The following is a 144179-nucleotide window of genomic DNA, read 5'->3' on the forward strand; positions in this document are numbered from 1 at the left end:
TCTCATAAGATATATGATGACATCTTCAAGTATAAATCACTATTTGCAAAGTGATTACGTTTTAAAAGATGAGGGTCAGTGACAATTGTTAACAATTATGAAAAAATAGTTAAAGATTTGGCAGATTCTTAGAAATCTAAGTCTTATTCATATAGGTCTTTTATACAATTTTCAACAAAATGCTTGAAGTGCGCAACATTCATGTAAAAAAAATAAATAAATAAATAACCAAATATTTTTTTCCTACTTTGTAGATTTCATAATGAACAAAACATCAGGTTTTTTTGTTTGTTTGTTTTTTTGACAGTTTTCTAAGGGTTATACCATACTAATGCAAAGTCCTACAAAGGTAACATGATCTGATACATCTGAGATTTATATCAGGGTCTGCAGGGGTGCTCTTGTGATAATTTCCTGGTTTTCCTGTCAAATGACAATATGATTTTCAGAGCATATGAAATTATCATGGACCTTATAATACCTGGAGAAAGCCACCTGCCTTTTGGTTATATCACACTAACTTTTTGTGAAATTGTTTTGAACTAATGTTTAAAAAAAAAAAAAAAAAAAACATGCTTAACTGCTTACTATTCATCTTCTTGTTAAGAAATAATTATTGAAGATTATACCAAACTTCCCATACGGCAAAAAAGTATATTTTAAAATATATTTTTAAACACATTTCTGTTATGGTCTAGTTCTGTTTTGTTCTGTTTTTGGTTCATTGCCATTCTGATTTGCTTGAGTTCTGTCTTGTACAATAGTTTTCGTAGTTACTCATGAGTTCCGCATCTTTTTCAGTTTCTGTTGATTACTCCCTGTGTATTTAAGCCCTAAATTTCCTCAGTTCCTTGTTCAGTGTTTGTGGTTGTGTTCTATAACTCCTTGTGATTCTCCTGCGTGTTAACTCTTGAAATTGTTACTGAAAGTTTGTTTATACTCCTTACGGGTGTCATTGTGTGCTCATTAGCAGCCACTTTAGTGTAACAATTTGAAAATATACAAAAAGTGGCCAAGAAATATATTTTCTACCAACAAATTTGTTGGCATATTTTATAATATATATATATATATATATATATATATATATATATATATATATATATATATATATATATATATATATATATATATATAGTACTCAGAGTACTCCGGGTTCGGGCAAAATAGCTTGGAGCCCTCTCCTCGGACAGCACACCAAATACGCATACTATTTATTTATCTGACTTATTTGTATAATTTCCGCTGGTTTCACCCAGCTATAATTCTCCTGTGCTGTCTGCCCTCCCAGCCTTCCTCTCCCACCTCCTCTTCAGACCCTCTGATCAGTTCCCTCTGTCCCCCATCAGCCCCTCTGCCTCTCCACTGCCTCCTCTCAGTGGTGTGGATCAAACTCAGGCTAGCCGCTTACCAGTGCCACCTGAATGTATGGATGTCCTGACTCCGCCTCCAGTCGCTGTTCCTGCCGCTGTACCTCGGCCTGTCATCCAGGCTCCTCCGCCTTTGCTCCTCCCTCCCTTGGCTCCACCAGGGACGATTGACCTTTTGGCTCCACCGGGCTCCCTCGATCCTTTGGCTCCACCTTGGTCAGATGTCACCTCATCTATGCCACTTACGAGCTGTCCGCTATGCTCCATCTCTCCACCCCTGCGGCTCCACTGGCTCCACCCTCCCGCCGGTTCTGCCTTGGCCCTCAGTTGCCCTGTCTCCACCTCAGGACTCCAGTACCCTGGCTTCACCTCTGGGAATGTCGCTGCTCATGGCCTGTCATGGCCTACGAAGTCTGCGATCACACTCAGGATCATCTAAATCTGCTCCTGCTTCCTCTTTGGCTCCTCCTGCCACACCATGGTTGTTTCTGTCTGTATCTCCATTATTGGCCAGCCGTTCGCCAGCTCCTTGTCCTCCTCCAGATCCCCTCCCTCCTCAGCTGGACCTTACGGTGCGAGGACTCGCCTTTCCAGAAGGGGCGCTATGTCACATTCATGTTCTGTTTCTGTTGGATGTTTTCCCGTTTGCCTGCCTGTTCTCATTAGTCTCCTTAGTTACTGATTGATTAGTTATTCTGTTCAGCTGTGTCCTAATTAGTTCCCTTTTCCCCCTCTTGTATTAAAAGCCTGAGTTTCAGTCTGTTCCTTTGTCCATTCTTGTCTATATAAAGTGGTAGTGTTTCCTTTTCCTTGCATTTTCCTGTTGGATTTATCTATTAAAGTTTGTTCATTTATCTATTAATATTTGGCTATTTTATCTATTACTCCTAGACTCTCTATCATTGTGCTCTTAAAGGGTTAGTTCACCCAAAAATGAAAATAATGTAATTTATTACTCACCCTCATGTCGTTCCACACCCGTAAGACCTTCATTCATCTTTGAAACACAGATTAAGATATGTTTGATTAAAATCGATGGCTCAGTGAGGCCTGCATTCAAAGCAATGACATTTCCTCTCTCAAGATCCATAAAGGTACTAAAAACATCGTGTTATACCCGCCAATAGCGAGCAAGGTGGATAAGCCAGTCTGTGATTGGTTCCTGCAAAAGTGTAACAGAAGCAGTAGAAATGAATGTACGGGTTTCCAGACTGAGTTGCGGGGTGAAATCAGGCTGGGTTTACCCAGTCTATACTTTTTGTGCACTAAAAAAAACTAAATAATGACTTTTCAACAATATAGTGATGTGCAATTTCAAAACACTGCTTCGGAGCTTTGCGAATCGAATCAGTGACTCGGATCACCTAACGGCTAAACTGCTGAAATCACATGACTTTAGCACTCCAAGTCACTGATTCGATTCGCAAAGCTCCGAAGCAGTGTTTTGAAACTGCCCATCACTATATTGTTGAAAAGTCAGTATTTTGTTTTTTTTTGGCACACAAAAATATTCTCGACATGAGGGTGGGTAATTAATGACAGAATTTTCATTTTTGGGTGAACTAACCCTTTAATTCATTACAGCCACCAAACACAGTACCAATATAGTACATTCAAACCAAGAAAATACATTTAGCCTACATTTAGCTTTAACCCCTCATAAAATAAACATTCCCCCAGTTCCACAAACAAGGCTTAAGCTAGTCCTAGCTAAAATGCATGTTTGAGCTGTATTAACTGAAAGCAACTTACACTGATAAATCTTAAAATATGTCAATGCTTTTATTTTGTCTCAAGATGCACATGTAATGTTTTTTTTCTAGGGTATAAAAGCTACTTAAATGCCCTAATTGAACTAAGCCCTAATCCTGGCTTAGTCTAAGCCCTGTCTGTGAAACAGAAAAATAATAAATTACAGTCTTTTTGTTTTTAACCCTCTGGAGTCTGAGGCTGATTTGGGGCCTGGAGAAGTTTTGACATGCCCTGACATTTGTGCTTTTTTCAGTTGTTCATAAACATATTAATGGAAAAAGTGTCATTACACTGTATTCAGCACAAACTAGGCTACAATAATATGTGAGGAACATGTATGTACATGTTTGTGTTTTTGAAGGAATAATGTTTATGCGTGGTTATTGAAAAAACAAAAAACTTAAGTCACAGAAATAAGGCCAAAAAAAGTATAGTAAATCTGTGTCCACAAGACTTTAGGGTATTGGAGGTTGTAGACTAGAGTTTTTGCTTCAGAATTATGTAACAATTTTGCTGCCTACTCCTTCATATAAAACAATATATTGATTTAGTTTTTATAAGACACTTTTTGCCAAGAAACACAGTATGAGAGGAGGCGTGAATCACCACTGAATAATGGGCCATTCTCACCTGAGAAGACAAAAGAATTGGATAGTAATGAGCTGAAATGACTTGCACATTAATGAGGCATTTCAGTCAGGTAGGCTGTGAAAAAAACCTTCTGTGATGTCTCAAGCTCATCATGATATATAAAACATACAGAAAAATATTATTACAATATAAAGTAATGGTTTTATATTATACTTTAAAATATAATGTATTTCTGTGATGCAAAGAGTCTGAATATAGGCTTTTAGTTTAAAAGCATGACCTATTTCCTTCATGCACATGTCTCTTATGTATTTATATGGTCATCTTCAAAAAAAAAAAAAAAAAAACGTTTAGTTTTGTTTGTATAAAGTTGTTGGTCATACAGATGTCAGACATTCATCTGTGAAAGTTCCATAGTAAACTGATTTTCTGCATCTCAGCAGCTCTCTGAAGACTCTTCTTAAGAAGAAACTATGCCTTTTTTACACAAACACAGCCTGGAGTGCAACATAACATTTACCAGCAATGGATATTGGATAAAGAATATAATTCAAAATGAGAGGTGAAATGGAGAGGCTACTGAAATACTGATTCACTAGAGGCTAAATGTGTGTTTGTAAGTGTATGTAGAGGAACCCCCTATGTCAAAAGAACCAAGGGTGATCTTTGCTGTAGGCTGTAGCACATGACTGTCACTTCCTCTTAGAGTCATTCCGGTGATCATATACTGTATAACACTTGTGTGCATGAGCTTTCGAGACAGCAGAAGAGCCATTTTCACACATTTATAAATACTCTGCGGTGGTGTTTAAAACAATGCCCATGTGATGCACAATTCAAGCTAACTAAGCCACATTCTTGAAATTACAAAGATTCATTCAAAACTTCCAGCACATCCCACAAGTCAATGTTCAACCCAGATAAGGTTTCAGTAGTAGCTGTTTGTAAAGTGGAATTCACGAGAGAGGATGTTTTGCCCATGAGTGACCTCTGCACACACAATCTGGGACACACAGACCACATGATCATGAGCCTTCGGTCACTGAATCAGTCAGACTGAGCAAATGTGTGTGTGGCATGCTCTACTCCTTCCTTCAGGTGTTTTCCTGTCTGTGCATATGGACATTTACACAAGGCACAGATCAGAGACGGTTGCCATTAATACTTGCTTAGTCACTGTATCACATTGTACAATGTGAAAATCATCTTGAAAATGACACATTTATTGTTATAGTTCTAAGGCATGCATCTTAAAATCTCAAAGAAATAGTTGTTTTGGAAAAAGGATGCAGTATTATGCAGCGTCCTATTTTTAATGTCTTGTTATGTGAATGGCATGCATTATTGTGAATGTCATGTAATGTTATGCTACGAATTAGTGAGAATGTAATTTAATGTTACATATGTCATGTATTAGCCTATTATAAATGCCATGTTAAGAATATCAAGCCATGATGTCATGTTATGTTATGTTTGCTATAACTTGAGTCAAGTGGTGTTATGAGTTATGTATTATTATAATTTTCATTTAATAATATTTTATCATGTTTTTTATGTCACAATGTTACAAATGTCATATGTTGTGACTGGCATGGATTATTATCTATGTCATTTAATGTAAATAATGCCATGCCATGACTGTCAATTTTATAAATGTCATGACATGAATGTCATGGATATGAATTCTTTGAAAGTCAATATGGCATTTTAATCATTTGTCAATGCCATTTTCTATGTATTATATTTAATGTTATTGTCACATTAGGAATGACATGCCATGACTGTCAATTGTTTAAATCTCATTACAACATTATGAACATCATGTAATGTTATGAAAGTCATGTAATGTTTTCAGAACACACCAAATCGGCGCGTGCAGGGGTGTTGGGATTCCCTGCGCGTGACCAGTTGAAGCGCTGTGTATGAATATGGCCTTCATTCCTCCAGAACGGTGTGAAATCAGATCCAATAACTCAGCGTCTTTATTATTCACCTGGGCTCTGTGTGATCTATATTGAACAGGACCCACCGAACACCCCCGCATTTAATTTTCCTCACCCTCGCAGCTCACCGATCAATGACCGCGTGCAACAGACGCGTCACGCTCGTGCGCGCGCCACGAAAACATGGAAGCGCTTTAAATGCCCTAGATGTAGACACAATAGAACGCGGTAGCTGACACATCTAAATTTACAACAATTAATGTCATAAAATCACAGCGTTTCGTCCGCAATTGTACCAATATAACGAGTTTAAACATTTACGTGGAAATTATCACTAAAACGAGGATTAATTGTAAAATAATAAATGCTCATAAACACAATGTACATTCTCTCTGTTATCCTCTTTAATATAATCTGTAAAACCAAGCACATCTATCCACAACAACGAGACTGTTTGTGAACCATGGATTTGTGGAACAGATTTTTTTTTTTTTTTTTTTTTTACATTTTGTTGTAGAAACAATTATGCTATATTATTATTACTACACAAATCCTAACCTTACAAATTCAAGTTTAATTTTTACGAAACTATGTAGCGTCTAGTTTTTCTACATCTACACTCTCGCAGTCATGAGGTCGCGCGCACGAGGAGCACGAGCGCCGCTGCGGTGATCGTGCCGCGCGCTCCAGTTTCAGCAGCAGCAGGAGGAGGAGGAGAGACGTATAATCCGCTCGTTAATGTTGACAGCGACGCGACACGAGCGATTTTAACCGTTCTACGCAGGAAATTAGACACCGGGACACACATTTCAGCAGAGCCCGTGTGTGTTTAAACGCACGGGGTGTTTAGAGACGAATGAGCGGCTTCCAGGCCGGACGCGGGCGGATGGGATTCCCGGTGTAGATGGAGAGAAACCTAGCGGGCGGAGAAGCGTCGCTGCTGTAAATAATTTAACATCAGTGTGATCAACAAAAATGCATCTGCACCAGGTGCTGACGGGGGCCGTTAACCCAGGGGACTGCTGCTACTCCGTGGGAAGCGTCCACGACGTCCCGTTCACGGTGAGTGAGAAATAAACCTGCGCGGCGCGTTATTTTACGCTTGTGCGTGATCGATGTTTAAGCGTGACGCGTGTGCATGAAGCCTGTGGGCATCATCATCATCATCACCACCATCATCCTCCTCATGATGCGTGTATGAGTTCATTATGCCATCTGTCATCCTCAAGGTTATCTGCGGTGTGTGTGTGTGTCCCTGCAGATCAGGAGCACACACACACACCCCTGTGGTGTGTTTCTCTATCTATGCAAACGCCAACATGCACGATTGCTTGACATGCAACGCATGTTTATAGTCGGTTGCTGTGCTCACACATGATGCTGATGCATAGCAGCAAAGGGTGATGATATTCGTTGGCTGTAGCTCACAACCTAGGTAGTCAGCTGCCTAGTGCCTAAACAGCAGTGACGAGTGTGATGCCCAAAAATGCTGTCTATGGAGCTTGCTTAGTAGGTTATGAGACAATGCCATTGTGGTTGGATGTTGAGTCCATCAGCTGTGCACACAGTGACGTCAAAGAGTACAGTTGACAGGCCAGAATCTCTAATGTAAATGTTTTGCACTAACAATGAATTAGTCCTGAATTAACAATGTTTATTCAGTTCAGTGTCTTAATATGCATTAGTACAACAAAAAAGTGTTGCATAAATATGTAGTGAACTCGGACAACAAAATTTGCACGAGAATGACTGCATGTGTATAAGTTTAGGATGATGCCTGATGGAGCCTGTTCAGGCAATCAATAACAAATAACGTTACCTTACTATTGTTTGCTTGTTTGGCCATAAAACTATAAAACACATGAAAATGTGATTCAGCAGGCTTTTTGGCAGCACTCCTTTCTAACCATTTCAATCTTATTGAGCTCATCATGAAGACTGCAGTGATCAGCACTGGAATATTACTGGTTGCTCATAAATATCTGCTGTCAAATGATATAGGGTAGGAGGTGATTGTGTTTTTGAAACAATCACGCTATGTCTTCTTAAGGAAAGTTGCTCTGATGTGCGCTTTGATTTGTCAGAGCAGAAACAAGAACTGAAACCTGACATACAATCTGAATATTTCTCTGCGGTTTAACACAGGTCCTCCACCAGAAAGTACACACACAGGCTTTCACATGATTAGGTCAGTTCGGACAGTTCAGGAGATCAGTTTCTATTTGGAAATGATTGTCTTTAGCTTTCGCAATTGCTGTGTGGGGGCAATTCATGTGTGTGTAGGAGCTGGTAAATTCCTGTTGTGTAAATTTTTATTTATTTTTTTTTTCCCCCAAAGGCCCCTTGTTGTCCAACACAATATTTAAAGACACCCCCCCCCCCCCCCATTACATAGATAGATAGATAGATACAAACCCGATTCCAAAAAAGTTGGGACACTGTACAAATTGTGAATAAAAACATAATGCAATGATGTGGAAGTTTCAAATTTCAATATTTATTCAGAATACAACACAGATGAAATATTTAAACTGAGAAAATGTATCATTTTAAGGGAAAAATAAATTGATTTGAAATTTCATGGCATCAACACATCTCAAAAAAGTTGGGACAAGGCCATGTTTACCACTGTGTGGCATCCCCTCTTCTTTTTATAACAGTCTGCAAACGTCTGGGGACTGAGGAGACAAGTTGCGCCAAATGTTTTCTATGGGTGAAAGATCTGGACTGCAGGCTGGAGATTTCAGTACCCGGATCCTTCTGATGTTGTAATTGATGCAGTATGTGGTCTGGCATTGTCATGTTGGAAAATGCAAGGTCTTCCCTGAAAGAGACGATGTCTGGATGGAAGCATATGTTGTTCTAGAACTTGGATATACCTTTCAGCATTGATGGTGCCTTTCCAGATGTGTAAGCTGCCCAATCCACACGCACTCATGCAACCCCAAACCATCAGAGATGCAGGCTTCTGAACTGAGCGCTGATAATAACTTGGGTTGTCCTTGTCCTCTTTAGTCCGGATGACATGGCGTCCCAGTTTTTCAAAAAGAACTTCAAATTTTGATTCATCTGACCACAGAACAGTTTTCCACTTTGCCACAGTCCATTTTAAATGAGCCTTGGCCCAGAGAAAACGCCTGAACTTCTGGATCATGTTTAGATATGGCTTCTTTTTTGACCTATAGAGTTTTAGCCGGCAACGGCGAATGGCACTGTGGATTGTGTTCACCGACAATGTTTTCGGGAAGTATTCCTGAGCCCATGTTGTGATTTCCATTACATTAACATTGCTGTATGTGATGCAGTGCCGTCTAAGGGCCTGAAGATCACGGGCATCCAGTATGGTTTTCCGGCCTTGACCCTTATGCACAGAGATTGTTCCAGATTCTCTGAATCTTTGGATGATATTATGAACTGTAGATGATGATAACTTCAAACTCTTTGCAATTTTTCTCCAGCAATTCTTACTCCACTATTTTTTTGCCGCAGCATTGGGGGAATCCTCTGCCCATCTTGACTTCTGAGAGACACTGCCACTCTGAGAGGCTCTTTTTATAACCAATCTTGTTGCCAATTGACCTAATAAGTTGCAAATCGGTCCAGCTGTTTCTTATATGTACATTTCACTTTTCCGGGCCTCTTGCTACCTGTCTCAACTTTTTTGGAATGTGTAACTCTCATGAAATCCAAAATGAGCCAATATTTGGCATGACATTTCAAAATGTCTCACTTTCAACATTTGATATGTTATCTATATTCTATTGTGAATAAAATATATGTTTGTGAGATTTGTAAATTATTGCATTCCTTTTTTTTTTCACAATTTGTACAGTGTCCCAACTTTTTTGGAATCGGGTTTGTAGATAGATATACAACAGAAATACTGAAAATATGACAAAGCTGCTTGTTTTCATTTTTTTGTGAACAGAAACTGGGAGTATTGATATATTAAATTAGATGTAAAAACAATATTAATATTGTGTTTCAAGAAGTTTTAAGAACTCCATGTTCTTAAATAAAAACAATAGTTATTGAAGTGGAAAAAATGAAAATTGCAGAAGATTTCAGTTTACATATCAATTTAGATTTGGACGGTTTTAATATATTAATAATAATTTATAAATTTGAATTTGAATATGAATTATATCCTGTAGCTCTATCTGAGTTTACTGAGGCCCCTGGTTAAGAAACACTGGTCTAAATAGGTAGTTGACATGTATCATATGGTCTCACGTGCTATTTGGAGAAAACATAGTACAATTAATAATATTATTGGGTCATTGACGAATAAGGCTTTTAAAAGTGTAAAAAAAATAAAAATAAAAATAAAAAAAACTAATGGAGATAAAATTAATTTTGAAGTTTTATTAAGTGTTAATGAGATTATTTAAAAAAAAAAAAAAATCAATTGACACTGCTTTTGTCTTTTTTTACAAAATGGACAAAATTTGTCACCAAAAAAGTCATTCGGTTTTACCGAATTACACTTTTGGTTACACCAATTGACGATATTTTCAAACAATGCTAACATGTTGATATCTAGCTAGTTAGCTAGTTAACTTGCTAGCTAGCCAGCAAAAGGACAATCAAACATTTTAAATTTAGTACAAGTTTTTAAAATATTACAACATTTTCCAAATTTTATAGTGGTTGTATCGAATGACCTGATGTTTCGGGAAATGCCTATGAGCAAGTGAAAACATGAATTTTTCAAATAGTTAAGAGTCTGAATGATGTCACATCCTGTCACATGATTGACTGCATGACTTGATCCAAAATGGTCTCTTTATATTAGTTACTCCAAATGACATCAATGAAATTATTTTTCCAGACAATCTTTCTCATAACAAAGGAACGACATTTACCCAAAATTTTAATACCATTTTGCACTATGTTGATATAAAATACATTTATTACATTTTAAGATATTTTAATCACAAATGAAATGGCTGTATTGGCCTTTGGACGGTTAAACCAAATGACCTTATGACACTTCAGAATTTTTAAAATATCTTTATATGTAGCAAAATATAATTAAAACCTTTTGGGTTCATTAAAAGAGATCTAGTTGTACTACCTTACATACTTTGGATGTCATATCTTTGTTTTTTATTAGTATTAAGGCATTTGGACAAAAAATGACTTGTCATGTCATTGCCCCAAATATATTAAAACATATGTAATATTTGTCCTTTTCAGAGTTATATGACCTAAGATACATTTACCTTTATTAAATTAATATCAATTAATTATACACTACCAGTCAAAAGTTTGTTATAAAATATATATTTTTATGTTTTTAAATGAATTGTCTTTATATTCAAGGCTGCAACTGTTTGATTAAAAAATACAGTAATGTGAAATATTATTACATATATTTATAAAAGGACTGATTTCTGTTTGAATACATTCTGTATATTCTTGTGAAATGTGATTTGTTTCTGTGACGCAAAGCTGAATTTTCAGCATCATTATTCCAGTCTTCAGTGTCACATGATCCTTCAGAGAAAGCATTCTAATATGCTGATTTGGTGCTGAGTTATTAATAATGGTTCTTATTATTATGGCTATTATGGCTATTATTAAATCTTTTGTAACATTCATATTTTTTCCTTGTTGAATAAAATTATTAATTTCATTTTCTTTTCTTTTTTTTTCTTTTTATAAATCTTACTTAAGCAGCAAAAATGGCTGTAATTGCTGCTAAAATTTGCAGCTTTGCTATCACATGAATAACTTGCATTTCAAAATATATTAAAATAGAAAACGGCCCTTTTACATTGTTATACTATTTCCCTATTATTAAACTATTTGTTTTTTACTGTATTTTCCATCAAATCAAAACCGCTTTGGTGAGCATAAGAGACTTCTATGAAAAAAATCTTAAAGGGACAGTCAACATGGAAGTTAGGGGGGACCAGAAACTGTTTGGTTACCAACATTCTTCCAAATATCTTCTTTTGTGTTTAACAAAGAAACGCATAGAGGTTTAGAATATTTTGAGGGTGAGAAAATGATAACAGAATATTTATTTTTGGAACTATTCCTTAAAGTATTCCAAACTTTTGACCAGTAGAGTATAATTCCATTAATTTTGATTCATTGTCATGATGTCAGTTTTTGTTAAAGGTGCCATCAAACGTTTTTTTACAAGATGTAATATAAGTCTAAGGTGCCCCCTGAATGTGTCTGTGAAGTTTCACCTTTATTTATGCTGTGTGGTCCCTTTAAATCTAATGCTCTCTGCCCACGGAGCTCGCGCTTGCCTTAAACAGTGCCTAAACAAAGTTTACACAGCTAATATAACCCTCAAATGGATTTTTACAAAGTGTTCGTCATGCATGCGGCATATGCGTCGGATTATGTAAGTATTGCATACTGTTACATTGTTTACATTACGGCTAATGCTACACTGTATGAGAGATTTATAAAGAATGAAGTTGTGTTTATGCACTATACAGACTGCAAGTGTGTTCAAAAATGAAAATAGCGACGGCTCTTGTGCTTGTTTACTTAGTCTGATGATTCGGCTGTGCACATCCAGACGTTAATACTGGCTGCCCTTGTCTAATGCCTTTCATAATGTTGGGAACATGGGCTGGCATATGCAAATATTGGGGCCGTACACCCCGACTGTTACGTAACAGTCGGTGTTATGTTGAGATTCGCCTGTTCTTCGGAGGTCTTTTAAACAAATGAGATTTATATAAGAAGGAGGAAACAATGGAGTTTGAGACTCACTGTATGTCATTTCCATGTACTGAACTCTTGTTATTTGACTATGCCAAGATAAATTCAATTTTTCATTCGAGGGCACCTTTAAGAAAAGTTCCCAAATTAAAATATTTTTCAAATATTATCGTAGCAGGTGAGTAAAGCATTAAGTAGATGAAAAGCTTTAGAAGACTCAGCACTTAGTTTGAGAGTTGTCAGTCTCACTTTTTGGGTGTCAAGCCTTTTGACTGTTTGGCCTCCTGCTCACTGCATCAGCGTGAGGCTTGCACATGATATGGCAAACCCACAGGCCATCAAATAAGGAAGATATTTTGTTTATCTTTCCATTATCTTTTGTTGTTTTGCAGGAAGGAGTGGTGTTTATGGACTTGTGGAGTGGGGGATCGTAGTGTGTGTTTGAATGTTAGTTGCCATTAGACAAGGCATAAAAATACAGCCTAGCGCGGCATGTCTGAATATATTACGCTCACGCCATACTCAAGGCTGACACACTTCCACTCCTGCAGACGCCTTATCCCGGGGCCTGCTGGGATCATTAGCCAGCAGGAGTGGAGGGTGGATCATAGCACTAGAGGATTTCAATGCCTCTGGGTTTATTTGAGTGCTGAAACCTCACTGGAATACCATATCTTCAATAGTTGCAGCATATCAGGGCTTTAGACTGTGAATAAATGGTTGCATTTTGCATCCTTTTTTTTCCTGCCGGTACGACTGAATTTGGTTAGAGGTCGCACTGGTGCCACTACCAATTTGCCTAACTGATAATCAATGCCATTTCTGTTAAATATGAGAAACATTAAACGACAAATGTGCCTAAAGGGGGACGAAACAGAGCTACTCCTTTGAACTGTGCCACATGGGCCATTTGTCAGCTTGCCTCAAAAGACAGAGCAGGATGATGCTTAGGAGGATGATGCCTCATGGAGCACGATCAGGTGGCCAATACCAAATACAACACTGTTGTTTGCTTGTTTGGCTATATAACTACAAAGCACGCAGAAATGTGATTCAGCAAGCTGTTTGGCAGCACTCCACTCACGCCATTTCAATTTTATTGAGCTCATCATGAAGACTGCAGTGATCAGTGCTGGAATATTACTGGCAGCTTATAAATATCTGCTGTCAAATGATATGGGGTAGAAGACAGTTGTGTTTTTGAAACAATCAGGCTATGTCTTCTTAAGGAAAGTTGCTCTGATGTGCGCTTTGATTTGTCAGACAGTGGCTTCCACAGAGCAGAAACAAGAACTGAAACCTGACATACAATCTGAATATTTCTCTGTGGTTTAACACAGGTTCTCCACCAGAACACACACACAGGCTTTCACATGATTAGGTCAGTTTGGACAGTTCAGGAGATCAGTTTCTATTTGGAAACAATTGTCGTTAGCTCTCGCGAGCTCAGAACAAGTGTGTTAACTCTCGATCGCGATCACTAAACAATGATGTGAGATCCAGTCAAAGCGTTTGAGTTCTTAAACTACAAATGTCTTGGTGATGAAGAGTAATGGAATATAAATTACAGTATTTTTTATTAAGCTATATCAATTTTTGTGCATTTGTGTGTATATATATATATATATATATATATATATATATATATATATATATATATATATATATATATATATATATATATATATATATATATATATATGAGTTGGGTTAGTTCACCCAAAAATTCTGTCATTAATTACTCACCCTCATGTCGATCCAAACCCGTAAAACTTTCATTCATCTTTGGAAAAGAAATGAAGATCTTTTTGAGTAAATCTGAGAGCTTTCTGTCCCTCCATAGACAGCTACACAACTACCACTTTGATGCTTTGAAACAGTTCATAAAAAGATAGTAAAACTAATCCAAATGAATTGAGCGGTTTAGTCCAAATTTTCTGAAGAGACACGATCACTTTATATGACGAACAGATTCAATTTAGACTTGTATTCACATATAAATTTACCAACTCGCACATCAGTTGTGTAAACGGAAGCTCAAGCATGTGACACATGAGGTTCATTCTCATGCTACGCAGCACGTTTGAGCTTCCGCAAGAGGTTTGTTCTTGCGCATCAAGCAGGTTCGGTTGAGCTTTTGTTTATGTTTGCTGATCAATGTTTATATGTGAATAAAAGCCTAAATTCAATCTGTTTTTCATAGCAAATACCATAAAATCCACGAGTTGCGTGGTTTTACCTGTGATTATGATCTACAAATGTATGATACTATATGGAAGACCAGTGGTTAATTTTAATAAGTAAGTAGATTTTGAAAAACGCTGCTGGACATTGTTGATATTTGAAATCAACCCAAACAAACCCACCCCTCTCTTCATTGCTCCGCCTCCAAAATTCACTCTCCAATCCTAAACTTTGCATTCTCTAGTGGTCGTCAGTGTGCAGTGGTTTACCTGCACAGCTCTCACTATCTGGCCACTGTTACACACAATGCAAGAGTAGATGTCTGTTTATCACAGCTGATGCGCAATGCTTCACGAAAAATAAAGCACAGATGGTGAGTGAATGACAAAAAAGCACAAAAAAATGAATGTACAGTACAAAAGAGTAAATACAAACGAGTTTGTTGTTAGTCCCCAACAGCACAGCAGCTCCAGACAATCATGACACACAAACCCAGTGTTACTAACATGTGAAGTGGAATCAAAGCAGCCTCCACATCTGTTTTCAGGCCTTCCCACTTAGCTCTCTCCAGCGCTGGAAAGCTTTTCTAATATTAATGCAGGTTCAAAAGATCATAACCCTTCATACCAGTGATATTTTTTGAGCTCTTTTGTATTGTTTCATCATCTCTCTTTCTGCAGTTTTTTTTTTTTTTTTTTTTTTCAAATCTCTCACTTACATGTTCTGTCTCTTCGACCATTATAGCTACGCCCCCTAATGATGATTGGTTGCACATTTTTTGTTGGTGTCAGTCCGACTAACTTCCAAACAGTGTTTTTCAAAATCTACTTACCCCACCTTTAAAAGTAATAACTAATAACTCAATTTTAATAACTCAGTTATCTTTTTTTTTCTTTTTTAAAATTAGATATTAATTTTTGTAGAAAATAAATGTACATTTGCATCCCAACTCAAGCTCAAGCTATTGTTGCTGTCAGCTTAAGTTACTGTCAAATGTGCATTTCCAAGAGACAAAGCATGTAATCCCTCAGCACCTGTAGAACTTGCTTTAAAATGTTATTCTGGAGCTCTGGATATTCTTGAAATATGGCTAATGTCTGCCAGAACTGAGCTGATGTTTATCACAGAGCTTATTACACATAGCATAACAAGCTGCTGTGCTTCCGGGTTCTTTAGACGAACAGCTTGTATAGCTGTTTACATGAACAGCACTATGTTTTCTATGATAATTTAAAGGGATAATTCACAGAAAATGAAAATTCTGTTGATATTTACTCACCCTCATGTCATCCAAAACCATAAGACTTTTGTTCATCTTCAAAACACAAATGAAGTTATTTATTTATTTATTTATTTTAAAGATTTATTTTTGGCGTTTTTGCCTTTATTATGATTGGACAGTGATTAGACAGGAAGCGAAGTGGGAGAGAGAGAGGAAGACGGGATCGGGAAAGGCGCTACGTGAAGTTATTTTTAATGAAACTTGAGAGATTTCTGTGCCTCCATTGAATTTATAAAGACTAAACATCATCCATATGAATTGAGCGGTTTATTTCAAGTCTACTGAAGAGATGCAATTACTTTATTTGATGAACTGATTTAATTTAAGCTTTTATTTGCATATAAACATTGATCAATGTAAATCAAATAGGTTTGTTCTTCCTTTGATCTACAGATAATGGTGGAAATCTCTACACAACTCTTCACATCTCCTGGTTAAAGGAATATTCCATATTATTTTTAACATAATGTTAATGGTTGGCATCTGTGGCCTACTGCCTAACTGATAAAGTTACAAATAATTTAGAATTGTGTCTCAGTTTTATATATCACAAATAAAGGTTTTAAATATTCAGTTGGTACACTCTTAAAGTATAACAATAGAGCTTAGCATGAGACTTGATGTTTGATAAAACCATTGACAAACCTGTCTGTACGAATACAGTCTTTCACTTTTACTTTCAGTAAAGCAAAAAAAAGTAAACCTGGCTAGTTCTGCTTGTTGATACCAGGAAGAGACTTCATTTGTAGTTACCACCATAAAGTTCCTAGAGCAAATTATATTTACAGGAGTTTTAAATGGATTTTAATTTTTTAAAAACTGAAAAATTCATTTTAAATGATTTAACAAGTATATAAGCTTACTATTTCAAGCCTGGTAAAGTCAATAGCTGATGTTAGAGTAAGTTTATCTGCTCTTGTTTGTAGACCGATGAGCCGTCTTGGGTGTAATAAAGCTTATATTTTACAAATGAAGGTCTTTTAGTATTTAAACAGTGCTGGTTATGTTTGTCAGTAGGTGTTAACGTACTGTGGAATAGCTCTTTATGAGATTAAACCGTTCATTGGGACTAGTCTTGATCTCTGAAGGGTATTACAATCACTGCACACATGTCGGATCAGGAATGTTGACAGCCACGCAGAGCCGAATCAGGCAGGATGAGTCGAGTTGTCTTCTCCCAGAGGATCATGTTCTCAGAGATTGATGAATGATGTCTTGCTCTAGTCGTGTTCAGTCTCACAGCGCAGAGGGACATGAATGATAGTCTACTACATTGAACACACACACATTGTCTGGTGTGATACTGGTACACATATTTGTTACTTGGTTTGGTTCTGTTTTCTAGTTGTTTTACTAGTGTTTTCTTAATTTTTCACTGTAAACCTGAATAAGTTGGCAAAACTCAAAAATTGAGGCAACCAGTTACATCAACATTTTTAAGTTAAGAAATTCAGTTTAAGCAAGCAGAACTGGCAGATTTTTATTTTGTTCTCATACATTTTAATTGTTATTCAATTTAAATACTTGAGTAAACTAATTCATACATTTAATTTAAAAAAACAATTCTTAAGAAGAAAATTACAGGCTTTTGGTGTCTTCTTTCTCTAGAGTGAATGCATCCTATTTCTGTGTGCTGTCTCGCTATAGTTCTAGCTAGAATTCACTAGTGATCACTGTTTTAATGATAGATTGGTGTCACTTCAGAGTACTCGTCCACATTCCTGGTACTGGTAATATGTATTGTATGTAGCTAGTGTTATGTTGTAGTGCTTAATATTTGAAACATCCCCCAATAAGTTTAATTAAACAACTAACGTTTGGGGATTTAAGACAGGTTTGAGGTTATCCTAACTTTAAGAAGTTACTTACAATGGTTTTTGAAGAACATTCTTTTCAGGAAAATGCATACTTTGTTAATTTTGTCTTAAAAAAGAAAGAAAGGTTTTTGGGAATACAAATATTATTTTTCTTCTTAAAAGGGGGGGTATCACACACAGTTTCTGCCAATCTCATGTTAATCTTGAGTACCTATAGAGTAGTAGTACATCCTTCATATATTCAAAAAGTCTTTAGTTCTATCATATTTATAAAAGATGCATACGCAGTACCGAGTCTTTCTGAAAACAGCTGAGCTCCTGGAGGCGTGCCATGTGAGCAGAGCTAAAGAGTGACGAGTATGCGCAGCTTTTGCATAGCGATCGTCTGCAAGCTATCAATGGTCAGCTAAACGAATGCATTTAAACACACAAAAATATTAAAATGCGACGGTATTTCTTGTGAAAAATGGTGTTGTCCAATAAAACCATAAAACTACTTGCTTTTGATACTTTATTTAATCCGATTATTATTGCCTCATTGTTATTGTATATATTTTAAGTCATTTTAGAGGCTATTCAATTAAGTATATTTTTATTACCGCAAAAAAATATTATACGATTATAATTGTTAGTGACAGCCCTAGATTAGTTAAATAAGTAAAATGTCTGCATTGTTTTGCATTTTGTGACTTTCAGTCAAAATACTATTTTTCCAGTCATATTTTCTCAATGAAGATTGTTCCTTAAAAATATTGTCTCATCTCGTTCTTGTGAGCCGAGTATCGTGTATCTTCTCCTGAGCTAAGTGTATCATCACACACACCCCTAGAAAATAACAGTTAAGTACAATTTTACTTATAAGAATGATTCATAAATTCGACCCTGGGCCCTGGTTAAAAGCAGAATCTAAATGAAATTATACATTCATACTATGGAGTTTCTCTGTTTTCTGTGTACACGCACCTCATAGTGATGTATGCGTTTGCCCAGTCGTGTCTATTATGGGAATGAGTGTCATTTTGAGCTTGTTTGCTTTCAGTACCTCTGTGCTCTCTTCCCATTAATAAGTCATAGAGAGGATGAGAACACACACACACAAACACACACACACACTGCTCAGAACACCAGGTGCAGCATTCAGCTCTTCAGTCTGGACTGATTAATGGCTTGTTGCAACCTGTATGTGCATGTGCGTTTACATTGTACCATGGCTTCAGTGCTGCAGTGAATGTATATGCAAGGCTTTGTTAAAATTGATTACTTGTGTACTGCTTACTACTGCATACTATTTACTGTATAGTGAACATTGTTTTATTTAAAAAAAAAATATTGTAACAGCAGGCACAGTAGTAGTGTTGTCAAAAGTAGCAGTACTTGGGTAAGCTACCAAGTCGGTACTGAAATTTTGAAAATGTGACGATACCATCATTTCTTTAGTACTGGGAATACCAAGTATCTGGGTATTTTCGGTACCCGCTGATAGGGCTGTGCCAGTATTTTACATGAATATGACTATGAATATTATGTGAATATTGTGTGAGTGAAGCACAAATCTTTTTTTACAAAAGAAATGTTAGGTTAGCAATTAATTAAATGTGACATCGCAGCCATGGAAACATTTTGGTTCATGCCGAATGAGAGAGGTACGCGAGTCCATATATTTAAGCTTTGTATTCTGTTTTGGGAATCGCGATCTGGTCACCCGATTTGCAGAGAATTTAAAGGTCCTGTTCTTCGTGATCCCATGTTTCAAACTTTAGTTAGTGTGTAATGTTGTTGTTAGAGTATGAAAAAAATCTGTACAATTTTAAAGCTCAAAGTTCAATGCCAAGCGAGATATTTTATTTATCAGAAGTCGCCTACATCGAACGGCCAGTTTGGACTACATCCCTCTACTTCCTTCTTTAATGACGTCACTAAAACAGTTTTTTGACTAACCTCCGCCCACATGAATACACAAAAAAGGGGGCGTGGTCTTGTTGCGCTCCCACGGAGAAGAGCAAGAGTTGCGTTTGTAGAGTGTGTTTGTCGCCTAGTGTTGTGAAAAGTACCGACTTCGGTACCTATCGGTACTGAAATTTTAAAAATGTGACGCTTTGAGCGCTGTTGAGCGGATTCATAAACATCATTCATAAACATTGAAGCCTATCACAGACATATCCGATGAGCCGTGAAAACAACGGCCAATCAGAGATGTTTACGAATCCGCAGAACAGCGCTCAAAGCGTCACGTTTTTAAAATTTCAGTACCGACTAGGTACCGAAGTCGGTACTTTTGAAAACACTATTGTCGCCATGTTGTCGAAACGGTGTTATTTTCATCCCGCAGTCCAATCACCTTTGTTTGGCCTTCCCAGTGACGCTGTACTTAGAGATCAATGGTTACAATTTATGTTTAACTCGGTTCCCGAAAATTATAATTGTGGTATCCTTACTGCAATAGTCAATGTTGGACTGCAGTGCATATAATGGCCACAAGAGGGGACTATGTTTATGTATATGGCTGTTTTCTGTATGAGGTACTCGTTCTGAGTGAGTGCTAACGTTGTACATTTTCTGTCGCTGCTTGTGGAGATTAAAGAGTTCAGTCTCTCGGGAATTATTGTCTTTTGTGTTCATTCGGCACAACACCACAATAATCCACATGTAAAACTATGTGCAGCACACGTTATGGTAAGAGGCGTGACCTTTCCGGGCAAGGAGCGCTAAGCTGCTGTCGAATCACAACACAGGAACCGCTGGCACAATCAGAACTCGTTACGTATTTCTGAAGGAGGGACTTCATAGAACAAGGAAGTCATCAGTCCATTTTATGACAGTGGAAACAGAGGTATACAGATAAGTAACTTATGTGAAAAATACTGTGGGTTTTTTTTTACACGCGAAACATGAACACATGTTATATTGCACAACGAAATCAAAGCTTCAAAAAAACACGAAAAACGGGACCTTTAACAATATTCCATTAGTTATTCCACTAGACATGGAATCTCTGTTTCTTTTCCCAAATCTTCACTCACGCAGGGGATTATAAATGTTTCTTCCTTTCTTTCACTTTTAGGCCTATTATATTTGTATTCTTTACTGTGGTAAAGTAGAAAAAAAACACAGTAGGACAGAAACCTTTTTGCTTGCACGTCAATTTCTATTTCACACAGTTTGTGCTTGTTATTAGACTTTATAAGGCGTGGCAAGTTTATTTGTATACCAAATTTCACACACACTGACATTTTTTAGTTTCGCTTTCTCTGGCAGCGCAAAATCAAACATAGCTTGAATGTCTTGCCCCTGTGAAGGATAAAACTAGCTCCAGACCATTTACAACTGTTGCTTGTAACATCAAGAGATAACATGAAGATATTATAAAAGAGATGGTCTCTTTCCTGCTTGTGTCCCACATCCTTCTCGAAGGGCAGAGCGGTAAATGACACATATCTTTTAATCAATTTAGGTTACCATTATACTGATATTTATTTATATGTTTGAATAAAACATTTTTTTTTATATATATTTAAAAATTTATTTGAACCGTAACATTTCAATGGTATTTGTACCGACTACTGGAGTTGTTGGTATCGTGACAACACTACACAGTAGGGGTGTGACAAGATCTCGCGAGACTAAAATGTGATGAGATTTCTCGTCGAGGCGAAAATTAGTCTTGTGATATTGCCATGACAGGATGATTAGGATAGAATATGCCACCACTACGTTTACATTGCGCCTCCACTGTCGTTTTGCTTTGTATTTAAATAAAAAACATTTAATTCATTTGGATAACGGTCGCCGCTGCTCCATATTTACAGAGTATGCGCGATCACGAAAGTAAAAGTAAACGAGCGCGCATTCAAACGCGATGTCAATTCCCCGCATTTTGAAAGCGGCTCCCTGATGAATGCAAATATCTCTTAATATGAAAGCTATTTTAGGCTGGGCAGTGTAGTTGCAACCATCTCTCAGCTCTGTATCAAAGAAAAATTTGGTCTTATTTGCACTTTGAATATTAAGAGAGTGCGATTTTGGTTGCACTTTTTGTAGAGTGTTACCATAGAAATGAATACGTTATCTTATTAAGCACAAACAATAAGGTTTAATTTGTTAACATTAGTTAATGCACTGTGAACTATCATGAACTAACAATGAATTACTATTTTTATTAACTAAAATAAACGAAGATTAATAAATACTGTAGCACACATATTGCTCATTGTTAGTTGATGCTGGTTAATTAATGTTAAAAATTAGACCTTATTGTAAAGTGTTACCATTTTTATTTATACTGTTTTTATTTCTATGATCAGTTTGTGGAAAGGAGTTCAGTTAGGAGGTCAAAAGTTGTAGAAGCTCATAAATCATGTGCAGTAAGGTCTGAAGAGACTGAAATCATACAGAAGAGAAGTCAGTCAGTTGAGTTTGTGTCAAAACCTTTTACAGTGCTTGAGTATTGTTGTCTTTTACTGCATATGATAATTTATACTCAGAAAGTAGAACTGAAATGACATTCATTACAAGATGATTAGTTAAAACATTTCAAATGCACCTGCAGAATATTTTTTTTAGTCATATATTTCGCCATTGAGGATTTCTTAAAAATAGTGTGTAAAAATCTTGTCTCGTCTCGTGAACTCAATCTCAAGTCTCGTTTTGTCTTGTGAGATACCCGTCTCGTCACACCCCTACTACACAGAAGTGATAAATCTTTCAAACACATGACCTCATTATGTTAGTGCATCCCATTATCATGTAAAAAAAGTTATTTAGTAGTTTGAGCCTTTGAACAATTGATTAAAAAGTAAACACATTGTCATTCAGTGCAGTGTGCTCTGCTGCAGGGCTATTAAACCATCAATAATAACTAATAATAATAATGATAATAATTTTGTTACTTGAAATAAATTAAAATAAATGTTAACTGAAATAAAATACAACGTAAAAACTTTCATCTAGTTGTCAAGACTACTACATTTCTTTCTTTTTTTTTTAGTTTAACTTGATGTACTAAAATAACTAACTGAAATAAAAAATTAAACTAAAATAACACTGGTCTGTTCTGCACTGATCTAGATCATCCAGATATATTATGCGTAGAACATTTTTTCAGACCGCATTAACAGTATGAGTAGTACTGTGCTTTGCTTTCCCAAACAAAACCAAAAATGCTGAACTGTGCATGTGCAGTAGATGAGCTTCAGGAGAAATGTAACCCAGAAAAAAAGTGGATGCATCAGTAAGCATATTTAGATCATCAAATGGGCACATCTGTTTAGAGTCCGACATGTGAGAGAAGGACACTGTGTGTGTGTGTGTGTGTGTGTGTGTGTGTGTGTGTGTGTGTGTGTGTGTGTGTGTGTGTGTGTGTGTGGATAAATCTGTACTTCCCTGTTCTATTTAAAGCATTACACTCATGGTTTTGTTTAACACCCTGTACTTTTGTATTTTTACCTCAACGTTGAAAATTGTCACAACACGTTGTGTTTAGATGGTATAATAATGAATGTAAATGTATGTAAGTGTGTGGTTATGATGACCCTTCTGACTCTCTCTCTCAGTTGTGTTATGACACACATTGCTACATTTGTGTTGCCAAAGCAGTTTCACTTGAACTACAGCCAATGTAGAAACATCAAAACTTGTAAGGTAACTTTGAAAGTAACATCATCATCATCATAATCATAAAAATAATAATAATGCAAAATAAGGAAGAGAAAACTGAGTTCCCCATTTTTTTGTTTCATGGTTCCCAGTGTGCTGTTCAAAAAGTTTGAAGATGGAATTTTTTTTAATGTTTTTAAAAGACGTCTCTTATGCTCAGAGTCTCTTATGCTGCATTTATTTGATTAAAATGACCGTAAACCATTTGTTATTATTATTATCAATGCTGAAAACAGTTGTCCTGCTAATATATTTTTGTGGATACTCTGATACTACCCCCCCCCCCCAGGATTCTTTAAAATATACATTTCAAAAGAACAGCATTTATTATTATTTTAACAATGTAAAAGTCTCTTTACTGTCATTTTTGATCAATGTAATGAATCCTTGCTGAATGAAAGCTCTTCTGCTCACCAAGGCTCCATTTAATCAAAAATACAGTAAAAACAGTAATATTGTGAAATATTATTACAATTTAAAATAATTGTCTTCTATTTTAATAAATATAAAAATGTAATTTATTCCTGTGATGACAAAGCTGACACATTTTCAGCACCATTACTGCATTCTTCAGTGTCACATGATCTTTCAGAAATCATTCTATTATTATTATTATTATTATTTTTATTATCAATGTTGAAAACAGTTTTTGCTGCTTAAAGGGTTAGTTCACCCAAAAATGAAAATAATGTCATTTATTACTCACCCTCATGTCATTCCACACCTGTAAGACCTTTGTTCATCTTCAGAACACAAATTAAGTTATTTTTGATGAAATACGATGGCTCAGTGAGGCTTCTGTAGACAACAATACCACTGTACTTATCAAGATCCAGAAAGGTATTCAAAACATTTTTAAAACAGTTTATGTGAGTTCAGTGGTTCAATCTGAATATTATAAAGCAGCGAGAATACTTTTTGTGCAGCAAAAAAACCCCCAAAAAACGACATTTCAACAATATCTAGTGACGGCTGATTTCAAAACACTGCTTCAAATCTTTTGTTTTGAATCAGTGAATCAGTCGAATCTGTTTACTTTTAAACAATTTATTGTATAAAGTGGTAAATAAATTATGCAAACATCCACATTGCTATGATCAGATGCTTTCTTAACTTTTTCTCATCGCTGTTATTTTTGTTGTGTGTTTATTTTGATATTGATACGAAAGCGTGCAACACATATTACATAACATATTAATCTAAACATCGCTCTCTAAGCAGCGTATGTGGCGTCGGATGTTCACTAACATTATATCGCTCTCTAGGGGTGACTCTGAATAATCGACGATTCAATGCTTTGATATGAGGAGCCTAACAGAGGTGTTATGAAAGGAGATATGGGGGTGCTCAGTATCTGATTTTACATAGACCTACTGGTTTTCTCCCAATAAGATAATATACAGCCTATTATGATAATGCTGTAAATAAAAATGTGAAAAGAAAGAAGTTTTTATTGTGCGTGAATAAATCCAACCCCTGTGACTGAGTTAAGTTTCACTTTCCATGATCTGTTACTGACAGAGGGCATCTTGGCAGCATGGATTAAATCTTTAACAATGTGTGGGATAAGAAAATCTAAAGTGTGATATTGGATAAACTTGGAAAAGGTAAAAGATGATCCAAAAAAAGTAAGACTCAAGTTGTGCCAACAGCTTATGCCCTACCACTTAACAACAACAACCATTGCAGCACATTTCTGCCGGCCAACGTTAACAAGTTGACTAGTGCATTATTTGAAAAGACTCAGATAGACACAGGCATGTGAAAGACTGGATTTTTTTTTTTTTTTTTTTTTTTTTTTTAATTAAGTCTACAAGTGATTTCAAAACATTTCAGCTGGATCTAATATGATTTTTGACTTGATTATCACTATTTTTTTATTATTAATTTTATTTATTAGAATGGTAGTATAATCTGTTGTAATTCAATTCTGTAAATTAATTTTTGATTGTTTTTCGGTGTATCTTTGTGCTGTGGACTATAGTTAAATCATGCTCGCACAGGCAATTTAGCGATTTAATTTGATTTGCCGACATGTGAAATGCATACCTCTGCAGTGTAATATATTATTTATATAATATATAAATATTTTATTATTTATTATTTTTTTAGGGTTATTGATTCAAAATGTTTTTCTTAATTTTCTTCTATATCTTTGTGTGGTCTGTACGTCGTGGCGGTGAATGTTTATCCACATTGTCTTTCATTTCAATTTAAAAAAGATAAAAAGTCATTGTCTGTTTCGTCTATCACTTGACAGGCAGTTTTGGTCACTTTCTTAGAAAGTTCTTTCTCTGTGGTGCATGTGGGAAAAAAAAAAAAAAAAAAAAAAAGTTGTCTTAAGGCTCGGGTAGAAGCCTTACTTCATTTTCTGCATCCCGCTCCATCTCGTGCACAGTTTAGCTCGCGAGCCTTTCAAAGTAGCCTATACTCCTTTGGCCTTGAGCAAGGAAAGAGTTCATGCACACTATCTAGTGGACTTTCAAGCGCTCAAGTCAATTTTTTTTTTTTTTTTGAAAAATTACAGACTTTAATTGTGTGATTTCTGTTTCTTTAGGCGTATGGCTCAGGCTGTGATATTGTGATCCTGGCAAGTGATTTTGAATGTGTTCAAATTATTCCCGGAGCTCAGAATGGAAACATCCAGGTGGGCTGTGTGGAGTGTTCTCAGCAGCTTGGCCGGGTAAGACCATATTACATATCTTGACATTTACATTAATGCTTATTGAAGACCTTTAATCCAAAGCACTGAACAAATGAGGGATACTGTTACAAAAGCAATCCATCCTAGTGAAACAGTAACATGAGCAGTGATGCTATATAATACAAACTAACATTACTTAAGCATTGAGTACGCATTACCTGTGATGATGACTAAGAGTTTAAACATTACTAAACCAATATATCAGCTTTTATTTGATTTGGCCATTTTGAAATTATCAGCTCCAGTCCATCTGGACAATTAACAGTAGTGCTTTCCCTTGTATTTCAAAATCTGCTAACAAACATGTTAATGGATAATTAACATTTTATGTGTTCCTGTATTTTTGAGTGGATTTTGAGTAAATGTTGTGTACATGTTCATTGAAGTTTTGCAGTGTTTTACATATAGGCTTTTGATTTAAATTTAAAAAATGTTAATTGCTGTAATTTAGGTGAAGTGTTTAGTTGTTGCATCACTAGCTTCACCAAATAGCTTTACCATCATTGGATGGACAAAATGGAGTCCCGCCCCAAACTCACTTAAGCTAATCGCCATGTCAGGCTGTTTGGAATGCTTAATAATAATAATATTAATTAATAATATCATGTTTTATTTACAGTATATAGCACTTGTTTTTGGGTTAGTTTACCCAAAAATGAAATTTCTGTCATTAATTACTCACCCTCATGTCGTTCCAAACCCGTAAGACCTTTGTTCATCTTTGGAATACAAATTAAGATATTTAGTTTTTTTTTTTTATCCCTCATAGAAAGCAACATAATTACCACATTCAAGGTCCAGGAAAGTAGTAAAGACTAGGGCTGGGCGCCAATTAATAGACAGAGCCGTAGTTCACTGATAAGCCATGCAATATCGTGTTCAATATCGACGGCGATTCATATCGATATTGAACGCGATATTGCGTGGCTTATCTGTGATCTACGGCTCTGTCTATTAAATGGCGCTCCATTTGAAAGCAGGTGATGGCGATTTAGTGGTAATCAGGGAACCGGCTTTACTGACGAAATGCGCGTGACAAAAGCATTCGATATATCGCCCAGCCCTAGTAAAGACATCGATAAAATTGTCCACGTGATCCACGTGGTTCAAGCTTAATTTTATGAAGTGACGAGAATATTTTTTGTGTGCAAAAACAAAACAAAAATATGACTTTATTCAACAATATCTTCTCTCCTTTGTCAGTCTCCTATGCAGTTTACGTAGTAAGCACAGTGCAGCGCTTCCGGGTTCTGTGTCGGAACGCCAACTTAGTATTGGCGCTACACTGTGCTTACTACTATGAAACCTCTCGGACTTCATTAAAAATATCTTAATTTGTGTTCCGAAGATGAATGAAGGTCTTACGGGTTTGGAACGACATGAGAGTGACATAATTAATGACAGAAATTTTATTTTTGGGTGAACAAACCCTTTAAATCCATGACAAAGAACCATAACACCATGTAGACAATGCAGAAGGTAGGCAGTATAAAACATCCAAACACAATCATGAAGCAAATACACAATATGATAATATTGGAAGAACACATTATGACTGTTAATCTGGGTTTTGGCCTGTGATTTGAAGCAAATGCACATTATTGGGCCAACAAATTGGTTTTGAGTTGTGATTTAAATTCTTGGATAGAGGTAATTGTCCTAAGTGTCAGAGGGAGTGAGTTCCATAGCTTAGGTGCCATAACAGAAAAAGACCTGCCACCCAAAGCCATACACAAAGAAATATGGTGAGGCTTCAGTAAAGAGCACAGTGTTTAAACGTTTAGGGAAATCAACTTGCATATTGATTTTAAAGCTGGAATAGAAGAGAGAAATGTAACAAAACATGAAATATACAGACGTGGACAAAATTGTTGGTACCCTTAATAAATCTTTAATTCATAAAATTAGCAAAAATCTAACTTTTCATTGAAGGAAAATAATTGAAAGAGGGGGGGAAACTCACATCATGAAATTAATGTTTTTCTCCATAACACATTGGCCACCAGGGATGCATGATTTATCGCGATAAAATAGCACACGATATTGCAAAGGCTGCGATTATTTAATGTGCGACTTGTCAGAGCTTTATGGCTCTGTGATCAGTAGTAAATGCTTCTCCATCAGAGGGCGCTCTTGCGCAGAAACTCAGATAACACGCATTCTATCGCTGCAGCTGAATAAACAGAAGATTGAAATGCTTTGATTAATTAAAAGGATGCTCATTATGAAGTGTGTTTGGAGTAAAACATGTCATTAAATGTTGTCTTTTGTTGGACAAGATATTAATAAATGCATCTCATGTCTGAAGAGATGTTTGACATGTGGTGCTTTTTCAAATGTACATTCTAAGCAACTCAAACTCGCAGTGCTTTCAGATGGATTAGCATTTGGAGCCATACTTCATTGACAAGCCGCGCATAAAAAAAACAATCGCAGCCTTCGCGATTTCATAATCACACTAAGAATCGCATTCAAGTTCAACGTGATTTTTCGTATTGTGTGATATAACGTGCAGCCCTATTGGCCAAAATTATTGGCACCCCTAGAATTTTTTATGAGTAAAATATATCTGAAGTATATTACCATTCATATTTAATTTTTTTTTGCACACCAGGGTGATCATGAACATGAAATTGTCCAGCCATGACTTCCTGTTTCACAGGAGTATAAACATGAGGAAACACAAAGGCCAAATTCCCTTAATCGTTCATCACAATGAGTAAAACCAAAGAATATAGTTCTGATGTGCAGCAAAAGATTGTTGGGCTTCACAAAATAGAAAGTGGCTGTAAGAAAATAGCTAAAGCGTTGAAAATCCCCATTTCCACTATCAGGGCAATAATTAAGAAGTTCCAATCAACTAAAGATGTTACAAATCTGCCTGGAAGAGGACGTGTTTCTAAATCGTCCTAATGCACGGTGAGGAAGAGAGTTTAAGTGGCCAAAGGCTCTCCAAGGATCACAGCTGGAGAATTGCAGAGATTAGTTGAGTCTTGAGTCTCAGAAAGCCTAAAAAAATGATCAAAAGCACCTACATCCCCACAAGTTGTTCGGGAGGGTTACAAGGAAAATCCTCTGCTCTCATCCAGAAACAATCTCCAGCATATTCAGTTGTCAGACAAGACTGGAACTTCAAACGGGACCAGCTTCTATGGTCAGATGAAACTTAAAAAAAGAGCTTTTTGGCAGCAAACCCACCAGATGGGTTTGGTGCACACATGAATAAAAAGTACCCCATGCCCACAGTTAAATATACTGCTGGATCTTTAATGTCGTGGGCCTATTTTTCTGCTGGAGGTCCTGGACATCTTGTTCAGATACATGGTTTCATGGATTCTATCAAATACCCACAGATAAAAAATCAAAACCTGACCGCTTCTGCCAGAAATCCAATAATGGGCTGTGGTTGGATCTTCCATCAGGACACTGATCCAAAACAAACATCAAAACCAACACACAAATGGGTCACTGAGCACAAAATGAAGCTTTTGCCATAGTCGTCCCAGTCCCCTGACCTGAACCCTAAAGAAAATGAGTGGAGTGAACTGAAGAAAAGAAGCGCCAACATGGAGCTGGGAACGTCAAGAATCTGGAGAGATTCTGCATGAAGGAATGATCTATGATCTTTTCTCAGGTGTTCTCCAAACTCATCAGGCATTATAGGTGAAGACTCAGAGCTGTTATCTTGGCAAAAGGAGGTTGCAAAAAGTATTGAATAAATGGGTGCCAATAATTGTGGCCAACATGTTTTGGAGAAAAAACATTTATTTCATAATGTGAGTTTTCTCCCACTTTTAATTCTTTTCCTTCAATGAAAGGTTAGATTTTTGCTGATTTTATGAATTAAAGATCAAAAGGATAAGCAATGCAGATTTATTTTTACAGTCATCTTTGATCATATTTATCAAGGGTGACAATAATTTTGTCCACCTTATAGACACTGGCATCATTCATCGATGAGTAGACATTATTGTGGATCTGACAAGCCACAACTCACTCCTGACATAGTATGAACATGGATAAATGAACATATATCCAGTTATCTGCACTGACTGGGTTTTTAATGTGATTTATTTTATAATCAAAGTTTCTCTTTGCTAATGGTGCTGTTGTATAATAATGGTACTTTATTTTTTTAGATTGCTGCGTCTTATGGAAATACTGTTTGTATTTTCGAACCAATAACTTCCAACCCAAACAAACGTCACAAGGTGAGTTTCCCCAGATCATAGATCATATGATATTGATAATGAAAAAAAATATATAATAAAAAAAATGAGAGATAATGATAATTATTATAGCCATTTTGACATCTTTGGTGATTTACCCAAATACTTTCTATATTTTCCTGAGAGCACATTACTGATTCTAAAGTTATGTTTTACCAAAATGTCTTTAAATGAATGACATTTAAAAAAAAAATGTGTAAACATTTATGTTGTTGTTTGTTTTGTTTTATTTGTTTATTGTAAAATTAATTTCCTAATAAAGCACTTAATGCAACTGATCTTTTGTTGTTTTTGTTTTTGTTTTTAAAGCAACTGAATTACCAATGGCAAAAGACTGGTCAGTTCTTCCTCAGTGCTATAACCTACAATCTTGCCTGGGACCCCCAAGGTTGGTGTGAAATATACACTGTAAATCGGTGAACTAAATATTTTCACTAGTTTGACTCTGTTTGGACCTTCTAATAAAAAACAAAAAAACATTTAGAAGATATTTCTCTGACTTGAGTGCAATCTCTGGATTATTAATGTTTTAATAAGCATCTTAAAAACATGATACATCCATTGACATTTGGTGAATGGGGCAGACATTGTTTATTATATTGGTCACAACATAATTCCCATATTTCCATTTGTGTTATTTTAGAATTCTGATAACTCCTATTATTCTAAAATGAGGGACATAATAGTAATAATAATAATAATTGTCATAATATTATAGAACAAGGAGGTTTGTCCAATGGTGGTACACATAAAGATGTATATATTAATAAATATGTATGTGTAATTATTACATCTGTTTGTCTAAAGGCAATCGTATCTTGGCGGCGACAGAGCGTTTGCAGCTGTGGGCTCCTCCAACTAGTGACACGCTGATAGAGGAAGAGGAATGTCAGCTGAATGATGACAGAGCTCATGAGCTCGTACTCAATGATTGGAAGTGTGTCTGGGAGTGCAAGTGAGTGCAGCTTAACTTAACCACTCGTCTGCCTGCATACTAAATCTTTAATGTCGCTTGTTGATTTACTGAACATTAATGCACGTTTGATGAATTAAAGTATTTAAAAGGGTCATATGATGGAAAAAAGAATGCTTTTGCTTTTCCTAAATAAAAGTGTCATGTAATATGTAAGCATGCTCTAGGATAGGGTTTTTGTGAGGGGACAGTGGGTGGTTCATAAATAAAATAAAAGAAAAGAAAAGAAAAAAAAAAAAGAAATATGGAGTATTACATCATATGTTTACTTACATCATATGTCAGAAAACCATTAACATGCAAATGTGTTGTTAAATTATTGAAATATTAACTTAAAATCTCAAGGGGTAAATATTTTAGGTCGAAGGGGTTCCTGATGAAAAAGTTAGGGAATCCCTGCTCTAGCATTAAAATGTCAAAGTTTCTTCCCCATGTCCCCTCATTCATTAAAAAAAAGAGAAATCTTCATGATTTAAAAAATAATAACAATTAGCTTATTAGCATATGATGGCTACCTTTACAAATCAGTATACATTCAGTAACTGCAGGAGCACTGTTACTTATTTCATATGTCAAGTGGCTAGCCAATCATAGCAGGTCATTTACATATACTGTAGAAATCTTGAAGGTGTAGTAGCAAAGCAGACTGATTAATTCTTTAAGGCCCGTTCACACCAAGAATGAAAACTGTAATGATAACTATAATAACATCAACTTAAATGGACTGTCACTGCAGCCCATGTTTCTCATTCATCATCATCTCGAGAAAAGGAAAAAAAAAAAAAAAACACTCTGAAAGTGATCTATTCTTTCTTCTGTGCAGTCATGATTATAGTTGTGATGTGGATTCTGCTATTATTTTAGAGTTTCAATTTTTCAAATATGTATGGTTATAGTCGGGGCCGTCTAGAGACAATGCAAATGAAATGAGAGGCAAGCACAATGGTCAAACATGTCCGTCTACTACATTTACTTAGAATAACAATGGAAAAGTAGTGCAGTGGAATGGTGTTTACGGCCCTTGAACATGAACATGCAGGTATAATGTGGGCCTTCAAAACACACCACTTTAGAGGGCCTTTTATAATATATGCATCACCATGTGCACAGACATTTTTACCTGTATTTTTGCATGTAAATTACTCTCTGCTTGTTTTGTCTCAGGACCGCTGCTGCTGTTCACATCACTCAGTGGTCTCCAGATGGAGAATACTTTGCCACAGCTGGAAAGGTACCACACGCATACAAGTCTTGTTTTTATATTATGGTGGATCCACGGTGGACTTCAGTTGTTCTTACATTATGATAATTATAATTTCTAAACCCTAGATTTATCCCTTACAGAAACTTTTACCAGTATTTTATACCTATATAAAGGTAGAGCCCTATCAATATCGGAAAGCTAATTCATATGAGTAATATGAGTAGCATTTGAAGCTATGGATTCAAAGTAGTTAAACTACAATCAGGGTACACTTTTAAACTAGATGTTAGCTACACTACAAGCTATTAGCAAAATGTAGCTATATATATATGTATATATATATATATAATATCTTAAAAGTTGGCATGAAATGAAAGTTGTGATAGTCTTTTCTTTCCTTTTTGGGAAGTAAATCCGAGTGAAATGGCTTCTCAAACAAGACAAAATAATCCATACGGGCAAAAAAGAAATAAAGCTGCATGTAGTTCTGATGATGAAAATTACAGTAAATTACAGTACGTTCCAGAAAATTATGTCGTCCATCAGCCAGAGCCAAACGCCGACAAATGTAGTATACTTTTGGTTTTATAGTTAAAGGCCCGTTCACACCAAGGACAGTGAGTATAATGATAACGATGAAGATACAGTTCTAAAAAAAATCATTCTAAATATAAAAGAATAGCAGAGTCCACACAGTAACTATAACAATAACGGCAAAGAGAATATAATACACAATATTGTTGGAATCACTGTCAGAGAGATTTTTTTCCAGCTAATGAACAATAAAAACATTGACAGCCAATCAGAATACATCCTGCTTTAAAGAGCTCAAGCATTTAAAGTGGCAGAAAACAAACCTGCAGCGCACACTTAGAATAGACAGAGCGTGATTGTTCGTTGGTGTGGACGCTAAGCAAAGTTATCATTATGGTTATCTCTATAGTTATCATTCTTTGTGTGAACGGGCCTTTACTCACTGATCCTAATGTAGGTTTGATCCCCACAAGGATTAAAAAATAATCTGTCCTATTTGAGTGTCTAAATATATTGATCAGTTTAAATTTGGTTCTTTAGGAAATTGAATCACTCATTTTTTTCTCAATTCTATACCCTGAACAAGAAAAGTAATTTCCATTTCTGATCGAAAACCATTTCTCTCCTTCTCACTCAGGATGACTGCCTGCTGAAGGTGTGGTATCCCACCACAGGATGGAAGTCTGCAGTTGTGATGCCAGACGTGACTGATAAAAAGCTCCCAGCGGTTCATTTCTCATTCGTGTATCTGGCCCATCCACGTACGGTTACAGGCTTCTCCTGGAGGAAAACCAGTAAATATATGCCCAAGTATGTTAGACAGGTCCACAGATTCCTTCATTTATACTAGGGTGTGCGGTATGACAATATGTACCGTGTAATGGTAGCAGTGTGTCAACTAGTAGATACGCTGCTAACTGTTTTTACTGTGGTAGATATATTTATATGGGTTTAACTGATGTGCAGTCACAGCTGTTTTACAGTGACTTCAAATGTGGTTCATTCAGTCAGTTTTAGAGTCAGAACTTCCTGTTTTATAATATTAGTTTTTTGAGTATATTGTTTTTAACTCAGGTTTCACATAATGTGAAGCAGTTTTGCACTGATGCCAGACTGATCATTCATTAGTGAATAATCATGTCTTTTGGTTTACATCCATCTTAAAAAAATATATCCATTATTTAAAAATTTTACCACTTTTTCATTGAACCTCTAGCCAAAATTACTATATTTTCTTATTTATTGTGTGAAATATTTATATGCATTTTAACAGAATCTTATATTTGCAGTGGGGAATAAAACAAACAAACAAGCAACAACACCCCTCCCCTTCCCCCAAAAAATATATGCACAATTTGGCAGAGACCCCATGATTCGATACATTATCACGATACTTAAACCATGATACAATACTATTGCGGTTTTAAAACTTTTTGTGTTATGCTGACTATTACGATATATTGCGGTTTATAACCTTTTTTCAACTGCAAATGTCCCCAAAGGAAAACTTCGTCCATATATATTTTTTTATCTAATAAGGTAAAGTTCTCATTCTGTTCATTTCACATCTTCCTATCTCCTTCATCCCTTCCTTGTTCAATAGTTTCCTTTGTTGTATTTTAGACATCTAGTATTCAGTTATGAAATGTAATTATGTGGTTTTATATTGTTGTAATAAGAAAATACATATATTTGCCATTAACAGCATATACCTTGGATGCTAGGTGGCGTTATGGAGTTATTTTTGTTGTGAAATAGCCTACAAAAAAAAAAAAAAAAGTAAGAGAGTTTGATTTTAAAAGAGTATATAACCAGTAACACCAACAGTAATGTAACAGGTGAGCTCCCAGGTGATGATGAAGGCTGTTTTAAGTAACCTTTTTCACTCTCTCATAGCATTAGACACATTTTACTGCTGTCTTTCTTGTCAATCGTGTTGTAGTAAGAACAAGTGACAGTGACAGTGTAGATATGGCATTATATAGACAGCTTCTTTGATTCACAAACAGAAGTTTAGTTGCATTGCAGCATGCAGCTGGTTTGCATTTACTTGTTAAATTAACACGTTTAATTAAAGGGGACCTATTATGCCCTTTTTTACAAGATGTTGTCTCCAGAGTGTATGTGTAAAGTTTTAGCTCGAAATACCCTACAGATAATTTTTTATTGCATGTTAAAATTGCCACTTTTTGGGGGTGTTCTTTAAATGCAAATGAGCTGGTGCTCCCAGACCCCCTTTTTTTTTAGAAGGCGGCAACAACAAAACAGGACAATCTCACACACTGAAAATGTCAGAAACTGACTGTTTCAGTGTTCAGACTTGTATGTTTAGTCATCTGTCATATATATATCATTTCATTCAGTTCAGTCTTCTACATCTAAAGTGCAATTTTAAAAGATTTTAGTCTTACCACCCACACTTAACTCACACTGTGAATTCCACCCATAATTGTGTGCATTTCTCATTGTGTGTGTATGTCGTAGGGGCTCTGTGTGTAATGTGCTGCTGACGTCCTGCGCGGATGGCATCTGTCGTCTGTGGAGTGAGACCCTCTTGCCTGAGGACAGTCTGTTGGGAGGGCAGATCTCTGAGAACAGCACCAGTTTCAGCTCCTCTCTGCCAAACATCGCTCAGAAAGACAAGATACAGCACGCTCTGGAGGTCAGCATGCAGAAATGCATGTGCTCAAACACACAATAAAATGATGTAGGCCTAATTTATCGCTGCATGCCAAGGTATAATAAAGAATAACATGCTATGCATGTTAGCTGGGTTACTTGTTAAAATGAACTACTCCTTGCTAATTATATGTACACACCACGCCTGCAGTTTGGTCAAATAATCACATTGTTATGTGTGTGTGTATTCTTTACGAATTAAATCATATCTGCTTGGATAGCAAGGCTCAATATCATCACATTATCAATATCACATTGAAATGGAGATAAATGTGCAATGTTATTTTATTATGTTTTATCCAGAAGTAATTAATGATTTTCTTTGCACCAGATCTTCTCCTCAGCAGTTGTCATCTTCAGTAGGATGTGTGAAAACTACACACTTTTGTCTCCATGTAAACCACAAACTAACAAGCAGTACATGTTATCCATTTTTTTTTTTTTTTTTTTTCTGCCAAGAGTCTGGTGATATTTAAAGGGTTAGTTCATCCAAAAATGAAAATTCTGTCATTTATTATTCACCCTCATGCCGTTCCACACCCATAAGACCTTTGTTAATCTTCGGAACACAAATTAAGATATTTTAGTTGAAATCCGATGGCTCAGTGAGGCCTGCATAGGGAGCAATGACATTTCCTCGCTCAAGATCCATAAAGGTACAAAAAAACATATTTAAATCAGTTCATGTGAACACAGTGGTTCAATATTAATATTATAAAGCGACAAGAATATTTTTGGTATGCCAAAAAAACAAAATAACGACTTATTTAGTGATGACCCGATTTAATACAATAGAACAAAGATACTAATGAAAGAAATAAATAAAACATAAAGTGCTTTATATTTTTCAGGTATGCCTAACAGTATTCTGGTACAAAAATTGAATAATCAAGTGTAACACTTCATAGTTTTCACTTTGTAAATTAAACATAATTAATCAGTGTTAAAATTACAAAAGTGATTTTTGTCTGATCAACATTCATGACACAGAAAGCAGCAGGGCTACTTTCACTTTATGACTGAATGTGCTGACCCAAAATACTGTTACACATCCGGTTTTCTTTCTCAATCTTAACAACTGTGTTTACGAGGATACTCTGTTTTATGTGCATTTTGACCATTTTTTTTTGTTTTGTTTTGTTTTTGTTGCATGATTGTGTCCGTTCAGGCACAAATAGTCACAGAAGAGCGACATTTGGCATTCATGTGCATCTGTGCCACACAGTATTTGCGCGCATGTGCGGGACACATTCAGAATAGAGATCTTTTTCGCATCTTCGTGCGCCCAAATGGTTTAAAATTGCATAAATGTTTAAACTGACAGGACCTACAGTAAAACACTGTCAAATGATAAAGTTTAATTGTATGATGGTCAAACTTTGCTGTTAATCCGAGAATCGGGTGGGTTTTGAACCGTGGTGTCTGGTCCGTACGGATTAACCGTAATGGTCCGTAATGGAATACTTGACATCGCACATCCTGTGATGTGACTATTGCTGATATGCACATCGCAATTTTGATGCTAAAATGATATATCGTGCAGCCCTACTTAGAATGAGCCATTTCTATCTATATACACTGCAGGTCCCCTTACATGTTAAGCCGCCATTTTGCGCCGGCATGTTTCTGAAGTAGCCCTAAATGGACAAACTGCTCTACAGAGCACATTTGCTTGTCTCAGACGATGACATCTTTGTCCTGTGTTGGCCACCGTTGCTTCTCTATATTGCAATTCGCACCCTCACCGCTAGATGCTGCTAAAATTTACGTGCTGCACCTTTAATTTAATTTTAATTATGTTATCATAACATAAGTTTGTTAATAAGGTTTTTGAACAACTTGAGGATGAGGAAATAATGGTGAAGTTTAAATTTTTAGGTGAACTACTTTGTATCATTTTAATGTTAGGTGCATGGAGATTGTGAAGTCTAGACAGAATAGTGTATGATTTTTTATTACAGAATATAACGATTTTTTCTTTAAATAAATCATGGGCTGATGATTTTTAATTAAGTAATCACACAAGGCCTTGTCACACCTTCAATGTATTTTAATTAATATTGAACACACACACACACACACACACCTGTCTCCATGTGCCATCTGTAGATCCAGATGGAATCTACATTTTCGGCACTCATTTTGGGGGGGAAATCTTCAGAATAAATTTATTCACACATGACAAAATGTGTTTAGTGGAGCTGAGAATACTACAAAAAATCATAGTGGCCTGCTGTACCTGAGTTGTGATTGTGAAAAATTGTCTGTTTCCATTCAGTCTATCCACCACCTCAAACACCTGCGCAGGGGCCGCAGAAGATCGTCCGCCCTGGTGGCCCACACTGAGCTGCTGCCCAGCCAGCTGGGGTCCCACGAAACCCACCGCCACATCTCGCACCACGCCAATGCCCTCTGTCACTTCCACATCTCTGCCAGCATCAATCCCAACACAGGTGCACATACACACACACACACATACTTGTGTTTGTATTCATGTGTAATTACATGGAGAGTAAACATGGTTTATGAGGTCACTTCCTCTGTCCTCTTATACCAAAAGGCTTAACCCTGTAAAGCCCGACATATTAAAGGGGACCTGTTATGCAAAATTCACTTTTACATGGTGTTTGAACATAAACGTTTGTCGGCAGTGTGCAAACAACCACCTATACACAACTGTAATGATAAAAATCTAACCACTCCTTTTTTTTAATCCTCATAAAAAGTAAGCAGGGTCTCAGAATAAACCTTTTGCACTTTTTATGCAGTGTCACATTGTACATTGTACATTGTGACTGACTCTGCCTTATTAGCATAGACCCCACCCTGAGTGAGCTGTACACTGCAGTGTTGCCACAGGTTGATTTCCACCCCTGTACATACAATTTTTGGCGCAACAACATCCTTAAAACAACGCACAGACATAGAATTTCAATGGAGAATTCGGCAGCACGGGATGTGCCAACTGACGACCTGCTTTCTGTGTATGTGCCTCGGATGTGTGCACTCATAAAACCATATATCAAAATTTTAGACTGATATGGCTTTAAAACGCAAGCAGATATAAACTTTCATGATGATGAAGAACTGCAATATCACATGAGCGTGACCATGATACAGATGATAATCAAATCTTATACATGATCTGTGGGGTATTTTGAGCAGAAACTTCAGACACATTCTGGGACCACCTGAGACTTGCTGTGTATTGCATCTTGTAAAAAGTGGCATAATACGTGGCGTTCCAAATTATTATGCAAGTGACATATCAGTAAGATTTCAGTAGAATAAACATTTAGATTTGAGTTTTTCTAAGAAAACGTTTGTTTGTTCATTTATCCATGGCTTTTTAGATAACTGGTATCAATCTCAGACAAAATAATTTGCCAGGTCTATGGAAACCCTACTTAGAGGTTGTTCCACATTATTAAGTAAATGTTTCTTTTTGTGAGGTTTGGTTTGGAGTGGCTGAAATGCATCTTTATGCACAACGGCCAGCCTGCATGGAGAGCTTCTTGAGACTCCAGAGACAGCAGCAGCTTCAAATACCTGTTTGCTGCTCATCACTGGCTTTTTTATAGCTGCCCTTTTTAATACAATTCATTTTTTTGACAGGAACTTTCAGTAATAAGCCTTTATCTGACCGTGTTCTGCTGTGCTCTAAATCACTCACAAATCTTATGATAATTTGATAATCTCCATTGAGTTTCACAAAATATTAGTTGTTTTCATGCCTTTTGCACTCCATTGGACCATTTCATGCTTTTCATCTTCAGAAAGATCTTCCTTCCTCCCCATATTGCATGAGAACTGTGACTTGCTTAATAATGTGGAACAACCTCTAAGTAGGGTTTCCATAGATCTGGCAAATTATTTTGTCTGAGATTGATACCAGTTATCTAAAAAGACATGGATAAACAAACAAACAAACATTTTCTTAGAAAAACTAAAATCTGAATGTTTATTGTACTGAAATCTTACTGATATGTCACTTGCATAATAATTTGGAACGCAGTGTAGGTCCCCTTTTTTGTTGAATATCTTATTTGATACATCAGGCTTTTCTCATATGCAATACCATATGACTCATATATTATTATATATAAGAATATCAAGCTCAAATCTGAGGAGGAAAAAACACCTGTTTTATTCAGACATACAGTAGACAATTTGGTACAATTGCTGATATTTAAATGGCCAAAAGTAAGATGAAATTCTGATAGCTTGTAATGTTGTCACTGTATATTCCCCAATAATATCTATTTAAGTAAGATAAAGTATAGGTATTTAAATGCTTAATTTTCCAGTAAAGTTTTAAGCATGTTGATAATCATGTAAATCATGTTGATAATTTAGATGTCTTTGAAACGTGCATATTAAATATGAAACAGCAGACCTTTATAGGCTTAATTAAAAAAAACAACTAAACCTTTTATTGAAAATCAAAAAAATACACACACGGACAGCGGCATGATATTTTTCTTTGTCATCAGATATCCCTGCAGCACTGGCTGGATCGGGCCTGTTCTCTGAGGATGTCAGTGGAGGGTTTGTGGTGCACTGGCTGAATAATAAAGATCTGAGCTTCACCACCTCCATGGACCTTTTCATGCAGCAGCTGCGCAAACTCTCTGAGCAGCACCTGGAACAAGCCACTGAGGACTTTGAGCCGGAGGGAGCTCCCAAGTTTGACTTCGGTACTGACTTATGAATAAACCTTTTAGTATATAGATTAGCCTTAAGCTAACAAACATTGGCTAAATTCATGGGGTTTTTTAACCATAGCATTATTGTGTCTTTACCACTAACTGCTGCATATTTATATTGTCTGATGTGATCCTTGTGTTTTTGTAAGATCTGGATGAGATGTCTGATAAGGGTTCATCAGAACATGAGGAGGGAGATCAGGAGGGAAGCACTAAGGCCTCTTCTCCAGGTTCAAGCAGCAGTGTTCCTCTGCCCTCTGTTTTGCTGGATCGGAAGCTGGAGACTCTCATTCTGGAGTGGAACAAGAGTCCAGACATGCTCTTCACCATTCACCCACACGACGGATCCTTCCTCGTCTGGCACGTCAAGTACCTGGATGAGTTCATACCTGGCATCTTCAGACAGGTTCAGGTAAGACACTCATGGTTATGACTAGTGATGCACCAAAATAATAGTTTTACCAAAACTGGAATTAAAGTTTTAATTTTTTATTTGAATTTTTTTCATAATTAATTAATCACATTTATTTAATAATCAACACTCAAAACAGTTGCATAAAAAAGTTACATACAAATATTTTAATTGCACATGTAATTTTTGTCAATTTTTTAATTATATAATTGTTTCTACTCCAATTTGTTTTTGAAATAAAAACATCGGTCACTGTAATAACTTGTTTTCATGATTTTGATTTATTCAAACATATGTTAATGAAGCTAAGAGTTTAAGTACAAATATAATATGTAATATACTGCATATATTTAGCAAAATGGTCCATTCTAGAGTTATTTTTTTTTCTAGATGACTAATGAGCTGTGGACATTGAATTACTATTCTGAGTTAAATGTAATGTTACATGATGTTACGTTCTGTCAGGCCACATTAAGGAGTGTCAAGATAACTATTTTTGCTTGTATTTTGACAGAATTTGAAAGTTCAGACTTTTTCATATTTATGTACTTCTTTCATAATGAAGTACAAAGCTTATTGCATTCAATGGATGGTAGGTGTGCCACAAATAATGTTTAATGACATTTTGTTCACTCATAAACTGAGAACAGCATAGACTAAAAGGTCTGAGATCTTGGTTCATCAAAATGAAGATCCATTAAAAATGAAAAAGTTGATACACAGCTGAAATAGACCTTGACAATCAAAAGGTGCCTTCGGAAAAGGGCTTATTAAATGTCACTTTTCTGTCGGTCACCAAAATTTTGGTGCATCACTAGTTATGACATCATGACCATGAGCTCATTAGCATACAACCATCCATATTTATCAGTGCATCAGTTATAATGAATTCAAATATTACATGTGCTCATCCAAAGTATGTATTTTTTTTATAAATCTATAAATATGTCTTCATGCCATGACAACGAATAAAAAAAATTGAGATTTTCAATTAGTTTTGTGGTATGGCGTACCTCAGTAAGTGCTCGTTCATAAACATCGGCCACCCTATAATTACTAGATGCTGGAAATGGCCTTTAAAAACTCATATTGGCCAACCACTACTAATTACTCTGATTAAATAAAATCTACCCTGTTTTCTCCTTCAGGTATCATTCTCCTCTCGTATCCCTGTGGCGTTCCCCACAGGCGATGCTAACTCCCTCAGTAAGAACATCATGATGTATGCATGTACGTTCATGGACCAAGATAGCTGCAGTGCTCTGGAGGAGAAACGAAGTGAGCGGCGGGTTCCTCAGAGTGTGTCTGCGTCCGCGGGGCTTGGTTCTCTTGGACACTCTCTTGCTGCTGTCATTGGCCCTGCCGTCATGATGGTGTCCAAACATGTAGATGGCTCGCTCAACCAATGGGCTGTGACTTTTGCAGAGAAGTCTGCATTTTCAAACGTCCTCACAGTTTCGCACAAGTTCCGTTACTGTGGACACCGTTTCCATCTCAATGATTTGGCTTGTCACACGGTCCTTCCCTTGCTGCTAACATCATCACATCACAATGCACTGTTAACTCCACCCTCTGGATCTGGAAGTATTGATGGAGATCAGATTGGGGGTGTGGCTCTACAACCCACCAGGCCAATGAGAGGCGTTCCTCGTAAACAACTGCGGAATGCAGCCACACGTACATTCCACGACCCAAATGCGATCTATAGTGAGCTGATTCTCTGGAGGGTTGATCACATTGGCCCACTGTCCTGCACAGGAGGTGTGTCCGAGCTAGCACGAATCAACTCTCTCCACACGTCCGCATTCTCCAATGTGGCCTGGCTACCAACACTCGTCCCCAGCTCAGTGCTCGGTGAGTTTAACACCACAGCTGTTTTCATACCAACCTACAAAACTCATAATCAAAAGTTTTGTTTGGCATACGTTATTTTTGTTCATAGTTATGGAGAGAGATTTAAAGAAACCTCTAAAAAAATTTTTAAAGGAGAAGCATGCTAAAATCATCAGAGCTATCAATTTTCGTCTGACAAATGAAAAATCAGAATACCCTAACAATGTTCATGCAACCATCCAGAACACTCTCGTAACTGCTTAGTAGCACCCAAACAACCACCCAGAGACAACCAAAGCAATTTCCTTACAACTATCTATAGTACCTCATGAACCACCCTAACAACCACCCAGAACACCCTAGAAATTGCCTACCATAGCCACCACTCAAATCTCCATGGTAACATCCTAGCAAACCACCAGAAACGGTGTAGGAATGCCTTAGCCACTGCCCAGAACACCATTGCTACATCCTAGAAACTGCCTTGTAACGCCCCATCATCCACCCAGTACACCATAGAAACTACCTAGCAATGTCATAGCAACCACCCATAAATTGCATAGCAATGCCCTAGCAACCACCCAGAACTCCTTAAAAACTGCCTAGCAAAACTCCCATCAACAACCCAAAACACCCAGAAACTACATATCAATGCTCTAGCAGCTTCCCAGAAACTACGTAACAATGCCACAGCAACCACTAAAACTGCCTAGAGATGCCCTAGCAACCACTTAGAATACCTTAGAAACTTTTTAGCAACACCTTATTGCCCACCCAGAACTCACAGAAACTTCCTAATATTGCCATAGAAACAACCAGAGAAGAGTGCATCAAAGTAATGTCAATATTGCAGTAATATACAGTACAGCTATAGTAGAATTAAAGTTATGTGGTTATCATCATGAATGTAGTTAAAGGTGGGGTATCCATTTTTTCAACTACGCTGTTGGACATTGTTAATATTTTGAAATCAACCCAAACAAACCCACCCCTCTCTTCATTGCTCCGCCTCCAAAACTCACTCTCCAATCTTAACCACGCTGCTCCGAGTCGGTCTCGAACCCCATGCCTTCTGGCATGCGAGACAAGTGCACTATCGATGACGCTAAACACTGCATTATCTGGCGTTCGTCAGTGTGCACTGTGCTCTCAATTCTCACTATCTAGCCACTGTTACACACGCAATACGACAGTTGATGACAAGGAAGCACAAAAAATGAACGTACAGTACACAAGAGTAAATACAAAGAGTTTGTTGTCAGTAGTTGCATTGGACTAACTGGATCTTGTTGATTGAATGTGCAGGACAACATAATTCAGTCTTGAGGTCATAAATGCATAAACCTTTTTTTTTTCTCTTCTTCTTCTATCTAATTATCTAGTCTGCATGTAGCTTTTTAGCCTTTTATAAAATCAACACAGGGCCCGGGGGGTCTATACATGGTAGCCAGAGCAAGAGAGAGAAGTTTTTTTTTTTTTCCTTTCTTGTAACTGAAAGTGTAAAATTAAGCACAAGCACTTCAGATGAGCTAAACCTGTGTCCTGTTCTCTGAGTAACATTAAGAATCTCTCTATAGATTGTTGTAGTATCTCCCCTATGAATATTTATAACAGTATCCTGATGGATTAGACTTGTTTAGACCAATATAAGTTCAAGTTCAAGCAGAGTGCATCAAAACCATTATCTGTGATGATTTCATTTACAAAAACCGCCTTAGATGTAAGAGATCTGTTCATAAGCCCAATCTTTAAAAAAATGATTTTGATTTTGTTATTATCCATTTTAATTGCAATCAGATTTTTTCTAGATCCTGTAATCTTATTGTTTGTTCTCACTATTTGGGGAACAGACACAATCTATAGTATAGACTATAAATGCCATAGTAACATTTAAGTGCTTAAAACATAGGCCATCATAACTGTACTGGGTGTTTAAAATTTTACATACTAGCCATATGGTAGGTTGTGTACTGGAGATGTTGTCCGATAGGAGATCTGCTCAGACTCTGCCGAGGTGCAGACCATCGGCACTGAAAAATCAAGTTAGCTCTTAGAAAAGATTAGTTACAAAAATTAGTTAGTTACAAAAAGCAGTTTTTGTTCATCAAACCATGACATTAACCATCCATTTAAGAGCGTATAATCTACTGAAACTTCAGTTTCCTCATTGGTAAATGGTGCTGACACGATGATCGTCTTGAAGCTGCTTAGCAATGCCCTAGCTACCACCCAAAACGACTCAGAGCACCTTAGCAGCTACCAAGCAACACTCTAGCTTACCATCCAGAACACAATAGATTAGAAGAAACTACCTAGCAACCACCCAGAACACCTTGCCACTGCCTAGCAATGCACTAAAATAACTCAAAACACATTAGTAACCGCATAGCAACACTGCTGGCAACTCCCTGAAATTCCTTTGCTTCATGATGGAGAGTTTTATCTGAACAAACCCCATTTTTTTCTTTGAAAATGGAAATATCTTGTATAGTTATGTTATTACATTGTTACTATATTGGGCTTAATAAAAATGTTTGTGTTTGTGTCAGGAACGTACTGTAACTCAGCAAGTGCGTGCTTTGTGGCGTCTGATGGTAAAAACCTGCGTCTGTATCAGGCTGTGGTGGATGCCCGCAAACTATTGGATGAACTCTCTGACCCAGAGACCTCTGTAAGAGCTTCTAAGACAAGATTTGATAAAAATAAAGTGCTTATCTGCCAGTTAATGTAGAAGAAATGTAATTTTGAGTTGATCTGATTGTTGATCTCTGATGGTTGGTTTTGTATTTAGAAACTGGTGGGTGAAGTGTTCAACATTGTGAGTCAGCAGTCCACTGCCCGACCCGGCTGCATCATCGAGCTGGATGTCATTACCAACCAGGTGGGTTCTACATCTGTTTGTGTGTGCATAAGCAAGTTTGTGTTTGAGAAATTGACATTGTATGACTAATTTTTTACTATTCAAATATAATATGTTGTGTGTGTATACTGTCTCCCAGTGTGGCTCAAACACTCAGCTGCTCCACGTATTCCAAGAGGATTTTATTTTAGGATACAAACCACATGAAGAGATTCCAGATTTCAACATTACTAGCTTTCCCACTGCAGAAGGTACAAAAACCATTCTTTTGCTTTTGAAGTATGGTCTGCACAGTTTTAACAGAATATTACATTTGGGTTCTCTTTGTTCTAGAGTACCAGCCCCCTCCTTTCTCAGAGAAGTTCTTCCTGGTGGTGATCGAGAAGGATGCATATCGGAACTCAGTATTACAGATGTGGCATCTTCATCTGCGCTCGGTGCAGGCTTGTGTGGGTGCGTATGATGTGGGTTATTTGTGAAATGATGACAGCTGTGAGCAGACAGCTTATGAGGGGAAACTGTGAAGGGAGTCTCATGAATGGAGAGCTCATACTTCCTCTAATGACTAATTTCCTTTTCAGAGATGGAAATAATTTACAAGGAAATGAGGCCTTAAATTACCCATTGTACATCAATAATGTACATCTGTACTGTGTATTGTACTGTATAAAAAGTTTGTTTCTCTCTCTCTCCATCTATCTGAAATGCATTCTATATATCATGTATTTTGATAATTGGTGTCATTATTGATGATTGTGACATTTTACTGTCTTTTTGTGTCCTTGCAGAAGAGCCAGTAAATGACCAAGTTTTTCAGAACCAGCTGACGGTTCCTTTGAGTCAAAACAATGCCGACTCGTCTCCTGAAATCACTCCGGGTCATAGTCCGCTGCCCCGGTCCTCCTCTTCTGCCAACTTGCAGTCAGCCAGCAAACTCATCCTGAGCTCTAAACTGGTCTACAGTCAGCGGCTAGAGCTGCCATCAGGGGTGGAGCTTATCAGAGCCACGCCCTCTGCTGGTATTATCATATATTCATATATGCATTGTTACAGCCTAGAATTGCCTCGGGTGGAATAGGAAAAATGGTCACACTTTATTTTTAGGGTCCAGTTCTCACTATTAACTATTAACTTCTGCTTCAATAAACCAGTAATAACTGCTTATTAAGGTTAACTAGGTATTGGGAAGGAGTAAGGAATGTAGCCATGGCATTTATAAGTGCATTAATAAGGCATTAATATGTGCTTTATAAGTACTAATAAACAGCCAATATCTTATTAATAGGCATGCTAATAAGCAACTAGTTAATAGTGAGAATTGGACCCTTAACTAAAGTGTTACTGGAAAAAGCAATAAAAAACCATGATGCTAGGTTTCTTTTCATTTATTTTGAATAGACAGTTGTGCAAATTACAGCTTGTTCAATCTAACGGCATTTAGTCCCTCTGAGGTAGTTGGTACAGTACAGCGTCCTTTAGTGTATTAAAAACTAAGCAGTAAACAGAATGCACTCTTGCAAAGGCCATGTTTTTTGTAGAGCTGATAAAAAACAAAAGATATTTGGTCACAATTTCATACTAAACTGAAAAGCATTATAAAAGTACAAAATAAACAGAATAATGAAAAATAAAATTTGTCCATTAGAAGTGTTATAATTTGCTGCTCTTGAACTATATTTAAACATTCAAAGTTTTAGCCCAACCCTCCTATACTTAATTTTCCATGTTCTGCTCCGTTTCACGCACAGTTGAGAGTAGGCAAGTACTCCTTTGTCTGTGAGCACAGAAAGATGCATTTGATGCGTGAGTTCATCTAGAGAACTTGATTTCAAGCGGTAATTTTCAGTGTTATCAATTAGTTTAAAATGTTTAATGTAAGACAACATGCTTTCCATGCACAATTGCACATGGGGACTTCCATTAACATGAAATGGAATCCTTGAAATTGACATTTGAACCTTTATTAATATTAACCTTTACTACTCTATTTACATGTTTGCTGTACTTGTTGTTCTTTTCAAAGGCCACTTGAGCTCCTCGTCTATCTATCCTGTTTGTTTGGCTCCATACCTGATTGTGACCACCTGTTCTGATGGACGTGTCAGATTCTGGCACTGTAGGGTAGACATGGACTCGTCAGCACCACACCCCGAAGAGACTCGTTCATATCGGTGGGAGCACTGGAGCCTCTTGAAAGAGGAAGAGGACAACGACAGCTCTGTGTGTGTTGCGGGCCGACCTGTTGCTGTCAGTTGCTCCTACACAGGAAGACTTGCAGTATCGTTCAAACAAATTTTGCCTGGGAATGAGGGTGATATGTGTCAGGACTTCTCCATGCTTGTATCAATCTATGAGTGTGAGTCAACCGGTGGCTCGGAGTGGGTCCTAGAACAGACGATTCACCTTGATGATTTTAGCAAACCCGCGAAAACGCTAGATCCACGTGTTAGTGTCGATAGCAATTTGGTTGTCTATAGCAAGTTGGATCTGTTTGCAACCAAAGACAGCCCCAATATCAAGCACTTTGTGCACCTAGACTGGCTGTCTAAAGAAGATGGCTCCCACATCCTGACAGTTGGGGTTGGATCCAACATCCTTATGTATGGACGCATCTCCGGGGTCGTCACCGAGCAGACAAGAGTGAAGGATGGCATGGCAGTCACTTTACCTCTAGGGGGAAGCATAAAACAGGGAATTCGCTCTCGTTGGGTGCTGCTGAGGTCTGTAAACCTAGTCTCTTCTGTGGATGGCACCCCATCCTTGCCAGTGTCCCTATCCTGGGTGCGTGATGGTATCCTGGTGGTGGGCATGGACTGTGAGATGCAGGTTTACGCGCAGTGGAGGCAGGACGAGAAACCGGGTGACTCAGAAGACAACAGCATCTTATCCCCAGAGGCCATTGGAGGTCGTACTGTCTCTGTTTCAAATGAGGGCAGAGCGCGATCTAAGAGTGTCTTTGAGGGCAGCGCGGGAATCGACGATGCATTCCGCCCCCCAGCTGTAATTCAAGATGGCGGCTTGTTTGAGGCAGCCCATTCATTGTCGCCCACTCTCCCACAATACCATCCATCCCAGCTGCTAGAGCTTATGGACCTTGGAAGGGTACGCCGAGCCAAGGCTATCTTGGCGCACCTCGTCAAGTGCATTGCTGGAGAAGTTGCGGTGGTGAGGGATGTAGAAGCAGGTGAAGGTGGTGCAAGAAGGCACTTATCTCGAACCATCAGCGTGACGGGTAGCACAGCGAAAGACATTATCGTTGCTGGCCGAGACAGTGGCCGAGATTACACTGAAATCAACTCTATCCCCCCTCTTCCACTATATGCTCTGCTGTCCGCAGACCAGGACACATCTTATAAAGCAGGAGAGGAAATGGGAAAAGCTGGAAAAGGGGCAGAAATTGAGATGCAGAATCAGTCAGAGGACCAGTATGCTGATTTGTTTCAGGTGCAGGCTGTCACCACCGATGATTTTGTGAGCTTTGCTGCAGAGAAACCAGAGAAGAAGTCTCGTGTTATTAACCTATCACAGTACGGCCCCACATACTTTGGCCCTGAACACGCACAGGTGCTGTCTTCACATCTTATGCACTCCAGCCTGCCGGGACTCACACGCCTCGAGCAGATGTTCCTTGTGGCTCTTGCCGATACTGTGGCCACCACTAGTGCTGAGGTTGCAGGACCCACGGATAAGCAGTACTCTGGTGAGTTTACTTCTTGTACCAACTTGAAAACTGAAGTATGTAATTTCTGCACCACTAGTGTCACTAAACTAAGAAAATAATGACGGGTTCCCAAATATCCCCCCATCTATTATTGGTCAAACAAACAAATCCCACCTCAGTAATTTTCTAGTAACCCTGAAGACTTTGGTTAGATTTTTCAAGTGTGTTTGATTAGGTTTGGGGCTAAACTATGCAAAACAGTGGACCTTGAGTAGGATAGAGATGAAGATGAAGTTTTTTTTTCTGAAAATTATGTCAAGATGCCCACTTTATGTCCACGATATCAACTTGAAGATTCTATTCTGAGCTATTCATGTATTCTCGTACATGGGTCTGTATTTATCAAGAATCACTCACAAGAACACTGCTAAGAATTGACATAAGAGTAACAAATTCTTGGCTCAAAGCTGCGCTTAAAAGTTAGTTATCAAGCATCTTGGTTGTAATTTAAATGAAGTGTAGGACTAAATCTTAAGTGTCAGTCTTAGAGATGATTCACGACACTTTGCTGTGCCACAAACGGGATTTTGGATGACAACATAGGCATGGACCAATCACTGAATAGATTTCCTTATTTAAGAATATTCTCAGATAAATTCACATTGAATGGTGAAATTCCTATGATGAGTTTACATTCAACACACATTTGACAATTAAGAATTTTCAAGAGAACACATTATGATATACACATTGGAAATGAAAGATAAACACATTTTCCACTATGTCTCTGTCTGCTCAGTGCCATGACAAGCCCCTACTGGCAACTCCTAACCACTTGAGAGACCTCTCGAGCTGTCTTAAATAACTGGGAGAGTAAGAGTGATTCTTAGCTTTAAGAAATTTGATAACTTGCTTTTAAACGCAAGTTTGAAAGTCAGAGTAAATTTCATAAATTCTAAGCATTGAAGACTAAAATGGCACTTTGAGAAACTTGATAAATACTGGCCCTGACTACATTTTACTGCCATTTTGGATAGGGTATTGTTGGCCAACCTATAAGTCAGCATCATCCTGGTTCCCTCAGCAAAAACGTAAGGATTTTCCCATTAGCTTTTGGATTATTGCAGAAAATAAACTCTATGACTAACAAAAGTTTATTATTCATTATTCTATGCTTTTTTTTTTCATCATGATAATCTTCACACAACTTGAAGACAACTTTTATGAATTTTGAATCGGCAGAAGTAAAAAAGCTATATACATAAGCTATAAACGAACTACACAACGTTTGCATGACTTCAAAGTCACCGTCACTAAACTTCCGACAACTCTTTTAGTCTTTATTTAAAAACATTTTCCATGAAAGTTTGAGTTATAATAGTTTCCAAGAGCATGATTATAAACCTAGTGAGGCTGTGAAAGCGGAGTAGTGTATACATGAGTGTACCTGTTTGGTAACCTCTGTAGTCCCATTAGCCACTTGTTAGCAAGTGTCTTTTTCAAGACAAGTGAAAGCTTTTTAAAAAAAAAATTGCAATTGGTTATATTGGTGATTACTGATATATTGTAGAATAAAATGTGAAAATTTGTTAAGCTTGTGTTAACCACAGACCTTATTTCAGGCATTTAGCCAAAAATCCTTTCAAATTGACTTCAGGACAATGGAACCAGGCGTGCTAAAATGCTAACTTGTTTCCAGGTTTTGCCCTACAAAAATATATCATCCCTGCAGGCTGCAGCACTCTATTGTGGTAATTCTAACATGATGTGAGCACAGCACATAAACCAGACATTATGAATCCTTTCTTTGTTGGTACTGGTGTCTCCTTCCATAATGACCTATGATTAGCAGATCTATCAGACAAACAGCTGAAGATATTGCCATTTGGCAGCAATCTTTCTACTTTTTTTAGTTGCATAAAAGTGTGGTGACATTTAGCCTCTTGTTTCCTAGCAGTTTTAAAAAGTTTTAATGTACTTTAAGGTACACAACAATGGTGCCTGTGGTATCAAGACACAATTTATACATACTGTAGCATATGTCTTAAGGTCTAGGTTTCGTTGTCACCCCCTGCTGGAAGATTTAGTCATTACACCAGCTGGCAGCAATTAGCATCTTTTTCCATTGACTGGCAGTATAAGCCACATTAACATATCAAAGAACACAAAGTTTAAAATAGAAACTTTATTTCAGTTCAATATGTTATATTGCCAAATGTTCAAGTAAATACATTTAAAAATCATTGAATGAAAAGACTAACAATCCAGTTAGATTAAAATTTTTGTCTCTTATAATACACATGAATATCTTGTGAAAGTGATGTAATTCTTGTGTTGGCTAACTGTCTAGTATGTCAGTGGGGTTAACCAAGTACATGAAGAGAGAACCATAATAAAACTTGATAATAACCTTGATATTATTATTTATTGTCAACATTGAACATATCAGGCTTTATCCATGTTACCTATAGCTCCGATCTTTTTTATTTAGTCTCTTTAGTACTAAACCTTAACACAGTGTTCCAGTGCTTGCTAGAGCCAAAATGCAAGGAGAAAGGTTCAGGGACAGTAGGATAAATCATACGGCTCGTGTTTGTGTGTTTATACTTTCTAATTCACATAAAATTGGGTTGCTGATGAACTTCAGAGTTCAATCCTCATTTTCCCCCTAGAGGAGGCCTTTTTAATTAGTCTCTGAGTGTTGATGTGCTGGATTTTTGCTGTTAAATGTTTCATTGGATCAGCTGTGATCACAGTCATTAGAAGGTGATGCAGATCATGGTCGGGAATATGTTCACGATTGTGTGTGCTCTGAACATCATTAACACTCTTTGATGACAGACCTATATGACTGAAAGTGACAATCACATGGCACACTTTCAAAACACCTCCAAAGCAATGGAATCACCTTGCAGAAAAGGAATCAGATGTTAAAAATGCAAGGTTTACTAGGGTTATAGTTTTGTAAATGCATGTTTCTGCAGGTGGAGATGCTCTAGATGAGTGTGGCCTACGTTACCTGCTGGCCATGAGATTACATACCTGTCTGCTGACCTCCCTGCCCCCCCTCTACAGGATGCAGCTACTGCATCAGGGTAACACACACTCACTTACATAAACATATACACAAATCACACTCCCATGTGCACATGCAGTGGTAAGTGATTCCCTCAGATAAATTGGCGCTAAAGCTTTTCCAACAAATGCAGTCAAGTCAAGTCACATTTATATAGTGCTTCATACAATACAGATTGTTTCAAAGCAGATTAACATGAATACACAAGAAAATAAGTGTTAATGTTGTAAAATTCAACTCTGTCAAAGAGGTTAATATCTTCTGGTTTAAGATATTTCAATATTTACAAACCCAATTCCAAAAAAAGTTGGGACACTACAAATTGTGAATAAAAAAGGAATGCAATAATTTACAAATCTCATAAACTTATATTTTATTCACAATAGAATACAGATAACATATCAAATGTTGAAAGTGAGACATTTTGAAATGTCATGCCAAATACTGGCTCAATTTGGATTTCATGAGAGCTACACATTCCAAAAAAGTTAGGACAGGCAGCAATAAGAGGCCGGAAAAGTTAAATGTACATATAAGGAACAGCTGGAGGACCAATTTGCAACTTATTAGGTCAATTGGCAACATGATTGGGTATAAAAAGAGCCTCTCAGAGTGTCAGTGTCTCTCAGAAGTCAAGATGGGCAGAGGATCACCAATTCTTCCAATGCTGCAGCGAAAAATAGTGGAGCAATATCAGAAAGGATTTGTCGGTGAACACAATCCACCGTGCCATTTGCCGTTTCCAGCTAAAACTCTATAGGTCAAAAAAGAAGCCATATCTAAACATGATCCAGAACCGCAGGCTTTTTCTCTGGGCCAAGGATCATTTAAAATGGACTGTGGCAAAGTGGAAAACTTTTCTGTGGTCAGATGAATCAAAATTTGAAGTTCTTTTTGGAAAACTGGGACACCATGTCATCCGTACTAAAGAGGAAAAGGACAACCCAAGTTGTTATCAGCACTCAGTTCAGAAGCCTGCATCTCTGATGGTATGGGGTTGCATGAGTGCGTGTGGCATGGGCAGCTTACACATCTGGAAAGGCACCATCAATGCTGAAAGGTATATCCAAGTTCTAGAACAACATATGCTCCCATCCAGATGTCATCTCTTTCAGGGAAGACCTTGCATTTTCCAGCATGACAATGCCAGACCACATACTGCATCAATTACAACATCATGGCTGCATAGAAGAAGGATCCGGGTACTGAAATGGCCAGCCTGCAGTCCAGATCTTTCACCCATAGAAAACATTTGGCGCATCATAAACAGGAAGATGCGATAAAGACCTAAGACAGTTGAGCAACTAGAAGCCTGTATTAGACAAGAATGGGACAACATTCCTATTCCTAAACTTGAGCAACTTGTCTCCTCTGTCCCCAGACATTTGCAGACTGTTATAAAAAGAAGAGGGGATGCCACACAGTGGTAAACATGGCCTTGTCCCAACTTTTTTGAGATGTGTTTTGATGCCATGAAATTTAAAATCAACTTATTTTTCCCTTAAAATGATACATTTAAACTCGGTTTAAACATTTGATATGTCATCTATGTTGTATTCTGAATAAAATATTGAAATTTGAAACTTCCACATCATTGCATTCTGTTTTTATTCACAATTTGTACAGTGTCCCAACTTTTTTGGGATTTGTAGAAATCAGGAGAATGAAATGGTTGTAAATCAAGATTATTTAATACATTAAATATTTAATTACCTTGACAAAAATACTACTTGGGGTTTGCTATTGTAGAACAGTTTTCAAATTACGAATCGCAAGTCTTAAGGCCCGTACACACCGGGACGAATATCGCGCGCGTTTATCGTCAGCGTTTTTCGAGACGTTTTTTGTGTTCACACCCAAGTGATTTTCACCGGCGATGCGCCGAGTGAAAGTGCAAATTCAGTCCCTGACAGTATGTGGCGCTTGTGCTTAATGGTAGTGCAAATAAACATATGATATTAATAAAGTTAAAGAAGATAAAAAAAAATGCATATATAAAATGGCATATATATATATATATATATATATGAGTGCAAGTGAACGGCAGTGTAAATAAACATATTTATGAAACAGACATTCTCAACTAGGCTATATTTCTTGAATGTAAAAGGAAAAAAAAAAGTAAAAATACAGAAATAATACTGTGACAGAGCACACATAGTGTGCGTCTCAATCAGGTCTCTACTTCACTAGTCAGGGCACTGATCAGGGATTCGGCCACATTCATTTATATGGTATACTGATACACGACCTAGGAAGCTAGGGAGCTGTTTGAGACGCAGGGATAGTTTGTAGGGGTCTTCCTCATGGTCTTCCTCGTCTACTTACTTTCTCTTCTTCGTCTTGTGTGCTCGGCAAGACCATTTTGTGCTTGAGCGCCACCAAGTCGTGTTTTACTGTAACTTCAGCAGCTCGCACGTGAACAAAAGCGCCAATCTCATTGGTCGGCCAGTTTTTAATGCAGCGCATCAAACCAAAAAAACGAACCCGAGGCAGTTTTTAAAAAATGACACTTTTATGCCTCGTGTTTTTCGCATCGGTGTGCACACTCACATTGGTGCCCGTCGTTTAGTCACAAGGCATTAAACGTCAGCGAAAATCACGCGCGATATTCGTCCCGGTGTGAACAGGCCTTTAGAAGTAGGGCTGGACGATTAATCGAAAAGTAATCAAAACCAAAATTCAGAAACTCTAACTGACATGATTTTCCCATGTCTGTTATTTCATTTTTTTTTTAATTCTGTGAATACTTTTCCCCTTAAAAACATACTACTGCTGCGTGTGTAGTCACGTGTCTCCACCCCGTCCAGCGAAATGGAAGCAACACAGAGGCGAACTCAAACGTCGAGTTGACACAGCTTTGAGATCACTTTCACTTGCATCTTCACTAAACGTTGTCAATTGTATGTGTTTTAAGGCTTGACGGTTTGGACATTCAAGCGATTTTAGACCACTGGATGTGTATCATTATATTGAGCTAGCTACTGTGCTGATGCATTGTGGCACACAAACACTCATACATATAGTAGCTGCACATCACGTGAAGATCGCGCACCCAGAGAGGAGCACACAAACGTTGTCAATGCTGTCCTGTGATTTATCACTGATGTAGCTTAGAAACTCAAAAGTTACAGCATATATTTTTCTACCTTTGAAGTAACTACTTACAACCCACTGCTTCACAATTAATAGAAAGACGGTGTGACTAATTCACACTCAATCACTCTCATTAATGCATTCAAATGTGCTGTTACTGTGCTAAATTATCTGTATCTGATTTACAATGAGCTGAAATCTAGAAGGAATGTTACAAACCATAGACACAATAACTGCTGAAAATGAGCTGTTATGTCGGAGCACTCTTTTCATTCAAATATCCCACTTTTAATAGTCAAGCATATTTATAGTACAAACCTTGTCAATGAACTGTGAGGGCAAAGGAAAAAAAAAAAAAAATGCAACAAACAAACAAAAACAAAACAATGGTTCATTAATTGTAATTGAGGTAAAATGTTTAATTAACCAAGATTTTGATTTTCATAAAAATCATAAGGTGATATCATCCAGCCCTACTTACTGTAAAAGTTTTAGGCCCAGTTTCATAGACAAGGCCTAGATTAAGCCAGGATTATGCCTTAGTTCAATTAGGACATTTAAGTAGCTTTTATAAATTTCTTATGGAAAAGAAAAGAAAAAACATTACTGATGTGCATCTTGAGACAAAACAAAGTTGCTTTCAGTTAAAACAGCTCAGATATACATTTTAGTCTGGGACTAGCTTAAGGGGGTCCAGAGTGCTGCATTCAGCATTCACCTGTTGTATATCTTTGTTTTGGTCTTGGGGTGAATAGGCTTTTATACTGTGTTTGTGTGTCCAGGAGTGTCCACTTGTCACTTTGCGTGGGCGTTCCATTCCGAAGCTGAGGAGGAGATGCTGAACATGATTCCTGCCATGCAGAGAGGAGATCCACAGTGGTCTGAACTCAGGGCGGTGGGCGTCGGCTGGTGGATCAGAAACATTAACACGCTGAGGCGGATGGTAGAGAAGGTGAGACCACACACAAACATATTGCGCATTTTTTTTTTCTAGTTCAATACAAATTTTGCTTGCATTCAGTTCGGCTAATTTCACTTAAGTTCAGTTCAAATTTAATTCAATTTCTAATCAGTTCAATGCCTTTTTACTTCAGTTCAAATAATTTTAGCTTAGTTAATTTTATTTTACTTTGGTTTAATTCAGTTAATTCAATTTCACTGCAATTCAGTTAATCTAATTTCAGTTCATTTTAGTTCACTAGTTTATTTTGGTTCATTTAAGTTCTTTTGGAATGTCAGTTCTCTTTAATTCAGTTCCATTGATATCACTGCAATGCAATGCAATGCACTGCAATGCATTTTCACTTCAGATCATTTTAGTTCAGTTGTAATTTCAGTTTAGTTTTTTTTTTTTTTTTCTTTGATATAATTCAGTACAATAAAATGCCAATGCAGTTCAGTTAATTTAATTTCAATTCATTTTGGTTCACTTTAGTTAATTTTCTGTTCTTTTGAAATTTCAATTCTCTTTAATTCAGTTGAATTCAGATCAGTTGATATCAGTGCAATTCAATTCATTTTCACTTTAGTTTAAATCATTTTAGCTTAGTTCAGTTGAAATTCAGTTGTTTATTTTTTTCATTTTGCTTTAATTCGGTTTAATAAAATTTCAGTGCAATTCAGTTAATCTAATTTCAGTTAATTTCAGTTCACTTTAGTTAATGTAATTTTGTTCTTTTGAAATTTCAATTAATTTTAATTCAGTTAAAGTGTTAACCTTCACTGGTGCGCCAATGCACGAAGCTTCTTTGTTTAAATTAGATCAAATTTACTGTTTGATGTAATGTAATTACCTTGACAAACTATACATCATTAAAAAGATCTAAGACTCAAGCTTAAATTTTTAATCTCTATTTTACTCTTAATATCGTATGGTATCCGTTATTTGTAAAATGCGTCGGGAGTTATGAATATGAGAAACGAGTCGTTACCTTTTCATTGAAATATGAGCGTCAGTCTCAGCCATTGAGAAAATAGCTGTGAGATCATCATGAAAAACCTCGACAAAATAACATCCCTCAGGGCTTTTAGCTTAAAAGCATGCACATTTGGAGAAATATTGATGAACTGTCATACGTTTATGTCAATTTTCTATACAGAGGTGTAATTTTTATTCAATTTTTACCCAAAACATGCTGTTGTCATCATATGAGCGATTTATACACACATCTACTTTTTCAACTCATACCTGCAGCCAGAGGGCGCTCTGTGCACACTTAGTCCACAAATGCCTCAAGGAAGAAAATACATATCATGTGACCTTCCAGGAACAAACACAGGGTTCCAAAGATCGCTGAAAACATCAATAAATATGCAAATCGACACTTTTTGAAAGTAATAAATACACAATTGTGACGATATGTGGTTTGTTCCTTACGCCATGTCTGGTATTTATAATAGATAGATTATATTAATAATGCAATGCTAATCGAGATAGCTTTTCTTTTTGTGCAGAATAGCATACAATGATATATTTTCTGTCTGATTTTTGATCCATAGCCACATCACATCAAAGAAGGTTATTTAAAACACTCGACTTGTAAGTTTGGAGCAAAAACTTGGTTTTAATCTTATTTTCGTGTTTTGTTGGTGTGCTAAGCTAACATGCTAACGAGCCCAAAGATGCACCTGTTCTGAGCTAATGCAAATAAATAATTTTGAATTGTACAACTCACTGATTTTTTTTTTTTTTTTTTTTTTTCAAGAAGGGCATTAGATACAGTTTCAAAGAAGGTGAAGTGAGAAGGTTGGTAAAAGAAATGAGGGATCATTTTACAGTGGGGAAAATAAGTTCTACCACTTACAAAGTAATGAAGGGTCTATAATTGTGTATGGTAGCTTTATTTTAACAGATAGAGACAGAATATCAACAAACCAATTATATTTATATAAATGTTATAAATTGATTTGCATTTCAGTGAGTGAAAAAAGTATTTGATCCCCTACCAACCAGCAAAAATTCTGACTTCCACGGATTGGTTATGTGCCCAAGTGGAACACAGATTAGTCCTGTCACTTTAAGAAAGTACTCCTAATGTCATCTTGTTATGAGTATAAAAGAAACCAGTCCACAGAATCTGTATCTTCCATTTCAACCTCTCCACCACCATGAGCAAGACCAAAGAGCTGTTAAAGGATGTCAGGGACAAGATTGTAGACCTTCACAAGGCTAGAATGGGCTACAAGACCATCAGCAAGAAGCTTGCTGAAGGAGGAGACAACTGTTGGTGTGATTTATTCAGAAATGGAAGAAATACAAAACAACCATCAATCGCCCTCTATCTGGTGCTCACATGAGACCAAACTTGAGCTCTTTGTCCTCAACTCGCTGTGTTTGGAGGGAGAGAAGTGCTGATTATGACCACAAAAACATCATCAGGTCAAGCATGGAGGTGGAAACATTATGCTTTGGGGCTGTTTCTCTGCTCTGGGTACAGGATGACTTCACCGCATTGAGGGGCTAATGGACGGGGCCATGTACTGTAAAATTCTAGATTAGATCCTCCTTCCCTCAGCCAGAACACTGAAGATGGGTCATGGATGGGTCTTCCAGCATGACCCCAAATATGCCGCCAAGGCAACAAATGAGTGGCTCAAAAAGAAGCACATTAAGGTCATGAAGTGGCCTAGCCAGTCCCCAGACCAAAAATTCTATAGAAAATATGTGGAGTGAGCTGAAACTTTGAGTTGCCAAGTCACAGCCAAGAAACTTCTAGGATCTATAAAGAGGAGTGGACCAGAATCCCTCCTGGTGACAAACTACAAGAAATGTCTTGCCTCTGTGCTTGCCAACGAGGGTTTCTCCACCAAGTTTTGCTTGGGCATCAAATATTTATTTGACTCACTGAAATGCAAACCAATTTATAATATTTATAATATTTAAAATAAACCAGCCATAAAAATTATAGACCCTTAATTTCTTTGTAAGTGGTCAAACTTACAAAATCAGCAGGGGATCAAATAATAATTTTCCCCACTGTAGCTCGGTTCAGTTGAAATTTCAGTTCGCTTTAATTTTATTTCACTTCGCTTTAATTCACTTCAATAAAATTTCACTGCAGTTTCAGTTAATCTAGTTAATTTTAGTTGTAGTTAATTTAATTTTAATTTAATTTCAATTCAATGAAGCTTTATTATTACGAGTGTTAGAGTATATATGGCATTGGTGATATTACAGTTCATAAATATGATTTAAAGAAAAGAAAAGAAAATCTCTGCCTCTTTACTTTGCATTAGGTAGCCAAAGCAGCATTTCAGAGGAATAATGATCCGCTGGATGCAGCTCTCTTCTATCTGGCCATGAAGAAGAAGGCCGTTCTCTGGGGTCTCTTCAGGTACTGACTTCAAACTCTCTTATTCATAAATACACAGTTACCTTCACATAGGTGCATCTCATATGCAGTTATTCTCTTAATGCTGCTTGAAGCTCTTTTCTGAAGGAGCTGTAAAATTTCTGCTTGTTTATTTATATATTGATATCTGTGTAGGTCTCAACACGATGAGAAGATGACCCAGTTTTTCAGTCATAACTTCAGGGAGGACCGCTGGAGGAAGGCGGCTTTAAAGAACGCCTTTTCTCTCCTGGGAAAACAGCGCTTTGAGCAGTCGGCTGCGTTTTTCCTGCTCGCTGGCTCCCTGAAAGATGCCATTGAGGTTTGCATCATCCTATTTCGAAATTCACTCTCAGGAAACCGTGTGTTGTTGATCTCTTAGATGTGGAGTCTGCTGCTTTTGGTTTGGCTTTGTGACGTCATAGAGCGTGTGGTCGTCTGTGAAGAGTGGAGTGTGATATAACAGCCCTGAGTGGTTTGGTTTAGTCTAAACATCACTGATAAACTCCCTTGATGGACATATGACAACTTTAGTTTACCTTGGGCTGGATGTCTGACAGCAAACAGTCAAAACAGTGATAGCAACACTCGTGAAGATTGCAACATTTGATAGGTTGTAAAAATGGAGCTACTTTAGGAATATAAATGAGCTTTCTGTTTTTAGTCTATTTATATTTTGAACAGATTAATGAAAAGTGTTCTGTAAAATCACTAATGTTCCTAAGTCTAGCATTCACAAATATTAGATCATATATAATTGTGTGACTTATTAAACACATGAAAATATGTCTGGGTCATATTTCATTGCCATTTTAAAATGGTAAAAATAGTAATTATTTAAATGACAGTTCAGCATGTTTAACCATCATATTCCTGTATTGTAATGTGTCTGGACATTTTACATTTTATTTTTGAAAATAATTGTTGTTACGTTCATTTGGTAGTATTATTTTATTGTGATTCTCTTTAGATTTTCATAAAAATATAATGACTTTAAAAAAAAAAAAATCAGCATGTTTTAAAGGCATTACAAATAAAACAACAATGTGTAAATGTTTACCACTTAGTGAGAATTTTAGGTCGAAATATGCTTAATTATGATTAAAATAATGTCACAATGCAAAAACAATGTGAATGAAGTGTCACAATGGTCACATTTTATATTAGGTGTCTTTACTATGTACTTAAAAAAATAGCTTGGTACACTGTACTTGAATTGCAAAACACTTTTGCTGCTATTGAGGTTGGAAACGGGTAAAGTTAGGGATGGGTTTGGTGGTATGGTTAGGTTTAAGGGTGGGTTATGTTTTAGAAAAATATCAAAAGTGTAATATATATAGATGTAATTACAGAAATTAATTACAGCTGTATTTTTAAATGTACGTACAATGTGAACACTTTTATGTGCACAATAAGTGCATTGTATCAAATGACATGTTGTTGACAAGTTGGTCTGTCTCTTTGGTAGGTTTGTCTGGAGAAAATGGAGGACATCCAGCTTGCGATGATTGTTGCTCGTCTTTACGAGGCTGATTATGAGAGTTCATCCACCTGTCAGGGTATCCTGTATGAGAAGGTTCTTGGTTGCAGCAGAGATGGAAGTGGATTCTCATGTACCAAACTACACCCTGACCCGTTTCTGAGGAGCATTGCATACTGGATCATGAAGGACTACACCAGAGCCTTGGACACACTGCTGGAACAGATTTACAAAAAGGATGATGAGAACCCTGGTGAGAGTCTTTATTGCTTTAACCCTGTAAAGCCTGACATATGAAATAATGGTCCAAAACATTTTATTGATCCTGTAGACAAAAGAAAAAAAAGTTTGCTTTTTTTTTTTTTTTTTTTTTTTTTTTTTTTTGAGTATCATGATGAGTATGATATGCAATTGGTGCAGTTGCTGATATTTATTTGGCCAAAAAGAATGATGAAATTCTGATAGATTGTAATGTAAATCAATCAGTATAGAGGACTATTTACATAAAATGCATAGAAATTAGTTGTCACTCCCAATAATATTAGTCTTAGATGATATTAAATGCTAAGTTGTATGATCAAGGCTCTGTAGTATTTATTATGGAGCAAAACAAATAATGCAACGCAATTCAATGATGATGATTGAAAGATGTAAAAATAAAAAAATCATCAAAAGCTTATTGTATCATATTTGATAATCTCATTTTAACATGATTTTTCTAAAGGTGAAGTACGGATACAATTTATTCTTATGTTTACTTAATAAAAAGACTTGTTTACCATGTAAAAGGCCTTTTATTTGCTGTAAGTATAAACTGTCAATCAAACGACAGAAACCATGATTAAGTTTTGATTGTTGATCATTTAGAGGCCTTAAAAAAATGTGGATCAATTATGATACAATAGCTTTATAGTATTAATAAAACAACAATATGATAGCTACCAATAAAAACTTTATTAATGTTAAGCGTAATAATCACAACAAACAACATTTCTCTTTCTTTCAGATGTGCTGGTGAAGTCGTGCAATCCTGTCGTCTTTAGTTTCTATAACTACTTGCGCACGCACCCTCTGATCATTCGCCGGCACTTCGCCAACCCCGAGGGGTTTGTGGCTGCAGTTGGTCTAACAGAACGCAACAGTGCAGACGAAATCAATCTGATAGAGCGAAAGCTCTTCTTCACCACCGCTAATGCTCACTTTAAGGTGGGTTGTCCACTCCTGGCCCTTGAGGTCTTATCCAAAATCCCCAAAGTCATTAAGAAAGCATCTTCTCTGAGTAAGGGCTCATCTGTGGCCAACATCAGTGCCAGCCAACCACAGCAGAATGGAGGAAAGGCTTCAGAACTTGACTGGGGTGCTCCTGCCATCCCCAGCCAGGCCTGGGGAGCTGACTCTTCCACCAGCCTGGACTGGAGTCAACCACTGGTTAAAATGGAGGATGATAATCTACAGTTGGACTGGGGAGATGATAAGGAGGAAGATGAGGATGAAGAGGGCGGGCTGACCATGAAAAAGCCGGAAGTGGAGGATGAAGAGGCCAAAAAGCCATCCAAATCAGCAGCCCTGCAGCGTGAAGACTCAGCAGGTGAGTCGGAGGTGGACGTGATCGCCGAACAGCTCAAGTTCCGAGCCTGTTTGAAGATTCTCATGACAGAGCTGCGGACACTGGCGACAGGATATGAGGTGGATGGTGGCAAACTGCGATTTCAGCTCTACAACTGGCTTGAGAAAGAGATTGAGGCCGTGCACCATATCTGTAACTATAAGGTTGGTGCTCTCCATCTCATTGCAATATTTTAATCTCAGATTGAACCTTTATTGGGATTTTGATGAACCAAAAACCTAAAGCTGACCAGTATTGAGATAGACCCTGAACCTGATAATTGAATACAATGGTTCTTCACTTCGAAAAATCCAATGCATGCGCTGAACGTGTGAGAGTGGTAAACCTAACTATTATTCAGCTCTTTGACAGTATAGTGCAGTATATCTTAATCTTTGAAAATGGCATGCAATAAAAATATATTTTCATTTTTTAAATGCATGTTATAGTGAACAATCTTATTGTGAACAATTTATCCATCCATATGTTTGTTTATTTTATTTTTTCATGACTTTGTAATGTTTAATAAAAATGTCATAACTACATTTTCCAGTGGAAATGGTGACAGGATTTCACCGGTCATCTTCACAATTGAGATTCACAGTTCTCTTTTGTCTTATTGCGCTTGTATGGTTTAAAAGCTTTTGCATGAATAAGTGCGTGACTGTATAATGTAATGCTGGCTAAAAGATGATGGAAAAAACAGATGCTACATTAATTGTGTTAAATATTTTAACTCATTAAACTGAAGAAAAAAATAAATGTATGTGTTTACATGTTCATTTTGACAGCCCTAATACTAAACATTAAATATATTGAACTTGTCTGTTTTCGATATTACATTGTGTCAGGTTGAGGGGAAAGCGCCTGTAGGTCAGCTGGAGAAATGGGGTGGAGATGGATCTCTTGACCTGGAAGACACACAAATCCGTGGTGAAGCAGGTGCATATGAACGTCACCAGATGGAGCGACGGCGTCTGCAAGCGAAACAGCTGCATGCAGAGCGGAGGAAAGCCTGGCTGAGAAAGAATCAGGCTCTGCTCAGAGTATTCCTCAGTTACTGCAGTCTGCACGGGGCCAAGGGTGGAGGAGTGACATCTGTAAGGATGGAACTGCTCTTCCTGCTGCAGGAATCACAGCAAGTATGTCCTTACATCTCCACAACATGTTGATTGATTTATATTGTGCTCTCAAGCAACTGGCTGGTTGATTATCTTTTCACATATTTGATTGGTTGTGTGTCCTCAGGAAATGACAGTGAAGCAGCTTCAGTCGCCACTCCCCCTCCCCACCACTCTGCCCCTGCTGTCTGCCAGCATCGCCCCCACCAAGACAGTCATTGCCAACCCCGTCCTGCACCTTGGAAACCACATACATGACATCCTATACACTGTTGTCCAGATGGAGGCTCCGCCACACCCAGACATACTGGACGACCGGGTGAGACACACACAAACACACACAGATTAGAAACTGTGAAAATTAAAACTGTGGCTATGTCTACCCAAAAAAAAAAAAAAAAAAATCCTGAACAAAACTTTTCAGAATTCAGTGTACAACAACAGAGCTTGTTTACATTTTAGACATGTGAATACTGAATAGGACCACATGGACAAGCAGGGGAAAAAAAACCCTAAACCAACCTCCTTGACCTGACTGAATATACCTCCTACAATACAAGGATCCATTCAGAATTACTAAACACAGCAACATACACATGACAAATCAAAACATTGTCCTGAATGTGTGTGGAAACAATGTACCGAATGTAATAAAATGTGTCTGTGTGTAAATACAATGTGCGATCAGTGTGTCGAGAGCGCAAATACATAGTTTGTTTGTGGATCAATATAACGACTTCATGCATGCTTAGGCTAGTGTATGACTCCTGTATGTCACCGCAATCATCTTTACCTTGATTATAATCCGCATCCATTTAAACTTTAGTAGCGAGAAGCTGGTTTACATAGTTTGTGTATCATCTAGCCATACAGCAGTGGGATGTTTTGACATCCCATTCAGTCTGTATTTCACACAGCGCAATACGTAAGGGTGTGCGCTCTTCAGAAACAATGACATAAAATGACAGAGCTCGTGTTTTAAAGCTAAACAGACCCTGAATTGAATAAATAATTCTCTGAAAACTGGTGCGAGTTGAGTGACTAGGACACACAAGTAAATAGGCTAGTGGGATATTTTGCTAAAAAAAATTATTGTGCCAGAAGAATAGTGTTAGAAATGTATTACGTATTGTGTCTCTGTATCAGCTCAGCAAGCTTTTATTTCATTTTATGCATGTGCATTAAGATGATTTAAACATTTTCAAAACACTGTGAGTGTTTTGAAACTAAAATGCGTTTTTCAAATGCCTCTGGATAAATGTAGATGTAACCTGTATGTGCTTCTACTAACATTTGCATGTGTATTTCAGGTGAATGCTTTACACACTCTCGCTGCTTCTCTATCGGCTTGTATCTACCAATCACTGTGTGACAGCCACAGCTACAGGTACAAACACACTACTGATAAACTCACTGGTTATTCACCTTAAAATGCTTGATGTTGTACCAGCTTCGATTGTCTGACTATTATGAACCTCATTCCATTCTGTTAACTCTTACACACACTGTCACTGACTCATGCTCTCCTGCTGATGTGCATGTTTAGCAGCCAGGCAGAGGCCAATCAGTATACTGGGATGGTGTATCAGGGGCTGTTACTGAGCGACAGGCGTAGACTTCGCACCGAGAGCATTGAGGAACATGCAACACCCACCTCTGCCCCTGCACAGTGGCCAGGTAACAAACATCAGATCAGACTGCATGGAACATATGCAGAGAAATAGCAATTTCAAAATCATCCTCATCTAATAATGAGTCATTCTATGTGGAGAGGAAAGTAACATCTGTAAAGACTACTTACCCTATTCACTTTCTTAATAAAATCCCTGGTGTTCAGACTGTTGGTGAAAAATAATATTAATCAATAATATTCGCACAATACAAACTCTTATCCAGATCTGATTCTATATTGGTAGACAATGCCTACCTTTTGATTAAATAAAAATTTATTTTTTTATTATTATTATTATTTATTTATTTTGTAACCACTGAATATCCAATTTCACATTATGGAAGTTATAGTATAGTAATAGATAAGTATATGGATGGAAGAATGGATGGTCTGACACATGATGGGTAAATGAATGGTCAGATAGGTGGAGATATTGGATGGGTTAGCAGATGGACAGATGGACAGATGGACAGATGGACGGATGGATGGATGGATGGATGGATGGATGGATGGATGGATGGATGGATGGATGGATGGATGGATGGATGGATGAGCAGATATTTGGAGGAGAGAATGGTTGGATAAGATGGGGGGATGGATGAGCAGATATATGGAGGAATGAATGGTTGGATAAAAAGGATGGATGGATGGGTGGATGGATGGATGGATGAGCAGATATATTGAGGAGAGAATGGTTGGATAAAAAGGATGGATGGATGAATGAGCAGATATATGGAGGAGAGTGATTGGATAAGATGGATGGATGGATGGAATGGTTGGATAAAAAGGATGGATGGATGGATGAGCAGATATATGGAGGAGAGAATGGTTGGATAAAAAGGATGGATGGATGAATGAGCAGATATATGGAGGAGAGTGGTTGGATAAGATGGATGGATGGATGGAGGAGAGAATGGTTGGATAAAAAGGATGGATGGATGGATGGATGGATGGATGGATGGATGGATGAGCAGATATATGGAGGAGAGTGGTTGGATAAAAAGGATGGATGGATGGATGGATAGATGAGCAGATATATGGAGGAGAGTGGTTGGATAAAAAGGATGGATGGATGATGGATGAGCAGATATATGGAGGAGAGTGGTTGGATAAAAAGGATGGATGGATGGATGGATGGATGGATGGATGGATGGATGGATGGATGGATGGATGGATGGATGGATGAGCAGATATATGGAGGAGAGTGGTTGGATAAAAAGGATGGATGGATGGATGAGCAGATATATGGAGGAGAGAATGGTTGGATAAGATGGATGGATGGATGGATATATGGAGGAGAGAATGGATGAATGGATGGATGGATAGAGTAGTGATTGAATGGATGGCCATAAATTGGTTGGACAGATGGACAGACAGCTGGAGATATTGAAGCATAGAAGGAAGCATTGATATACGGATGAATGAAAGGACAGATATAAATGCAGGATATATGGACGGATGGGTGAATAGTCATCACTTGCTCATTGTATGTTTTTTCTTTCCCAGGTGTGTCGTCTCTGATCAATCTGTTGGCGTGTGCTCAGGGTGATGATCACGTGCGTCTGAACGTCATGTTATGTGAGGCGGTGGTGGCCGTGTATCTCAGTCTGCTGATTCACGGTCTCGGCACACACTCTGGAAACGAGCTCTTCCGGCTGGCCGCTCACCCCCTCAACAACCGCATGTGGGCTGCCGTGTTTGGGGGCGGAGCCAAACTCATTGTTAAACCTAAGCGGGCACCTGAAATCACTCCAGGTGAGTCTTCTACCCCTGCCAGAGGTGTTTGATGATGTGGCATCCCATTACATCTGTAAAGAAAGTCCATATAAAGTTCTTTACATTCAGCTTTTATCAGAAGTTTTTAAATATTTTTATGTTAGAGGTTTACATTTTTTATGTTCAGACAAGCACTATTTTTGGTTCCATGTGATTTTTAAAACGATCTTGAAAACAGTCTCTGGGTCCTCCAGTTGATAAGATTTCCTCCCTTGTCAGCTGCTCTCAAGGCAGCAGGGTCTGAAGGGTCAGAGGTTGTAAAGGTCACAGATTCCGATCCCCCTACCCTGACCGTGAACCAAGCACCACCTCAGACTGAGGCTGGTAACCACGGTAACGTCACCATTGAAACAGCACAGCCAGAGAGCTGTGAGTAAGAGCTCATCGGCACTTCATCCACACAGGAACAGGAAATAAGATGTGAATGATGCAGTTTTTATAAATTGGCACAAGAAAGTCCAGTGATTTGATTGGTAACACTGTACAACAAGGTTCCATTTGTAAACATTAGTTAACTACATTAGTTAACATGAACTAACAATGAAAACTACTTCTAAAGCATTTATTTATCTTAGCGCATGTTAATATTAATATTTACTAATACATTTTTAAAATCAAAAATTGTGTCTGATATTATTATTTAAGGGACCTGAGTTAAATGACCTAACAAGGAACAGTTTTATTTTTTTAACTAACAATTACTAAATATGGTAACGAATGTATTGCTCATTGTTAGTTAATGTTAGTTAAAGGGATAGTTCACTCTAAAATGAAAATGAAGTCATCATGCACTCACCCTGGTGTTATTCTAACGCTGTATGTCCTTCTTTCTTTTTTGGACCACAAAAGGAGAATAAAAAAAAAAAAAAATGTCCCGCACATGGTCATCCATATAATGGCAGTGAATCATGACCATGACACAACATTATTACAGAATGGTCCCATGTGACACGTCATATATTTGATGTGTGTAAAATAAAATGAAATTTAATGTATTATTTAACGAAAATCCTGAAGTTCATGAGACTCTATTAGCGCCACAATTCACTCCAACTTGCCCAGAAAAATCACATAAGTTGCGAGAAATCGAGATTAATAAAAATGCGACATGAAATGCAATGCCTACAAATCCACAGTAAAGTATATGTACTTTCTTCACTGAGTTGAATATCTCCTGACTGGAACTTAGATGGATGACAGTTGTGAACGTGATTACTTCTTGTTGCAATGAACACAACGGATATATTCACCTCAGAGAAGATAGTACATGGATTGTATTTCATGTCGTGTTTTTATTCATTTTGATTTCTCACAACTAGTGTGCTTTTTTCTGGGTTTTCGTTAAATAATGCATTACATTTCGGTTTGTTTTTCACCAAATCATATACCCCTAGAACACGTGTATATATATATAATATACAACACGTGTCGCATGGGACCATTTTGTGATACTTGCATCCTTTTTAAAGTTTGAGGCTGGTCGCTATTTACTGACATAACATGATCATAATATGACGACTGCGAGTGGGACTTCAAATAAAAAAAAGAAAAATCTCCATTTCTGGCCCAAAAAAGAAAGAAGAGAATACGGCATTAGAACAACACTAGGGCAAGTACATGATGACTTAATTTTCATTTTATGGTGAACTAACCCTTTAATTAATACCTTATTTTAAAGTGTTACCGATATATATTCTAGATGGCAGGCCATGTGTGTCAGTCCCTGTTAGTGTGTGGAGAGGTGCTTTGTGTGATTTGTGGTGATGTTTGTTCTTTTTTCATATATTATATATCATCATTTGTTACTTTATTATGTTTAGTTTGTTGTGTGTTTGTTTTCATCTGGCCTTTTTTGTGTTTGTGTGCATATTTTGCTTTTGTGTCTCATTTTCATCTCATCATCTTATGTGTATGTGTGTGTGTGTGTGTGACCATCACAGCAAATGTGGACTCAAACAGGCAGGCAGAGCTCCAGTCTGAGAATAAATCAGGTACACACACTGTCTCCCTCCTCCTGTCTCACTGTTTAGCCTTTTAGCCTGTTTTAAACTCCAGTCTAGATGTGGACATGTGTGTGTCTGTGTGTGTGTGAGATAGCCGACCTCCCCGCTGCATGTGTAGAGATACGGTGAGTGCCTCAGGCTCAGGTGCACACCAGCTGTCTGAGGTCAACATTCAGAGAGTTTGTTCTGTTCTTCCCTGTCTGAACTGATGAGACCTTTATGGAGGAACCAAACTGATTACGCTTATTGCTTAAAAGATATATAATGGAAAACAGGATTGTCTGTGCTTCTTCTAATATTAATGCTCCGAAATATTTTATAATTTTTTTTAGTAGATACTGTGTTCACACAACAATAGAATATTGTTGTGAGTCTTGTATTTGACTCCTTATGCTTGCCTTCACACAGAGTTTAGTTATTTACCGGAGTGACAATCACATTCTATCACTGAACTCATACCTGTAAATTTCGTGACTCACAAGCGCAATCTCTACAAACCCTTGCTGTGTGAACCAGACTGGGCAGCTTGTTGTCTGTCACGTCATACAGTGCGAAAGAACCGCCCTGTGCTGCACACAAACATGTTTTGTGTGTATGTGCTGTGTTTTCATGTGTCGTTTCGTTAACTTGCAGAGATGGAGAAATGGGCTGTGTTGTGAAGGTTTCAGATTCAGTCTCTGAGCTGAATATTGTGTGATCTGTGTGTGACTAAAAGGCTTCTGTCTGTATAAAAGCTGTGCCGCGTTGACTGTGATAATTTCCAGTTTTATGGACGTCTTTTAAATTTACTTTAATCATGTCACGGTTACAGGTGATATTCATGGCAAGCGCTAGAATAGAATAGAATAGAATAGAATAGAATAGAATAGAATAGAATAGAATAGAATAGAATAGAATAGAATAGAATAGAATAGAATAGCTTGTGACTTTGATTGCTCATTCATACAGAATGTGTTCGAGTTGCCACAGTAAGCTGCTGTATAAACAGAACATTTTTAGAATCAGATCTGCAAGTAAATGTGGTCATTACTGAACAGTGTGAGCATACTCGTTTGAAAGGTAAATGGTTTGCCATTGATTGATGTTGTGCACAACACTGCAATATGCAAATTGGTCGGAACAACTTGAAAATATTATTGTAAATTGACTTTAAATTAACTTTGGTAGGCTGTACAACAAAGGAATTGTAATTGACTGCATTTTCTGCAGGAAACCGATCTCTAGTGATGTGTCTTAGTTTTTAATGATCTCATGCTGGTGAATGGTGAGACAACTAGTGAGCCACATGATGAGCCACATGTGGCTTGTGAGTAATAGGTTCCTGACCACTGTCCTAGATAGTCCAACTTTCACCAAAATTGGCTCTGATCATGTCGGCCATTTTGGGTGTTGGCCATTTTGAATTTTGTCGTCAAATGCTGTATTTATGAACTCATTAATGTATCGTTATGAAACTCTGACTATGTCAGCGGCAACATACCACAAAAGGTATTCAAAACGTTTTGAGATAGCGCCACCTTGTGTTTAAAATTTATAAGGATATTTCCAACATTGCTAATTGCTTTTGATTAATTTTGCCTATTTTAATGAAACTATAGTTGATAGATTTCTTGAGTCATATCTAGAACAATGATACCAATTATGCCGTAGTCGGTCAAAATGTCTGTCCGCCATTTTGAATTTTCTTGAAAACCAACTTTTTCTGACTCCTATACTGTTGGTCTGATTTATACCAAAATCAGCTCTGATTATTGTGAGTCCATGCCTACAAAAAAGTTCTTAAATAATGAATCAACGAAATTGGTGACATGATGCCAGGCTGATTTTGAGGCTGTAACCTTACTTTTGCATATTGACTTTGTATGTGTCTTTGTCACCACACACTATTATTTTTTTTTTCTTTTTCTTTTCTTTTTTTCAGCTTTATTTCAGTTACCAAAAACAATTTTTTATAGATTTAGTTTTAGAACAACACTGGAAGCATTTTATCGCTACTGTAAGGCCGTGTGTCCACCAGCTGAAAACGCTAGGCGCTCTGCTTAAAACATCTATCTGTGAGCGCTTCTGCAGCGCAGTGTTTTTTTCCGTTGAGACGCTTTGTTGCTATGATATGGAATATCCGCGTCACTGTTACTTATAACTGATTTTGCAGGTAATTTGTTTCAGACTAAAAATGTTGACACAATGTGGAATTACTTGCTATGTATGTTCGGAGACCAGCAATATTAATTCCTCATCCATTTTGTTTCTGTTTGTTGATGTCGCTGTACAGCAAGAGTGTGACAGTTGGTCGGAGTTGTATTTGTCCCACCCCTCCTCCACTCTGATTGGACGGCTGGCTAAAAAGTGACAGTGATGAGCGCAGCGTTTTACTCAAAGTTGAACATTATTCTACTCGAGGCGACCAGTAAAAAACGCCCAGCTCTCAGCGCTTGAGTGTGAAAAAGATGCTCAGCGCCTCGTTACACTCCTGGCATTTAAAAAACGCGCCGTTCTCATTGAAAACAATTGAAAAAATACGCTAGCAGCTGGAAAAAACGTTAAGGTGGACACACGGCCTAAGTGTAAGCTCGTCAACATTAACATAGAATGGCTATTCAATATTTAGCAACTTGGTGGGGGCGTTGTCATTTCACATAAAAAGAGGTTAGATAATAGATGTCATTTACATGTAGAACTCTTAAAGGTGCTGTATGTAATTTTTTGACTGTACTAAAGCATAAAAATACAATAATACATTAGCTCAGTGGCTCCCAAACTTTTTAGCTTGGAGTACCCCCTGAGGGGATCACCATCCTTCTACGTACCCCCCTCCCTTCCACTTCGACTGCAGTCACCATTTAAATAAATTTGATTTTCCAGTGCATTTTTTTACCTTTATGAATAACTTTATTTTATAATGTTTTAAATAAAAAATGTTTAATAGAGAAATATGCAATGATGGTAAAATTAAGTAAAACTTTTAAATATTAAACTAAAACCGCCAGTAGGTGGCAGCAAGTCACTGTTTTTATGAGTGAGTCATCAAGTCATTCAGTAACGAAGCAAGTGGCTGTGAATGAATCATTGAATCATTGACTCTCACAATTCGTTCAAAGCCGCAGAATTATTCACAGACGTGTGTTGTAGTTCTGCTGTGGTTTTCGTTAGAACTATTATTTCATTGCAAAATAGAGTAAATATGACAGTACTGTGTTTAAAATGTATGTTTTATTTTTTGACCCATTGTATAATGTCACGTTTGCAGTCATGTGGATATTTGGGAACAATTGCATTCTTGCTTGTTATCATCGTTAAATATAAGTCCTCACACAAAGTATGTTTTTGTATCGGAAAAAGTTTGAGTCTTAAATCAAAATGAATTAATTATCTGTGTCTTTATTTGTTCTTCATGCGAGTAAGTGCTAAATCCCCACTTTTACAAAGGTAATTTACAGTAATTTAGCGACAACGTGGAGTCTACGCAATCTGTCATACGCATGCCATGCTGCTTGTGTGGATACAGTCATTTTTGACTGCAACTGATGAGGTAATCTGATTAAATGTACTAGATTTACGACATTATGGCTGTTAGAAATACATGCTCGATTTTAATAATATTTTATGGTAGAATTAAATGAACTACTCAACATTTTGTTCGCGTACCCCCTTTTGTCACGTCACGTACCCCAGTTTGGAAACTACTGCATTAGCTGATCAGCTCACAGTTTAAGGCTTGTTGCTTTCCATTGTCAATTTCACTCATTCCTGTTGCGTGTCAATCTGGCAACTCGCACGAGCATCGAGTCTGAGAAGAAGGGGGCGGGAGAAACAACTCTCTCCAATATTTTGAATTTGGCCTGCAGTACTCATTTTAACCATTAGCTGTCAATATTACATGCTGCACCTTTAAGGGTACATTAATAACAGCTGTTTAATTCTAAGGGTCAGAAAATATGAAAAAGAAAAATCTAAATTAGTTTAGATTTTTGGTGGAATTACCATTTTAATGACTAACTTTTAAGTAAACTTCACAGAAAATGTTTACATTTAATTTTATTTTTCCAAAATCTAGCATTCCTAAACTTGGAAGGTGGTTCAGGTGACACATAAAAGGACCGCATTCATAAAACAAAGTAAAAACCCAATGATTAAGGTTTTGTTTTCATACTTGTCAGCTCTTGGCGTTTTGTCAAGGTGTTGTCTGGCAGTGCTCAAAGAGTGGATCCTTTGATCATCAACACAGTAAATTTAATCTGTCTGTGTTTTCCTATCAGCTCTTTGTTCCAAAATAAAACCTCACTCATACTCACAGACTCGCATCTTACTGCAGGAATTTCTCTTTGAACATGACCTCTGAAGGATTATGTTTTGAGGTGATTATTCTCTTCAAATGTGTCCGCCTTTACATTTGAGATAAACATTCCACACTATCTGAATCAAAACATGCTTTAAATGCTAATAAAATGCGCTCCAGCTCAAAAGAAAACACATCAATACAGAGATAGAGAGAATCTTTATACAACAGACACCTGAAGAGATGAGATACTGAACTTCAAGTATAAGCTGCATTTTTCAAAACTGTTTGAAAATGAAAGCTTTTAGTTATGTGTGTTTTTGTGGGCTTGTTACATTCCCCACCTCATCTATGATAATACAAAGTAATCTGAAACACCACAATCATAAACTATTTTCAAAAATACTGTAATCAAATGATTTCAAAAATGTGTCAGGTTCCACAAATGGGTTCTTGAACATCTGCATTTTCCACAAATAAATTAATCAGTCATAAAGATTTTTAAACTCATCGACTCACCAGCAGTTTTTGACCAAATGAACCACATTTCTTTTCTTTCACAGCTGTTGCTGTGTTATGTGTACTTAAAGGGTTAGTTCACCCAAAAATGAAAATGATGTCATTAATGACTCACCCTCATGTTGTTCCAAACCCGTAAGACCTCCGTTCATCTTCGGAACACAGTTTAAGATATTTTAGATTTAGTCCGAGACCCTTCTTGCCCTCCATTGAAAATGTATGTACGGTATACTGTCCATGTCCAGAAAGGTAATAAAAACATCATCAAAGTAGTCCATGTGACATCAGTGGGTTAGTTAGAATTTTTTGAAGCATCGAAAATACATTTTGGTCCAAAAATAACAAAAACTACGACTTTTTTCAGCATTGTATTCTCTTCCGGAATCCTTTCCATTGAATTGATTCCATTGAATCCTTTCATCTGTCGGCGTTGGTAATACACTTTTACGTCGCCGTGGTTGTTTTTGGCGATTAGGACATCCGCGACATTTCGAAGCATCGAAAATACATTTTGGTCCAAAAATAACAAAAACTACGACTTTATTCAGCATTGTATTCTCTTCCAGGTCTGTTGTCAATTCGTGTTCACGACTCCGCTTCTTCTGCTTCTTCTTCTTTCCTGTTTTACGGCAGTTGGCACCCAGCTTATTGGTGCATTACCACCCCCTTCTGCTCCGGAGTGTGGTTCACGACTCCGCAGTGCTGATGTAAGACACTGCTGATGTGTTATCTGGTGCGCCCGAGCTTCGTTTTCAGTCTGAGGGAGACGCACGCTGTATTTAAGCTATTCTACATTGTTTGTATTTTGGTATTGCTATATTTTTTTTAAATGGTGCGTAAGTGTGCATGCCGCGGATGTCCTAATCGCCAAAAACAACCACAGTGACGTAAAAGTGTATTACCAACGCCGACAGATGAAAGGATTCAATGGAATCAATTCAATGGAAAGGATTCCGGAAGAGAATACAATGTTGAAAAAAGTCGTAGTTTTTGTTATTTTTGGAACAAAATGTATTTTCGATGCTTCAAAAAATTCTAACTGACCCACTGATGTCACATGGGCTACTTTGATGATGTTTTTATTACCTTTCTAAACATGGACAGTATACCGTACATACATTTTCAATGGAGGGACAGAAAGCTCTCGGACTAAATCTAAAATATCTTTAACTGTGTTCCGAAGATGAACGAAGGTCTTACGGGTTTGGAACGAAATGAGGGTGAGTCATTAATAACATAATTTTCATTTTTGGGTGAACCAACCTTTTAAGGCTTGTGACACTGAAGTAACATACAGTGCACTTTTAGTCTGCATGTAGTGGAGGCTGTGGTAGTCTTTTCTTTGCTATTCTGACATATGTGAAACTGCTTCTCAAACTAGAAAAAATGTAGGGCGGGACTTGATTTGGTCCATTGTAAATTAGATTGCTGGATCATTGTGGTTTGCTATTGTGAGTGACAGGTTGTCCTGATCTTTTGCCTGTAAGCAGGAAGAGAAGAGGAGAAGGACATGTCATTGCAAGAGTGAGGGGAAATTATTTTGATTAAAGATTATGAGGACACAAGAATTAACAGATAAATCATTTATAATAAATATTGCAGTATTCCATTAAAAAAAAAAAAAAAAAAAAATCAAGAATTGTCAGTTTTAATTTTATGGTGATTTTAAAGTATGTTTTTAAGTTTGTTATATTTAGTTGTACCTGATGAAGTGAAACAGGATAACGGGGAAGGTTTGTTTTCTTGATGGTGTGCTGTGTCGTATGTATGTGTGTGAGCAGTTTAATATCACTCTGTACTCTCTGTAAGATCACAGAGGACCCTCTCAGCTTTATTACCCATGACGCAGCTGCACGACCTACTGTGAAGACTAACAACTGTAATGAACCTGAATCCAATGATAAACCTCACATCTCTGTACAGTAGATGTGTTTAATCATGACCATCTGCTCTCATTTTAGGATCAGTGTGTGTTCAGATAGGATTCTTTCACAGTTTCTCACAGTTTCACAGTTTTCTCTCCTAAATTGAGTGCTTTACTAGCATGACTTTTTCCATTTTTAAAAAATATTTTACCTCTCTGGCTGTGTTCGGAATGGAGTAGTAATATACTGCTATGTAAAAATGTATGTGAAACAATATGCAGTATGCTGACCTAAACATTTCAAGCAGTAGTATGCTATGTTTTTCGAGTCAGCAAGTGGTGGCCATTGATCATATTGGGAAATAAAAAAATAAATTATATATATAATTTATTTTTTTATTTCCCAATATGATCAATGGCCACCACTTGCTGACTCGAAAAACATAGCATATATATATATATATATATATATATATATATATATATATATATATATATATATATATATATATATATATATATATATATATATATATATATATATATATATATATATATATATATATATATATATATATTATTTGGCATCTTTTTTATCAAATTTAAACAAAAATAAATAAATAAAAAGATTTGAGTGCATTGCCACGAGATTCACAATCTGGGCATATTTTGGGCATATAGTAAGTTATCAGGGTATTCTGTGCATACTTTGAATAGTACAAATACTGCATACTACTTTCTTTCTGAAGTAGTAGGTTGTATGCCATTCCAAACATACCTCTTTCTCCGTTACTTGCTATGTAGGTAGTGGACTGGTCTCTCACACTCTGTTTTTCTCTGTCCTCCAGCAGTCCCTCCCCCGACCCCTCCTGCTGAGGACGTGGACCGACAGCGACGCAGGTTTAACATGCGCATGCTTGTTCCTGGACGTCCCGTTAAAGAGACTCCAGCCACACCTCCACCCGTCCCTGTAGAGCGGCCCACCTATAAGGAGAAGTTCATCCCACCTGAGCTCAGCATGTGGGATTACTTTGTGGCCAAAGTGAGACCACAACAACTGCTTATTTACACTGATGCAAATCTGAATTATTTATTCAGTTTATGAATCTAGAAAGCATTTGTCAGAGTGTCTCATTGCTTTCTGTCTGTGTGTATGTTTGTGTGTTTCCTCCAGCCTTTCCTTCCCCTCTCTGACAGCGGGGCGCTGTACGACTCAGATGAGAGCGGTGCTAGTGACAATGAGGATGATGATGATGCCTTCCTCTCTGACACACAGATGACAGAACACTCCGATCCAAACTCTTACAGGTGAGATTATAACACATCAAAAAGTAGAGTTAAGCAGGGTTGCAACAGAGAGAAGTAAAACTAAACTAAAAATTAATGTGATGCATTTTATAAACCGAAATTAATTAACAATGTGAAAATAAATTGAAAAGTTTAAACAAACTTAAAACAGTGGTTAAAGAAATTAATGAAATATGACATAATATGTGTTAAAGGATTAGTTCACGTCAGAATTAAAATTTCCTGATAATTTACTCACCCCCATATCATCCAAGATGTTTATGTCTTTCTTTCTTCAGTCGAAAAGAAATTAAGGTTTTTGAGCAAAACATTCCAGGATTATTCTCTGGGGTTTTGCAGGTCCAAATTGCAGTTTAAATGCAGATTCAAAGAGCTCTACATGATCTCAGCTGAGGAATAAGGGTCTAATCTAGCAAAACAATTGGTCATTTTCAAAAAAAAAAATAAATAAATAAATAAATAAATAAATAAATTTTATTTTTAACCACAAATGCTCGTCTTGCATTGCTCTGCTATGTATATATATAATTTTTTTTTTTTTTTTTTTTTTTTTTTTTAAGGAAATTATGTTTTGCTAGATAAGACCCTTATTCCTCGGCTGGGATCATGTAGAGCCCTTTGAAGCTGCATTTAAACTGCAATTTGGACCTTCAACCCTTTGACCCTGTTGAAGTCCACTATATGGATAAAATGTATGGAATGTTTTCCTCAAAAACCTTAATTTCTTTTTGACTGAAGAAAGACATAAACATCTTGGATGACATGGGGCGAGTAAATTAAATTCTGAAGTGAACTAATTCTTTATTGACAAAAATAATTATTAACTCTTTCCCCACCATTGACCGAATTTTCCGTCATTTATGAGACTATGCTTCCCCACCATTGATGGAATTTTCTGGCTTTCCATGTTTTCACTGTTATATGATAGGGGGCACTATTACGCATCTTCTGAAAGAGTGCAGAATCTCTGGATCAAAACACAGTTGAAGAAGCACAAATTAAATGTAAAAAAAAAAAAAAAAAAAATATATATATATATATATATATATATATATATATATATATATATATATATGTTGCAATCATCAATTTTAAACAGCATATAAATCAAAACTGCCTAACATTACCAAATGAAATGTCGACCCAAGACGAGGTATAGGACTGTATAAGCTTTGGGGGTGCTGATGAATCCAATCTGCTCCAACTGTGTTTTGATCATCATTCTGAATCCAATCCAGACGTAATCTGACAAAATGATTTTTCTCAGCTTTTTGCTTTTTTAATGAAAGCAATGTTTAATGTTTAATGTTCCAATAATCATACAACAAAATATTCTGGAGGCCATGAAACTTTTGTGAAATCTATTAAAAATGCTGCAGCGAAAGAGTTAATTGTAATTATTCATGAAAAAGAGCACTACGAAAGACACTGGTCAGGATATGTATATCCTGATGATTGTATTTGTGTTTTTGCAGTTGGTCTCTGATCCGCCTGGTGATGGTCAAACTTGCCCTTCACAATGTCAAGACATTCCTGCCCCTGACAGGACTTGACTTTACAGGTACATGAGTAGTAGGGCTGTAGCGATATGCGATATGAAACCGAAATCGCGATACACAGGTCCACGAACCTGTATCGCGATGTGAGAAGGCAGAATCGCAACACACCCCTTCCAACTCCCAGAGTTATCCTTCCTGTCCAGATCCAATGCTACCACATTTTTAAATTAATATAAGTATTAGGGGTGTAACGATTTATCGTAGATGGTGTGTCTCAACCAGCTCTCTAGTTCAGTAAGTGTTTCGGGCACACATTGAATCTTGCAAGCAGGTTTAAACGTTTCTCATGTCAGTCTCTTGCATGGTCGCGTGAGAAAAGTCGTGGCTTTCTTTCACCGCAGTGCACAGCAACAGCTGTGCTCACAGAAAAGCAAAAGACGCTTGCGATGCTTTGCTTTAAGAAGTTCTGTGGGGCCGTTCACATGTTGTCAGTTATTATTTTCAAATGTAGCCGCGCGGCAGGCGCGCTCATAATGGGATCGACGCGCATGCAATTCTCAACTTCTCAGAATGCCGCAAGCGCACCGCAGGTCGTGTGACAAGAATCAACCGATCAGCTATGGCCTTTCCCTAACAAAACATCAAAAGCTCAGCCGAACAGCTGATCATAGCTGTACATGGTGGTTTTTATATCTTATCTCCATCAATATATCTCATAGTAAAACTAATGCAAGGGCTAGAAATCATTTATCCTTTGCAGAAACATCCTCATCCTCTTGGAGAGCTCAGTTCATGGTTGCATAGCAACAACCAACGCCACGGGAGTGCAAGCGCTTTGGAAAGAAGGAGAAGCGGTGCGGCCGCGCCTTCCACGCGTTTTTAGACGCGATATGTGAACGGCCCCTATTCATAATTCTAAGTTCATGTTAAATTTAATTTTTTTTTTTTTCAGTGACAGACAGCCCTATTCAACTGTTAATTTGAATACAGAAGGTTTTTATTAAAATTTTATATTTATTTATTTTATTGAAATGTGATCTTGTACAGTATGTACAAGGAAAATTATTGAAATTTTTAATGTTTTTTTAATAAATCTTTTTTGAATTTCAGTTTCATTTTGTTCAAAATGTCATGATACGTATTGTATTGTGTACTCCGTATCGATATACGTACCGTATCGTGACCTGAGCGTATCGTTACACCCCTAATGAGTAGTAGAAAGGTACTCTTAACGTGCAAACTGGCAAAAGGTAAATTAAATCATTAACTTCCTGTGCCTCCCTTGTGTTATCTTAGAGTTGCCAGTGACGTCTCCCCTGGCCAATGCTGTGCTGAAGACACTGGAAAACTGGGAGCAGATTCTCTTGGAAAAGATTAACAAATTTGACGGCCCTCCACCGAACTACATCAACACCTACCCGACGGACCTGAGTGCAGGTGGGGGGCCGGCTATACTCCGACACAAAGCCATGCTAGAGCCAGAGAACACACCGTTCAAGTAAGTACTTGCTCCAAATATCTCAATTACACCAAATAATTACAGAATATTTAAAAAATTATGTAAATATGAACAAATGTACATGATTTTTTTTTTCTCTCTTCAGGTCAAAGCACCATCTCTCCTTCCCTGCTCGCCGTCTGTGGCATTTCCTGGTCAAACAGGAGGTGCTTCAAGAGACTTTGATTCGATACATCTTCACTAAGAAAAGGAAGCAGAGTGAGGTAACTATAGAACACAGGGGTGGGACCACACACTGATAGAATAAATGGGGTGGATATTTAAAGGGGCAAGGCTAGTCATAGAGTGAGGTACTGTATACCAAATCACTAAGTGAAGTCGTTAAAGGAATGGAACCAGGTAAAGAATGAGGTAGGCAGGGTGAGGTAGGTATCGAAGTGTGAGTGGAGAGAGGTGGGCCAGAGTTAGGCAGCAAAAAGTGTGGGAATAGTGCAAGCGAAAAGAAAAGGGGTTGAAGCTGCCATCACATCAGCAAAATTTTGTGAACAAAAAGGTCCATTGTCAGTCGTGTAGCGATGTATGAATTACAACCAAGCAGCTTTCTGTTGGTCAATGTGGAGAAAATAAAGCGACCAACTTGAACCCATTATGAAATCTGCATGGGGGAAGGTTTCCCCCTTAGGGAGAAATGGGAGGAGCCAGAGTGAGGTAATTAAAGAGGTGGGGATGATGCAAGAATGATGTAAGGCAAGGGGCGGATACATTGTAAGAGTTAAGGTGCTCAAATTAGCCATATTTTGCGGTTACAAAAATCCTTTGTCAGTAATGTAGCAATGTATGAAGCACAGCTCACGCAGAAGTCTCTTTCAAATCAAGAAGCTTTCTGTTGGTCAGTGCAGCGAATGAAATCTGCATGTGTAAATCTTTTGGCCTCGCATGAAATTCCTGATCATATGGATTTTAGTTGAAACAACTGGATTTCTCCCACAAAAATTTGCAGAACAACAGTAAATGTGACTTTTAGGGCCCTATGATTTCCTTGATGCAGAAAACGCGGACGGAACCGCAGAATCCAGTCATAAAAAAAGAATTTAGTATATAACGCAGAATGTCATGGAATTTGTCAAATTAATTTTGATGAATGAATAAAAAGCAGGTCAGTACACTTAAATCAAATCGCGATATAGACTAGTGTCCATGAACATTAAACTGCAAATAGACTATTTAAATATGAATCCTGCATGTCTGCGTGCCTCTGAAATGAATGACCTCACACACACACACACACACACTGAAGTACGTGTGATGCTCGCGGTGTTTTCATCCTCTGTCGCCTCACTATATCTGAGGAAATGAACGCACAAATTAGTCTCCAGAGCTGCTCTGAAAGTCACTTTATCCGCATTTAACCGCTTCGTTTCAGAAAACTATCATCATAAACACAGAGAAACTCAAAGCTCTCGGTAACCCGTCAAAATAAAAGTTCGATTTAACTTGACAGAAACATATTAGTGTTGCACAGTAGAATTTAGATAAATTAATTTAATAATAAATTATTAAAACTATCTTTTAAGGGATAATCTCAGTTTTAGTTGAATTAGTTTAATAATTTTTTTTTGTTGTTGTTTAATTTAGTTTTCAGTTTTCCATGTTTTAATTTTAAAATGCTTGGTTGTGCAGCACATTGTTTGACAAAAAAGTTTAATTTCATGATTAAAAGATTTGATTGCCAGAAAAATGAAAATACTGAACAGAATTTCTGGAAAAAACAAAACATTTTTATAAAAATACTTTTTAAATTAATAAATGTGTTTTTTTTACGAATTCAATTAATTAGACATGCTTTTTGATTATTGAAATGTGATTAAACCATTAAAATGGAATCCAGAAAAGTTAAAACAGAAAACAGAAAAAAAAAAAGAAAAAAAAAACAGAATTTGAGAGTAAAGAATAAAATGTATATCATAAGGCCCTAAAAAATATAATTTTTTGTTAAACTTTTAACATATTGTTTGTAAATTGGATGTTTCATTATTTCAATTAATTAGACATGCTTTTTGATTACTAAAAACGGAATTTGGGGAAAAATTAAACAGATTTCATAGGGCCCTAATCTTTAGGTAACAAAATGTGCTGGGACGGATGAGAGGTAATAAATAGTTTTCAGTCAAGTAACTTGTAAAGAGACCTGCTGGACAAAACATCCACAGAACTGTGTTAAAGGCCTGTCAATTTTCTATCTCAAAAGAAGAAAAATAAGAATATGAGTAAAATGATGAAAGATTTGGCTACATATGATCCATACACAACACCTGCTGCAGTATTCCAATCACTAAAAACAGTGGTATATTCTAAAATGCTTAACGTGAAAAACATTGTGTCTTAATGTACTAAAACAATGGTATTAAAATATCAGATTCACTATACGCTAGTGTTGTAAAAAGTACTGACTTTGATACCAAAAAATGTGACCCTTTGAGCGCTGTTGAGTGGATTCGTAAGCACCTCTGATTGGCCATTGTGTTCATGTGCTCAACATACAGTATATGTCTGTGATTGGCTATAATGATCAACGCTTCAAAACATTTTGTAAAAACACATCAATGACACTCTTCACCGAGCGCTTAAGGCGGGTGCACATTTTGCGATTTTGGCCACGATTTGGTCGTCTGAGACAAATTTTGAGAATCCTGAAAGATTCCTATAATCCTAGGCTAAAATCTGTTGTCTTTGATCGCTAGTTTAACATGTTCACAGACAGCCGATTAATGACCGTTGCAATCAAATTTTACTGGCAGTGTCAGAAGATTTGGCACACAGTCCTGCAGTGTGACTTCTCCTAAACAAATGTCAAATTGTTTTTCAAGACAAGCTGTAATCAAAATTAACGCTAGAGATATCTTTGTTAGCCACCATTTCAGTCCCGCGTGTAATGCAGCTCACAATAATCGAACGTGTAAGGGTTGATGATGTAATACTCCTGACAAATTTTTATGCGCACACCCGTTTTTAATGTGACTTGACTGTCGTAGTCTGACATAAATGACCGCTGAGATCCCACAGTGTGACATGAGGATCATGAACGTACAGTCTGACAAGCAACAATCATAAAGGACTATTATAAAACACACAGTGTGCACCCGGCTTTACACGGCTAAACACGGGAGCATTTGAAAGCAGGCGTCTATCTGCGGACCGTTCCTATAAGGGTGTGACGTCACGTGAAAACTATGAATACAAATAGCGGGCCCAGAGTGAAGGAATTGAATAGTGCAGCCAAACTGCAGCAATAAAAGGGGTGAGATAATGGAGTTGGGTAATGAAATGGGGATGGGGCCAGAATAAGATTGTTGCCAGAATGATAAAATCATTAAAAAGACAATATTTTTTAGAAGTATGAGTCCCAAACCAAAATGTATGACTGGTGAGATTGAATTGTTGTTAAAGGTTTGGAGGAACTTTTAGAGAAACAGCTTGTTTTGTGTGCTCATGTGGTGTAATGAATAAATATAGAACTGTAGAAAGTTGCCATCTTATATGTTGAGGGTAAGTACTGGAGGAAATGTGCATGTTATCTCAAGACAATCTCTTTCTGTCTGAGCTCCAAATGAGAATCATTTTGCTCTTTATTATTATTTCATTTGTTTTTCTCCATCTGTCTATCACTCGGGCATGTGTTTTTTGCTGTGCCCCGTGTGTTTGTTAATGTTTGTGTGTGTTGTGGTGTGTATTGTGTAGTCTTTAGATGATCATGTGGACCACCTCATACAAAACGGCATTACTGGAGCTCGAAAAAACAACAAGGTACTGAGACACAGAATGGGACTCGTCTCTCTGTGAAACCCTCCTAAAGCTTTGGGCTTCTGTCCTCTGTTAACCTGCTTTTACCTCACACACACACACACGTTCGTCTCTTTCCTCACGTTCCCTAACTCATCTGGCTCGGCACTGCTCTTCCTCACTAACCGCCGATGGCACTGAAAGTGGTTTATCAGACGGATTCTGCTTCAGACACCTTGTTTAGAAGATCAAGCAATAACAGCGATTAATTCATGTTTTGCCTTCTGTGGAGGTGTGTACATGGTCTCAACTGCATGTCAGCAAACTTCCTGCTACTGCCGCTGTGTGTGTGTGGATGTGATTGGGGAATTATTATAAAAACAGCAGTGCAGCAGAACAGACTAATATGAGTGTGTATTTATATATATGTGTGTGTGTGTGTTGTGTTACAGGTGGAGGCTGATATGGGTTACCCAGGAGGCAAAGCCAAAATCATCCATAAAGAATCTGACATCATCATGGCATTTGCAATTAACAAGGTTAGGACATTTTTATATCTAGTTCTATTATAGAGAGAGTTTGTTCTAGACATTTGACGTCCACTTTTAATGTTTTCGACACATTAACTTTTTTTGTGACCTGTGTCTGCCTTCTCTCAGACCTTTAGAAGTCATCACATTGGGTCTCATTCACTAAGCATGCGTATAATGGTTTTAAGAACAAATCACGATTCACCAAATATTTAGTATAAAAATCATTCAAAATTTATGACAAATATAGGAACAACTGAAAGCACTTGTATGCAGAAAAAAAGGACTTGGTCTTTATGGCCTTATAATCATGTTAAGAAGTTGTATATGAAATGTAATCCTAACAAGACTATAATTACATTAAAGTATCTCCAAAGTTTCTCTGAATAATGCAGATATACGCGTATGACAGCTGGCTCATTAGAGGTCTGTAATCTGGGTCTGTATAAAAGGTCTTTGTTTTGAGAACTAGTCAGAATGGCATGATTGGTATTGTTCAAAGATCAGGCGAGAGCGCGTCTTTAAAACAGCGGCATGTCTGACGAGAGTGACACAAGCCTGTAAGGAAAGTCCTTATATGGACATGGTTTGGACGTGTTTTATGCAAATGACTAACCTCGTGCATGCGTCCACTCATTTAGAGTACTCCAAATTCACTAAAATAAGAGCCAGGTTAAGTACAAATTCATGTGATTATGTACATGTTGTGAATTAGGATTTAAGATTTTTTGTGAGAAGTTCTCCTGTGCGTACAAATACGAAATAATGCATGCAATTATTAGTGAATGAGACCCATTGTTTTTGCTAATGTAACTTTAACACAACTTTATGCAAATTACATCTGTTATTAACTGGCTCTGTTGTTGATAGAGACCAGATTTCTGAATACTAAAAAGATGTAATGTAAATGTGGGCAGCCATATGTTAATGAGCTCATGGTTGTGAAAATTGTGTGTGTGTGTGTGTGTGTGTGTGTGTGTGTGTGTGTGTGTGTGTGTGTGTGTGTGTGTGTGTGTGTGTGTGTGTGTGTGTGTGTGTGTGTGTGTGTGTGTGTGTGTGTGTGTGTGTGTGTGTGTGTGTGTGTGTGTGTGTGTGTGTGTGTGTGTGTGTATATATATATATATATATATATATATATATATATATATATATATATATATATATATATATAGTTGATTAGTTCATTAATTAATTACTAATACCTGTATGAATATGTACGCACAAATATGTACGCACACACAACATATCCGTTTTAGCATTGTTAATTTGACATTGCAGCCTATTGTCAAAATGCCAAACATAAAATGGTGTACAGTGGGGCTGTGCCGGTCAGCGTGACAGCTGGCCCATCATGGTGATATGCCAAACACATTGTTTTTGCATGTGAAGGTTGCTGTTTTATGTAGATATATTGGGGCACGTGTGAAGTACAAAGCCTTGTTTACATAATAAATGAGTGCCGAATGAGAGGAATGTGAGCCCATTTATTCTGTTTTGTGAGCTGCTCAACTGGTTTTTCATGATTTTAAAAATAATCCATGAGTTTTTCCAGTGGACTACACGTTGAATCTCTGGTCACACTTTATATTACATGTCTTTAACTACTATGTACTTGCATAAAAAAAACAAGTACACTTTTGCTGCAGTTGAGGTGGGATACAGGTAAGGTTAGGACAGGTTTGGTGGTATGGGTAGGTTTAAGGGTGGGTTAAGGTGTAAGGGAAGGGTCAACAGGGTATAGATGTAATTACAGAAATTACAGCTGTAATTACATGCAGGTGTATTTTTTTTTTGTTTTTTTTTAAATATAAGTACAATGTAAAAACATGCAAGTACACATTCACAATAAGTGCATTGTATAAAATTATTCATTTAAATGTTAGTACAAAGGGGGACCAAATCTCTTTCTAAATCGGTCTTTTTTGCAGAGGCGTTTCCATCACAGGAATAAATTACATTTTAAAATATATTCAAATATAAATGTGATGTGATTTTTTTTTTTCTCTCTCTCTTCTCTCAACAATGCAATTCTTTTTATTTCTGCATGCTACAACAAACTCTTTCGAACGAGAAAAATAAAAATAATGTTTTAATGTCCCATTTAACTTGTGTTTGTCTTCTTTTTCTCAGGCTAACACTAATGAAATAGTGCTGGCGTCCACTCATGATGTCCAGGAAGTGGATGTGTCCATGCTTCTCGCAGCTCAGCCTTACACTTGGATCGGAGAAGAATTTGACAAGGAGTCTCGCAGGTTTGTCACCTGTCTGTGTGTGTTTGGAGCATTCAGCTGACAGATTTGAAGGGATTGCTCTGAGCATCTTGTTTTCTCTGTGTAGCTCTGATGACGTGGATTACCGCTCATCTCACACCAACATCGCCCAGGCCAGCACCGGTCCCTTTGCCCCCCAACAGATGGCAGCGTCCTCCTCCATGCCCTGGTTGGGCAGCGGACAGACCAGCATGGGTGCCAGTGTGGTATGTTAGACTGTTTTCGGTCTGTAAATAACCTATTTGAAATGTAACCTATATGAAAGTTTTTTGTTTGTTTTGTTGTTGTTTTTTTTAAAGAATGGAAAATGACTATTATTTATATATATATATATATATATATATATATATATATATATATATATATATATATATATATATATATATATATATATATATATATATATATATATATATATATATATAATATATAATATATATAATATATAATATATATAATAATGTGTGTGTGTGTGTGTATAGAACATGCATGTTCCAAAGGCGTTCTTCCCAGCAATCTGAATCATTATTTTAACCCAATTCTATTTCCCATTCCTCTTTAACCTAACTTACATAGATTTTTAATGAAAATAATTTAATTACTTAACAACTTGATTTTTGCCATGAAATAGCTATGGAAGCTGCCACGTGCTAACAAACCAACAAAATTTATTATTTATTACTATGTCATGACCAACAATTTTCAGACCACAATAAAAAATTAGGATTTTTTTTTTTTTAATTAAATCTGTAAATAAAGAGCTCTCGGGAGCACGTAAACATTACATCCTTTTGATTTTCGTGGCAAAATCAGCCCGAGTCCTTCACATAAAAATCAGTCTACAGGCATTCATAGACAAGCACATAGAAGGTTTCGTTTTTTTAAGTTTTGTTACAAGCTTTTCACACTTTGGCAATAAAAAAGCAATTAATACATTAAAATTATTACATATATCTCCTTTAAATTAATAAATGATATAAAATGAAGAAAATTTTAGTTGACTAATTAAATAAGCTCCTTAAATGGTTCTCAATTCATGCTGGAGAACATGATCTTCGGGTTTTGTTCATTCAGTTTTGATACTGCAGACCAAATACTCTACAAATTATATTGAACTGAAAAAATTAACATGAATTTGTTAGAGTATAGTTTGTATTATATTAGAAAAACAAGCATTTTTGTTAGTCCTCTCAGATTTTGGACACTGAAGCAGGTTCATGCCGGTCACGTTCCCACAGAGCTCCATCCACAGATGAAGAGCGGCTACTCAGTGTTTTCTTTTGACTATTATCAGCAGAACACAAACAATGAGTCGTGGTCTCAACACAGCTCTTGATGAGTCTGTATTGAGCTGATAAGAGCATTTGGAGGTAGTGGAGTAAACCGCAGACAGTCCGAGCTGCCCAAGGTACAGACCTGCGTCATCAACCTCCAATCTGTTCTCATTCACAGCTGATAAAGATGACACAATGAAGTTGGGGAACTACTTTCAAACTGTAGTTGCAAGCCCTACATGCTACTGATCAATTCAAGTAGTACAATTATCAGACAAATGATCATTTAAAATGTGTAATTAGCTATGCTACAAACTATTAACAAACACAAAAACAGCCTTGATAACCTTGCAGAGTATTGTGGTGGTATATGGTACATGGATGGTATCAGATGGTAATGATACTTATTAATTTATGGTTCATTTGAAATGAACTATAAAAAACAAATCACTTGCTAAATCAGAATATATAGTACTGTGAATGGTACCGTAAAATATGAATAAACTGAGTAAAAATCTCAGTGTATTGTGCATGTCTCTGGTGTGTTTAACAGTGTGTGTAATTTCTGTCAGATCATGAAGAGGAACCTGAATAACGTGAAGAGAATGACATCTCATCCCATTTATCAGTACTGTAAGTGTCTTTTATTCCACACACAAACATGCGTGTTTGTTGATTGATGAAACTCGTGTTGACTTCTTTGTCATATTTGAAGATATGACCGGAGCTCAGGATGGCAGTGTAAGGATGTTTGAGTGGAATCGTCCACAGCAGCTGATCTGTTTCAGACAGGCCGGAAATGCTCGGGTCACACGCCTCTATTTCAACTCGCAGGGCAACAAGGTATTGAAGCATCCATTACCAGAATTATTAAACCTTTAAATCAAATGACTTGAGTGTGTTTTATATATATATATATATTTATTTTATTCACTTTTTGTTGACTATACATAAACTATTTTTATATATTATAAACTTATATATATATCATAAACTTTTTTCTTTTTTTTTTTTTTGAAGAAATTAATATTTTTATTCAGCAAGGATGCATCATTAAAGGTGCAATATGTAATAATTTTGCAGTAAAATATCCAAACACCACTAGGCCAGTGTTATATATTTTGTTCACTTGAGTACTTACAATATCCCAAATGTTTGCAACTATTTGTAAATTGTGAGAAAATTGCAATTTTAACCAAGGCTCCGGGACGTGTGAGGAGTCGCCTGTCAATTGCATCATCATACCCATGTTACCCTCGGTTTCCGGTTTTATTTTGTCGCTTTAATATTTACATGTTTTAATAGACAAGGGAACAACTGTTTTGATATATTTATAGACAGAAAACTAATTATTGTTATATACCTCAACACGTTTAGTCTTATTGTTTAAATCTAATTTTCTTGATTTTTTTTTTTTTTTTTTTTTTTTTTGCGAGTACCATGCTTTACTCAGTCCTGCTCTGCTTCATACTACATTATGAACATGAACATGATTTCTTCCCGAGTCTTATCCCAATTGTTTTCCACCGGCTGTGAGGTGAAAACCACATGTCCCAAGATTCCACGCTCAAACTTGGTGTCATCAAGCTACGGCTTTGTTTTGAATAGGCCTCTAGCGGACAGAAAATTTTGCATATTGCACCTTTAATCGAAAGTGACAGTAAATACATTTATAATGTCACAAATTTTTCAAATTTCTTTTGAACTTTCTATTGATCAAATATTCTGAAAAAAAAAACAATGTATCACACTGTTTTCAACATTGAGAAGTGTTTCCTGAGCACAAAACAAGCATATTGGAATGACTAGAATGAAGGAAAATGTGACAATGAAGACTGAAGTAATGGCTGCTGAAAATTCATATATATATATATTTTAGCAGAACTGAATTTTCAGCAGCCATTACTTCAGTCTTTTGTTTTTTAAGATCAAAATAAAATGTATTAAAATTAAAAAAAAAAAAAAAAAACGTTTTTCCTTAATGCTTGAGAAAATGTGGCATCATATTGTAAAAATATGAATTATAAAAAGCATCTTTTTCACTTTGTATTTCAGTAATAAAGAAAAGTTAAGTACAAATATAATAACTACATTAATATAAGACTATTATATCAATTACTGGTTCATTCATTCATGTTTAAGTTGAGTTAGATTTTAGTGTACACTTTAAAAAAAACATTGAAATACACCAGTTGATATCACACATCTGACACTGAAGTTTAACCAAAAAATGTAAATAAAGTATACATCATTATGTTATTGTTTTTATATGATATAATTTATTGATAACCAATACGATCTACAGAAATGTAATTCATTTAAATTTAAACTTAAATTTGAACACAGCATTTTATTGAAAGAGCACACCAAAAATATTGACCTCTGGTAACTGTTACTTATGTATTATACAATAATTTCCAGGCTCATTTAGTGTCTCTTTATGTGCTGTTGTCTACATAATAGAGTGAATATGTCAGTGCCGTTTATTAATGTCTGTGGTGTTATGTAATGAGAGGAAAGGGCATTCTGTTCTTTCTTCTGTACTGTATTTGAATCATTATGCAATATGCAGCTGAAAATACTGTCTGCACTCTTAAATATGTCCATTCTTTCTGGCTGTCTGCAGTGTGGCGTTGCAGATGGCGAGGGCTTTTTGAGCCTCTGGCAAGTCAATCAGACTTCCTCAAACCCCAAACCGTATTTGGTAAGAGCCTTATTTTTGTATCACACAAGCCTTCTATTACTGATCATCACTAACATCTAACGTCTGCCTTCATAGCGTTAAATAATTCACTTGTAAATGTCTAGAATTTGTTTATTTTATGAACGGCTATATTTTATACAGTAGCCAAAAATATTGTGACATTTAGGCCACACTTTGAATTAGATATTTTATAATATCCAAGCACGTGTCATCTGCAAACAAAAGATACTAGAGCTTTTCTCGAAACTAACTTTACTATTAAGTAGTCATTTTGTTTCATAGTTTATGTAATGCAGTGTGACTGTATAATATGAAGGAATAAGCATCTCTGTGTGTCCGTCTCAGAATTGGCAGTGCCACAGTAAAAGCTGTGGTGATTTTGCCTTCATTACATCCTCCAGTCTGATCGCCACAGCAGGACAGTCCAACGATGGCAGGTCAGTTAAATGATTTATCTTAATGTCATATACAAAGAGAGTGTATATAATAGCAATATATATAAATAGACTGTATATAATGTTTTAAGGAAATGTTTCCCTTTCTTCCACAGGAATGTTTGTTTATGGGACACTCTGATCTCTCCAAGTAACTCTATGATACACGGTGAGTTTTGAGGGAAGACGTTTATTAAAAAAAAGTTGTATAAGGGATTTTATTATTTTATTTTGTTATATATATAATATATTGTTATTCAAGGTTTAAGGGATTTCCGCGGGTCCTTAAAAAGTCCTAAATTCAGTTTGATCAAATTTAAGGTCTTAAAGTAGTCTTAAAATCTTAAATGTCTTAAATGGTACAACAAAGGTCTGATTTATCATTTTAAGAAGAGGATACTGCCTAATGTGAATATCAAAGTCAAAAAGGCGATGATTTAATAATAAATGTTAGAGCTTCATGTTGTACAAGGTCAAAAAGCGATGTTGTTGCACGTTCTACAGGCTTGTGCTTTCAAAACAGTTTGTTATCAATAATACTGTTCATTTATGCCAAGAGATTGCTTATGATAGAGTGAGAGTGTTTACTGTATTTTAGCTCCCTCATCTTTTTGAATGAGCAGTTGGAATCATTATGCATACTTTTTTCTGGTATTTTGGTTACACAATTAAACTGTATCTGGCATTTAATTTAACATAAACTCTTGTGGCTTTGTTCTGAGCTGCACTAAGAACTGTTTATTGCCTTTCTTTAAACACATTATTACCATATTAGCAAAATCAAATATTGATCATTCACATGTATTGATTTATTGGTAAATATACCAGTTTTCAATAAATGTTGAATAAAACATGTCTTTAGTATTTTAAACTTGCAGCTACCCTCTTTTGCAGTTGAATGTGTTCCCCAGCCTATTTACTTAAAGGTGCAATAGGAGATCTGGGAAATGCTAACATTCGCCTGTTAGCATTGAAAGCATATGATCCCACTTTCCCTGCAAATCGCTGTCCAAAGCCACGCCTCCTCCAAAACATGAACGCACGCACACATAGCTGCTCTCGGCAAACGTCACAAGAGACGGTGTTAAAAACAAACTCATGTCTCAATGCACATAACATTACAATAATAATGAATGTAAATAACTTAGAAAGCTTATACCTGACTGCTGCAGATTAATTTCAGTGTTGATGCTGTTGACATGGGATCGCATAATTCCGAGTCTGAGAGCGTGAATAGCTCCGGTTAAAATGTCATGGGTTGCCATCTCTTAATTATTACCTAGTTCTGGCTTGAAACTCTTGATGATGCAGGCTGATTTTGTCTTTAACTCATTTGGTAGCATCATTATCTACACAGCACAGCTGATTGGTTGCTGTTGCATCAACGGCCAATGAGCATGCTGCTCAAACATTCAAATATTTGGCATTGTTTGCTGTTAGCAGTCTGTAGTGCGCTTTCAGAACCCTCCTTCTTCCTCAGCTCCACCTGTATAGATCTGCTACGGGGGTTAATTCATGTATGTTACATGTGCAGCAGAATGTCTTACATGCTCACAGCAATGTCTGTGAAAGTATAGGCAGTAGCAAGTCTCGGTACCTGCTCTGCAGCAGCAGCGTAGCAGATCTATTCCGCTAAGACCAAATACATCTCAATTATCATATCAATATCCCTAGAGTTGTCATGACAGAATGGTAGTTATGGCGTGAACGCAGTATAAGCTTGTTACAGCTGCTGTTTGTTTGCGATGCTTGTGACTAAGTATCGATCTACATAGCATGAAAATCGCTGATGACATATATGATGTCTGTGCGAACAGGGTGCGTGAGGGTATGTACAGTGGTGGTCAGAATTATTGGCACCCTTGGTTAATATGATCAAAGATGACTGTAAAAATAAATCTGCATTGTTAATCCTTTTGATCTTTAATTAATAAAATTAGCAAAAATCTAACCTTTCATTGAAGAAAAAGAATTGAAAGTGGGGGGAAAGTCACATTATGAAATAAATGTTTATATGCAAAACATGTTGGCCACAATTATTGGCACCCTTTTATTAAATAGTTTTTGCAACCTCCTTTTGCCAAGATAACAGCTCTGACTCTTCTTCTATAATGCCTGATGAGTTTGGAGAACACCTGACAAGAGATCAGAGATCATTCCTTCATGCAGAATCTTTCCAGATCCTTCAGATTCCCAGCTCCATGTTGGTGGTGCTTCTCTTCAGTTCACTCCACTCATTTTCTTTAGGGTTCTGGTCAGGGGACTGGGACGACCATAGCAGAAGCTTCATTTTGTGCTCAGTGACCCATTTGTGTGTTGGTTTTGATGTTTGTTTTGGATCATTGTCCTGATGGAAGATCCAACCATGGCCCATTATTGGATTTCTAGCAGAAGCGGTCAGGTTTTGATTTTTTTTATCTGTTGATATTTGGTAGAATCCATATCATCATGTATCTGAGCAAGATGTCCAGGACCTCCAGCAGAAAAATAGGCCCACGACATTAAAGATCCAGCAGTATATTTAACCGTGGGCATGGGGTACTTTTTATCCATGTGTGCACCAAACCCATCTGGTGGGTTTTCTGCCAAAAAGCTCTTTTTTTTTTTAGTTTCATCTGACCATAGAAGCTGGTCCCGTTTGAAGTTCCAGTCTTGTCTGACAACTGAATATACTGGAGATTGTTTCTGGATGAGAGCAGAGGAACCCCCCAAACAACTTGTGGGGATGTAGGTACTGTTTGATCCTTTTTTTTTTTTTTTTTTTTTTTTTAGGCTTTCTGAGACTCAAGACTCAACTAATCTCTGCAATTCTCCAGCTATGATCCTTGGAGAGTCTTTGGCCACTTAAACTCTCCTCCTCACCGTGCATTAGGACGATTTAGAAACACGTCCTCTTCCAGGCAGATTTGTAACATCTTTAGTTGATTGGAACTTCTTAATTATTGCCCTGATAGTGGAAATGGGGATTTTCAACGCTTTAGCTATTTTCTTACAGCCATTTTCTATTTTGTGAAGCTCAACGATCTTTTGCTGCACATCAGAACTATATTCTTTGGTTTTACTCATTGTGATGAAGGATTAAGGGAATTTGGCCTTTGTGTTTCCTCATGTTTATACTCCTGTGAAACAGGAAGTCATGGCTGGACAATTTCATGTTCATGATCACCCTGATGTGCTAAAAAATGTAAATATGAATGGGAATATACTCCAGAGATATTTTACTCATAAAAGATTCTAGGGGTGCCAATAATTGTGGCCAAAATGTTTTGGAGAAAAACATTTATTTCATAGTGTGGTTTTTTTTTTTTTTTTTTTCCTTCAATGAAAGGTTATATTTTTGCTAATTTTATTAATTAAAGATCAAAAGGATAAACAATGCAGATTTATTTTTACAGTCATCTTTGATCATATTTACCAAGGGTGCCAATAATTCTGACCACCACTGTAAAAACATACGCTCACAGGCAGGTAGGACATTGTATTATTTCATTCGGAAGGAATATAAAGATTGCATGAACATTTTATAGTCATCTTCCACAGACAATATATATTTATAAAACTACATTTAGACTGTTTAACATAGTGACTCCTATCAAGATATGTGGAGACTTTTAACCAGTATAACAAAGAGAGAATCACCTATTGCACCTTTAAGAATCTGAGATGCAGTACTAATTAAAACTCTGCAGATACCCTGGTTTTATTCTGGTATTTCTTTATATCCAGCATTCCAGTGCCATGAGAATGGTGCAACAGTTCTTCAATATGCTCCGAAACAGCAGCTGATCATCACGGGCGGCAGGAAGGGATTCGTCTGTATTTTTGACATCCGTCAGAGACAGCTGCTCCACACATTCCAGGCACATGATTCGGCCATCAAAGCACTGGCAATGGATTCCACTGAGGACTTCTTTGTCACCGGCTCAGCCGAAGGGAACATGAAGGTATATTTCCCTAGAATGACGCACTTTACCTTAATCATCTCATGTTGCCACAGGTGGATATTTAGATTAAAAGCATAAAAAGCAGTTACATTTAATATTTGATAACAAAAAAAATAGACTGAATTTAAAGTATCGCCAAATTACCAAATGAATGATCTTTTTGTTTCTCACCAAGTCAGTGCTGAGATCTCCTCCTCCTCAGCATCTGTCGTCTTCAGTAGGGTGTGTGAAAACTACAAACTAGCAAGCAATAGCCTACCTTTTTATCTTTATGCAAATTACAAACTAGCAAGCAGTACCATTTATGATGTTTTGTCTGTGGCTCACTATCAGTAGATTCTCTAAATTTTTCCCTAATTATTATAACAAATGCAATCAATATGTGATTGTATTTACAATGCAATCAAATTGTTTTGGAGGACTGAAACCAGTGATCAAAATGGTGCTGTTTAATTAGTGTTTCTCCAATTAAACACTTTGATTGCGTTAATGTCTGTTTTGTGCAAGCAATGCAGATAAGCATCAACAGGTAAACATGTCGGCTGTGTGGACGTTAGGGCTGAGTTGACAGTATCACTTTGTCATTTTTAATACATCTTTATTTTGATGAACCAAGATCTTTTAGTCTGTTTTCAGTTGATGCATGAATCAGAGCTTCCCAAACTTCAGAGTGGTAAGGCCCCCCCCAAAACATAGCAAAAGCTCCACGACCCCCCACCCCCCCAACCCGCCCATTATAAACAAATATATAGATCAGTAGTGTGTATATATATATATATATATATATATATATATATATATATATATATATATATATATATATATATATATATAGGTATATTAGATATATTTCATAAAGTCTCTTTGCACAAAATTATCAACATTTATTAACCAGTTTGTAAGAATTTCTTTTTCAGTTTGTAAGAAACTACCATAAAATGTAATATTTTTATATTCCTGTGAAAGATGACGTAAACATTCTTTACAAATATATTTGAAGAGTTCATTTGCAAAAACCGATAACTCCGTTTTTTATGAATTCTCACAAATCATGTTTTTTATCAATCAAACTGCAGTTGGGTTGTTTTGATTAAGTAATAACTCCAAAAAATACAGGTAACTTACAAAATTAAAAGTATGTAAAAAAAAAAAAAAAATTAAAAGTTTTAGCAAAAGCAGAATACTCCAACAGTCGTTTTTTGGCAAAAGCAACTCCACATTTCATGTTTCAGAGTTAAACAAAACCAAGTAATTTAAAACGCACTCAAACACACGTGCACACAAACACGCTAACATCGGCACACATACACACACGCATCCACGCACTTCTGCATACACGCGCGCGCACACATACACAAACGCAAAAGGACAAACAAGGGTTCAGCATGTAAAAGTCGTGTAAGGTGTACAAGGACTTGCAGGAGTCGAAATATAAATCCTCGATCACTTTTAGTCAGCTTTGACTAAAATACCGGCTTTTTGACAAAACGGATTTTGAGTTCAGAACGTGCTATAGTCTGTGGAGAATAATGCACACGCACAGCAGTCAGTTATTTATTTATTTATTTATTTTAAAATGGCGTTTATCGTTTTTTGCAAATGAACTTTTCAGGTTCATACAGGATACATGTACTGTAGCTACTTACTAGTTTTACATTTACTTGAAGTGCAGTTAGGTCTGTTATTGGGTTATTGTCATCCTCTGCTCCACCGTGGCATTATTGAATTGGAGGTTAATTGTGACCAACTGTGAATTCCTGCTAAGTAACTGACGTCAGTTTGAAAATAAGTAATGTATCTCACCTTGCTATAATGTGAAAAAATAATGTTTTTATATGTTTTATGTTTGTGTAATAAGGAGGGAAGAAATCACATTTCAGAACAATTAGAATATTTTAATTTTTTTAATTATTTTAATATCTTGATTTAGCCTATCCACGGCCCCCCTGCAATACCGCTACAGCCCACCGGGGGGCCGCGGCCCACAGTTTGGGAAGCACTGGCATGAATAAAACTTCACTAAACATTATTGGTAGCACCTTCTATCCTAAACGCAATAAGCTTTGTGCTTTGTTACTTTTAATATGAATAAAAAGTCTCAACTTTCAAATTGTAATTTTTATAATAAACTTCAAATAATATATGTTTTGACACTATTTAATGTGGCGTGACAGAACGCTGCTGCTGCCTCAGTTCAGCACAGTGGCAGTACTTTGCACACTATAACCTATCATCTCTTACTTTACTACTATTTATAGCACAAAATAAACATGAATGAACATCAAAAGATATGTTGAAAGATACAGTACAACTTATGTCTCATGTAATCGTTCAGAGTTTTAGCCACAGAAAGACGTAAATTATGTTACATTTACCTCAGGAAAGCCATTCAATATCCATAAACTTATTAGTTAGCGAAAAAAAAAAAAAAAAGACTCTAGAGAGGAGCATTTTGCCAAAGCACTACATTACACTCTAAAAAATAAGTTTGCATCAATTGTTTTGAGTTATGACTCAACTTGTAATGAAATTATGTTCATCCAACGACGTTGAGTTAAAGGAACTTAATAATTTGCAGCATGAATGCAATTTTTTAAGTTGATTACTCAAAAAAATTTCATGAAGTTACTAGATCTTAAATTTTTGCATTGTTTTTTGTTAAAAAATTCAGTTTGTTACATTATAAGTTAATGTAATGATCAATATTATTACGTTAACAGAACTCAACAAAATAATGTTTGCAACTTAAAAGGTTTAATTAAATCAATAAATTAGAATGTTTAACTTGCAACCATGAATTTATTTAAGTTGTGGTAACGGTCCCCTGAATTACATTTTAGAGTGTCAATATTCATTATATTTTTTCTTAACCTATTGTTTTCATTATTTAATGTATGTTTGAATAAATTATTTAATGAAAACGTTAATTTAAGTGTTTCAGCAAAAAGTGTATTTTGTTGCATCACTACTAATTATGAAATCCCTTTTCTGGTTCAGGTCTGGAAGTTTGCGGGTAACAGTCTCATGCACTCCTTCAGCACCGAGCACGCTAAACAGTCCATATTCCGAAACATCGGCGCTGGGGTGATGCAGATCGAAACCTGTCCAGGTAACCGGATCTTCACCTGTGGAGCCGACGGGACCCTGAAGATGAGGGTCCTTCCCGACCGCTACAACATTCCGGCCAGTATATTCCAGATCCTCTAACACGGGAGCTGCCGTAGAACACTAACGCTTTCATCGGCACCTCCGCGTTTCCCTAGCTGTGAATTGTAAACCGGTAACAAATATCTCGCGCTGCAGAATCTCTTTACCACCCCGCCCCCAATAGAGACACTGGAAAACACGCACGAGGTCACTCAATTCTAACAGTCGACTACTGTAATCTCCGGAGACGGATCCGGATGATGTGTTCGTAGGAAAGCCGTATGCATGAGCTGTTTGAGTCATCGCACTCCATTCCCAGGTTATTGATCGTGCTCTGTAAAAGTGCTCAAAGCTCCATTTTTAAGTGTGTATGTGTGTGTCTTCATTTTGTGGCCATTTTAGCATCTAAAATACCAGCACTGTGCTTCTGCTATCAGTGTAAGTCCAGTTGTTGGATTTTATTTTTACTGTACGTTTTCTCCTTGGCTGCTAATGTATTTGCGGAGTGTAAAATGGCACAGTACCCTGGCGGCCCGGCGGTTCGCCGCGGCCCCAGAGACACACCCCCTTTCCTTCCACGCGCACACATGCTGCTGTTGACACGCTTGTTTCCGTAGCAGCCAAACAGCTAAACATTCCACGCGAGACGATGATGCTTGCTTCTGGAAATGACGTGTTTCACCTCTTCATCTTTCAAGCCCTGAAATTCTCACTTTTAACAGACGACGTTTCGTTTTTTTGCACAAAATATTTGTTCATTTGTTTGCTTGTTTTACTTGATGTCTCTTTTTGTTTTTGTTTTGTTTGTTCTTTTACAAAAGCTTGTATTTATATTTAGCTTTAGAAATGTATGGTTTGTTTTAGATGTCTGGGACAAAGTGCAACACTGAATAGGTTTGTGTTTTATTTATTTACATATTTATTTTTTCATGTTTTATCTATTCTAAATATTTGCACTCAGATCTGGGGAAACAATAACAATCTTACGTTACAAGTGGTAAAAGCTCTATTAGAGGAAACTGTTATTTACAAATGAATGTCTGGCTGTGTGTGGCCGAGTAGTAAAAAGTGAAAATAGTTTTAAATGAATAAATATATAAATATATATATATAAATATAAGATTGAACTACAACAATAGCTTGTACAAACATAATAATGCTTTTAGTTTATTTTTTGATTTTATCTTAACTGCTGGAATAGTCGTATATTTGGTTTGATGTATGTGGTATTTATTAAAATCATATTTGTGTTTCTGTCTGATTTGCTGGGCACCATGTCAACTGTACGTATTTTAAATGTTCAACTGATGGTCTGATGTGTATTTATTGAACAGCCTGATCTGTCTGCGTGTGTGAAAATGCAAACCCCAAAAACACTGGTTGATATTTCCGAAGGAACAGGTAGTTCTGTCATGGTCAAAGTTTTACCTTTGTAAGTTGAATAAATTCTTTTTATTTGAATTAAGCCATTTTACCTTCACTGTTTCAACTCAACGCATCTTTAGATTAACCTGTTTCAGGGTTTATTTCAGGATTTCCAGTCTTTTGTAGATACACATACATTCATGCAATATAAATTAAACAATATTTAGCAAATATATTTTGGGTTTCATACAAGCTAGCAGTGTAACACAACATCTATAAGTCAATACAAAATCAAAATTTACCTTATTTACTTAATGTACGTGTCTGATCTTATGTAGAGTTCAGCAGTGCATTTCCCAAGAAATATGATTTTTGTCTTACTCCACCTCTGAAATGACTTTCCAGTTGGCTATAATAATAATAATTATAAAAAAGCAATACTAGAAAATAGCAAAATAAACTAAAATAGAGTCTACCGGTGTTGGTTTTTCTCAGATGGGTCAAGGAAAGGAAGAAAAATAGCACTGTAACGGCTGTTTCATGTTGACTTTTTCTACTTGAAAATCCTTAAAGTATTAGTTCACTTCAGAATTAAAATTTCCTGACAATTTACTCACCCCCATGTCATACAAGATGTTTTTCTTTCTTCAGTCGAAAAGAAATTGTTTTTTGAGGAAAACGTTTCAGGATTTTTCTCCATATAGTGGACTTCAATGGGGTTCAACGGGTTGAAGGTCCAAATTGCAGTTTCAGTACAGCTTCAAAGGGCTCTACGCAATCCCAGATGAGGAATAAGTGTCTTATCTAGCGAAACGATTGGTCATTTTCCAAAAAAAAAAAATTATATACTTTTTAACCACAGATGCTCGTCTTGCACTGCTCTGCGATGCGCATTACTTTATCACTTTGGAAAGGTCACGCGTGACGTAGGAAGTATCGCGGTAGAGCGAAAAACACCATCTCATTTTCTCCTTCAACTTCAAAATCATTTGACATCATTGTTTTACACTTTTTTGTAAAGGACCTTTGACTTGGTCTTTCCACATTTGTTTTTTAAACACTGGATCAGTACTTCCGGCTACGTCACACGTGTTATATAAGTTATGTAAGTATGAGTATATAAAAAGTTTTTTTTAGAAAATGACTGATCGTTTCGCTAAATAAGACACTTATTCCTCATCTGGGATCATGTAGAGCCCTTTGAAGCTGCACTGAAACTGCAATTTGGACCTTCAACCCGTTAAACCCCACTGAAGTCCACTATATGGAGAAAAATCCTGGAATGTTTTAATCAAAAACCTTAATGTCTTTTTGACTGAAGAAAGGCAGACAAACTTTACAAAAAATGACTAAATTCATAGGACGCACATAGAGATTCCATTTATTATACACACATTTGGCCTCATTCATGTAACAAGAGAATGAAATGCATATAAGCCAAAAAGAAGGAAAATCCAACATTTAAAAGTGAAACATTATACCAAATATTACTTAAATATAGTAGCCCCAAAATGTTTTTTTGAATACTCAAGTCATGTTAAAAAATGCCTGAATATCATTACATTAGGTAACAGTTATCAAACCAAGTGGCATTTATTTTAAAGAAAGAAAAGCAAGCTGACTTTACAAAATTGTTTGCAGGTTTGATATTTCTAATGCAGTGATATTGAGATTTAAGCATGGCTTAAGTGTCCATATACTTTACATGAACATCTTACAGGTATCACTAAAATGGTATGGGTAACAACTGAAGCATTAGTTATTATTTGCTTATAAATATACATGAACATGACAAAACAAAACAAAAAACACAAAGCATTCCAATTATGGGTGTGTTCACACTTGTAGTTTAGTTCTCTTGGTTCCTTTATGATGTACATTTTCCGACTGAACTTACCAAACATCCAAAACTGTGTGATGGGCTAAATGCGTTTGTTGTACTGTATATGCGTAAATATGATAGTATTTTACCAGCTGAGAACTGCTTATGAAACATGTAAAAGAGTCAAAACAGCACCAGGAATTCCTCCGTTACACACAAACGAAGATCTGTTCCAAGGAGCCGGCGGTTCTGACACCTACAGCAAACTGTAATGGGACCACTATGATGAGAAAAAACAAGTACTCTTGAGCATTCTGTCCTTTTTAGGGACGCATGATGTGACATACCATGATGTTTTTTTTAAGGTTCATTTATGTCTTTGGTCCATGTTGCGTTCATATTTCAGTCGAACCAGAGTTCGTTTGGAAGTGGATTGAAATCCACTTTTCAGGGGTCACGGTCTGCTTGTTTGGTGCGCAATAGGGTTTGGCGTTCACACTTATTAAAATGAACCACACTAACAGAACAATCACACCATTTGAGTTTGTTTTAATCAAACCAAACCTGCCAAGTGTGAACACACCCTCAGTTCTGATTACTCATCTGAGAGGAACTGAACTTGGTATGATTTGACGTAGCTGCTGTCCCATATGTAGAGATGTTTGTCTCTGGGATTGTAGGAGATCATGGACAGAAGCCCACCAGGTGCCCTCAGATCCAAACTGACTCCAACAGGTTTCTCTTTCAGGAGGTCAAAGGCATACGTCACCTTTGTGTCTTTAGTATCCGTGACGTAGAGGATCCCGCAGGCGATAAACGCATTACCGGCCTTGGTCCTGGGATAGGTGGCGTTGATGTAGGTGGTGACGGAAAACGTTTTCTCATCCAGTCGCGCCACCATGATGTTGTCGTCAATGTTGGAGGCAAATATGATCCACATACCGTTCTCGTCCACTGCCAATTTGAAATACGTCTTTGAGTTTTGAAGGAGGTAGGACAGATTGTGATAGAGGGCGTTGTCAATGCCCAGCATGTGTAAGATCTTGGTCTGGAGGTCAAACCTAAAAATATTGGAGAATTGACATGATGAGTTATAAGATATGGAAGAGGATTAGGACCAAACAATAATAAAAAAATAAAACCATCTCGAGATTAAAGTTGTTAAATTTTGAGAAAAAACTCATTAAATTTTGAGAAAAAAGTCCAAATAAAATGTTAAGAATAAACTCGTTAAATTACGAGAAAAAAACTTGTTAAATTTCAAGAAAAAGGTCAAGATAAAATGTTGAGAATAAACTCATTAAATTACGAGAAAAAAGTCGAGATAAAATGTTGAGAATAAACTCGTTAATATACGAGAAAAAAACTAGGTAAATTTCGAGAAAAAAAGTTGAGAAAAAAGTCGTTAAATAACGAATTTGTTCTCATACGAGAACTTTTTTCACGTAATTTAATGACTTTATTCTCAACATTTTATCTCAACTTTTTTTCTCGAAATTTAACTAACTTTTTCTCATAATTTAACGAATTTGTTCTCAAAATCTAACGACTTTTTTCTCGTAATTTAATGACTTTATTCTCAACATTTTATCTCGACTTTTTACTCGAAATTTAACGAGCTTTTTTCTCGAAATTTAACAACTTTAATCTTGAGATGGTTTTATTTTTTTATTATTGCTTGGCCCTAATCCTCTTCCATAATAAGAAGTTTACGTATTACAGATATATTTAAGAAAAAGCTTTCTGTTTCATTCTTTTTTCCAATTAAATCATGTATAACCATGATAATATAATCAAAGAAATCTACCCATGCTGTCTTCAACCATACTTAGCAATATTGGACGTTCCAGCGATGTGGTAGAATATGGAGCCGTTATGTACAGCGTGGCCACAACCTTGGAAAAACTTCCGGACATCAATGGATTCACTGCTGCTGTTCTGGAACGCTGCAATACTGTTGTACTGCTTTATGATACGACCTGAAAAATTTGGCATTCGTAAACATTAAATAGGGAACAAAGGAATGCTCCAGGTTCAATACAAGACATGCTCTGTGACAGCATTTAGATTAAAGATAAAAAATGCTGGTTAAATTTACAACTCGCAAATGGGGTCATGCTCTTCAAGAGTTTAAATGCAGGGTTTAAGTGCTGTACTTGTTCTTTCTTAAGTACCTGAGAAATGTTCTGCTACCCAAATCTTCTCATCGTCATGAGCGGCAGTGTCCATCATCCACGCTCCAAACGTACTGCTCATTTTCATTAGATGTCTAGGGTTCTGCACTGACTTTATAACACAGTCTGCCAAACACAAACACAGTCCAATATAAAGTTTAAAAAAGGCTGTACTAGTGTAAAAATGTAGAACATCATATAATTTGCTCTTGTTGGTACCATTTATCTTCCATGATGCCATTTTCTGGCTGATAGTATCATCATTTGGGACTGAATTAAGGTGACCTAAAGATAAACAAAGACATAACATATAATATTACATATTATGATCTTAAGGGGAAAAGTTACAAAAAAAAAAAAAAAAAAGGCTTCCAATTTTGGATGCTGAGGTGAAATTTCACCTCAAAATCAAAAGGGGAAAATATGAATTTATTGAATCATTAAAGAAAATGTAATCAAAATTACATAATAATCAAGATACATTTTCTGAAGTAAAGTGAGTGGTGGTTGTTTGCTGGGGTTCTTGGTGGTTTCTAGGGTGTTATGGTTGGTTACTGGTTTCAACCCAAATTCAAAAGGGAAAAAAGACTAACAGCATTAAAAAAAAATTAGTAAATTGATTATTGAAAATTAAGATTTTTTTGCATTGTGACAAAATCCAATTTTATGTAATGCTGTGGAGAAAATCCCATTGTAAATAACGTAATGAGTTCGGATATTTAGTGTTTTACAACTTATTATTATCAATGTTAATTCTCATTCCTGTAATACAAAACAATATATTTTTTAAATGTATTACAGTACTGTAATACAAGAATTTAAGAAAAAAATAATGGAGCACAACTACTTATAATTGTAGTTTACAATTTTATTTCAATTTAAATGTATCTTTTTCATAATTTCTTAAATTATTTAAAGCAAAACGTCAAATTGTGAAACATAAAATGCTCTCTTTTTGAAACATGAATATGCACAATTCACCAATTTAGTCATTTTCAGTCCCAACTCACTCACCCACAGATTCCTTCCCCATGTGAAGATGTGCTCTGTGGCTCCTGTGTCTAGGTGGCCCTTGAGGCCCAGGGGGACCTGGAGGACCTGGGAGGCCAGGGGGTCCCATTGGACCAGAAGGACCCATTGGACCAGGTGGACCTGCAGATTAAAACAAAGCTTACTTGTTACACCAACATTGTTGCGATCAACATCCATATGAATGGCAGGACTTACATAATAAAATAACATAGTAATGAAAATGTGTTCTGAACAACTTTATCATGCAGAAGCCATTTTATAAAAGCAACAAAGTGCTGCTCATTTAGTCATGTCTAACAAGACCCTTTAGCTACAACTACTTATCCACAGCCTCACATACTGTACTGCTTAAAATATCTAATTAACTTTTTCCCACAGAACTAGAATGGTCTTTACCCTCTACAATGACATCATTTGAAGGTTCGCCCGGTTCTCCAGGAGGTCCTGGGGGTCCAGGATATCCTTGCTCTCCTTTCTCACCAGACTCACCCTTCTCACCAGGAGGACCTGCATACAAGCACAGAGAAGCAAAAAATCACATTCATAGCTCCATGCTACACAGTTATCAAATCATTCAGAGCCCTGCGTTTATTACATTATTACAATCATGTAATACACATTAAGGCTACATTTTATTTTATGGTGACGTTACAGTGTAATTATATAAATAGGAACTGGGTAATGTTACTGGATAATTAACTACATAGACTAGTTTTTAGGTTTAGTCACTTGTAATTATACATAAATTACTGTTAGACTATTTCTAGTAAGTATATGTAACATGTAACTACACCTTAAAATAAACTTACCAACACTGCATGAATATTTAGATACATTTTCTGGATTGAAGTGAGTGGTGGTTGGTTGCAAGGCATCGTAACATCTAACTAGTCAATAAACAATCACTTGCTATGTTGTTGTAAAAGTGAAACTTAATGTATGAAATCATCGTTAAACTGTATTCAAATATTTTCCGGTATCCTTTCCACCACATTACAAAGAATTTCATTCAGTTTCTTCGTAATTGATTTGCTGAATGATACTTCTAGAATGTCTGTGGGCTCTTGTGCTCTCAGAACAGAGCAGTCAGTCAGCTGTTATCATGAGCTCTGCTTTATTCAGTGGGAAATCTCTGAATCCTGCTGTGTGACTGAAGCAGGATAAATTTCCCCTCTCCTCTTCCTGAGTGGATAATAAAAGCCATGGAAAGCAGCCGAATTTTGAAAAGAGGACATTTTCTTTCAGAAGGCTTTTTTTGACTAAATTCATTCATGTGCATGATGGATTTCCATGTTCTTTTGCGTACAGCTGACCTCTTTTTCCTCGTTTTCCATGTGCTCCAGGCTCTCCTGGCAACCCTGGAATTCCATCTGTTCCATTATACCCCGGCATTCCGTCCTCACCCGGCAAGCCTAGAATTCCACAAAAATGACATTATTTGAGGAACACGTTATTTGGAATACTACATAATGTATGTGTAAGTTCAATGATGTATCCAGATGAATCGAATGAAACATGTCAAGAACATGACAGTGTCATTCTGTATTTCACAACAAAATCTGAAGACAAAAAAATACAATGAAGCCTATTATGAGGATGGCTGCAAAAAAATTATTTTCCATTATGACATTCTCCCATTTCTCATTACCGCAATGCAAAGAAGAAAAAAAAAAAAAACGGTAACAAAATGGTAACACATAAAATCCGATGACTCAGTGAGGCCTCCACTGCCAGCAAGATAAGTGATCTAGTGATGGCCGATTTCAAAACACAGCTTTAAAGCTTTACGAATGTTTTGAATCAGTGGTTCAGATCGCATTTCAAACTGCCAAAGTCACGTGAACTATTGGAATTTCGAAACACTTATGATGTAACGAAGCCTCGTTTACTGAAATCACATGACTTTGGCACTCCGAACCACTGTTTCGAAACAAAAGATTCGTAAAAGTGTTTTGAAATCGGCCATCACTAGATATTGTTGAAAAGTCGTTATTTCGTTTGTTTGTTTGTTTTTTGGTGCGCAAAAAGTATTCTTGTTGCTTTATAATATTAAGGTATGAACACATGAACTGTTTTAAATATGTTTTAGTAGCTTTCTGGGCATCTGAAAGTGTTAATTATCTTGCTGACAATAGAGGCCTCACTGAGCCATCGGATTTCATCTTAATTTGTGTTCCGAAGATGAATGATGGTCTTACGTGTTTGGAACGAGGTGAGTAATTAATGACAGAAATTTCATTTTTGGGTGAACTAACCCTTTAAAGATTAAAGATGTATACACCATGGGGATATTTTTGTACTGCCTGTAATTTATGCAAAATGTAATATCTGTTGTAATATGCATCTCTTTTTCTTTTATTTTTCTTGTAGTATATAACCCATAAAAACAAAATTAGAATTTATTTTCCTACCTGGAATTCCTGGTGGTCCTGGTGGCCCTGTGGAAGCCAAAAACAAACCAAACTGTAAACTTAAAGACAATAGATTCAGGAGAAAAGTCATGAAAATAAAAAGGACCCAATAGATCCTAATGCTCACCAGTCAGACAGACTCCTTTAGAACTGTTGCAAATGTCCAGCAGAATCTTTACCTGTTTAAAAAATATATATATTATAATTGTAGTCAAGTCTTTACGATCTAGAAGAATGCAATTATGTAACCACTGAAGCAAATCTAGAAACATCAATTTAAAGGAGTGAAACAACATTTACCATAAGTTCATTTGTGAATAGAAGACATAGAAAACAAAGCTGTAAATGTATTAATGAAAAGCTATCTACAACAGATAAATCATATATTATTTCTTCATTATATTCAAAGAAAAGTCTATATATTTCGGGCACAATATACTGTGTTCCTATGAAGGATTTTTTTTTTACCGTTGGCTACTGATTTTTTCACCAGTATTTTACCCATATTTTGAATTATGTATTGCATTTTGTTGCATTGTGTTGTGTTAAAAAAAATGTCCGTAAACTTAATGGTTATTCTCCTGGCAGAAAATGACTAGTAGTTTAGTACCTTTCTGTTTTCATATGGATGTTTTTGTTAGAGTGTATGTTAAAATGCAAAATGTTAGTGTATATAGTAACTATCTTTTTTAAAGAAACATTTCCATCTATCAGGAAATTCAGACATAATACAGTTAAAAGCTAGATGCAGTTAAAGCAGAAGGGGGAAAAAAACCTACAGAAAAAAATGCTTTACTATAAGGTAAGGGGTTTTTTTTTTTTTTTTTCAGCTTGGAAAACAGCATGATGATGCTGTAAAGGTGTTTTTGGGTCACCGTGATTATTCCAAGTAAGACATGTTCCTGGATCAACATATTTTGTTGATCCTGGAACAACATTCCTGTCTGAAAATTTTGTCTTAACCCTATTCCTACCCCTAAACCTAATCCATAACTTATCCCTAAAATCAGAGGGAAAGATATGTGAATAACCTAACCCTGGTTGCAAGCCTAAACTTGACATAAGTGGTAAACTTGTCCCTCAAATCCGATTGGTTGATTGGAATATTGTTCCAGGATCAACAAAGATGTTGATCCAGGAACATGTCGTACTTGGTGAAATCACTGTGTTTTTGAAAATGAATGATTGACAGGTCCACATTTTATCCACACTTTGCTGTGGAAAATTGAAATGAATATACATAAATAAATCAATCATGTCAGCATGAGTTTCTTACTGGGACCATGGAGTAAGTCATCATCATCATCATTCCATCCTGCTCTTCTGTTTTGTGCTGGTAAACCGGCCCATGCGTCTGCTGATAATGATACTGAAAATCTCCCAAGACTTCCTCTCCCACACTCCCCTCATGCTCCTCTAAGGGTCGTGTCCCTCGATGCTGCCGTCTGCGTTTGTTTCTGGAGTATTGATACTCTGCCTCATCTTCGTTCACCTGTGTCATGAACTCCACCACAGAGCTCTGAGATATCTCCACCATCTGCCTCTCCAGCTCAGTCAGATGAGCCCACAGCTCTCTCTGCTGAACCAGGAGCAGCACCAGGCCGGCACAGTTTATTACCGCCAGTACGCACACGCTGTACAAGACCCACCGTATCTGCCAGGACAACCGGCCACCACATTGCCTAAATCCTCCGGTTCTTCTCAACTCTGCCAGTGGATCCAGCATTCTGACTTCTCAGGAATTCAATTTCGGAAAGTGTTAAAAGCAAAATTTACTACAAATCAACACTTTCAACAATAAGGCTGGATAATAAAAGTCTAGAATATTCCCCTAAAAAAGAAGATGCGATAAGACAATTGAAGTCCTTGTTTCCAGTCGAGTCTATGTGCGTCTGAGGGCTGCTCGGCTTTGTGCCGTCCTGATGCGCTGGAGAAGAACCCCCCACTTGTGCAGTCACCTGATTTATATGCAGTAGAGTCCATTCTTCAGCATGACCGTGGGCTGACCAGCATAATCCACATCGACACCAACAGCCAATGATGTGGAAGACAATCTGAGAGCCAGAGCAAGATTTCAGTAAACAGTTTTCCAAATTCTATGAAGACTATGTCCACATATCAAATGTGTAGTGCTTTTATATACTTTTTTTTTTTTATTAGACCATTCAAAGCTTTCTTGGCAGAGGTTGCTAAACACCAGAACATGTACATTGTACTTAACATTTTAGTTGATAAAATCTGAAATTATAACCATATATGAGACAGTGGAACAAAACACTGCTGACAAAAAAAGTTATTCAGCTCCAAGGTGATTTCATGAACATGTCAGAATGAGTAAATGTCAGCGGCTAAAGGAGCCAAGACCCTTAAGGGAACTCAGGCTGGTTCTGGAGTTTAAGGCCTGACATGCAATTCTTATATTGCCTTTATCACGCAACATGACCCACTTCTGTAGTTTTAATTTAGTTTTGATCTGATGTCAGTTAGCACCTCACTCTCACTGAGACAGTCTTCACTTTCTGTAGTTATATAATGAATTTGGAATGCATCCACACTTGCTATAATTGGAAATAGCAGGAACTGCCAGTATTGGTTGTACATTAATAATATATATATATATTATATATATATTATATATATATATTATATATATAATGTATTCATGTAACCAGACGATTTGTGCATTAAAAAAGATGAGAATTCTGATAAACATTGGTACAGTACACTGCTGTTTGAAGCCTTGAAGTCTGTTGTGTTTTGTGTTCCTCTGCCCTGAAGCTGTAGGTCATTGCCAAATAAAACATACAAGCTGGGCTACAAGCTCCTTGGTTGGGTTTGTGTGCTCACGCAAGCCATGAACAAGGTATCAGTGCTGATTAGAGTCTGTACTGTACTGAGCATGTGCTTAAGCTGAGGGGAGTGTGGAGTTTCATTTCAGTTCAGTTAAGTTTTTCTGTCATTCCATTAAGTAGTTACTCGGGTACAATTTCACTGACAAACAAGGTGCCAGTTGCCACAAGTCTGGCTTGTGAGACTAACTGGCTTTTTTGAGGTCAGCCAACTTTTTCAAGAGAGTTATATTTCACTTAAAGCAATTAAAAATGGTAAATAAATAGTCACAATTATTTGGATACTATAACAACACTTTGATTGGCAACTATTCATTCAAATAATCCAAACCCTTTAAAGAGGTTTATATATGAGGCAGTTAGATTCAGCAATTGAAGGTAATACATAGGTGCTGGTCATATAATTAGAATATTATCAAAAAGTTGATTTATTTCACTAATTCCATTCAAAAAGTGAAACTTGTATATTATATTCATTCATTACACACAGACTGATATATTTCAAATGTTTATTTCTTTTAATTTTGATGATTATAACCGACAACTAAGGAAAATCCCAAATTCAGTATCTCAGAAAATTAGAATATTGTGAAAAGGTTCAATATTGAAGACACCTGGTGCCACACTCTAATCAGCTAATTAATTCAAAACACCTGCAAAGGCCTTTAAATGGTCTCCCAGTCTAGTTCTGTAGGCTACACAATTATGGGGAAGACCACTAACTTGAAATTTGTCCAAAAGACGACCATTGACACCTTGCACAAGGAGGGCAAGACACAAAAGGTCATTGCAAAAGAGGCTGGCTGTTCACAGAGCTCTGTGTCCAAGCACATTAATAGAGAGGCGAAGGGAAGGAAAAGATGTGGTAGAAAAAAGTGTGCAAGCAATAGGGATAACCGCACTCTATAGAGGATTGTGAAACAAAACCCATTCAAAAATGTGGGGGAGATTCACAAAGAGTGGACTGCAGCTGGAGTCAGTGCTTCAAGAACCACTACGCACAGACGTATGCAAGACATGGGTTTCAGCTGTCGCATTCCTTGTGTCAAGCCACTCTTGAACAACAGACAGCGTCAGAAGCGCCTAAAGACAAAAAGGACTGGACTGCCGCTGAGTAGTCCAAAGTTATGTTCTCTGATGAAAGTAAATTTTGCATTTCCTTTGGAAATCAGGGTCCCAGAGTCTGGAGGAAGAGAGGAGAGGCACACAATCCATGTTGCTTGAGGTCCAGTGTAAAGTTTCCACAGTCAGTGATGGTTTGGGGTGCCATGTCATCTGCTGGTGATGCTTCACTGTGTTTTCTGAGGTCCAAGGTCAACGCAGCCGTATACCAGGAAGTTTTAGAGCACTTCATGCTTCCTGCTGCTGACCAACTTTATGGAGATGCAGATTTCATTTTCCAACAGGATTTGGCACCTGCACACAGTGCCAAAGTTACCAGAACCTGGTTTAAGGACCATGGTATCCCTGTTCTTAATTGGCCAGCAAACTCACCTGACCTTAACCCTATAGAAAATCTATGGGGTATTGTGAAGAGGAAGATGCGATATACCAGCTGAAGAGCTGAAGGCCACTATCAGAGCGACCTGGGCTCTCATAACACCTGAGCAGTGCCACAGACTGATCGACTCCATGCCACGCCGCATTGCTGCAGTAATTCAGGCAAAAGGAGCCCCAACTAAGTATTGAGTGCTGTACATGCTCATACTTTTCATGTTCATACTTTTCAGTTGGCCAAGATTTCTAAAAATCATTTCTTTGTATTGGTCTTAAGTAATATTCTAATTTTCTGAGATACTGAATTTGGGATTTTCCTTAGTTATCAGTTATAATCATCAACATTAAAAGAAATAAACATTTGAAATATATCAGTCTGTGTATAATGAATTAATATAATATACAAGTTTCACTTTTTGAATGGAATTAGTGAAATAAATCAACTTTTTGATGATATTCTAATTATATGACCAGTATGTTACAAAACTTAAAATGACAAAATAACACATTTTACTTTACATAATGTCTTTTTGATTGGCTCGTACACAATTTTTGACAGTCATGGTACATAGGCGAATAAATAAATCAATTGTGTTGCTGCTACAATAAGCATTTAAGAGAAGAAACTAATCTCTTAAGTTAAGAAAGTTTGTGAGGTTTGTGTAATTAAGGGGCCATTTTCACACCACCGTTCTCAACTAAAAACGGAAAATTTTTTTTTTGTTTTGGCCGTTCATTTACACGACAGTTGTGTTTTGGGGGTCTGAAAATGCAAAATTTAGAAAACTGGTTTCAAAGTGTAGGTTTTTGAAAACAATACAATTTTTTTGCCTCAGTGTAAACTACAAAAACACACATTTGTGAAATTGGTGACATCATGTGCATGCATATTACTTGCTCAGTCTATACTATACAGTATACTATACTATACTATACTATACAGTCTATACTATACAGCACATACTATTTCTTTACAAAGTTACATCGCCAACTACTGGCCAGGCAAGCATAACACAGCATTTTTAAACGTTTTTGCAGATCCGTGTGAACGTTACCGTCTGTAGGTGAAAAACACAAAGGAAAAACTTTGCCATTTTAGTACATTGTTGTCGTGTAAACATACCTTGAATCTTTAAAACATAATTTTGAGACACCTTGTAACTAAGTCAATTGTATATTTTTGCTCACAACTATTTTACAAGTAATGTTTGTGAAAAATTACTACTTTTTACTTCAGAAATTCTGATTAGAAAGTCTACACACGAGTCAGAATGTCTCTTCCTGTCTTAGTGGGTGATTCTTGGCCAAATTCTTGGGCAGACTTTATGCTGGCTAAATCCAACTTGCAATACTTACCGAGTTTAACCCTAAAGGGTTAGTTCTCCCAAAAATTAAATTTCTGTCATTAATTGTTGAATAAAGTCGTTATTTATTTATTTTAATTTTTTGCACACAAAAATAATTCTCTTTGCTTCATAACATTAAAGTTGAACCACTGTAGTCACATGGACAATTTTTAAGGTGTCTTTAAACCTTTCTGGACTTTGAATGACAGTATGAGGCATAAAAAAAATAAAATAAAATAAAAAAACACTTGGATTTCATAAAAAATATCTCAATTTGTGTTCTAAAGATGAAAGAAGGTCTTACGGGTTTGGAATGACACAAGGGTAATTAATAACAGATTTTTGGGTGAACTAACCTTTTAAACTGGTTTAAGGCTCAAATATTTGAGGTCAGCCAAGATTGTTATATTTCACTGACTCCCCTGACTGATAATGAAGGGCAAGACCATGAAAAGCTTAGATGTAGGTTATAACTGATACAGATCCTAACTCATAACCAGTGAATGATTCAATTTGGCTGATACAGTTACACTTTGAGCTGCTTATACTGCTGCTAGAACTACCTGCAACTTATTTATGGAGACAGCAATAGTTCTCTTCAATTATTATATCTTTAAGTTTTGAAAATGTCAACTAACTTTTCAGCATCATGAATAGAGAGGATGTTCCTTTAGGGTAATAAAGTTAAATTGTGCTGTACTAGAGGCATAAAAAATGTCCAATTCAATATGACATGAATCTAGATGGTTCGACTGTTTGACATGCTCTACTGATGTCATAACAGTGGCACCATTTAGGCACAGATGGTAGTCAAACCGCATACTTTCTGAATGATTTGGTACAAAGATTGATATTCCTATTTTATTGGAATTTAGCTGAAGGAAATACAGTTTTTTTAACATCCTTAACACAGTTCACTGTTTTGCAAAGGATCTGGGGGAGATGTAAAGATGTATGTCATCTATATAATAATTAACACTAATGCCCTGTTTCATAATAACATCACCTAAAGAGAACATGCTCCATATTTTACCTACATTAGGATGGTTCTTGATTTATACAAACAAGTAGGCATTAACTAATATTTTTCTTTCAATTTAAAATATTCACTTTTTTTTTTTTAATGAAAAGCAAGACCTTTAATGAAAATTGGTGACACGTGAATTATTAAACAATGTAAACTTAAATAAGATACTTGCAATATATGCAAGACTTTTATATAGCCGGCCCTCAGACCACAGAGGGGTCAGTAGAGTGGACATTGGACTGTGTTCAGTAAAGGGAAGTGGTTTGGCTTCTCTCCCTGTGCGTTGTGTCTCAAACATTGCTGTTATTCTCTGTCACTTGGCACTCCTCATGAGAAACCGAACAAACGTCCACCCACAAAAGTCGTACGGCTAGCGTTGTTTTCATTAGGCTGAACACACAACCATCCTAGGGATGAACACACAGTCTCCTCAGGATTCTAGGTGTGTGGTGATGGGCTGCCAAAGTAATTTGGTGGATAGACAATAAAGAAAGACATTACAGGCATGTGTGACAATCATGAAAAATTAACCCAAAGGCCTATACTGAGTTTTGTAACTAATATTTATCACAAAATGCAGTTTCCAAAAACACAATTATAAGCACCGTCTTGGATGTCTTAGTAAGAAAGCACCAGTCAACAACATAAATGTAAATGATCTATAAATTTATAGTTGACAGTACCCACAATTCCCTTCATTCTGGCTTCCTGCCCAGTTTTGCTACAGGGGACAAACAACTTATTTGAAGAACTGCGAAACTCAAAGGACCACAAAGGCTGTATTGAAGTGACAACATATTTAAGTGACGTGGCTTTCAATGTGCAGACACTTTGTTCTCCAATGAATTAAAGATTCCTTGTTTCTTTCCGAGAAAGACATTCCAGCCCCAAATACGTAGAGGTTGCTGCATGTTCAAAAAGGTTGACTGGTCCTTTATGAGAAGGTCAGAGTCTTTACCAGGACCACCCTGAGATTCTGACATCTAAGGAAATTCCCCCTGTACACCTCCATGTAATCACATTATTACTTGATATATGATTTAAGAAGGCAATGAGTAGAGATGCGTTATTACTATTACTTTATAAAAATTAAAAAAAAAAAAAAAATTAAAAAAGCATAGAACTATATCTTTGGACCAGAATATTACATTAAGGATAAGCATACTTGACTTATACCCAGAAGACTTTAACAAGCACTTACAGGAGAAACATGCTAAAAGTTTTGCATGGATGAATACAAAAATCTAGTTATGTAAGTTAATTGTACATTATAACTAAGAATCAAAACACAAGTGAGGAAAATAAGAGTCAATGCAGCATATGGGGCAAGGTTACATCAAATTGTATTTGGGATTGTAGATGAGAAGTTCAATGTGAGAGAATGAATGTGTGAAATGAAGGTATCACACACACTCACCTCTTGGCACATGAACTATGGGGGATTGATTAAAGTTTCCCTCCCTTTACAAAGAAAATGCCAGAATGCTGCATGCATCTGCTCTGACTAAGATGTCAGCTTATTTCCATAAATTCTTCAGCGATTAAAGTGGGCGTTCAGTGAATTCACAACGTCTCTGAATCTGATAGAGACACACAAAGAGGGCAAACTGAAGACACAAAATAGCTTTTGTGCTCACTGTAACAATTTGTTTTTGTTTTAAATTGAATAATAAAAACCATCAAATTCCTAAATTATCTTGATGCTTTAAAACTTAATACAATAAATCTGAGAAGATAAATCTGTTGAAGATAAAAACAAATGTAAATGGTTGGTAACATTTTAAACTGTGTCCGCAATGATATTAGTGTATGTAAGTGTCGATGTTACACAAAATGTATGTAAACATTCAGTGGTAAAGTGTTTCTGAACTGTACATAATAATAAAATAACCATAATAATGAATTTGAGACACGGGTTCTAGAAATCAGTTGACATTCGTCTGGTTTTAGGTCGGACTGTCCGATTTCGAAATACCATGACCAGCCTTCCCTTACGAAAGGAAAATATATTTACCGATGTATTTCTTAAAATACATTGTGATATATTGTAATATATTATTTTGCCTTTTTATTTTTCAATATATTATATATTTGAATAGATTGAATAATACATTGATGATACATATATTATACACTATATTATATTTTCATAAAATATATTGCAATATATTGCAAAATATACAAATGATTGCCGCTTTCAATATATTACAATATATTGAACATGAATATATAATATATGTGTTTATATATCCCAAAATATATGCAATATTATATTTATAAATATCCACCATAATGTATTTAGATTTATATGGGAAAATGTTTTGGTAATATATGTAAAAATATAGTGCCTTTTTTGGTTTTGATTGCAATATATTTTTTTTATATGTATCATTATATATACATATATGGTCTATGCATATATTGCAATATATTGAATAATGCATAAGGAATTGCTTTTCATATATTGAAAAATATGTGATAATATATTTACTAATATATCATAATGTATGCAATTTTATATTCAGTAACATACTTCATAATATATAGATTTATATGTGATCAGATATGGTACTGCATGCATAATATATTTCAGAAAGATTTACTCATGCAGTATAAACATAGCCTGACGTGGTCATACTCAATTCTAGTTCGAATATGAGTCTGATACTGCCTCATTGGGCTTTGATTATGGGGGCGTATTTCAATCGATCCATGAAAGACCTCAATTGGATAGACCTACAACCAATCAGAGCTACAGAGAAAAGTTGCATTCACGCGGCCTCGTAATTCCTTTAGTTACCAGTGCCCAAGGAAGTCGACCGGAAGTTGAAGTCGGCTGCGTGCCGCCATCTTGTAGCAGAACTTCACTTGCGTTAGCATCCCATTGACTCCCATTCATTTTGGCGTCACTTTGACAGCGAATAACTTTACATCTGAGGCGTTTAAAGACTCCATTTGTCCATTATTTATTTCTAAGGATACACGACAATGTATAAAGGGCTCCATTACCTTCTCTGTGACATTATGGCCCCGTAGAAACAGTTTTTGTAAAAATAAGCTAACGATTGCGTCATAACCACTCGACTCTCTGTCGCATAGTAGAGAAATTACCGTACAGACAGGAGGAGAAGCTTGCAGGCAATCGGGGAGATTATCTTAATATGGCATACTGGCGTTACATTTTAAAATACTATACAAAATAATTAATCAGTATACTTACTCCTGCTCACTCACGCCAAAAAACTCCCCGCTCAAGCTCGCCGTCTCTGCAAGATTAACGATGGCAGTTTGCACGCACAGCAACTAGAAGATTTACATCTGTCAGACAGGTTGCTGACGTCATCAAGCTTAGTGTGAGTCTGCGCGTCAGAAACGGAAGTGCTAAAAATCGCTAAAAATGGGCTTCACTTGTCTCAATTGAGTTCCAATGGGGTCGCTGTGTCCATTTCTTTTACTGTCTATGGTAGTTACTAGATTCTAACTTGTAAAAAGCGTTCACGTCCTCGTAGAGATCGTAGTTACAGCTTGTAAGCTGGGAGTTTTCTGAAAGCTCCCACATGTACCACGTGGCCGCTGTACCACCTGACCGCTGTAGATTCATTTAGGCGTTGATAGTGGTGCCATGGAAACGCATAATTCCCAGTCCAAGGACCAAAAGGACGTGAACAGCTCCGAATATAACGTCACGTGTTGTCATTTCAAGATTCCGGTAAATACGAGGTGACGTGAACGCAGCTTAAGTGATGTATGTTGAGCGCGGTTGAGCGACGCATAGTTGTCAACAGAACTCAACTGCACACATGCTGGAACTAGTAGAAGATGAGCGTAAACAATCTTTGCCGGTGTTGTAAAAAGAATAAGTATACACGGAGTACTTGCCAATTAATGCGCTGTCGATATCTTCTATAACGGATGTGATGGCGGAATCTACACATCTCAGTTCTTCAACAACAGCCATCATTGTTGTAAATTCAACCCAAGCGCTCTTTGATGACATGGCTGATTACGTTTCTGGTGATAATCTGTCAATCATCGCCCTGACAAATGTGATTGGTCCGATCAGTTTCTGTTCGGGCATAATTAAGGTGCGTTCACGCGGCCTCGTAATTCATGTGTTTACGAGATTCTAGCTTGTAAAAAGCGTTCACGTCCTCGTAGAGCTCGTAATTACAGCTTGTAAGCTGGGAGTTTTCTGAAAGCTCCCAGATGTACCACGTGGCCGCGCTGTAGCACCTGACGCTGTAGATTCATTTAGGCGACGATAGTGCTGCCATGGAAACGCATAATTCCCAGTTCAAGGACCAAAAGGACGTGAACAGCTCCGAATATAACGTCACGTGATGTCATTTCAAGATTCCGGTAAATACGAGGTGACGTGAACGCAGCATTACTCCTCTACGGATCGAGTCCAGACCGAACTCCCCGACCTCAAAATGTTGTGGGCGGGGCTAAGTTCGGCTGGCATCCAGGCTAGTATAAACACATATATATATTAAAATATATATTATGTAACACATTTATTATATTTTAAAATAATTTACATTTTAAATGTTTTATATTTTCAAGTTAGTTAACAAAAGCACACCTGCATGTACTAACATTTCTACCAAAGAGACTATCACTGTGCTATAGCGTGCACAGCCGTTACTTTTTAAATAAAGTTATTGTAATCTTAATGGTGTTCAGCCAATCATAAACCTAACCACAGACTCTACTCTTCAGCACAGTGGTAACCACAAAAACTCACACATACCAGAAAACCTTTTAAATTCCAAAATAATACAACTTTAAACACTAACATATCTCCTCCTATATCAATATTGAGCAAAACACAGGAAATAGCACTTAATTTTAACATTTACTTTCCTTTAACAGTCAAAAGCAAAGCATGCTGGGAATTAGAAGTCTGTTGTAAGTAACCATTGATTGTTACTCATTCCATGAATGTGTGGATATATATGTGTGTGCAATATATATATATATATATATATACACAATAAAGGATAAAACTTGATGAATGTAATGCTATTTTTGTCTTCATTTATAAATATTTCATATGTATCAATATATAGCCATACATGGTCAATACATATATTGCAGTATATTGAAAAATATAAGCTAGTTTCCCATATATCAATCAATCAATCAATCTGTATTTATAAAGCACATTTAAAAACAGCTGATGCTGACCAAAGTGCTGTACATGTCACAAACTTAAAAATAACATAAAAAATAAAAAAAGCTAAGGAAAGGCTAAGGAAAAGAGAAATGTTTTCAGGGATGACTTGAATTTGGCAACAGAAGGGGCTAGCCTGATGTATAAAGGTAGGCTATTCCATAATTTGGGTCCCACAACTGCAAAGGCCCAATCACCTCGTTTTTTAAGTCGAGTTCGTGGTACAACAAGTAAGCACTGGTCACATGATCTTAAGGTTCTTGACGAGGAGTAGCGAGACAGTAAACTGGTCAAGTACTCAGGGGCCAGATTGTTAAGAACTTTATAAACGTCTCGGTTACGTATGTAACCCTCGTTCCCTGAAGGAGGGAACGGAGACGTACGTCAGTAGTGACCGACGAATTGGGATATCGCTAGAGAGCCCCTATCAGCTTCGAGAGAACTAAAACAAGCCAATGGAATTGGCGTGCGATATTTGCATAATGCGCACCTCCCCTAACAGGTGGATATAAAAAGGGGGGCAGATGCAATCGCACTCTGTTTTTCGCTGAGGAGACAACCGGTGTCCGCACTGCAGCGAGGGTACAGAAACTGTGGCGACGGGACGTACGTCTCCGTTCCCTCCTTCAGGGAACGAGGGTTACATACGTAACCGAGACGTTCCCTTTCAGTCGGTCACGTTCGACGTACGTCAGTAGTGACCGACGAATTGGGATCCCAACTAAAACGCCACAGTTACGAAACCCCTTCCAGTGCCCAGCGCAGGCTCTAGCCGCCCGTCGCACCAAGGGGACGGAGAAGGGGGCGAGCTTACGCCGGGAAGTCTACTGCTGTTCCGATATACCCACTAAGTAAACTAGACTACACTGGGGAAGCGAACCCGTAAGGAACGCTGCGGAACCACTACCTACCCAGAGGGGAAGGAATTTACATGGAAAACATATGGACTGGCCCGCAGGGCAGAACGCATATGAGTCCCTGGGATGGCTCCACCTGAGTAGGGGGAGACTCATCTGACAGGAGAAGCAGAAGCTCTGCTAAGGGAAAGACACGGGCTCACCGTAGGGAGTAACCGTGGACAATACACATATGGAATCACTCACGTAGAGGGATTGCAACATATGGAACCCAACCAACAGACAACATCGAAGATGGATGTTGGTCTGGCATCAGACACTCCGCAATGCCCGAGCCGAAGGTGGAGGTGGAGGAACTCGACAGGGTTCACCGAACGGGGAACACGACTGGAGTCAACAGATGCACATATCCTGCCCAGGGGGCGGGAGTGGCATTGCAAGCCGACACGAGCACAGGTTCAACGCGTCTACCGGCTGGTGGAAGCGAGTACACGGGAAGAACCAGCTTACACGTAAGCTAAAAACCCTAGCAAACGTGTTGGGTGTCGCCCAGCCCACAGCTCTACAATCTGTCAGCGAGGCGCCATGAGCCAGCGCCCAGGAAGAGGCCACTCAGGTGGAGTGGGTTCTCAACCCGAACGGGCAAGGCACGCCCTGGGAACATAAGCCAGGGCGATGGCATCCACTAACCAGTGGGCCATCCTCTGCTTGGAGACAGCCTTTCCCTTCTGCTGGTCTCCGTAACAGACAAAGAGCTGATCTGAGGTCCTAAGCTTCAAGTTCTATCCACGTAAACACGCAGGGCGTGAACTGGAAAGAGCGAAGCTAGGGCTGGGTCTGCCTCCTCCGAAGGCAGCGCTTGCAGGTTCACTACCTGATCTCTGAAGGGAGTGGTAGGAACCTTGGGCACATATCCAGGCCGGGGTCTCAGGAAGACGTGAGAATCCCCAGGCCCAAATTCCAGGCACGATTCGTCGACCGAAAATGCGTGCAGGTCCCCTACCCTCTTAACATGAGGCCAATACAACCAGGAGGACGGTCTAAGAGACAGTACTTTTAACTCGATTAATTGCAAAGGCTCAAGGGATGACGCCGAAGTTAGCTAAGAACTAAGGTGAGATCCCTAGAGGGTAAGGAGGGTGGGCAAGGAGGAATCAGTCCCCTCGCCCCCCTCAGGAACCTGATGGTCAGACCGTGTTTCCCCAGGGCTTGCCATCAACTGCATGGAGATGTGCAGCGAAGCGGCAACATACACCTTGAGGGTGGAGGGAGACAGCCTTCGCTCCAAGCCCTCTTGCAGGAAGGAAAGCACAGATCTGACCGAGCATGATCGGGGGTCCTCTCGTCTTGCGAGAGGAGCACCATTCAACGAAAAGGTTCGACTTCAACGCATAGAGGCTCCTCGTGAAGGAGCTCTAGCGGAAGTGATGGTGTCTACGACCGCCTGTGGGAGATCACCCAGAACCTCCGCATCCCGTCCAGGGACCACACGTGGAGGTTCCACAGGTCGGGACGCGGGTGCCATAGGAAGCCCCATCTCTGAGTCAGGAGGTCCTTCCTCAGAGGAATCGGCCAAGGAGGGGCTGTCGTGAGGAGCATTAGGTCCGAAACCCGGGTCCGAGTGACCAATATGGAGCCACTAACAAGACCTGCTCCTCATCCTCCCTGACCTAGCACAGGAGCTGTGCGAGAAGGCTCACTGGGGGAAAACGCATATTGCGTAGGCCCCGGGGCCAGCTGAGTGCCAGGGTATCCGTGCCGAGCGACTCGCCGGTCAGGGAAAACCACTGGCCGAGGGCAGTTCCTGGGGAGGCAACAGGACTACCTGGGCCTCGCCGAAGTAGTGCCAGATCAGCTGGACCGCCTGGGGATGGAGCCGCCACTTGCCCGCAAGTGGAGGCTGCCGTAAGAGCTCGTAGGCTGCACGGTTAAGCACACCTGGGACATGAGTGGCCTGAAGCGACCTCAGATGCTTCTGACTCCATAGCAAGAGATGGCAGGCGAGTTGCGATATGCGACGGGAGCGTAGACCAGCCTGATGGTTGATGTACGCAACGGCCGCCGTGCTTGTCCGAGCGGACCAGTACATGCTTGTCTGACAGCAGCTCCTTGAAGCGGCCCAGTGCAAGACATACTGCTAGCAACTCGAGGCAATTGATATGCCAATGCAGTCGAGGCCCCGTCCAAGACCCGAACCGCATGCCCGTTGTACATGGCCCCCCATCCGGTGGTAGAGGCATCTGTGTGGACCACAGCGTCCAAGGGGTACTCCCGCCCGCAGGAACAAAGGGTCCGACCACCGGATGAGGGTAGGGCGGCAGCTCCGTGTCACGAGGACACTGAGCGTGCTGCGCTGCCATGGCCATCTCGGGACCCAGTCGCGGAGCCGGTGTTGAAGCGGCCTCATATGGAGCAACCTGAGCGGCGAAACGCGGCTGCAGATGCCACATGCCCCAGGAGCCTCTGAAGTCTTTCAGTGGGGCCGCCATCCTGCGCTTGAGCGAACTCAGGCAGTTCAACACCGACTGGACGCGCTCCTCAGAGAGGCGCACAATCCAGGCGACCGAGTCTAGCTCGAGACTGAGAAAAGAGATCCTCTGCCCGGGGGCGAGTTTGCTCTTGTCCCAGCTGACCCAAAGACCCAACAGGCTGAGGTGAGCTAAACCATCTCCCTGTGTACGCACAACTGCTTCGCGAGCTGGCCAGGAACAACCAGTCGTCGAGGCAGTCGAGAATGCGAACGCCCTGTTCCTTGAGGGGAACAATGGCCACCTCCGCAACCGTGTAAGGCGTGGAGCGACAGGGCCAGCCCGAAGGGTAGGAGTTTGTACTGACATGCTCGACCCGAGCGCAGAATCGAGACATGAAAGTATGCATCCTTCAGGTCGAATGCTGCAAACCAAACCCCGGGACGGACGCACTCGAAAATGCGCTTCTGCATGAGCACCTTAAACGGCAGCCTGAAGGTACCGGTTCAAGACGCGCAGATCCAGGATTGGCCATAGCCCACCGCCCTTTAGGGTACAATGAAGTAGGGCTGAACCTGACTTCAAATCGGCTGGAGGGACCGGCTCGATTGCTGTCCTCCTGGCGAGGGATACAATCTCCACTCGGAGAACAGGTGCAATGTCCAACGACACCTAAGTGAAGTGGACACCCCTGGACGCCGGAGGACACCGGGCGAAATGAATCGCATAGCCGAGTCTGATAGTACGCATGAGCCAGCGGAACGGGCTGGGGGCACTAACCAGGCCTCCAGACACCGAGCCAGCAGAACCAAACGCACCACAGACGTACCGGGGGTGGGGCAGCGAACCAGAGTACGGGGACCCGACTCGGGCGGCGTGGTAGCGGCCCAGAGTGTGATCAGACTCTGCGAGGTAGCAGTGCGTATGGGAGACGGCACACGGGGCGCGGCCTGCACCAACACACTGACACCTGCTGGCGAGGTGAGAGGGGGCTGGGAGTAGCAACGCGGGGCGCTGCACATCGCCAGCCACACTCTTGGGACGTAGAGGATCGGAAAACAGTTCTTAGTGGGTACCGCTGGACTCCGGAGAGCCAGCGGCAGAACAGACCAATTCTCCACCCGGCCCACCTCCGGGGAGAAAGAACCGTTTACGTCAGCTCCAGGTCGCCATATCTCCAGGACCGTCTCCCGCTAGTCAGGTGACTGCGGGTTGAGCGGGCTGGGTTCAAGGCCAGTTTGTGAGATGAGCGCATCGAGAAAGCACACTTTGACGACGGCACATTCCAGCAAGACTCGCCAGGGGTGTTTCTGGACCACCATGGTGGACATTGTCTGGCCAGGGGCCTGCGCTTTGATTTGCATCCTGCGTAGCTCAACCCCGACTCAGAACTACCCACATGCAATGAGTGCTTTGACCTACTGCAGACTTGCCAGGGGCCAAGACTCATGCAGGGCAGAGGTGGTGTGCCCGTAGCACTGCCACCCCACCCTAGGGGGTAGTGAGAGAAAAAACTTGTAGTGCAGATTATGACCCTCTTGGCGTTCCATATTAACGCCAAAAAAGGCCACAAACTGCCAAGTTTTTTCATGCACATCCGGGCTAAGCCAGGGGGCGCGGCCAGGCGAGTACGCGTCGCACGACACCCCCAGGGGCCCGGGAAAGCATGGTTGCCAAGTCTGAATCCGATTCGGCATGAGCACGCCACAACCGTGGGACGCTCAGCCTCATCTTCATGTTCAGAGCCCAACAATACTCTCTCCAATGTAGCAGTCGACATCTGATCCTCTGCTGGAGCCCTGACTAAGATGTTAGGTCCTCCATATTTATTTTAAGGAGGACCAGCAACACATGCAGAAGCTACCAGCCATGTTGGACAGTGAACGTGGCCGCCCAACTGGACGACACACGGCACCCTGGGCACCGACGTGGCCATGTATCTAAACATGATCCACCCACGAACATAGTCACAACATGTTTGCGATGCACTAGAGGAGTGGGGGGCCCACGGAGAATGAGTCGGCGGGTATTGCCCCACTGTGATCCTCTGGTCACCCAGGCTTATTAACCAAAGTAGCACTTTTCTGATTCAGAAAAATAACTAGATCGGGGAATAAGTGAGGGGACTCCACCTCATTAAAGGCAGCCGAGTCTCGACCGTGCATCTAGAGCGCCAGACAGCTCGCAGGGTTGCCGTGGCAACGCGCGCTGTCAGCCGGCAATTCGACGGCACACGGCGCGCTGAGCGCTCAAGCCCTTACGAGAAAGGCGAGCAAACAACGCGCCGACGTGGACATATTTCCATAAGAAAATATGACCACCCACAAACACAGTCTCAGCACGCTAAGCAGACATGAGAGAAAGTGATCGTGGCCGTCAGATAGGAAACGACCGCCTCCAGAAACGCACAGACAGAATGACATCTTGAAAAAGACGCAGTGTCTGTCTGTGAAGCTCTTTTAGAAGGGGAAACTTCAGCTCTTTTGTGTCGAGACACACAGGGAGCGTCACGACGTGTTTAGAAAAACACAGGAGGAACCAGACCAAATCGCAGACCAACCAGTGGAATTACAGCGGAACGCTGGGAAAACATTGGATGTTTCCACCCGGCTCACTCCAACTCGCGACCTCGCTGCAGGCGTCGTCACACCAACACAAGCGCCGAAACTTCTTCAGAGGCTTGAAGTTCAAACAGCCGCAGGACACCAGGTAGGCTCCGAAGCGAAAGACAGAGTGCGATTGCATCTGCCCCCCTTTTTATATCCACCTGTTAGGGGAGGTGCGCATTATGCAAATATCGCACGCCAATTCCATTGGCTTGTTTTAGTTCTCTCGAAGCTGATAGGGGCTCTCTAGCGATATCCCAATTCGTCGGTCACTACTGACGTACGTCGAACGTGACCGACTGAAAGGGAACATAAAGTAAGATTTTAAAATCGACTCTAAATTTGATGGGAAGCCAGTGCAAGGCTGATAAGATGGGAGTAACAGACTCACGCTTGCGCGTCTTAGTGAGAAGTCTAGCTGCTGAATTTTGAACCAACTGTAATCGAGAAAGAGATGATTGGGAGACCCCATAATAAAGAGAATTACAGTAGTCCAGACGAGATATAACAACAGCATGGATCAATGTTTGAAAATCACCTTTAGATAAAAATGATTTTACTTTTGAAAGCTGTCGGAGATGGAAAAAACTGGATTTTACCACAGCACTAATCTGTTTATCGAATTTTAGGTTGTGGTCAAAAAGAACACCCAAATTCCTGGCACAAAGGGTTTCATAAGGAGTGAGAGAGCCACAATCAACATTAACAACGCTGTTTTCTGTAGGTCCGAACAAGATTATTTCTGTTTTATTTTCATTTAAGTTTAAAAAATGATTGGAGAACCAAAGCTTAAGTTCCTTCAGGCAAGCCAGAAGTGGTTGTAGGCTGCTTCGATCATTATGTTTTAATGGGAAATAGAGCTGAGTGTCATCAGCATATAAATGAAAAGACACTCCATACTTATTGAAAATAGAGGCAAGTGGAAGCATATATAAAGTAAACAAAACTGGTCCAAGGATTGATCCTTGAGGAACTCCAGAGTTCAGTGGTATGGCAGAGGAGGAGTACTGACCAATGCGAACATTGAACCATCTATTTGTGAGATAAGAGCGGAACCATAAAACAGTTCCACGAATGCCCACAGCTTTCTCAAGTCGCATAAGAAGTATCTCGTGATCCACTAAATCAAAAGCAGAACTAAGATCTAATAAGACTAAAGCCACAGGTCTTCCAGAATCCATAAAAATGTCACTCAACAAAGCAGATTCAGTACTATGTAATGCTTTAAAACCAGAATGAAATGTTTCCTGTTCATGGTTAAATACATTTGCAGTTGAGTTAATACATTTTTTTCAACTATCTTAGAAATAAAAGGCAAATTTGAAATAGGACGAAAATTTGAAAAAACAGCACAATCATGATTGGGTTTCTTTAAATATGGTGTCACCACAGCATTTTTAAGATCTTTTGGAAAAGACCCAGTTGACAAGCATTTATTGATAAACATTAAGAGGCCTGGACCAAAAGTATCAATAATTTGTGTGAGAAAAAGGGGTGGGATCACATCCTGGGGATAGATAGTAGGGTTTGATTTACATATGGAAATGTATTATGTAATACATCGCATTATATTTTGCAGTATATTTCCATTTTTTTTTTGTTCTGTAAGGGTTGAGCCAGATGAATGAATGAATAAATAGCTTTTTTATGGGTGTGTTAATATTAAGTTAATAAAGTTAAGATCATGTGACATACATCTACAACAGTGCCAATATTTACTGGTTTTGTTTTATTTCGCCAAGGAAAAAAGTTCCAAACAAAACGCAAAACCTTTGCATTGCGTTTAATGAATTGGGTGAGTTAATGATTCAATTAATAAAGACATTTGAAAGAATCAGCCATTTTGAACAAATCGGTTAAATGATTGATTCAGTGACTCAAATTGAGTTGCCATCTACTTATGGTTTAGTTTGATATTTCTATATATATTCTATATTTTATTTTATATTTAAAAGATTAACACCATAACATTATTCATGCAATTGCAATTGCAGTGTAAATGCATTTACGAATTCATTAAATTTGTTTTTAATTAAATGTAAGAATGTAACATAAAAGATTACACATTTAATAAGGTTAGGAAAAAAAAAAACGATTTGGGATTATTTTCAAGTTTTTTTTCCTGCAAAGTGTCCTTCTTTTGTTATGGCCACCATAGTCTCAGCCTCAGCCGTCATGCCCACGGACCGCTGGCTGAACGTCTGATGCATATGGAACACCTGACTGGAAACACTTCAGGATTTTCAGAGTCATCATCTGGTTAGTTTAATTCTACAGGACGTCCGGGAGACGTGTGTGTCACGTTCTTTAACGGTAAATGCTATGAAGCCAAACCCCCTCGTTTAAGTGGGGGTTTGGCCATCACTATAATTTTATATTATTTTTATTTATTTTTTGGCGGACCAAAAATATTCTCGTCGCTTTATAATATTAATATTGCACCACTGTACTCACATGAACTGATTTAAATATGTTTTTAGTACATTAATGGATCTTGAGAGAGGAAATGTCACTGCTGGCTATGGAGGCCTCACTGAGCCATCGGATTTCAACAAAAATATCTTAATTTGTGTTCCGAAGATTAACGAAGGTCTTAAGGGTGTGGAACGCCATGAGGGTGAGTAATAAATGACAATATTTTCATTTTTGGGTGAACTAACCCTTTAAGTCGGTAACCCCAAATATGCTTACGGTCTAAGCTAGCACCATCAATAAAAAAATTGCCCCTTTTTGCAGGCCGTAGAACTGAAGGCCATGCCGCAGATGTTTCATATCTCTTAAAGTCTTTGATGTCTTAATGAAAATGCAGAGATGAGTTAGGCACAGCTGAGAGTTCGAGTGTCATGATAATGTTTTGGAAACTCAAACTGCAAGGACATGAGGATCACACAAGGTTACGCTGAGTTTTTATTTTGACTTTTGGATTATCCTGGTCCAATCCCATGCAACCGCTCAGATATAAAAGTGTATGTCTGCAGTTGTGATGCTTTAGACTTGAAGAGACTGTAATTCCCCATCTGTTCTTATGGCAGCTGAACTGCTCCAGCCCTGTGGAATGAAGCCGGTGCGTCTTGGCGAGGCTGCGGTTGATCTTCTGGTCGAAGGTGCCCGTAATGGCACTGAAGGGGCTCAAGATAATGTGTGTGGAGCCACGGCCACACTACTGCTGATGTTACTTTGCCTGCTGCTGGCCATCAGACACCGCCAGCCAGAGAAATCTCATGTGCCGGGTCGGTAGGCTTTGTTTGAAATTTTGTCCTTTATTATTTTGCAGCATGTTCTTGATTTACATTCATCATTTTTGAACTGATAATTGCTGGAGAGAGGATTTTCAAATGGTTACATCTCCTGTCATGTGGTGTTTTGCATTTTTATCATTTGTTATTGACTATGCTATCTACATTTTGGGGAAACAGTGTAGTCACGTGTAAAGTATTCTTATAAAACGGATGGTCTAAATTCTGACTGAATAATTAAATGTTCACAATAAATGTAAAATGACTATAAACAGGCAATATTAATGCACTAAATTGATACATTGTTTTGCTAAATGCCACAATAATCCTAATAATTAGCAATCAATGCATCTATTTATTAAACATTGGTGTCTTTTTCACATATAATTATGTCATAAAGAGGTCATAAATTCTCTGTTGCTTGAATTTGATTTAGATTAATTATATTTTGTCACATGCTCATCATGTCAATTACTTGTTTGCTGCAATGTGTTTCATTCAGGTCCTTGTTTCTTCCTGGGTCTGGGTCCTCTTCTCTCTTACTGTCGGTTCATCTGGTCTGGGATTGGGACAGCCAGCAACTACTACAACAGCAAGTATGGAGACATTGTGCGGGTCTGGATCAACGGTGAGGAAACTCTCATCTTGAGCAGGTAAGTCCTGACACACACATCACCCCTTGTGAAAAAGAAGTGCACTTTTGCATTCCTTTAAAAAAGGTACTTATTACAAAGATAATATACTATATATATATATATACATAGGTGTGAACTGATTGGAATCTTTTCAGACAGACACGCATTCATTGCATGTTATTTACTATACTTTAAATTTATTAATATTTCTCCGATTGTGTTCATCAGAAAAAAAGAAAGTCATATACACCAAGGATGGCTTGAGGGCGAGTAATGCTTGAGCTAATTTTCATATGAAAGTAAACTAATCCTTTAAGTAGGACTCATAAATCTTTATATGTAATTTCACAATTACTTCTATTGACTTTGAAATATGGTTTAAGTGTACCTCTGAAGAACATTAAATATGCTTTAATATAATTTCTATTTAATATAATTTCTGTATACTTTAATATAATTACTATAAGTGCACATTCAAAACAATTAAATTTCTCTTTCAAGAGGGATAGAACATACCAGCACTAATCATACAATATTCCAGGACAAATGAACCCAAATGTGGCATGAATGTGTTATTCTGATGCTGTGTGCGTCACAGGTCTTCTGCTGTGTATCATGTGTTGAGGAGATCTCTGTACACCTCACGCTTTGGGAGCAAACTAGGTCTGCAGTGTATTGGGATGCATGAACAGGGCATCATATTCAACTCAAATGTGGTGCTCTGGAAAAAAATCCGCACCTTTTATGCTAAAGGTGGGCATGCTTTGGTAATATGCAAGGTATTAAAAGTGCATAAGATGATTTAAACTGCATGATCACATTTGACATCTCTATGTGCTATTATTTTAGTTATCTAATTTCATTTGACTGGATTTTATCATTGTTTTTTTGCATTAGCAGAGGTACTAAGCATGTTTTTGTGTGTTATCAGCTCTAACAGGTCCAGGGCTTCAGAGAACTTTGGAGATTTGCACCACATCCACAACCACGCACCTGGATGATCTGTCTCACCTGACAGATGCTCGGGGACACGTGGACATTCTCAACTTACTGCGTTGCATTGTGGTGGACATTTCCAACAGACTGTTTCTAGGAGTTCCTCTCAATGGTCAGTCATGAGAAACATTTACACTATCATACAACAGCTCAAAAAGGTATAGGCACTTAAACCACATCTAATAATTTGTGTGTGTCTTGTTATATGATGCAATGGCATTTATTTTTGAGTCAGACTTAAAAGAATAGTTCACGCAAAAACAATAATTTACTCATCATTTACTCATCCATATTCTAAACCTGTATGACATTTATTCTGCTGCAGAACACAAAAGAAAAATGTCTTTTTTTGTCCATACAATGAAATCGTCTCGGTAATGTATGTAACCCTTGTTCCCTGAAGGAGGGAACGGAGACGTCATGTCGGAACTGAAACCGATGAATTGGGATCGCAATTTGTCAGTTCAGTTCTGACGTGGCGTTGAACGTGACCGTCTGAAAGGGAACTTATACTCCAATCTGGTGTGTGTTTTATAGGTAACACTTTATTTCGATGGTCCATTGTATGCATTCTACTAACTATAACTACGTCAAATAACTTTCATTAGAGTATTAGTGGACTGTCTTATTGTGATGGTTCCCCATTCTTCTGACTATAAGTAGCTTTGCAACTACACGTCTGCTAACCTGAACCATAACACCTAACCCTAAACTAAAGGTGATGATATACAGGGCAACGTTTTGAGCAATGTTGCTGGGCAGTGTTGTTGAGCCATGGTGCTTGGGCAATTTCCCATTGAGAATGGGCAACACATTTCGATTTAAAGTATCCAAATGGAAACAGATTTCTATCTGGATTTTTTAGATCGAAATTTGTTGCCCATTCTCAATTGGAAAATGCCAAAGCACCATCGCTTAACAACACTGCCCGGCAACATTGCTCAAAAAGTTGCCCCGTGTATCATCACCTTAATAGTCTACTACAGTCTACTAATACTCTAATGAGAGTTAGTTGACATGTAGTTGCAAAGTTACTTATAGTTAGTAGAATGTCTAAAGTGGACCATCGAAATTAAAGTGAACCCTTTTATATGCTATATATATTGGCATAATGTATAAGCATGTACTAAAAGGGTTAGTTCACCCAAAAAAAAAATCACCCTCATGTCGTTCCAAATCCGTAAGACCTCCGTTCATCTTCGGAACACAGTCCGAGAGCTTTCTGTCCCTCCATTGAAAGTGTTTGTATGGTAGACTGTCCATGTGCAGAAAGGTAATAAAAACTTCATCAAAGTAGTCCATGTGACATCAGTGGGTTAGTTAGAAGTTTTTGAAGCATCGAAAATACATTTTGGTCCAAAAATAACAAAAAATATGACTTTATTTTTCATTTTTGGGTGAACTAACCCTTTAAGGGCATTTTTTTTCTCTCTATTGTTTGTGACTATATGGTTAATATTGTGTTTTAATAACTGATATAGTCAATATGTAATTGCTGGTTTCTTGCTGCTGTGTTGTAGAGTGTGATCTGCTTCAGAAGATTCAGAAATATTTTGACACCTGGCAGACAGTATTAATCAAACCTGATGTGTACTTCAAACTGGACTGGCTGCACAAGAAGCACAAGAGAGAAGCGTGAGTTCATGCTAGTGTCATGTTGTTTTGGAGATGGAAATTTTCATCATATATGAATATGATAATCATGATATTGGTACCACCACAGTGCTTTTTTGTAAGGAACACTTTGTCATAAATGCTGCATCTAGCTTTGAAAGTTCTTCCGTCCTGCTTTTAGGACTGAATTGTAAAGTGATTTTTTATTTATTTATAGTGAGTGTTTTATTTATTATGTATGTGTGTGTTTCAGTCAGGAGTTACAGGACGCTATCGCGGCTCTGATCGAGCAGAAGAAAGTTCAGCTGACACATGCAGAAAAACTCGACCAGCTCAACTTTACAGCAGAGTTGATATTCGCTCAGGTGAATGTGACATGCCAGTACGTCACACAAACACCTATGAAGCATATATGAGAATGACTGACCTATGTATGTGTGTTTAGAACCACGGGGAGCTGAGCGCTGAGAACGTCAGGCAGTGTGTGTTGGAGATGGTGATCGCGGCTCCAGATACTCTCTCTATCAGTCTGTTCTTCATGTTGCTGTTACTCAAACAGAATCCAGACGTCGAGTTGAAGATCCTGCAGGAAATGGAAACTGTTTTAGGTCTGATCACACACACAAGATTCAATCGTTCAGTCTTTTTTACCTCGTGAAAAAAGTGCATTTAAGCATACTTTTAACCCTTGTGCTGTCTTCGTTTGGGAATACACTCAGGGTCTTTGGTGTCTCCAGAGACCCCAGGCAACAAAATGTAATTTTGTAACATTTTTTTTTTTTTAAACAAATGTAATTTTACTCTGTTCATTAATGTTTTTACTCTAAATTTGTGCAGTTTTTGGATGATTTATCATTTTTTAAATTTATATAATTTATTATTATTATTTTTTTTTAATAGGTTTTTATACAAAAACAGCTTTTTATGTAAAAATGACTTTATAAAAGACCCACATTTCTAAATTCCATTCATTGGGATAACATGGATAAGATTTAGTGTAAGATTTTTGCCCATCTTTTGGAAAATGCAGTTTTAAAAGTAAAAAACTATCACTTTTACCAGTAAATGGCTGCAGAGCTCCACTATTTGCTAAGTGCTATTTGACTGACTGAAAGACATCTTTTCACAAGTATTGTTCAGTTGGATTCATGTCTAAATATTATGAAATCACAATTATAACAATAAAAGCTAATTTTTGTCAAAGTTTAGTATTTTTTGTAATGAAAAAAAAAAACAAAAAAAAAAAAAAAAAAAAGATTTTCAATATTGGTACATTATGAGAAGACCCCACTTAGAAAATGGACAAAATTCATCCTCAAAATCAACATTTTTGAAAAACATAATTTTTATTGTCATAATTGTGATTTCATAATATTTAGATACAAATCCAGTTGAAAAATACTTGTGAAAAGATGTCTTTCAGTTTGTCAAATAGCACTTAGCAAATAGTGGAGCTCTGCAACAATCTACTAGTAAAAGTGATTTTTCCAAAAGATGGGCAAAAATCTTACACTAAACCATGTCAAATTATCCATGTTATCCCCATGAATGAAAGTTAGAAATGTGGGTCTTTTATAAAGTGAATTTTACATGAAAAGCTGTTTTTGTATAAAAACCTACTCAACAAAATATTTATTTATTTAATTATATAAATTTAAAAGTTATGATAAATCCTCCAAAAACTGCACAAATATGAAGTAAAACATTAATAAACAGAGTAAAATTACAATTGTTTTTTTAAAAAACAATTATTTTGTTACAAAATTACATTTTGTTGCCTGGGGTCTCTGGAGACCCCAAAGACCCTGAGTGTGACTGTCCAAAGTTTCATATCATTTGGACAAAGAGAACTTTTTTTTGTATTATTATTATTTTCGCAAACGTTGTTTGGGGTCTAAAAAGACCCAAAAGACCCTATAAGGGTTAAAAAGAGTACTTATGTGAGAAAGTGCAAACTGAATGTAATGTTTTCAGACAACTGCACATTATTTAAAGTTCAGTGAATTTCAGTTTAAATTAAATGCAATTTGTTGAGATAGGACTTAAAGAAGGAAAATAAAATACATTCAAGTTTCACTAGAAACATTAAAATATATTTTAGTTTACCATAAATTCTTTTAGTGTATTTGGTAATATTTTTTAATCATTAACTAAAGACAATAGAATAATGATATTACATATAAAGTCCTACTTCATCTTCATCTTATTTAAAGGAATCATTTACTCATCAACATGTCATTCCAAACCTACAGTATATTCCAGAAATATTCTGTGGTACACAAAAAAAGAAAAGTGTTGAGGATCTTTTTGTAACTCTTTTCCATTTAATGACAGACTTCATTAAACACAACATTAAAGTATCATGAAAGTAGTTCATGTTCTTTTATCAGAGTTCGAAATTACATGAAAATAAGTGAATAATGACAGAATGTTCAGTTTTGGATGAATTACTCGTGTTTGATTGTGTAGTCAATGTTTGTTTCATCCAGATGTTTCTCTGGTTATTTAAACATTATGTTCTGATTGTGTTTTGTAGCTGGTGGGAGCCTGCAGCACTCCCATCTGTCCAGGTTAAACATTCTGGAGAGTTTTATCAACGAATCGCTCCGGTTCCACCCGGTCGTGGACTTCACCATGCGCCGGGCGCTGGATGATGATGTCATCGAGGGCTACAAAGTGAAGAAAGGAACAAACATCATATTAAACGTGGGTCGAATGCACCGATCGGATTTCTTCCCCAAACCGAATCAGTTCAGTCTTGACAACTTCCAGAAAAACGTGAGTTTATTATTATAAAATCTCTTTTTATGTCTTATTTTTTCAGTCTTTAAAGGGGTGGTTCATTATGATTTCCATTTTTTTTTTTTTTTACTTTAGTTAATGTGTAATGTTGCTGTTAGAGCACAAACAACATCTGCAAAGTTATGATGCTTAAAGTTCAAAGCAAAGGGAGATATTTTCTTTCAAAGAATCTCTGTTTAAGGACTACAAACAAAAGGCTGGTAGGGACTACAATGTGCTTCTTCCTGGCTTGGTGACATCACTAACCCTAAAATTAACATAAACCCTGCCCCCCAGAACACGTAACAAAGGGGTGAGGCCATGTTATTGCAATACAGTAACACAAATGGAATAGCATGTCATAAAAGCAAGATGCCAACATAAGCTATAACCGTAATTAAACTAAACGATACCTGTTCTATCTTCATGCAGCATATATTCTCTGTAGGCATCTTACAACAGTTCCCACACGAGCGATTTATAGATTATCATGACAGAATATGCTAAACAATGACTTTAAGATATCCCACATCAGCTACATAAATTAAGCAACAAACTGTTCAGAAACGTCCTGTTTCATTCTATATGTTGTCACTTCTACTTGAGTCTCTCCATCATTGTCCTACTCTGGTTTGAACATAAAAGGCTGAACAGTTTCTGACATTTTCAGTGAGTCTTCATGAGGTAATCCGAGCTGCTAACATGAGCTCTTGAATCTCCGCCCTCTGCTTAGGAGCAGCAGGTCATTTGCATTTAAAGGGACACACACAAAAACTGAGTGTTTTTGATCACCCTCAAAAAGTGACACATTTAACATGCTAAGAAAAATTATCTGTGGGGTATTTTGAGCTAAAACTTGGCAATATACCACCCCTCTTATGGCCTTACAAACATTTTCCATGCTATATTAGGCATCATTTAAACAAACAAACAAATAAGAGTTCCAAGTTCCAAGACTGTTTAATGGAGATCCAATTTTAATTGTATTATTTTTTAAATAATTATTTTATTTTTGTGATTATAACACTAATAGTGTATTTAAATTCTATGCTATTTAACTTTGATTTCATAATAGAAAAATCATAAAATATATAGTTCAACAATAAATGTTCACTACTTTAAAAACAATTTTTTTCATTAACATCATTTTATACAGCAGTTGTATAAAATCTACCAATTTAATGTGTATCTCTCTTACAAACTTACAAAAATGCACTGTGGTAATTATAGTTTTTTACTAAAGTACCATACATATAAAAGTTTTTGTTATTATTGTAAAATCATAATAAATTAAGGAAAATTTGTTGTTTTATTGGTACAAATTAATGGATTTAGGTTAATTCAGTGATGTTAAATTATATTTTTGACTTGGAAAGTTAATGTAGATGTAGATGCTTTTTTTTTTTTTTTTACAAAATCCTTTATAACACAAGTTTATATATATATATATATATATATATATATATATATATATATATATATATATATATATATATATATATATATATATATATATATATATATATATACTAGTAGGCATTGTTTCTGCAATAAAATAAAAACTAAATTAATTATACATTTCCGTAATAAATTTCATTAATTATTTTGTACATTAAATCGATACATAAAAAGTAGAAACAATGTTTTGTGACCATGGCAACACCAACAGTGTAATACCTTTCTCTGTCTCTCTCTAAAGGTGCCGAGTCGTTTCTTTCAGCCGTTCGGATCAGGCCCACGGTCATGTGTGGGAAAGCACGTCGCTATGGTGATGATGAAGTCCATTCTTGTGACGCTGTTGTCTCGTTTCTCCGTGTGTCCTTTGAAGGGCTGTACTGTAGAAAGCATCCCGCAAACCAACAACCTGTCGCAGCAGCCGGTGGAGGAGCCCTCGAGCCTCAGCGTGCAGCTCATCCTGAGAAACAATATCTGATTCACCTCTATCATATCTGCTCTAGTACACTCAGTGGTATAGAAGAACCATTTTTGGTTCCACAAATAACCTTTCAGTTCTTAAAAGAGGCATTATTTTTCTTAGTTTGAAGAAGAATTTAAAAATCTTAAAGGGTTAGTTCACCCAAAAATGAAAATTCTGTCATTTATTACTCACCCTCATGGCGTTCCACACACGTAAGACCTTTGTTGATCTTCGGAACACAAATTAAGATATTTTTGTTGAAATTCGATGGCTCAGTGAGGCCTCCATAGCCAGCAATGACATTTCCTCTCTCAAGATCCATTGATGTACTAAAAACATATTTAAATCAGTTTATGTGAGTACAGTGGTTCAATATTAATATTATAAAGTGATTCGAATATTTTTGGTGCGCCAAATCCCCCCCCAAAATAACGACTTATTTAGTGATGAAACACTGCTTCTGGAAGATTCGGAGCATAATGAATCAGTGTATCGAATCATGATTCGGATCACGTGTCAAACCGCCAAACTGCTGAAATCACGTGACTTTGGCGCTCCTAGGCGCTGATTCCACACGCTGATTCATTATGCTCCGAAGCTTCCTGAAGCAGCGTCACTAAATAATTCATTATTTGGGTTTTTATTGGCGCACCAAAAATATTATCGTCGCTTTATAACATTAATATTGAACCACTGAACTCACATGAACTGATTTAAATATGTTTAAATGTCATTGCTCCCTATGCAGGCCTCACTGAGCCATCGGATCTCAACAAAAATATCTCAATTTGCGTTCCGAAGATTAACAAAGCTCTTACGGGTGTGGAACGGCATGAGCCTGAGTAATTAATGACATTATTTTCATTTTTGGGTGAACTAACCCTTTAAGAACCTTTTAGCTATAAAGAACTAACTGTATACTGGAAAGTCTCAATGGATGTTAAAGGTTCTTAATGGAACAAAAGAAACTAAAAAATAACCTTTATTTTTAAGAGTGTGTACCATGTATTTGTCTACTGCTTTCAATTATCAGTCTTTTGGATATTTGTGTTTAAATTTGTATTTAGTGTGAATGTAATTGTTGTTATAAAGTAGGGAGTCCCTAAAGCAGTGGTCTCAAACTCAGTTCCTGGAGGGCCACAGCCCTGCAGAGTTTAGCTCCAACCAGCTCCAATTCACACCTGCTTGGAAGTTTCTAGTAATTGTGAAGACCTTGATTAGCTGGATCAGGCGTGTTTTTTTTAGGGTTGGAGCAAAACTGAGCTGTGGCCTTCCAGGAATAGATTTTTAAACGATGGTGATGGAAAAACGCTTATGCGTTCTCTTGCAAAGACTCAAAAGTTTTGTGATAGGCAAATTTTTCCCTATCTCATATTTTTTCCTTCACCATGTCCTTTTAGGGGCTCTGTAATAATTAATGATATTGTGGCATCCTGTGAAATACTGCTTCAGCCTGTTTTTTGTTTTGTTTTATTTTTTTGTTAATAAAAGTTAATGAAAGTATTCTCAAATGGTGCCATTGTAATTGTAATTTTACTGTGTTTAAAGAAAAGTACAAAGCAAAATTTTTGCATGTAAAGGTTTTGTTTTTAGTTTTGGAACTGACTGATTGTAGGCCTCATTGATCTGAGCTTTTGCACCTCAGTTTTTGCATGAAAAAAGCATTATTTAATATAATTGTCAATATACAGTACTACAAAATATACAAGGTGTGTCCAGAAAGTAATGAGAATGAAGTTCTTGTGCTCGAGAAGGGTTCTGTGAAAATCAAAACAGAAAAACGCAATCATGGACCACAACAGCATTTCACCAAAGGATAAAACACATAATTGGTTAAAAGTAACTTAAACTTGTTTAGTGATGGAAGCATAGTCAGTTTTAAGATGTTTTGTAAATTAAGCAGAAGAAGCATTATATTATTCCAAGCAGAAGAAGCATTATATGTAGGCAGCCATAAAGTCATTTTCACCAGCAGAGGGCACTGTCACTCCATGTCAAGACACTGTGAGTGCTGCATACTGTAAATAAATCATCCAAACTTCACAACTGTTTGATTTAGAGGATTAGAAGAATTCAATGCTGTCGAGTTTTAAATGAGTTCAATGAACTCAAAACTAGTTGAACTCAAAACAGATGTTCAACACACCCCATTTGAACAGCTTCTGTGTTTAGCTGGCAGGCAGCATAAGGGTCTTAGGGTCCATTAGTTTTCAGGGGCCATTTCTTCCATATGGGGCCCATAAAGCCATCAGCCAACACGTAGAGAGCATGGACACATACACACACCACTGCTTAGCTTAATATGTCATGAGCAGTAAACAGTCAAGATTAACTTAAGAGAGTACTTGGTATGCATATTGAATTATTTCACAAGCTACATTTGCATTGGTTGTTTTGATGTATTATTATCATAATCAGGCTGCCTAAAGCACAGAATTCAGACAGACAGACTGGATCTGAACTGCTTATTGTTTTCTGTGAGAATCACTGGCCAACCCTTAGACGAACATGGAAATAAATATGACGCATGTCACGTTATTGCCGTGGTAACCCTGTAGACCACTAAATACACATTGTTACAGTCAAACAAATCGCACACCTGCCTGATTCAGAGATCTCCATGTCAATGCTGTCTAAACAGGAAACAGGAAAATGTTTATCACCAAACACATTGAGATATTCATGCCTCTGGAGTTGCACAAAAGCAGAATACTAGACATTAATAAGGAGAAAGAGCTCAGGTCTGTCTACCTCTTCTCATTAATTTCAGTGTAATTTGACCATTTTCTTAACAGTTCTCTAATTATTAACAGGTATTCTTAGAATGCTCACACTGCTCTTTTCCATACAGTAAAAGTGAATGGGGATGGATGCTGCAGCGCTCCACAAAATAGTAAACATAGCAGCATCAAAGCAGAACATATGGCTTAATTTGTTGTATTGTGAGTGCTCTGTAGTCTAGGGTATGTTTACAATACAACATTGTAATAAAAACGGAAGTTTTTCCTTTGCATTTTTTGTGTACAAACAATTGTCAAAACGTTCCCACGTGAAAACGATTGAAACACTGTATTATGCTGCCAGGCCAGTAGTTGGCGATGTCACTTTAAAAGAAAAATTAGGCAATGCGTTTATAGAGAAACTCAAAGGTTATGTGTTTTTGTATTCAAAACCCGGAAGTGAGTTAGCATTTTAGGACTTCAGGTTCCGTCGCCCTAAAGTCTATGGGTTTTTTGAATGGGTTTTTGCTAAAATCGCCTGAAATAAGGTCTGTGGTTAACAAAACCTCTAAATATTTTCACATGTTGATCTATGACATAAAACACAGTTGCTAAAAGGGACTATTTCCTTTGGCGGGGACTTTACACATCATCATGACAAACAGGACATACAGCATTTCTCATGAACAAGTGGATAAGTATTCATACACAGCACAGATCATAATCAGTGAGCTTGTTTTAACCCTTTCGCACGTAAGTTTCAAATATTCTGGCTGACCCCCCGGCGTGAGTTTTTTAAGGCGACCGTTATTTAGAACGTATCGCTTTATGGTTTCCATGGTGACGCGTCATTGCTTGTTACGTGACACACTGCAGCACTGTATGAATGATGATCTGCTTTTATTTAATTTTTCCTTTTTTATTCAAAATATTCACAAATTTGTTAACTATAGCATGAAATATCTAATATTCCGATTGCCAAATATGTGCAAGTGGATGTGTTTTGCTGCTTAAACACCTTTATAACGATCGCGTTAGTTGAGCCATATGCGTGATGGGCGCCGCCATGTTAGTTTGCGCCGCACAGAGAATCGGATCTGTTGGACTTACAACCCGTGAATTCATCCACTTCTCCCGAAATACATGAAAGTAAGTGAGTCGGTGAACTGGGGAAGAATAGAGTAAGCTTTAAAGTTACTTTCACAATGTGTTTCTGATATGAATAAAACGTGTCGTCTAATTATAATGGAAAGGGTTGTTATTTCCGCTTCTATAGACATCATTGTGTATTTTACAAACTCTAAATATATTGTTTTGTTAGTACTCATGTCTATTTAAATTTCTGAAACCTAAAATAAACATCATTTGGTTGAAAACACTGCATATATGTGATATATTAAAAGCGCTGCGCGCGTCCGTCTCTGGTTTAGCGCCAGTTAAAGCGCGCACGCTGCACGCACATTTGAATTTGGCAGTTGATCGCGTGATGAGCTGAACATTCTAATCACACCGGTGTGATCGTACGCTCCTGGGGCCAGCCAAGACTGATCACACCGGTGTGATCGTACGCGTTAAAGGGTTAAATAAAGTTGTTTCAATAAAGTTATACAAATATCACTAAAAATATCATGTTATCATGGATAATGTCAGTTATTATCGCTCCATCTGCCATTTTTCGCTATTGTCCTTGTTTGCTTACCAAGTCTGATGATTCAGCTGTGCACATCCAGACATTAATACTGGCTGCCCTTGTGTAATGCCTTGAACATGGGCTGGCATATGCAAATATTGGGGGCGTACATATTAATGATCCCGACTGTTACGTAACAGTCAGTGTTATGTTGAGATTCGCCTGTTCTTCTGAGGTCTTTTAAACAAATGCAATTTACATAAGAAGGAGGAAACAATGGAGTTTGAGACTCACTGTATGTCATTTCCATGTACTAAACTCTTGTTATTCAACTATGCCAAGATAAATTCAATTTTCCATTCTATGACACCTTTAAAGAGCCTGAAAAAAAAATTGTTAAGCTTCTATTTAAATATGCAGTAAATCCCACAATGATTTGAAAGATGAAATCTACAAATGTCCTGCTAGACTGCTGCTCTCTCAGATAACATTTACCAGACCAGATCAGTTTCACTCTAACACCAATCATGCAGCAAATACATTTCAGTACAAGAAAACAAAATTATCTGGTTCAACAGGAAGAATCTTACCGATAAGATAAGCAGAAAAACTAAAAATGATTTCACTGAAAATGAAAACATCTGCCTTACAAAGCACAAGGAAACAGTGTTGCCATACACAATTCAACAATTGACAATGACTGACTACAAAGGTGTTTATGCTGTTTCTAACTGGTTTCTAGGTGGCTTAGTAAGAGCAATAACTACAATAGCTAACTTCTCAGAACTTAACCTAACATTCTGACCAAGTTTTCTTAAAGTTATGAATAAACTGACATTTTGAACATTCAGAAATAGTTTTTGGGGACATTAGCAAATGCTCTTAGAACAAATTTTTGTTAGCTGGGTATTTGCCTCATGCAAACCCCACTAATTTGGTTTTAATTTTGTTGTATGCATGGTCATCGTTAGACCATTTGACTGGGGTACGAACCCCGGTAAAATACTGCTGCCAAGTAATTACTGATAAAAAAGACAAAACTTGGAAACGCCTTCTATCATTGTCTGCAATTAAGCAGATCTTTTTGCGTGAAGCTTGTGAATCACAAGGTAAAGACGATTTATATCCATGTATCCATAACAGGATTAAAAAAAAAAAACAAATTAAAAAAAATAGTATTAAAACATGGGGGCTGTAATGGAACAACTCAGAGGATGATGTTGAATAACAGTGATTGTTTATTGCAGCAGATGTACAAGAATAAAAATGTAGTTCTTCAATCACCAGCACTATTTAACCCACACTCACATACACACCAGTTATCCGGTCTCGTTTGTAGTACAAACTCATGTATGCGAACCTCAAGGACTCTACCAGCAACTTACCTGCTACCAGCGATCCCTATCGCCCCGTTGTCTCCAGTCCTCCTCCTGTGTTCCTCCTTCCGTGTGTGTGAGTGTTCCTCGTCCACCATACTCCATCTCCTCGACTACCAACTCCATCTGCAATTACAAGGACAGTATCAAACCTCTACCTTCTCATTGAAACCCTCCATCTTCCATTTACTCACCTGCTTATTGCTGATTCTCTAATAAACCCCTATACCTGCTTTTACTTCTGTCTCCGTGCCGTCTGTATCATAACAGTAGGCTAGGGTAAGAAAAGCCCATGATTGTCTCCCTTGTCTAACCCATTTATTTTAGGTATACTAATGAGATGATGAGCTAGTGTGTTTAAAGGTAGGTTTTCATAAACACCTTTTGTTATTCTGGTTGAAACTTTTTTCATATCCTGATAGCAATCAATAATAGAAATGGTCTAAATATTAAAACCTATACATACTGTATGTCTTCTGTGGAAGTCTCAGGACCAAAAAAAAAAAAAAAAAATGTTAGTCTAAACATTGCATTCGATCCGAATGCAATAAAAGGATGTCCTACCTGCCTGTCAATATATGTATTTCCATACCTCCACATACCCTGCTCTTGCAGACATCCCATATCCTCACATTCTATAAGGCTATGCAGAGTTGTGGACAGACAGTCACCAAGAGCCACAAGAAACCACCTTTTACAGTTCTTCCTGAACCAAAACAACGAGCTTATGCTGCGTTCACACCATATCATTGTAATTACGAGGTGGCAACCCGTGACGGAGCTGCTCACATCCTGGGACTCGGATTTATGCGTTTCTATGTCAACACATCTGCAGCAGTCAGGGGATATAAGAAGAGCTCTGTAAGCTGTTTACTGACAGCTCGGTGCGTACCTCGGGTTTGAAGTCATGTTTTGGTTTGGTACAGTTCAGTACAGCAGTGGGAAGAAAACTAAACATAAAATTGCTTATTTTTTTTAAATAACAGTGGTTTACTGAACAAATTGTGTCTCACCCCAGGTGAAAAAAATACTATAGTAATTTATAGTAAATACTATAGTGTTTTTGAACCATACTATAGTAAACTGTAGTATACTGTATATATTATAGTATATACAACACTTTGTTAATGAATGCTACAGCATACTGTAGTATTAACTATAGTGAACTGATAAACTGTAATAAATACATTAGTTTTTACTACAGTAAACTGTAGTGTATTGTCATATAATATAATTGTAGAAAACTTACAGTATTGGGTAAAGTAATTTGTTTATATTACTATAGTTGTTATATTACCAGAGCAAATATAGAATTACTGCAACAAATGAATTCAAGTAGCCTACTTTACTATAATATGGTTCAAAAACATAGTATTTACTATAGTATTTTTTCACCTTGGACTGTTTAAATAAATTAAATAATAATTAAATCGCTGCTAAAGTTGTAAACTATATAGGGAGCCCTTACTTGCACATTACTATATTAAAGGTTACAATTAACAACAGAGCCCAAATTATTAGTCCAAATTCAGTTGCTATTTCTTTTAGGATATAATAATCAACACTCAAATAACAAATTGCATGCAAACATGTAAACTGCACATAAGACAATTTTTGCATTGACCTCTAAATCTAATTATAAAATGATGTTTTTACTCTAATTTGTTGTTGCTGTCATTTTCATGACTTACATTAAATAATCAAGACATCACTAACAGATTTTAGTAAATTATGATGAATATAGCTAACATAGTGCATTTAGTTCATTTTTCTGGCAAACTAAGAAGCTGTGGACGCTGAATGACGCCTATTTGACATTGTTTACAAGCTGTTATTTATTGATGTCTTTCTGCCATTGAAACACTGATTAAGCGATTACACGAGATATGATACGTTTGCACAGTATCAAGATACTTTCAGATGTTCATTCATGTTTATTTTGTAGAAGTGAAGATGAAGAAATTATCGCGTTCACTCGCGCTCTGCGCTGTTGCTTGAACTAAGGTGCCTATACTGTCACGCCACATTTAAGTACGTCAAAACTCAAAACAGCACTTTTTTTGTTTGAATTTCGTGATGAAATGGACAGAATTTGAAAGAGGACATTTTGTTTCTAATCGAAAGTAACAAAACAGAACTTATTGTGATTATTGTTGGTTAATGGTGGTTATAGGCTACAATGCTGTACACATAAGACACATACAGAAAATTTGCGGGATGAATACGTGTACCTACACCCCTAATTACTATTTAATCCAAGAATTTAGTTTTGTGACATAAGTGAGGCCAACCTCAACAATGGGCCAAGGCTGGGCAGAGGCAGCAGGGGGTGGGGTGCGTTCGGTACACCATGAGAGTACCGCGGTACATACCGTGGGTGGTGTATTGCAGTTTTCTG

General features: G+C 37.4%; 3 protein-coding genes across 6 annotated transcripts; 2 read left to right on the forward strand and 1 right to left on the reverse strand.

Annotated features, from left to right (window-relative positions):
• The first annotated feature begins 6361 nt into the window (after positions 1 to 6361).
• Positions 6362 to 99652, forward strand: dmxl2 (Dmx-like 2). Of its 4 annotated transcripts, none has more exons than XM_067389801.1 (46): positions 6362 to 6718; positions 25839 to 25964; positions 30125 to 30196; positions 30524 to 30602; positions 31022 to 31169; positions 32352 to 32418; positions 33563 to 33735; positions 35410 to 35587; positions 37883 to 38057; positions 40098 to 40301; positions 40460 to 40722; positions 41871 to 42576; positions 45105 to 45226; positions 45347 to 45436; positions 45555 to 45666; positions 45749 to 45868; positions 46204 to 46434; positions 47439 to 49115; positions 52061 to 52171; positions 56031 to 56200; positions 59485 to 59582; positions 59736 to 59901; positions 61048 to 61312; positions 62066 to 62829; positions 63517 to 63807; positions 63914 to 64105; positions 65097 to 65173; positions 65333 to 65463; positions 66965 to 67213; positions 69175 to 69225; positions 76745 to 76938; positions 77071 to 77204; positions 78680 to 78765; positions 80000 to 80201; positions 80308 to 80425; positions 83901 to 83966; positions 84395 to 84481; positions 86603 to 86724; positions 86810 to 86948; positions 88589 to 88649; positions 88732 to 88859; positions 90643 to 90720; positions 91066 to 91157; positions 91271 to 91323; positions 94881 to 95098; positions 98096 to 99652. In XM_067389801.1, exons 1-46 carry the CDS (start codon positions 6632 to 6634, stop codon positions 98303 to 98305), a joined length of 9183 nt encoding a protein of 3060 aa, XP_067245902.1. In that variant the 5' UTR covers positions 6362 to 6631; the 3' UTR covers positions 98306 to 99652. The 4 variants fall into 4 exon arrangements, with proteins under 4 accessions (XP_067245902.1, XP_067245903.1, XP_067245904.1 ...); XM_067389802.1 differs by having other exon boundaries at positions 76748 to 76938; XM_067389803.1 differs by lacking the exon at positions 69175 to 69225.
• A 1311-nt stretch (positions 99653 to 100963) lies between these two features.
• gldn (gliomedin) lies at positions 100964 to 109133 on the reverse strand. Its single transcript, XM_067389004.1, has 10 exons — positions 108326 to 109133; positions 107177 to 107228; positions 107050 to 107076; positions 105952 to 106050; positions 105035 to 105145; positions 104621 to 104758; positions 103826 to 103891; positions 103607 to 103732; positions 103261 to 103411; positions 100964 to 102493 (listed from the first exon to the last, which is right to left on the reverse strand). Exons 1-10 carry the CDS (start codon positions 108773 to 108775, stop codon positions 102028 to 102030), a joined length of 1686 nt encoding a protein of 561 aa, XP_067245105.1. The 5' UTR covers positions 108776 to 109133; the 3' UTR covers positions 100964 to 102027.
• An 18767-nt stretch (positions 109134 to 127900) lies between these two features.
• Positions 127901 to 136070, forward strand: cyp19a1a (cytochrome P450, family 19, subfamily A, polypeptide 1a). Its single transcript, XM_067389805.1, has 9 exons — positions 127901 to 128105; positions 128614 to 128764; positions 129345 to 129499; positions 129678 to 129854; positions 131263 to 131377; positions 131610 to 131721; positions 131802 to 131964; positions 133893 to 134134; positions 135837 to 136070. Exons 1-9 carry the CDS (start codon positions 127901 to 127903, stop codon positions 136068 to 136070), a joined length of 1554 nt encoding a protein of 517 aa, XP_067245906.1.
• Positions 136071 to 144179: the final 8109 nt, after the last annotated feature.

This window comes from Chanodichthys erythropterus, chromosome 7 (assembly GCF_024489055.1).
Source record: "Chanodichthys erythropterus isolate Z2021 chromosome 7, ASM2448905v1, whole genome shotgun sequence".
Lineage (NCBI taxonomy): Eukaryota > Metazoa > Chordata > Actinopteri > Cypriniformes > Xenocyprididae > Chanodichthys > Chanodichthys erythropterus.

Bases quoted from the DNA above. Each gene is read 5' to 3' on its own strand.
- gldn (XM_067389004.1), bottom strand. From the start codon at position 108,775: ATGCTGGATCCACTGGCAGAGTTGAGAAGAACCGGAGGATTTAGGCAA. The intron at 106,051-107,049 runs GTAGGAAAATAA...GTGGAATTCTAG, and splicing joins AGGACCACCAGGAATTCCAG to GCTTGCCGGGTGAGGACGGA. The intron at 102,494-103,260 runs GTATGGTTGAAG...CAATATTTTTAG, and splicing joins GGAACGTCCAATATTGCTAA to GTTTGACCTCCAGACCAAGA.
- cyp19a1a (XM_067389805.1), top strand. From the start codon at position 127,901: ATGGCAGCTGAACTGCTCCAGCCCTGTGGAATGAAGCCGGTGCGTCTT. The intron at 131,378-131,609 runs GTGAGTTCATGC...TGTGTGTTTCAG, and splicing joins AAGAAGCACAAGAGAGAAGC to TCAGGAGTTACAGGACGCTA. The intron at 131,965-133,892 runs GTCTGATCACAC...TGTGTTTTGTAG, and splicing joins GGAAATGGAAACTGTTTTAG to CTGGTGGGAGCCTGCAGCAC.
- dmxl2 (XM_067389801.1), top strand. From the start codon at position 6,632: ATGCATCTGCACCAGGTGCTGACGGGGGCCGTTAACCCAGGGGACTGC. The intron at 49,116-52,060 runs GTGAGTTTACTT...ATGTTTCTGCAG, and splicing joins CACGGATAAGCAGTACTCTG to GTGGAGATGCTCTAGATGAG. The intron at 63,808-63,913 runs GTATGTCCTTAC...GTGTGTCCTCAG, and splicing joins TGCTGCAGGAATCACAGCAA to GAAATGACAGTGAAGCAGCT.